The sequence below is a fragment of the Balaenoptera musculus genome, chromosome 1 (genome assembly GCF_009873245.2).
Source record: "Balaenoptera musculus isolate JJ_BM4_2016_0621 chromosome 1, mBalMus1.pri.v3, whole genome shotgun sequence".
NCBI classification, from domain to species: domain Eukaryota; kingdom Metazoa; phylum Chordata; class Mammalia; order Artiodactyla; family Balaenopteridae; genus Balaenoptera; species Balaenoptera musculus.
The window spans coordinates 22,903,610-23,045,648 of NC_045785.1; the positions used below are offsets into that span (position 1 = coordinate 22,903,610).

A 142,039-nucleotide genomic window follows, 5' to 3' on the forward strand; every position below is an offset into this window, starting at 1 on the left:
TGGGAGGATCCCACGTGCCGTGGAGCAGCTAAGCCCATGCGCCACAACTACTGAGCCTGTGCTCTAGAGCCCATGAGCCACAACTACTGAAGCCCACATGCCACAACTACCGAAGCCTACATGCCACAACTACTGAAGCCTGCACGCCTAGAGCCCATGCTCCGCAACAAGAGAAGCCACTGCAAGGAGAAGCCCGTGCACTGCAACGAAGAGTAGCCCCTGCTCGCCGCAACTAGAGAAAGCCCATGCACAGCAACGAAGACCCAACGCAGCCAAAAATAAATAAGTAAATAAATAAATAAAAAAAAGAAATGAACATATCCAGCAGGCAGAAAATCAGAAAGGACATAGTTGAACTCCACAACACCATCAATCAACTAAATATAGAGGTCATCTAAAGACTACTTCATCCAACAACAGCAGAATACACATTCTTCCCAAGATCACATGGAGTTTTCACCAAGATAGACCACCTACTGGGCCATAAAACACACCTTAACAAATTTAAAAGAAAAGAATCATACAGTGATTGCTCTCAGACCATAGTGGAATTAACTAGAATTCAATAACAGAAAGAGAGTTGAAAAATCCCCAAATACTTGGAGATTATTAACACACTTCTAAATAACACATGGGTCAAAGGAGAAATCTCAAGAGGAATTTTAAAATTTCCAACTAAATGAAAACACAACTTATCAAAATTTGGGGGATGTGGGGAAAGCAGTGCCCAGAGGGAAATTTATAGCACTGAATGCATATATGAGAAAAGAAGAAAGATCTGCAATTGATCGTCTAAACTTCTGCCTTAGGAAACTAGAAAAACAAGAGCAAATTGAATGCCAAGGAAGCAGGAAAATAACAAAGATTAGAGCTGAAATCAGTGAAATGGAAAATGGGAAATCAATAGAGAAAAATCAGCCAAACCAGAAGCTGGTTCTTTGAAAAGATCAATACATCGATAAGCCTCTAGCCAGACCAAGAAAAGAAGAGAGAGGACACAAATTACTAATATCAGAAATGAAAGGGGGGACATCACTACGGATCCCATGGACTTTAAAAGGATGGTAAAGGAATACTATGAACGACGTTAAAAGCTAGCTTTCCCAAAGACCCCACCACCCGCTTTTGGTAGGTGATGAGCTCCCTGTCCTTGGAGGTATGTATGGATGCGCATTTGACGGGATCTAGGTAGAGGGGATTCAAGCGTTGGATGGGACTGAGAGGCCGGGTGTCCCTGGTCTCTGTCCTGGAGAGCTGTGTGGGAGCTAGGCGCGGGCAGTGAGCAGAGGCGTGGACCTGCTCACCTAAGAATGTCGGTGCCCGGTGGGTGCAGAGGCTGGTGGGCATCCGGGCCCAGCCCGGGATCTCCAGGGGGTCCGGGAGTGGGGGAGGGGCGCGTGAGGGCCGCGGGCGACCGAACCCGGCAGCGGCTCGCGCGGCTGCCAGCAGGGGGCGCCTCGAGACCGAGGAACGCGCGGCCGAGCCTGACGTCAGCGCCCCGCTTGCTTGGGCTCCCGCTCTGGACTCGGCGCCAGTCCCGCTCCGCGCCGCGCCGCTTCGCTCCGGCTCTGGCTCGCCTCGGGCCCGGCTCGGGCTCCGGCGGCTGCGCCCCCCGCGCCGGGCCCCCGGGGCAGGCTGCGGCGCACCATGGCCCGCGCCCAGGCTCTCGTCCTGGCGCTCACCTTCCAGCTCTGCGCGCCCGAGACCGAGACTCCGGCAGGTAAGCGCGAGTCGGTCGGACCCAGCTTGCCCCGCGGAGCCCCCGGCGCCCGTGGCGTAGCTCGAAAGAAAGTGGGAGTGTTGGGTGACCGGACGTTGCGAGCCTGCTCCCTGTGTGTCTGAGTGTTGGATGTGCGATCGTGTGCTCAGGTTGTTGTGTGCCTGCGAATGGTGTGTGTCCTGAGTTACGTGCAAGAAGAGGTGCTGTGTGTGTTGTGTGTCCACAAGTATGCTGGGGTGAATGTTGTGTGCATCGAGGCATGGGGTGTGCGCTCTTGTGTCTCTGCCACTGTGTAGTGTGTGTGGGGCCAAGTAGGATTGTGTGCCTGTTGTTTGTACATTTGAGTTTGGTTGTGTGGCAGGAGTTGTGTCTGCTAATGTGTTGCATTTGTGGGCATTTTGTGTGCCCTAGCCCGGAGTGTTGTTTGTTGTGTGTCCGAGGATGGCTCGCGTGTTTGTGTTCTGCGTGTGGCGAAGAGTGCTCTGTGGATTCTGCCCGCGTGTGGAGCAGGGAACGCGTGTGCGGTGTGTGTGCTTGTGAGATCCGTGTACGTGTGTGAAGGCGTGGGAACGGGTCCGGAACGTGTGTGTCCGTGCGCCGTGTGCGCAATGTGTACGTGTGGGAGTGTCTGGGGTTGGTGGTGTGCGCCGCCGGGGGGCTGCGCGGGTCCGAGTGAATGCCAAGTGTGCCGGGAATGCGTGTGTAGGAGCGTGTCTGGAACGGATGTGAGTGTGTTCGTGCGTGCTGGCTGCGTGTCCGGGAATGTTGCGAGTGTGATGCGCGCCTGGGCCGTGGCTGAGCGTGTGCCCGGGGCCCGGGGCCGCCCGAGGGGGCGGTGGCAGGGTGTGTGTGTGTATGTGTGTGTGTCCCTCGGGTGTGCGTGTGGGGCGCGCGGGCCCGGAACAAGTTGTCGTGGCGGCGCCCCCTCCCTTCTCCTCCCCTCCCCGCCCGGGTCGGGCCGGGCCTGAGGCTCGCCAGGGAGGGATGGGGGCCCGGCGGCCGCTGACTCCGACATTTCGGGCTGTTTGTTGTTTCGCAAGTTCGGCGCGGCGCTGGCTGGCGGCAGATCCGAGGCGGCGCCGGGGCTGCGGGGCGCCCGGGCCGGGGCCGGGGAGGGTCGGGCGCGGGGGTGGGGGGCGGACGCGGGGGCCCGCGGGGCGCGCCGAGGCCGGCGGGAGGGGAAGGCCAGGCGGCCGGGCGCTCCTGCGGGGGCCGGGCCGTGGCTGCTCCAGGGCAGCGGGGCGGGGGTGAGTCCGGGCGGGCCGGGCCTGGCTCTGGGCGGCCGGACGGCGCCCCCTCCCGTTGCGCGCTGGGGGCGCCGCGAACGCAGGGGTCTCCCGGGACACCCCCTCAGTCGACTCCGCAACTTTGTGCGGCCTCCCCGCCGGCCGGGACGGCCGTGAGTGAGTGTACGTGTGTGAGCGTGTGTCTCCGTGCTTCTGTGTGCTGTATGACCGCGCTGTCTCTGGGTGTGTTTTGGAGTCTGGAGTCTTTTGGGGTGTGTTGTGTGTGTGTGTGTGTGTGTAGCGTTTCTGAATGTGTGTATCTAAAGCTGTGTACCCGTGTGTGCTGTGGACCGTGTGTGGTCTGTGTGTGTGTTGGTGTGTCTGTCCACCCCCTTCCCAACCCCCCATCCTACCCTGAGGCCTGGGATCCCAGACTGCGGCCCTCTCCTGCGGAGTTGCGCCCGATGCCTCCCCTGGGGCGGCGGTGGCCGGTCCCTTACCGGTGGCGGCCTCAGCATCCCTACCCCCTCCAGTTGGGCGGCTTCAGCCTGGTACCCGGGGCGCTGAGTAACGGGGAGACGCCCCAGACGGGTACCCGAGCCAAGACACAGGCAGAAGCACGTCGGCCCCAGAGACTCCTTCAGGCCGCCGGTCTCCGTGAACTGGCCTCTCCTGATAGCGTTCGCTGCCCCGCTGCTCCCTCCGGCCCCTCGGGCGGAGCTCCCTGGGCACCTGCAGCCGCTCCGGCCACGGGCTCTCAGCTCGGCCGGGACCCCCGGCCCCAGGCCATCGTGCACAGCTTTAGCTTTGACCGCTCGGTGCCCGAGAGGACGCCTAAGGCGACCTCCCTCCTTATCCTCCCCCAACCCCTCCCCCTGTCCTGCAGCAACTTTGTCCCCCTCCCCCACCCTGAGATCAAACCAAGGGTACATGCTCCCCCATCCCTGCCACCATCATCTTGATTCCAAGAACCCTCAGGTGCCCCAGCTCCTGCCAGTAGGGGAGACTGTCAAGGACTGAGGTTTGGGAGTGAGATCTTGACTGGGTTACTTACATTCTTGGGGCCGCCCTTTCCTCATCTGCCCCATGGGCTTCATAATGAAGGTGTATGGTACTTGGTAGATTGTAAACTAAAGCTCTGTTTGTGAGTGCCAGGGAACAAAAGATGGTTTTGAGGACTGCTACAGAGCCAGAGACTGTGATTTGAAGCCAGGGGGACCTGGGTTCAAATCTGTCTCTGCCACATGCTGTCCCTGTGACCTTGGGCAAGTCACTTCACTTCTACAGTTCCTGGCACCTGTAGCTATTACTGTTGAGCTTAATTCAGAAGCCCTTAGGAGAAGGGGTGTGATGTCCTCTTGTCCCCAAGTTGGTTAGAGTCAACCCAGCTCCCTGAAGGCCTCCTGAGTCTCCCTCCCCCAAAGGGTGGGTGGTGATGTCTCTGAGCCGTGCAAATCTGGCAGTAATTTATTCTGCTGTGTTCTAGCTCACTTTGTCCTTTTGGTTGCTGGAGTTGTGGACAGCAGGAATGAGGGAGAGGCTGCCCAGTGGTTTCAGATTGGGCAATAAAGGCTTGTCTGGGCAGCTGGCCCTTCTCCCTGGGGGTGGGGGAGGGACTCAGCAGGAAGATGTGCGAGTGGCCAGAGTGGGGGGAGGTGCTGAGCTCCTGGACGGCCTCCCTCCTAGCTCTGGTGTCAGGGGAAATCCAGGGTGGACACCCTGCTTGCTCCAGGCATGCCGCCATCCTTCCATGCCTTCATCAACTAAGCTAGAATGGGGTGGGTGGTGGCTTTTCATGCAGGGCTGGGTTAGCTAGAGTTGCTGGGGTACCTTGTGCCCTCCTTCCTCTTTTAACCCTCTCCCTCCTCCAAGCTGCTCTCCCTGCATCCTGATGCATCCTACCTTTATGCCATCTCAGGATCTCTCTCATCTGTCCCCTTCTCTCCGTCCTCATCCATCTTTCACAGGCAGGAAGGCTCCAGCCTCTTCCTCCACCCCTCCCTCCATAGTGTCAGGGATCTTCCTAAAACACATGTTTGAAACCTTGGTTTGAAACCCTTTGAAGGCTCCCCATTACCTCCTGGGTTAAGTGCCTCCCCCTATGTCCTCTTGCCTGCTCTAACCCCTGCCTGCCTGTCCAGTCCCATCAGCTTTGTACTACTTGCCTTGCATCCTATGCTGTGGCCAGTCTAACCCACTTACTAATACCCACTAAATGTCCACTCCTGCCATCTCCTCTCTGGGCCTTTGCGCAAGCTATATTTTCTCCGCAGAACTCTCTAACTCCACCTCTTCACTGGGTGAGCTCCTGCTCCTCCTTCGGATTCTAGCTTAGACATCACCTCCTCTCTGAAGCCTTCCTTGGTTACTCCCCCTTCTAGCCTAAAAAGGGAGGGTGGGGGTTGATTAGGTTTTTCCATAACACTGTAATTATTGTAATTACAGTTTATTTGTCCTTTCTTCCTTACAGACCATGAGCTCTGTGGGGACAGGGACTGGGTATTTAGTTCCCTTCTGAATCTTTAGTGCCAGGTACAAGGCCTGGCCCACTCCTGCTGAGTAAATACACCCAGCATGAAAGAATGAGTGATGTCCAGTGGGTCAGGTTCTGAGCTGGAGATGCCAGATGGGGGCGCACTGACTCCACTGAAAGTAGAGATTACAGAAATAGGTTTCCCTCCAGGAATCTGGAAAATTCTGCTGGGGGATGGTGTTGTGTGTGAAAAGGCCATGCAGAGAGTGTTGTCTGGGAGCCGTGAGTTGGAGAGGTCAACTCTCTGCCTGCCAGCCCCTCCCCCCAGCCACCGTCCTCCGTGACCTCCTCCCCGAGCCCCACCCCCACTGCCCTTGCCCCCCAGCAGCTGGCAGGGCCTTTTCGGCCCCTGGTCTCAGCTCTTTGTGCTGGAGGTTCGGCAGTTGGTGAGAGGCATCGAGTCCCAACTGTCAGTCTGAGCGTCTGGGGAGGAGGGGAGGGCCCTGCGGCAGGAGGGCAGACTCTGTCCTCTGTCTCAGCCTCTGTCCTGGCTGCCTGTGAGCCCGGGAAGGGAGGAGAGCTGCCCCCTGTGTTGACCCCTGCAGGTGGGGTTCGGGGAGGAGGCTGAGGTGTGTGCAGGTGTGATTCTGACATCTGGACAGTCAGAGTGTGTGTGTGTGTGTGTGTGTGTGTGTGGTTGTGATTGTATGATTGTAGCCTGGGGCACAGGACATGTGTGGCTTCTCAGGGAGTCTAGCCATCTGGTTACCCTGTGTGGCAGGATCTGAATTTGGAGTAAGGAGGCGACAAGCTGGTCTGAACCTGGGGAGCCTGATGCTGGGGTGTCTGGGTATCCAAGTGTCAGATTCCTGGAGTTTGGGGGTGGAGCTATTTGGGTGGGTGGTGTCTCAGGTTCTGGGTGTGGGTGTCCCAGTACCAGGATGTGGGAGGAACCGGGTGTGTCAACATAAGGATATCCCAGTGTCTCTGGATCCGGAGGTGGGTGTATCCAGGTGTCTGGGAGTCCTCAGGTTAATGGGTGTGTGGGAGTGTAGCCGTGTTGTGTCCAGCTGTGGGGCTGCCCAGGCTGCCCAGGTGCCTGGGTGTCTGGGTGTGGGTACCCAAGTGTCCGGGTGTGGGGTATCTATGTATCCGGCAGTGGGGTGCGCATGCATTGGAGTACCCAGGTGTTTGTGAGTTTGGCTGTGGGGTGCCCTGTGGTCTGTGTGTCTGTATATTTAGGTGTCTGCGTCTCCTGGAAAGGGATATGCATGTTTGGGTGGGGAGTGTCCCGGTGACCGTGCCCAGCTATGGACCAGGGACTGGGGCTGTGCCAGCTCAGCCTGTGACACCGCCTTCCCTGGGGCTTGCCTCCTCATCTCCCTACAGCCTCCAATGCCAGCACCCTCTGGAGGAGACCCCAGTGGTTCTGCTTCTCTATGGTTTGTCATTCTAGAGCTGTGTTATCCAATAGGACTTTCTAAAATGATGGAAATGTTCTCTACCTGCTCTCTTCAGTATGGTGGCCACTTAGCTACAGTTCATTAAAATAAACATTCGGTCCTTCAGTCTCACCAGCCAGATTTCAGGTCCTCAAGAGTCGCCTGTTGCTAGTAGCTATTGAATTGGTCAGTCTGTGAAGGTAGAGAGCATTTCCATCACAGCAAAAAATTCTATAGACAGTGCTGGTCTAGAGGTGCAAGGCCTACAGCATCTTTAGTGAGGCCCGGACACCTCAAGGAGTGGATGGCCTGTCGCTCAGTGGCCACTGAAGAAGGTTTTGCTGAATCCATGTCCCCTCTTCTCCAGCCCCATCATTTCTTGCCTGGACGATTGCAGCAGCCCCCTCCTTGGTCTCCATTCTGCCATCAGCTTGCCAGTGCTTCTACCACCCTGGGATCTGAACGACCTCTCAGGCAGGCATAGGATCCTGCCACTCCCTTGTTCTAAGCTGAAGACTCTCCAGCACCCAAGGACCAAAGCCTAACATGACAGATAAGGCCCTGTATGACCCAGCCTCTGCTTTCCATGACAGCTTCATGTTTATGCCTCTCCTCCCCTGACCCCACTCCCCACGTCCGCCTTATGATCCAGGCTCACCAGGCCGATGTTGATCCCAGAACCTGCCAGGCCCTTTCACGCCTCTCTGCCTTTGCACGTGCTGTGCCTTCTGCCGAGAACACCACTCCCACCCGTCTTGCTTCCTGGAGGCCTGGCTACTCGCTCAGCCTTCAGAAGTCCAGCTCTGATGTCACTTGCCCAGGACAGCCTTCCCAGACGCCAGCCGATATGGTTGGCCAGGTTTCTCCCACCATGCACATGTGTCAGTGGGCTGCAGTGTTTTCCGTCTCCTTCCCCACTAGGCTGGGAGGAAGGGCTGGGCTGGGTCATTGTCATCTCACGTCCCCAGGGCCTTGTACATGGCATGTGCCTACTCAGTGTTTGCATTGTTGTGGACCCCTGGGTACACAGGGAAGGCTCAGAGGGAGTGGGGGTGGAGCTGGGGCTCCAGAGGGCAGTCATGGTTGGGGGCCGGTATCCCCCCTTGGCTGGCCCTGGGTGGGGCTGCCATTGCCTGAAGAATGGCTGGGGAGGACCCCTGGGGTTGACAACTCAGAAGATAGCTGTTACTGGATGACTCAGGAGGTCTTGAGCAGATTCCCAGGGTGCAGACCCCAGGACCTGGTGGTGAATCTGGAGGGATGAGGAAAAGGGGGCTTAGAGGGGTCCCTGAGGTTTGGGAGCTGAGTATAGGTGGAGAGGATGAAGGGATTGGGATAGGGAAGTTGGGAAGGGGTGTTGGAGATATTTGATGAGCAAGATCACAGCTGGGGTGGAGTGACAACTTGGGGGAGGGGACAACGGGAGGGGATGGGAGATTACTTGCAATAAAGATATATCTGGGGGGTGGGAACAGCTGGGAATGAGGGGACAGGTGGTGTTGGGGGAACAACTGAGGGTTGGGGGACAGGTGAGGGATGGATAGAAGGGGGATATGGGACAGCTGAGGGGGGATAAGAGGTGACAACTGGGAGGTATCAGAAACCTATCTGGACAGGACAGCTGGGTCTCAGCTGAGAGAGTGGGAAATACATTGCTCAGGATGTGTCTATGTGTGTATGTGTGTGTTTGCATGTGTGTATGTGTACTCCCTTGTGGTTGTGCATGTGTGCCTGTGTGTTTGTACCTCAAGTGTGGTGGTGGAGAGCACGGACTTGGGAGCCACACCATCTGGGTTCGAATCCTCACTCTACCACTGCTAGCCATGTAACCCTTGGGCAAGTTACTTGACCTCTCTGGGCCTTTAGTGTTCTCATCTGTGAGATGGGGATAATAATGGAACGAACCCACTGCACGGGGTTGCTGTGAGGATATGTTTTATATACATACGTGTATCGTTTAGAACAGGTTCTGGCATGTGGTAAGCACTGTATGTGCTAAACTATTATTAAGGGTGTGTGTATGAGTGCAGCATCCTGTGTGCTCAGAAAAGTTTGTTCTTGGCTTCTGATGAAATCCAGGCCTGGGAGGGGTGATGGTGGCTGGGAGCGCTGGAGTGACCATCCAGGTCATCGGGTCTGGCTCGCCTCTCACCCCCTCCCCTCCGTTCATTCCACTTCCCGCCCACCCTGTGCCAGGGCCTAATCCAATAGGTCTCCCTCTGCGTCTCTCTCTCGTCCTGCCCCACACTGCCTGGCCCTGGGCTGTGGGCCAGGGGATGTGCTTTAATTGTCCAAAAGCTTTTCAGCAGAATCTGAATTCATTGTTCTCCTGCCTGCGTGCTGGGGCCCTGCTCAGATAGAAATACCTGGACAATGTGCTCAGTTCTGGCTGTGTGCCCCACGGGTGGCAGTGGCTTCATCCTGTGCCCTTGGAGAGTCACTGGGGTGGAAGATGCTGGGAGTGGGAGGTGAGGTGGGGGGAAGCCCCCAGGGCAGATGAGGCCTCACCCCCAATCCATGGGGTAGCCAGCCCAGCCAGGCAGAGCGGTAGGCACAAGGGCTCCTGGGGGTCCCGGCTCCCCTGCTGTCCAGTGCATCATAGGGAGAAGTGTGCCACCTCTTCACCTCACGCTAAGAACTGCTCTGCATCAAAGCCCCGGACTGCTCTGGGTGTGTGCTCTCTGGGGAGTCCTGGACCCATCACCTCAGGACTGGGCCACTGCATTGCATCCTTGCAGTGCACTGCATCTCAGCCCTATGCTGCATGACTGCGCTCTGTGGGATTCCGCATGACATTGGCTGTGTGGACTCTCCTGCGTGTCTGTATGCTCCACCCGCATTGTCCTGTCGTGCTGTACCTCTGTTCTGCGGTTGTGCTGCCATTTGTGTCTTTGCGGCTCTCTTCTGTGCTGTGTGACTCGATTGGATGATGATGTTGTGTTGGGCTTGTGGACCCTCCTGGGATTGTGCATGGTCCCTGGCAACGCACCACCGCACTGTGCCAACAGATGGCGTGCTACCACGACACTGCATCTGCATCACATGGCCTCTCTGAACTGCACTGCATTGTTGTAGTGGGCATCTGCACTGCATCGGGTATGGCCGGGCACAGCCTGTCTGCAGTCCACCGTCGCACTGTACAAACACAGTGCCCCTTTGCCCGGCACAGCACTCCTGTCCCACTGCTTCACTGCACTGCACTGCACTGGAGATGCGCATCTCCTGGCCCAGCCTGTCATACTGTACCACTGCCGCCGTAACGCCGCCCTCTAGGTTATCTCACCCTGTATAGCCACTGAGGTGTCAGCTGGTGTCCTTCCCCAGGTTTCTGTTGGCAGCCCCAGTTGAGCAACATCTTTGCTTCAGGTGGCCTCACTGCAGTGTTCCTCTGGCCCCCACTGCTCACTGCCCGAGGAGTCAGGAGCTACACTGCAGCGTGAGGCCATTTTGTTGGGCTCGGGACTGGCGTGGGTTTTTGCAGGCATTACCTTTGCAAGTAGCCGGTGTTGCGTCTATGCACTGCACACCGTCACTGTCCTGGGCCTCTACCCTGCACTGTACCTGTTCGCTGTTGGGTTGTGTGCGTTCTACTGGATTTCAAGATGCTCTGGCACTGAATTCCCTGTTCCACATGGTGTCTTTACTACATTCCATTTTGGTGCCACTTTCTACCCCTGCTCTCAAGTCTACACTTACTGTACTCCTTGGGACTGTATTGAGCACCCAGCAGTTCCTTCTGCACTGCACCACGTCTTTCTCTTCCCTCTATCTCTGCATGTTCTGCACGCCTCCACTAGACATCCTTTCAGTGAGAACTCATGGAGCGCCAACTATGTGCCAAGCCTAGTGAGGCTTGGACATACCCCCTTGGTGTTCCTGCGTACACCTATCCCTTGGTGCTGAGCACGAGCCCAATGTACCACTAGGCGCTCACTGCTGCACCGTGCCTCTGTGCAGCTCTGGGTCATGGCCATGATGGATGGGGCACCTCTCCACTGCATCATGGCACCGACCAGTGCTGCCGTGCTGTGCCAGGTGTTGTGTGGGTGTTTGTGTACACTTCTCTGCTTCCCTGCGTTGTATAACTGCGTTCCGCCTCCGTACAGTGGAGCTGCTGCATTGCACCCGCAACACGCCACACCGCAGCCACGTAGCCCTCTCTTGCCACGGGACCGTTAGAAAGTCCAGATCTTTGCACTGTACGTGTTCGTGCACAGCCCTCTGCCTCTCTACGCTGCACTGTGCTTTTATATGACACACGGTGTCTACACTACAGGGGTCTGTGTACCCTTTGCCCGCTGTACCTCTGCAAAGAACAACCCTCCATTCAGCCCTTTGCCTCTGTATGGAGTCTGGCCCCGCCCTGTGCCTTCCCCTTACACTACCAACATGGCAGCCCTGCTGTTAACTTTGGGATTTGCTGGGCATATTGATCCGGGAGATGGGGAGTGAGCCTGGCCGAAGTTTCCCCTGCTGTAGTTGGCTTCCTTCTACTCTCAGTAGAGATGGAAGGATGTTGGCATCGCTGGGTTCTGTATTGGCTCCTGTAGGGGATATCAGCTCAGCTTTCTCCCCCTGTGGCTTGGCCCTGGGTGTTCTTCTTGGTTGCAGCTCTGCTGAATGCTGGGTTATTAAAAGGTGGGCATATTGTTGCCAGCCCTGCCCTTGTTAATTGCGCATCAATTATTCAGGGCTCTGGAGGGCAGCTCCGGGGAGCCCTAGCCAAGGTCTGGTTGTGTTGATCTGGGCCAGGAGAGCAGTGAAGTGGGCTGGGCCAGGTCTCTGGGCTGGAGTCATGGTCCTTGAGCATGGATCAGACTAGCTGGGATCATGGGGTCGGTAAGTCCAGCCACGGTTGGCATTCTACTATACACAGGGCTTGGGGATGGGGCTCAAAGGCATAAGAGACAGTCTCTGATCTCAAGAAGGGAGGAGGTAGGGGTTAGACAGGCCTGAGACGGAGCTGTTATTGCGGTGGAGAACATGGGATGGGGCTGGGTTGGGCAGGAACGGCCAAGGGTGAGCCTGTGTTGGTTCCAGGGTTGGGTTGGGCTACCTAGAAAGGGGGTGTGGCTTCAGACGGTGAAACAGACCAGTGTTATCCTTGGGGTTGTATTTGGGTTCCCCAGGCAAGGCTTGGGGCTATGCCAGGGGTTGGGTGTGATGCCGGCACCTAAATTTGAAATCTGTTGGGAGGAGTTTTGTTTCTCCTGGGGCCGTCCCTTGGGAACTGAATGTTCTATTGACAAACCAAAGGGAACAAAAATCTCACTGCAAACAGCCTCTGTTTACCTAGGGTCTTCGGAAAACACCGATGGCGGCTGGCAGCCACACTTGGCACAGAACGCCATTCCCTGTCTGGTGGCGAGGAAGTCTGGTGCTTCCACGCTTGTGGTGCCCACGTGCACATGCGCGCACACACACGCACGCACGCACGACTCCCCTCTACCTGCCGTGTACACTCACCTCCCCCTTAGGCACATGCTTGCTGCTGAATGTGCCCATATATCTCTGCAGATAAACGTACAGCCACACACCCACAACTTCACAGCACAGTGCCTGAGGGACCTACACTTTGAGAGCCACACTCACCCTCACCTCTCCCCCACAGTATCTCTCTCTGCCTTCAAGTTATTCTTGCCCACATGCATGCTCACACGAATGGAATCAGAATTCTAGAGGTGGAACAGCCTTCGAGGTCACCGAGGTCGCCATTCTCATTTCACAGGTGAGGAAGCAGGGCTTCCGAGAGGACAAGCCACCTGCTCAGGGTCACACAGGAAGTTAGAGGCTCAGCAGGAATTAGATCCAGGCCTTCTGCCTCCCAGTCGGGTACTCACAAGTCAGTACCAGGCTATCAGTCTCACAGCCATGTACACGTGTACGCGCGCGCGCACACACACACACACACACACACACACACACACACACACACACAGGTCTGCATATGGAAGTACAAGCATATGGAGGGGTGGAGACCCTCACTCCAGGGAGACCCCCTCCCGCACTCTGGCTCCTCCTGCAGAGGTTGCTTTGCCCCTTACCTCACCCCATCCGGAGCCCAGCCGGATGTGGATACACCATCATCCTGCCTTCCCAAATTGTGGCTGACGGTTGCTCAGGCAACCGCCTGCCAGATTGTGGAGATTAGCTGAGGAATGTAGCTGGGCCAGTTTGAGCTGAGTCTGGGGGAGCTTCTGGGGGTCCTGGGTTGATTCAGCCCACCCTCTCAGGGAGGCCCTGGCAGAGATGGCGTACCCACGGAGGGGTCTGGTTTTCTCCCTGCCCCCAGCCCAGCTGAAACTGTGTCCCCAAGGCTTAGACGAGGCTAGGGGGAGAGAGTGTGTGTATGTGAACATTGAGTGTGTGTGTGTCTGTGTGTGTTGTGCATCTCTGTCGGTGTGATTGGAGCGCGTGCCATTTGCATCCAGGATGGGGACTTGAGGCCCCTTCCTCACCAGTTCCTGACGTCTGACTCCAGACCCTTTGATGGCTTGTCCCACTGCTGATCCTCCAGTGCCGTCTGGAGAAGACACCTGCCCTCCTCATGGCTTATAGGATGTGTCACTTGTCTCATCTGAATCCAGGTGCTTCTCTGCTCAAATACCTAGTGTGGTTTGCCCCCTTAAAATGAGGCTGGACTTCTCACCCTGGCACTTGGCTGTCCGTGATCTGGCCTCAGCCTCCTTCCCTCCTGTCTTATCTACCATTGTTTGGCCAGTCTAGGCTCCTCTCTGTGCCCTGGACCAGCTGTGTTTACTCACTACCTTCCTTCGCTCCTGCTGGGCCCTTTACCTCAGATGCCCCTCTCTCCATCTCTACTGGCCAGAATGGTACCCATCCTTCCATCCCTCTGCTCAGATGCACCCACCTCCAGGAAGCCTTTCCCCTGTACCCACCCTCCTCCCCTGGACTCCCCTTGTGGCCTTGACCCTTCTCTGCTTTGTCTCATTCCCTTACCTCCACTCAGACTAGGAGGTCCTTGAGGGCAGAGCAGAGTCTTGACCATTCTTGTGCCTCTACTAGTGCCAACCTGGGGCCTGCTTTGTACTGTCAGTGAATGAATGTCCAGTGAATGGAACCGAATTTGCACATGTGGCCAGCAGAATACCAGGGCCTTGCTTTGTTTGTGCCTAGTCTCCTTGAATAAAGATAGGTGGTGTAAATCCCAGCTTCTGGGACTTAAGACGTGGCCTTGAGCAAGCCACCTCATCTCTCTGTGCCTCGGTGTCCATCTGTAAAATAGGAATAATAATAGTACTGACCTTGTGAGTTATTATGAGGAATCAGTGGCACAGGGGGTCATGGTGGTAAGTGGCAGCCCTCTTGTGATGGCGTTGATGTGTGTGTGCATGTCTGTGCCCACGTCTGTGTTGATGGAGTCGAGAGGTATTCCCTGACCGTTCTTGCTCTCAACACAAAGTCTGGTCTATTTTTGTTTTCCCCTGGGCTGGCGGCCCCTAGCAGGAGTTGAGTCTCTAGTAGAAGCGGGGACTTGGCGTTGGGACTCCTAGCTCCTGAGCCATCCAGACTGGAGGTGATGAGGCTTTTCCCAGGATCCAGGAGGGCTGATTGTTCCCATCCCAGGGTGAGCTGGGGAGCAGGTGGGGGTGGGGCTCACCTTGGAGAACCTGGCCTCAGAGATGTTACCCCCTGAGGGCTGTGGCTGGAATGGGCCTGGCCCAGAAACACAGGGCTGGGGATGGGCATGGATCAGGGAGAGGGAATCATTCTGCCTACGGAAGGGGGTACTCTGGATGGGAATGGTCAGCTGGGGAGATCACCCTGGCTTGGGACAGGTGCAGGACTTCAGGGGTCACTCTGGACATGGTAAGCTGGTCTGGGCTCAGTCAGTCAGTCTGGTGGTCACTCTGGCCGAAGTCAGATGGTCTGGTGGTCATCTGGATGATGATGGGGCCACTCTGGCTCAGGTCTATCTGTCTGGGGGGTCACTGACCTGCATCAGGCAGTCTCAGGGTTACTCTGGCCAAGGTCAGACAGTCTGGGGGTCCCTCTGACCAGGTCAGTCAGGCTGGGAGTCCTGGCAGCTCACGTGGCCTGGCTCAGAATGGACAGGAGGAAGCCAAGGAGCTGGCATTCCCAAGCTCGCCGCAGGGCCATGGGTGAGACATCTGGGGCAGCTGCCTTGTTACTTGAGAAGGAACAGGAAGGACCTGAGCCCCAGCGAGACTCTATATCCTGGGGTTCCCTTTCTGGTAATTTGTCTGGCTCAGGGAGGCCTTGGCTAAGACCCTCAGGCACAGACTCAGCTCAGGCTGAATGAAGTCAGCTGTCCCCTCCTCCAGGAAGCCCTCCCTGATCATCCCTACTAGCTATGTTCTCTCTCCCTGCTGTGCTATGGATCATTTTCTAGGGGGAGAGCTGAGGCCTCCCCAGCACAGATGGGGTTAAAATCCACCTCCACAGGCCATAGGGCACATGCTGACCAGGGCTCTTCACACAATGAGGCAAAGAGCTCAGCCAACGTCCTGCCCCAGCTCTGGAGAGAGGCTGCTGTTATTTCATCCCATCCACCTGGTGCCAGCCATATGCCCACATTTTACTGTTTTACACTCTGATGGGGTCCATAAAGAGGAAAGGGAGACCCCCCCCACCAGTAGTGGCAAGCCCCTTGTGCCTGGCTGTGCATTTCGAGATGCTGCTTCACACGATCCGCGAAAACCTGGAGAAGTCCCTGCTGCAGATGAAACAGCAGAGCCTCCTGAAAGTGAGGTCACCAGCAGTGCGTGCAGTTGCCCACCGTTGTGCCTGGCACGTGGCACTCACTCTCCAGTTACTCTCTGTTTCTTGTCCCTCCTCTTCTTGAGGCTGGGAAGCAGCTAAAACTTGCTCCTTCTCATAGTGAAGGCTTTTCTGGTGAGAAATGTGGACTTCGGCCTCTGACCGCCATGGATTCAAATCCTGCTTCTGTTACTCAGGTGGCTTAGGTGGAACAGGTGCAGAGCTGCTAGCTCCTGAGTGCTTGCATGTGCTAGGCATTGTGCTAAGTGGACCCCCGCATTGAAACCTCAACAACTCCACTTGTGGGTGGGGAAACTGAGGATGAGAAAGGATCACCATCACAGGGCTGGCAAATTGCAGAGTCAAGGTTCAATCCCAAGTCTGTCTGATGCCGAAGCCCACTTGCTTATCTATCACCGTATACTGTGGATGAATCCCTTCACCCCTCGGAGCCTCAGTCACCTCATCTGTCAAGTGGGGAGAAGTACCAGCGGCTGATAGGCACCCAGGACAGGGCCTGGCCCGATTTGTGCCTGCTTCCTCGCCACTTGTCCATGCATTTTCCCGGGTCTCAGATGCCTTCATTTACCCCTGATGGGGCTCCAAACACTAAGGTTCAGGAGTGAGTGCAGGGACCTGTTTGCAGTTACTTTCTGAACCAGTGGTGTTCTCAAGTGTAATATGTCCAACTCAGGGCTTTGATGAGCCAGCTAAGATATATGGGCCTCATTACCGACCAAAGGACTCACATCCATTTCAATCCCCGTCTTACTTAAACTATGCATATTGGTTCCAAATCATGGGAATTTGCTTCCTGTAGTCATATGTGTCCTCAGTCCACACATGACTGTTTTGCCTGCCACATTCCTGCAGGCAGAGACCTCAGTTTGGTGACTTTGGGTAATGTGCATCACTTAAGCCTATCTGTCAAGTAGGAATAATACAGTAGTGGTACCTCCTTAGAAGGCGAGACCTAAATGGGACTCCACGCTTAAAGCATTTAGCACTGTGCAGGGCTTATCGTAAGCCTGATGTCATCAGTGGACATTGTTCCTATTTTTAAGGAGATACCATCAGGGCTGACTTAGGGCATTCATGACCCTGCCAGTCCTGGGGCCCACTGTCTGTCCTCTCTGCAAAGATGGAGGGGCAGGTGATGGAACACTGACCATCAGTCAGAGGCTCTTGGTCCAAACCCCACCTCTGTCATTAACCTGCTGTGTGACCTTAAGGAGGTCACAGCCTCTTTGGGCCTCAGTTTCCTCATCTGTAAAGTGGGGATAATTCTAGCTTTGCTCTCATGAGTTGTTGAGAGGCTTTAATGGATAGTAATGATAACTGGTTTTTGTTGAGGAGGGTCTTTGATTGGTGGTTGAGCAGTGGGGGCTCCTGGGGAGTACTGGGGGGGGGGGCAATGTGGGGAGGTCTTGGCATTGGGAGGAGACAATGAAAAGAAGGAGAGGGTGGGGGAGGGAGTGTTTGGTTAGAGGGAGGGAGCAGTGGGGGGGGGGCTTGAGGAGAACGGAGGGATGAGGGTGGCCTGGGTAGGAAGGGACAGTGGGGGGGCACCTAGAGGGTAGCCCCAGGAGCCCTTCTGGCCAGCAGCCCTGCTCTAGCCTGGGCTAAGCAGGCCCTTCCCTCACAGCCGGCTGCACCTTCCGAGGAGGCGAGTGACCCAGCAGTGCCTGTGAGTACAGCCAGCCCAGTACGATGACTTCCAGTGGGAGCAAGTGAGGATCCACCCTGGGCACCCGGGCTCCTCGGACCTGCCCCATGGTGAAGCCTACTCTCAATCACCATTCCCCCTTCATCTCCTTCCAGGGGCATGCTACCACCTGCTGTGTTACCTTGGGTACATTTACCTAATCTTTCTGGGCCCTCCATCTGCTCTGGCATCTGTAATGACACAATGACACTGTGAATACTGAGCTCTCCGGACCCTGACCAATTGTGTACATCGGGTAGTTTTACCTTTAAATGGGTGCAGGTTCAAGTAATCAAAGACCCTTACAAACTGTAAGATAAAGCCCACCTCCCATTACTCCTATGGCAGCTTAGTTCAGGATCCACCTTACTCCTGCCAGGTCTTCCTAAATCCTCCACCTTCAGGGAGGCTCTCTTCTCCCTGTGAGCCTCTGAATCCTGGTCTCCCAGGACTTGAAGATGCTGACAGAGCAGTAACCTTGGGGGCTGGATGTGTGTAAAACCTTTCTGCCTCTGCCCCTTTCTTCCTGGATCTTTCCCGACTTCTGCCCTGCCCTGCCCCTGTTTCAGGATGGGGAATATTTGGCGTCGTGAACACTGGACTGAGAGGAGACTAATTATGTAGATTCTAGTCCCGGCCTTCTACCCTGATGATGGCCTCTAGTGCACTGGTTCCAGAGTCATGAAGGCTGGGCTTCAGATCTTTGCTTCATCACTTTACCATCTGTGTGACTTTGGGCAACTCACCTAACTTCTCTGAGATTCCATTTCCTTAACTATAAAATGGAGAGCACAATAATTCATTTCATAGGATTATTAGATAATGCCTATAAAGTACATAACATGGGGGTGGCATGTAAGGGTTCAATTAATGCTTAGATGCTATTGTTGGAGATATTTGAGGGGGTCCAACTACTAGCACTCCTCTTCACTGGGTACAGAAGCAACTGGGGATTAAGAAAAGGATAAGACAGGTGGAGGCCAAATTATCACCTTTATTACTGATGAAAGCTGAGTCGGAGGACATAGCATAGTGCGAGGACCAAAAGGGCTTGCTGAGGGGACCCAGAATGGGACAGCCTATGGCCCCTCCCCTTTGCCCTGTCACAGTAGTGGGCCAGGGCCTTAGCTGCTCAGCTCACAGCATGGCCGAGATCGCATCTCAGCTCACAGCATGGCCGAGATCGCATCTGCTGTCAAGAGTGTGTGGGAGGGGCAGCAAAGGTTCTCACTGTGGGACCAGGACTTGAAGCCAGCAGGAGAGAGGCCCTCCACGACCCGGCACAGGCAGCCTCCGCAGCCTGGGCTCCTGCCCCTCGCCTCGACTCCCGGAGGCCCTCCTGCCTCCCCTCTTCTGTGCATTTGCTCACACTGTGCCCTCTCTGGGGCATTCCTCTCCGCCTTCACAGGGCTCTCAGCTCCTTGTTTGACCTCTGTCCTGGCAGGTATCAAAGTCTGACCTGTGTGACAGTGATCTGTCAAGGGGCCCACCGTGGCAGGGATGCCGAGCGGGCCAATTCCATATCCCCAGGGCCCAGCCTTGGCCTGGTACAGGTTAGCATTCGGGTACAAGTAGCTGATTTGAATTCACCTCTTACAGTCCTGACCACCCTGTGTGGGCTCTGCTTCTCTCTCTCCCCCACACAAGCAGAGACATACCAGTGACAAAAGGGGGAGAGAAATTTTGTATGTAGTGTGGGCCTTGGGCTGGATCCTGGGGATGCAGTGGTGAGCCAGATGGACAGTCTCTCTGCCGTGTTGGTGCTCACATTCTGGGCAAGAGAGTCGGAGGTGGAGAGAGGAGGAAGGAGGGAGATTCACACTCAGAGTCAGAGAGCAGGAGAGAGGAGAAGGAGGGGTGACAGGGATGAAGGGAGTAAATGAAAGAGAAGAGGAGGGATGCAGAGTGAGAAAAGACTAGGGAAGAAGAAGAGAGAAAGGCAGAGGGAGCAGGAGGGAGAGGCAAGAACAAAGTGTCAGTTTGAAAGGGGGAGAGAGACACACACACAGCTGCTCCCAGGGAGAGGAGAGAGGATGGAGGAGTGGGCCGAGAGGGACTGTGCAGGGGCTGGGATGTGCCCCTTCCTGGGTGGGAATGGGGACCTGGAGTTTTGTTTGCTGCCCCACCAGGACTGATGCAGGAGCTGCCTTCTTCACGGGCTTCTGGCTCCCAGAGATGAATGCGGTTCCCTCCAGCGGAGTCCCTGGAGAGCCCTCCTGGGGCAGGGAGCCTCGTGGTTTGGGATCTGAATGGGCTTGTGTGGGCTGGCAGCCAGGCCTGGGGGGAGGCGGCCCTGGGTGGCTGCAGGCACCCCGTTAGCAGCTGCTGGGGCCTTCTCCCCACAGGAGGGAAGCCATAATCCCCCAGCCAGGTCCTGAGGAGTCCAGCCCCCTTTCCCCCTCCACTCCTCTCCCCCCACTCCCAGCATACAGCTTGGATCTCTGGGGAAGGGGCAGGGCTGCCTTTCTCTAGGTTCGAAATCAAGAGAATTGTATCCCAGGAGTTTAGATTGAGGGGGTGGGGGCTGGAAGGGAAGTTAGAGCCCTTTCATTCCATCTCTGTTCTGTAAGTTCATTCAGCTTGCAGACCTGTGCTGGGGACGCAGCGGAGCCCTGAGGCATCACAGGCTGGTGGGGAGAGCGATACATACTTTATTAATGATCCAAGGGCCAGGAGAGACACCCATAGAGGGATGGAGAGGGAGGGCTTCAGAAGAGGTGGACTTTGAGGGCCTGTCATGTGCCGGACTCTTGACTCCTGAGATGAATGTCCTAGTCCTTGCCTCGCAGGACAGCTCAGAATGTGGGGAAAGCTGTGGAAGCTTGGACTGCACAAGCAGCACAAGCTTGGACTGAGGTCGTAAAGGGTGAGGTGAGGAGCCAGAAAGGGGTTTTGGCACAGCCAGATTTGTGTGTTTTTTTGCTGCTCCAAGTCTTTACTTTGGGAAACAGATGCAGGGAAATGAAGGGACTTACCCAGTGAGTCAGAGCTGGGACCAGAACTCAGGCCCCTGACTCCAGATGGGTCCAAATGCCTGGAGTCCTTTGTTTCTGCCTCCTCCTCTGTGCCCACCTGACCCTGGTCCTCCCCTGAGTTCTCAGCTCCTGCCTCTTCCTCCTCTCTTTCCAGGCTCCTATTTGATGGTCAATGCTTCCCAGCATGCTCCAGGCCAGCGGGCCCATGTCATCTTCCAGAGTCTGAGTGAGAATGACACCCACTGTGTGCAGTTCAGCTACTTCCTGTACAGCCGGGATGGGCACAGCCCAGGCACTTTGGGCATCTATGTGCGTGTCAATGGGGGTCCCCTGGGCAGTGCCGTCTGGAATATGACTGGATCCCACGGCCGCCAGTGGCACCAGGCTGAGCTGGCTGTCAGCACATTCTGGCCCAATGAATATCAGGTGGGCTGGGTTCAGTCTGCGGTCAGTCTGTGCTTGGGGGTGTGGATAGAGGGGTGTCAGCATGAGATCAGAGTAAGCAAGTGACCAAGGTTGGAATTAGTTTGTGTTCAGCATCAGGAGTCAGTCTGTGGTCAAGGTCAGTGGCCAGTCTGTGGTCAGCATTGGGTTCTTCAGTGATGGGTCAGTCTGGTTCAGTGTCAGAGGTCATTGTTATTAGGAATAGTTTATGGTTGGGGTCGAGGTGAGTTGGAATAGTGCTGACTTGGAAACCCTGTCTGGCTGGGAAGTTTTGTGGCTTGAAGGTAACTGTCCAGGATTAGGGATGGAACCTCTGGCCTTGACCTTGTTAGCTCTGGGTGCTGACACCCCCTTCCACAACAAGCTGGCTTGGTATGGGGGGTAACTGTGAGCTGGGCTGCTTGTTGAGGAGGATGGGGCTGGAGCAGAGCTGAAAGGGGGCTCTTGTGGGCATCTCCCCAGGCAGGGCTGGAGGGATGTCAGCATGACAGGGACCCTCCCACCTCCCCCAGGTGCTGTTTGAGGCCCTCATCTCCTCAGACCGCAGGGGCTACATGGGCCTAGATGACATCCTGCTTCTCAGCTACCCCTGCGGTGAGTCCCAGCCCACTGGGGTGCAGGGTGAGGGGTACGGGCGGCTGCGGCTCCTGCTGACAGGGGGCGCGAGCCCAGCTCACGCCAAGGCTCTGTTCCGGCAGCAAAGGCCCCGCACTTCTCCCGCCTGGGCGACGTGGAGGTCAACGCGGGCCAGAACGCCTCGTTCCAGTGCATGGCTGCTGGCAGAGCAGCGGAGGCCGAGCGCTTCCTTCTGCAGGTGAGGCGGGTGGGGTGGGAGTGCGGGGGGACCTTGGCCAACTTCTTATGAAAAGTTCTGGCTCCTTTGCGGAATTCTGAGTCCTTCCGTTATTCTCCAGCACCCATACCCATGCGTCCTGGCTCTCCCTAGGCTCTGCTCTGCCCTCTTGGGTGCCCCATCCCCCGAGGACAGAGAGCGGCTCCAGGATCCTCCAACCACACCTTCCATCAAAGGCAGAGCGACCACAGTCCCTTAATCAGACCCACACCTTCCTGTGGCAGAGCTGGTTCCAGGAACCCCAAATGTCCCTGTGTAGTAGGGATGGCTAAATGGGGCCGGGACATTTACCACTCCCCTCGCCCGGGTCACAGCGAGATCTGGACCTTTCTTCCCCGGCGCCCATGACCCATTGGCCCCTCTCCCCGCTCAGCGACAGAGCGGGGCACTGGTGCCCGCGGCCGGCGTGAGGCACATCAGCCACCGGCGCTTCCTGGCCACCTTCCCTCTGGCCGCCGTGCGCCGCGCGGAGCAGGACCTGTACCGCTGCGTGTCCCAGGCCCCGCGTGGCGTGGGCGTCTCCAACTTCGCAGAGCTGATCGTTAAAGGTGAGCTCGGGGACGCTTGCAGAGGGCGGGCTTCCGAGGGGCGGGGCAAGCGGAGGGTGGGGGCGCAGGTTCTACCAGGGGGCGGAGTCTTGTCAGGGGGCGTGGCCCATGGACGGGTAGGGAAGGAAGGGTTTGACCGGGGGCGTGGTCTGAGCGCGGGGCGGGGCTTGGGGAGGGGCACAATCTCATCCGCGATCAGGTCCGACTGGAGGTGAGGGGATGTGACTGAGAGGTGGGCCCGCGTGGGGACTGGGTCAAGGTGTGAGCCCGGCGAGGCGGGATCTGGCTATTGGGCCCTAGGGTTGACCGGAGCGGGCAAGCGGTCAGTCCTTGGAGGCGAGGACTTGGGGATTCAGAAGGGAGTGAGGGAGAGGGTGTAGGCTGAGGGGTGAGGACGGGGTCAGCTTTTGGAGTGGGGAGCTCCTTAGGGCCTGGGGATTTAGTGGGGAGAGGCAGTCTAGTCTAGGGCTTGGGGGCTGCGTGAGGGGCCTGGGGGAACAGGAGGGCTCTTGGGCTTTTGGGTGTGGTGGGGTGAGGAGCTGAGGGCCAGGGATTCATAGCGGCATCCGTGGGCTCCGTCTCTCTCCCATCTCCTTGCAGAGCCTCCTACCCCCATTGCGCCCCCGCAGCTGCTGCGCGCTGGTCCCACCTACCTCATCATCCAGCTCAACACCAACTCAATCATTGGCGACGGGCCGATCGTGCGTAAGGAGATTGAGTACCGCATGGCGCGCGGCCCGTGGGCGGAGGTGCACGCGGTCAGCCTGCAGACCTACAAGCTGTGGCACCTCGACCCCGACACGGAGTACGAGATCAGCGTCCTGCTCACGCGCCCCGGTGACGGCGGCACCGGCCGCCCCGGGCCGCCCCTCGTCAGCCGCACCAAGTGCGCAGGTGGGTGCCTCCTGGCTCCACTCCCTCCTCCAGATACTCGGGTATGGACTCAGGACAACCGAGGGGCGAAGGGTACATTCCGAGCGGTAGTATGGCCTCGATCTGTGCTTCTAAAACTTTCTAAAACATCATGACCTTCCCTCAATCCTAGTTATGGTAAAGAAAAAAATAATGATAGCTAACATTTCACTTTGTGATGGACATTTATACATATATTGTGTGTGTGTCATTTATTGATTTAAAACTCAGAACAACACCATGATCTAGGTACTCTTGTCATACCCGTTTTACAGATGAGGTGTAAAATCTGTAACCTCTGTACAGATTATTATTAACAGAGATGTTAAGTGACTGGCTCAAAGTCACACAGCTAGTAAGCAGCAGAGCAGTAAAGGATTGGAACACTTGACCGGCTGTCTTCAGAATCTGTGTTCTTAATTCTACATTATATCATCTAGATAAAATAAATAACTAAACACCATAAAATAAAAGTGTTATTAAATTCTAGCTGGATTCTCTTGTCTGGGCAATTGAGCCTGAAGTCCGCTTTTGCTTGTTTCAAAGGGTAATGCAGCTGTTACGCGCAATGGCACACCTGCACCAGGGGAGACTTTATTGTTTAATCAGAAGAGAAATTGACAACAGAACAATTTTCTTACTCTGTGATTTCAGCGTTTTTGTTGTTGTTGAATTTTTATTGAGATATAGAAGATTCATATGCGGTTGTAAGAAAAAATATAAGAGAGATTTCCTTATACGCTTTACCCTGTTTCCTGAATTTTGCAAAACTGTAGTGTAAATCACACTCAAGATACTGACATTGATAAAATCCACAGATCTTATTCAGACTTCCCCGGTTTCATTTGTCCTGATTTGTGTGTATCTGTGTATATTTAGTTCTATACAGTTAATCAAATGTGTTGGTTGCTTTGTGTATTTACCACCACAGTCAAGATAGTGAACAGTGCAATCAGCTTAAAGATCCTTCGTTGCTCTTTTATATCATTTCTGTCCTTTCCTCCACCGCCAACCCCTGGTAACCACTAATTTGTCCTTCATTTCTAAAATTTTGTCACTTTAGAAATGTTATATAGATAATGAAATCATACAGTGTATAACCTTTTGAATCGGCTTTTTAATTTGGTAACAGCTTTATGAGATATAATTCACACCTCATACAATTCACTCAGAGTGTACAGTTCAATGGTTTTTAGTATATTCACAGAGTTGTGCAACCATCACCACAATCAATTTTAGAACATTTTTCATCTCCCCCAAAGGAAACCTTGTATTCTTTTGCAGTCCACGCCTCCCCTCATTTCCCCCTAATTCCTGCAGCTCAAGGCAGCCACTAATTTACTTTTTGTCTCTATAAATTGGCCTCTTTGTGGACATTTCATATAAATGGAATCATACAATACGTAGTATTTAGTGACTGGCTTCTTTCACTTAGCACAAGTTTTCAAGGTTTATCCATGTTGTGACATGCATTAGTATTTTTTTAAAAATAAATTTATTTTATTTTTGGCTGCGTTGGGTCTTTGTTGCTGTGCACGGGCTTTCTCTAGTTGCGGCAAGCGGGGGCTACTCTTCTTGTGGTGCACAGGCTTCTCATTGTGGTGGCTTCTTTTGTTGCCGAGCATGGGCTCTAGGCGCGCGGGCTTCAGTAGTTGTGGCTCGCGGGCTCTAGAGCGCAGGCTCAATAGTTGTGATGCACAGGCTTAGTTGCTTCGCGGCACGTGGGGTCTTCCCGGACCAGGGCTCGAAATCGCATCCCCTGCATTGGCAGATGTATTCTTAACCACTGTGCCTCCAGGGAAGTCCCGCCACCAGGGAAGTCCCAGTACTTTTTATTGTTGAATAATACTCTGTTTTGTAGACATACCATAATTTACTTATCCATTCATCGGTTGGTAGGCATTTGCGTTGTTTATACTTGTTGGTTATTATGAACAGTATTCTTATGAATATTAAAGTGCAGGTTTTGGTATGGACATATGTTTTCATTTCTCCTGGGTGTATGTATATATATATATATATATATATATATATATATATATATACATGGTATGGTAACTATGTTTAACCATTTAGGGAACTGCTGGACTGTTTTCCAAAGCAACCACTCCACTTTACATTCTCATCAGCAGTGTATGGGGGTTCCAGTTTCTCTACATTCTCACTAACACTTGTCATTATCTGTCTTCTGATTATAACCGTCCTAGTGGGTATGAAGGGGTGTCTCATTGTGGTGTTGCATTTCCCTGATGGTTAATGATATTGAACTTTTTTTATGTGCTTATTGGCCATTTATATGTCTTCTCTATAGAAATGTCTATTCAGATCCTTTACTCATTTTTAAGTTCAGTTTTTTTATTATTGAGTTGTAAAAGTTTTTATATGTTCTGGATACTAGACCCTTATCAGAGATATTTGCAAGTGTTTTCTTCCATTCTGTGGTTTGTCTTTTAGTTTTCTTGATGGTGTCCTTTGAAGCACAAAGGTTTTTAATTTTGATGAAGTACAATTTATCTATTTTTTTCTTTTGTTTGTGCTTTCAATGTCATATCTAAAAAAACATTAACTAATCCAAAATCACGAAGATTTACCCTTATTTTTTTCTAAGAGTTTTATAGTTTTAGCTCTTACGTTTAGGTCCTTGATCCATTTTGAGTGAATTTTTGTATATGGTGTGAGGTAGGAGTCCAATCTCATTCTTTCACTTGCAGATGTCCACTTGTTCCAGCACCATTTATTGAAAAGACTGTTCTTTTCCCATTGAATTGTCTTGGCACTGAGATTTGCTTTTTTGCTCATTGTAATTTCCTGGAGATTCATGCAAGTTGTTGTGTAAATCAATAGTTCATTCCTTTTTAATGCTGAGTAGTATTCCATGGTGTGGATATACCAGAGTTTGTTTAACCATTTATCTGTTGAAGGAACTTGAACTGGTCCCAGTTTTTGGTTATTACAGGTAGAGCTGCTATGAACATTCATTTACAAGTTTTTCATGAACATAATTTTTCATATTTTTCTGGGATAAATGCCTGAGGGTACAATTGATGGATCATATGGTAATTGCATATTTAGTTTTATTGGAAACTGTCAGAGAGGCTGTATTGTTTTACATCCTCACCAGCAATATATGAGTGATCCAGTTTTCTACATCCTTGCCAGCATTTGGTGCTGTCATTATTATTATTTTTAAAAAAAAATTGTAGCCGTTCTGAGAGGTGTGTAGTAATATCCTATCCTGGTCTTAATTTGCATTCCTTTAATGCCTTGTGATGTTAAACATCTTTTCATGTGCTGTTTGCCATCTGTATATCCTCTTTGGTGAATTATTCATGTCCTTGCCCGTTTAAAAATAATTAATTAATTAATTAATTAATTTTTGGCCGCATTGGGTCTTTGTTGCTGCACGCGGGCTTTTCTCTAGTTGTGGCGAGCAGGGGCTACTCTTCGTTGTGGTGCACAGGTTTCTCATTGCAGTGGCTTTTCTTGTTGTGGGGCACGGGCTCTAGGCGTGCGGGCTTCAGTAGTTGTGGCACTCGGGCTCAGTAGTTGTGGCTCGTGGGCTCTAGAACACAGGCTCAGTAGTTGTGACACACAGGCTTAATTACTCCGCGGCATGTGGGATCTTCCCGGATCAGGGCTTGAACCCATGTCCCCTGCCTTGGCAAGCGGATTCCTTTTTTTTTTTTTTTATAGATCTTTATTGGAGTATAATTGCTTCACAATACTGTGTTAGTTTCTGTTGTACACCAGAGTGAATCAGCCATATGTATACATATGTCCCCGTATCCCCTCCCTCTTGAGCCTCCCTCCCATCCTCCCTATCCCACCCCTGTAGGTCATCGCAAAGCACCGAGCTGATCTCCCTGTGCTACGCAGCTGCTTCCCACTAGCTAACTATTTTACATTCGGTAGTGTACATATGTCGATGCTACGCTCACTTCACCCCAGCTTCCCCCTCCCACCCCACGCCCTCAAGTCCATTGTCTATGTCTACATCTTTATTCCTGCCCCGCAACTAGGTTCATCAGTACCATTTTTTAATTTTTAGATTCCATATATATGTGTTAGCATACGGTATTTGTTTTCTCTTTCTGACTTAGTTCACTCTGTATGACAGACTCTAGGTCCATCCACCTCACTACAAATAACTCAATTTCGTTTCTTTTTATGGCTGAGTAATATTCCATTGTATATACGGCAGGCAGATTCTTAACCACTGTGCCACCAGGGAAGTCCCTGTCCTTGCCCATTTTCTAATTGGATTATTCACTTTATATTGTTGAGCTTTGAGAGTTCTTTACACGTTCTAGATACTAGTTCTTTTTTGGGTATGTAGTTTGTAAATATTTTCTCCTGGCTTTTAGCTTGTCTTTTTATCCTCTTCACCTGAGCTTTCACGGAGCAACCATTTTTAATTTTGATGAGGGCCAATTTATCAAAATTTTCTTTTATGAATTGTGCTTTTGGTGTCAAATTTAAGAACTCCTTACCTAGCCCTAGATCCCCCAAATTTTCTCCTTTAAAAAAAAAAAAAAGTGTTATAGTTTTACATGCAAGTCCGTGATCCATTTTGAGTTAATTTTTGGATAAGCTACATGTTTAGGTTGAGGTTTATTTATTTTTTGCCAATCAGTATTCTTAAGTATTTTAAAAAGCTGATCTGGGAACCATCTAAAATATAGTTTAATGCCATATTTAGAGAGACCCTTGGGTGTTGGGTAAGAGTATTCCAGTGGAAGTTACTTTCTAGCTGAGGGATCTGAGTCAGGTTACTTAACCTCCCTAAGCTTTAGTCCCCTTGTTTTGTAACATGGGAATGATAATAATCCTTACCATACAGGGTAAGTGTGAAGATTCATTCAACACATGTTTATTGAGTGCCTATTATGTGTCACGTACTGTTTAGTTGCTAAGGATATAAGACTGCGATCAAGACAGACAAAAGCCACTAGTGAGTGAGTTCCTCCTGCCGGAGCTCTGCATGGAACTCACATTCTGGCGGAGGAGACAGTAAACAAGTGAAATATATGGATGGTCAGATGACCAGGGCTGTGAAGGTTAAAGCAGGAAGGGGGATGGAGTGTGGGGGCAGGAGAATTGTCATTTCAAAAAGGCTCAGGGACCGTTTTGCCAAGAAGGTGACATTTGAGCAGAGGCCCGAAGGAGGTGAGGGACAGTGCCACGCAGGAAGCTGGAGGACTTGCTGGGGGAAGGGGCATTCCAGGCAGACATAATAGCAAGGAAGTCTGTATAGCGTGCTTGGCATGTGTGAGGAGCAGCAAGCAAACCAGTAGAACTGTGGTCTAGTGACTGAGAGGGGAGCTGGCAGGAGAGAAGGTCAAAGTCATGCTGGGGATGTGGGACTCAGAGCCATTTTATGCTGGGTGGGCTGGGGAGCCATTGCGGGTTTGGAGAGCAGGAATGACATCACTTACTATGTTTAAAAGGATCACTTTGGTCCTTTTGTGGAGAATAGATTCCAGGAGGGCAAGGGGACCAGAGGAGAGACCAGTGAGGAGGCTATGCAACAATTCAGCTGGGACGTGGTGGAGGCTGGGAGCTGGGAGGAAGTAGTGATGGTGGTGGTGAAAAGTGGTTTATTTTCTGGGTTTGTTTTGAAGGTAGAGCTAACTGCATTTGTTCATGGATTGGATGTGCAGTGAGAGAAGGAAATAGAAGTCAAGGCTGGCTCCAAGGTGTTTTGCTTGAGCAGCCGGAAGGATGGAGTTATCATTTACTGCGAGGGAGCAGACTGCGGGAGGAACAGGTGTAGTAGATGGGGTGCCGTAGATAAGGAGTTCTGTGTTGGAAATGTTCACTTTGAGATGCCTATTCAAGTGGAGATATCTATCAGGTGGATGGATTTACGAGTATGGAGTTCAGGGAAGAGGTTCGGGCTGCAGATATAAATTTGAAAGTCATCAGTATAGACATGGTGTAGATGGTATTTACATCCATGAGACTGGATGAGATCTCTTATGCTGGTGGTTCTCAACTGGGGGGTGATTTTGTCTCCCAGGAGACATCTGCAGGGTCTGGAGGCATATTGGTCGTAACAACTGGGGGTGGGGTGCTAATGGCGTCTAAGGGGTAGAGGAAACCAGAGAAGCTGATGAACATCCTGCAGTGTATAAACAGCCTCTTCAACAAAGAATTATCTAGTCCGAAACGTCAATAATGCTGAGGTTGAGAACCCCTGATTTAGTCCTTAGATTTTAGGGAATAAGTGTAGGCGGAAAAGAGAAAAGCAGTGAAGCCTGAACCATGGGACCTTCCAGTGTTTTGGGTTAAATGCAGGTGATGGCATGCAAATGCATTAAACGCCTGTGAAGTATAGTGCCTAACACACAGTAAGCACTCAGTAAATGACAACTATTGTTGCTATGGAGTTTTTAACTCTTCAAAGCCAGTTCTGGTCAAGTACTTGGAATAAAAGAAATCAGAGCCGGGGATCCACAGAGAATCTCTCTTCTACTCTCCTTAGTGTACAGATGAAACCCAGAGAGAGGAAGGCACTTGCCTGTGATCATACAGTGGGTTAAGAACCCATGTTTTATGGTGACAGCTGTTGTTCGTTCCCATTTCACAGATGAGAAAACTGAGATTTAGAGATTTAGTCACTTGCCCAAATCTACGTAGTGAGTCTGTAGCAGAGTCAGAACCAAAGTTTGAATGTCCTGCCTTCCAGTCTAGTGTTTGAAACCACCACCACCGTCACGACCACACCATCAGGAACAGCAGCAGCAGCTGCCATTGTGGGCTGAGTGCCCACTTTGTGCCAGCACTGCTAAACACTTTACATAGGCTGGCCGGGACGGGACCTGGGGCAGGGACCAGGCAGACAGGAGCCGGACAACTCACCCTGCCTTCTCTTCGCTGGTATCACCACCCCTCCTTGCTTAGGCACCTTGGCCCATAGTTGTTTTGCTATTGGCCAGCTGTGTTGTCATCTCCCTGGTCCCCATGAAACTCCGCTCCCACAATATTATTTAATGTAAAAACAATAATATAACGTCAGTAGAAGGCATTTAAAAGAAATCACTCTAAATCTCACCATCCTAGCCCAACAGCTGTTTTAGTTTTCCTGCCTTCTTCAAATCTCTGCCCACATGCCTACAGTACACATTTCACACCCTTGTCATTGGGATGTAGAAAGCATTCTGTATTCTGCTTCCTTTTCTTGGTGTTGTTAACATGTGTTATGTTGTTTATAATTATGTTTATTGGCTGTAGGAGTCCACTGAGTGTCTCCATATGGCTGGGCTATTTGTCTCTAGATTCCTATTATTGTGAATAATACTGTATTGAAAAATTTAGTGCTTATCGTGCTTTATTTCCTCCTTGAGTTATTTCTTTCAGACGAGTAGTCGGGGTGGTTTAAGAAAGGACTTTGACATATATTGCTTTAAAAATGGTTGCACTAATTTATACTGTTACTATAAAGGGTGCTGCTGTATATAAGGGTGTATCTCACCCTTAGAGTGTACATATTAATTAATTACTATAAGTTAGATCATCTCATGTAACTCTCACACTTGCTCTTCAAAGTAGGTGTTATTATATCTCCATTTTTTAGTCAAGGATCTGGATGTTCAAAAGGGGGTTAAATCACTTGCCTGAAGTCACAGAACTAATGAGAGGTGGAGATGATAGGATTTGAACTCTGGAGCACCCGACCCCACTCCAAAGCCCCTTCCTCAAGAAACAGTTAATGTTTCAGGGTTATTGAATCCTCCTTAACATCATTAAAATCAACACATTTTGGCCTAATTTAACAGATGTTAACTGTTAACCTTCTTGTTTTAATGTGCATTTTGACCTTTTTTTTTTTTTTTTTAATAGGAACAATAATGACATTCTTTTTTTTTTTTTTTAAGTATTTGTTTATTTATTTATTTATGGCTGTGTTGGGTCTTCGTTTCTGTGCGAGGGCTTTCTCTAGTTGCGGCGAGCGGGGGCCACTCTTCATCGCGGTGTGAGGGCCTCTCACTATCGCGGCCTCTCTTGTTGCGGAGCACAGGCTCCAGACGCGCAGGCTCAGCAATTGTGGCTCACGGGCCCAGCTGCTCCGCGGCACGTGGGATCCCCCCAGACCGGGGCTCGAACCCGTGTCCCCTGCATTGGCAGGCAGACTCTCAACGACTGCGCCACCAGGGAAGCCCCATTTTGACCTTTGATCTCTGAGTAGCCTACAGCCATATGGAATTTAGAGAGATGGGGCTTTGAGGTCCCCAAGTTCTGTTTTGCCAGTGTGTGCTGGCAGCTGAAGAGAGTGTGTCTGGGTGCCAGATGGTTTTTGGAAACACAGAGAGACTCATGAATTCACACCCCTCAATCAACATATCAGCCTTTAGTCAACAAACTATTTGAGCCGCTGGATCTGCCCAGATTTGTTCAGGGTCGGGAGAGAAAGAAAAATGAGCTTTCTTTTCAAAGACCCCTTCTTCTAGCGAGGCGGATGGGGGCTAACACAGCTGTTGGAGAATGAGATACCCAAGCACGAGGGTGAAAGTTTCATCCTCCAAGTTAGAGGTTACCATTTTGTGCCCTGCAAAGTGGTTTTAAGAAACCTGAGTAGGTTGCCAGTATTTAAAAATCTGGAGATTTCACACACACAAATCGGAATTTCTGGCTTCTCTTAAGAAATGGGAGGATCTGGCAACCCTGAGCCTGTAGTCCTGCATGGCGACATCACCTGGAACTGAGTGGCAGCTGCCCCTTTTGGATGGGACGCTTACAGTCTTGTTGGTCATAGTTCCGACCCAGCCTGTGTTACTGGTTTATATTTAATGTTTCATGTCCTTCTCTAAATGCTGCCGGATGGTGAAGGAAGCAGTGCACTTTGGCCAAACCTGGAAGGATGGCAAAGAATGTAGAGCAGGTGTTCCCGGGGGTGGGATGGTGTGAGCAGAGCTGCAGGGAAACGAGATCCACTCTCACTAGTGCAAATAAAGCCATGGTACTTGGCTTTAGTAGACATAGACATAGACATAGACATAGACATAGACATAGACACCTTGGGACAGGACACATCGGGCAGCCAGGACCAGAGCCAGAAAGTCAGGGGATAAAGCAAGGATCTCTGAACAAGATGGCGGAGTGAGCACACACAAAATCCTCCCACTCCTCTCCAAACACATAAGAACGATGGGTTAAAACAAAACTATATAGAAAACCATTAGGAAAATCTCTGGGCCAGGAACGGGAGAGAAAACATAAGTGTGGTAAGTGGGCTTGCAACCAGCAACCCTCAGGTTGCAGTGAGCAGGGAGCCAGCCCTTTAACGTTTTTGTTGGGTGGGGATCGAGTCTGCCTCGTTTGTGGGGAGAAGAGAGCCAGGCTCTCTGTAAGAAGTCAAGAGGTGGGCCTTGCTCTTAGCATGTGCTGAAATCTCTCTTTGGTGGTGTGATGTATGACTGGAGACTGCCACTTGCCTGTGGTCCAGAGAAGGAAGGAAAGCTCCTGGGTGGAAACAAACTTGCATTGTGCTGTCCTTGGGACCAGTGTCTAAAGCTGTGCCACCTACCCAGGCATTCCCAAGTAAAGAGCAGCCTGATGTTTCTCTTTGCATCATCTTTGTAAACAGCATCCTGAGCAAATTAATCGTATAAAAATGATAATAGGGTCATACTTAATGATCTTAAGAGGCCAAGCAGTAGTGCTTTCTTTCCTGTTCATTAAGGTGTGTCCTGAGGTCCTCTAACTGGGGAAACTTTGAAGGTGTCACAGAACCTGCACAGTCAGGGGGCAAGAGAGAAGAGGATCATTAGTAATCTTGGCTTCTTCCATCATTTTATAGATGAGGAAACTGAGGCCCAGAGATTTGCTTAGGATCACACAGCTGGTCAATGCAGATGCAGGACTGGGGTCTGAGACCCCCCGGGCTTCATCCTGGCTTTGCTTCAGAAGCCTTGATTTCTTTACTTATAAAATGAGGATAACTTTCGGGTTTTATGGAATCATCAAGAGGCTGTAAAGCGCAGTAACATACACCTCCCTTGTGTTGGGGTAGCTGCCTCTCCAGAGGCGTTGGTGTGATTTATTTTTATTTTTTGGACAGTGAATTCCTCATGGGGAGGCAGGGTAGTGGTGGTTAAGAGTGTGGGTTCTGAAGCCAGCCTGTCCAGGTTTGGATCCCAGCTTTACCACTTACTGTCTGTGCGACTGTGGGCAAGTTACTTATCTCTCCTGTGTGCCTCCATTTCTACATGTGTGTAACAGGGCTAATAATCACACCTGTCTATTGGATTACAGAGAGGATTAAATGAGATAAAGCATTTTAAAGCCTCTGAACAATGCCTAGCACATACAAAGCCTCTAATAAATGTTAACAGCCATTATCATCATCATCATCACTATCATCATCTAACAGATTATATTTCCCTTTTTGCTTTGGCAGCCAGGAAACTCACCACCTAATATGAATCTTATCTTTAGCTCCACATAGAACCTAATGACATGCATTTCTATTTTCCTAACATTCTCTGGCATTATTTAACTATTTGCCTCTCATTTCCCCCATCATCCTGACTTCTCTATACTATTGTATCGTATATATTACTATAAGCTGTTTTAGAACAAGTTTGGAATTAATAAATTAAGGAAAATACAGCAGTTGGTTGATTCAGACTGTCTTGACGTCCTCCAGCACGATCTTGAAATAGGAAGTGAACTGTATTATTAAAAAAATTATAGCTAAAATTTTTGAGGGCCTGTTGTGTATTAGCCATTATTGCACATGCTTTGCATGTATTACCTTAAACCTCACAGCCATCCTATGAGGTAGGGCCTATTATCCCCTTTTGCAATTGAGAAAACTAAAGCTCAGAGAGGTGAAGCAGCTTAGCCAGTGGTTGCCAGCTGCAAGTGGCAGAGCCAGGATTCAGATGTGGCCCCGCCTGACTCCAAACACACTTTTACTCACTGTTTGCTCTTCTAGGGGGGTCTCTTGGACTCTTGGGGGCAAAGGAAGGTTGATATCAGTCAGCTGAATGATGTTTTCTCTCCCATCTACTCTTCTTTTCCCATTTCTTCTACCTTTTCTCTCTGCTTCCTGGGTTGCCCAGAGCCCATGAGGGCCCCCAAAGGCCTGGCTTTTGCTGAGATCCAGGCCCGCCAGCTGACCTTGCAGTGGGAACCACTGGGCTACAACGTGACGCGTTGCCACACCTACACTGTGTCCCTGTGCTATCACTACACCCTGGGCAGCAGCCACAACCAGACCATCCGGGAATGTGTGAAGATAGAGCAGGGTGTCAGCCGCTACACCATCAAGAACCTACTGCCCTACCGGAATGTCCACGTGCGGCTCGTCCTCACTAACCCCGAGGGGCGCAAGGAGGGCAAGGAGGTCACGTTCCAGACGGACGAGGATGGTAAGAGTCCCCCTTATTCCCAGTGTCCTCAGTGCCTCCCACAGACGCTGCATGTCTGAGACTGAAATTGCTATAGGAAATTATTTGCTTAGGATTAAACTGACTGTATAACAGTAAAGTAATGATACTGATATCTATTCCCCTGAAGACTTTGGGTTAAGTTGGTATATTTCTTCCTTAATTGTTTGGGAACATTTAGCAGTGAAGTCATTTGGGCCTGGAGTTTTCTTTGTGGCAGGGTTTTTTAATAGTAGTTTTAATTTTCAAAACAGATATTGGAATATTCAGGTTTTCTACTCTTGTATCAGTTTTGGTATACTGCGTTTTTAAGGAGTTTGATCATTTCACCTAAATTGTCAGATTTCTTGCCATAAAGTCGGTTATAATACTATTTTATTATATTTATTGAACATCGGTAGGATCTATAGTGCTATTCCCTTTTTCATTCCTGATATTGGTAATTTGTGTCTTCTCTCTTATTCTCATGTTTCTCATGGTAAGGGTGTATAAATTTTATTAATCTTTCCAAAGAGCCAACTTTTGGCCTAGTTTATTTTCTTTATTGAATATTTTCTATTCTTTATTTCTTTTTTTAAAAAAATACTTTCTTTGGATTTGATCGGCTTTTCTTTTAGCTTTTTGAGATAGAAACTTATTAGATCATTGATTTTGAGCATTTCTTTATTTCTAATATATACATTTAAAGCTATAAATTTCCCTCTAAGCCCTGCTTTAGCTGTATCCCACAGGTTCTGATATATCCTATCTTCAGTATCATTCAGTTTAAAATATTTTCTAATTTCTGTTATGATTTCTTCTTTGACCCAAGAGTTACTTAGAATTACATTGCTTGATTTCTAAGCAATTGGGATTTTTCTAATTATCTTTTTGTTATTGATTTTTAGTTTACTTCCACTATGGTCAGAGTATATACTCTAGTTTTGGTCTTTTGAAATTTGATCCTTGCTTTATGGCCTGACATATGGTTAAATTTTGATAAATGTTCCATATCTACTTGAAAAAAATAGGCGTTCTGTCCTAGTTGGGTGCACTGTTCTACTTACGTCAAGCTAATATTTATTAAGCACTTACTATATGTCAAGCACTATTCTGAATGCTTTTCATATATTAATGCATATGATCCTCACGACAACCCTATTTGGTTATTTACTATTACCATTCCCATTTTACAGATGAGGGCACATAGCTAGTAGATGGGTAGCAGAGCTGGGTTTCAAACCTGGCCATCTGTTTGAGAGTTGTTTTTCTTAACAGCTACACTGTAATGCCAGCAAAAGCATTCTCCAGATTGCTGTAAAATCCCAGGTAACCCCAAGCTCCTTGGTTAATAGTTTTTTGTTTTGTTTTGTGTTTTGCTTCCTCACATATGCAGTTTTCTGTTCTGCACAGCAGCATCCCAGATATAAAATTCAACTCCTTCCTTGATTTCCAGAAAACCCCACTCACCGGAGGCAACGTGTGTGCTCTATGCCCTGCACTGATGCGCTGAGGATTTGCTGGGGATGGGAGTGAGGACTAGAGGGGTTTACCCTGAATCATTGCAAATGTAGGAAAGGAAAAACTTAACTTTTTTCTTCTACTCATCTTAGGTTCATTGGTTGGGGCCTTGTAAATTAGACGGAGAAAAAACAGATTAACAAGAGAAAAACAAACAGGAGTTTATTTTTATTTATTTATTTTATTAAAAAGTTTCAAATTGAGGTATAATTGATTTACAATATTGTGTTAGTTTCAGGTGTACAGCAAAGTGATTCAGATATAAGATATATATACACATATACATATTTTTTCGGATTATTTTCCTTTCTAGGAAACAGTAGTTTATGAACACATGCATCACCCATAACAGGGGAGTACTCAGTGATGAGTAACTCAAAGGGGTGGTGAGAACTTGGACTTATATAGTGTCCTAACAAAAGAACAATGAATTTTTAGAGAAGTGACAAGACAAAGGAAAAGGACTTTGAGCTTCTAGGGGCAGCAAATTAGGGGAAGTCAAATATATGGGGAAACTAATGGTAGTCTGTAAAGTTTGTTAGGTAGATTCCTCCAGGCTGATAAGGGTCTAGTTTTCTCAGTGATTAACTTCGGTCCTTCCTGGTAGAGAGGGGAAGGGGGCACCTTTACAAATTTATGTCCTACTTTTAGGCAAATAGGGGGAGGGCAGAGAATTTTTTCTCATGTATGCTCCTACGTTGCCTTCTCAGTTCAGCTCAAAATGATCCTTACACCAAGTGGCATATTTTGGGTAGCATATACTGATACCCTTCTCAGGTAACCTCAAACTGAATATCAGACTGCTCCATTCTTAAAATCTGTTGACCTTTCCCCTCTCCCCCTGCTAGGTACGTTGTTGTGGCTGCTTCACACCCCCTCCCCCACCCCTGGCCAGGCCTCACTTGGGTTACTTGGTTTTCTTTCTTCTTTCTCTGTCCCTCTTCTCCCCCCTCCCTCTGATAACTGCTCATTATTTAATATTTTTTACTTTCCACTGAAGTATTAGTATCATACTTACGGGAAGTGTGCTTATCTTAAGTGGTCAGCTCAAAGCATTCTCAAAGATGGCACACATCAGGATAACCCACACCCAGACCAATAAAAAGCATTACCAGCAGCCCAGAAGCCCCCCTTTTTGCACCCTCCCCCTTACAACCTTCCAAAGATAAGCATTATCCTGACCTGTATTGCCACAGATTAATTTCTGCTTGGTTTTGAACATTACATCAATGGGATCATACAGTGTGTACTCTTTTTATGACTGGCTTCTTTTTCTCAGCTTTATGCTTGAGAGAGTCAGCCATGTTGTGTGTACAGTTCTAGAGAATTCATTCTCAATGCTGAATAGTCCATTATGTGAATATACCACATTTATTTTTCTTATTTACTATTGTTGGGCATTTGGGTCGTTTTCAACTATTTTAAATTGTGCTGCAAATAAAATTCTTGTAGATTCTTTTTTTTTTTTTGGTAGATATACACATTTCTGATGGGTTTATGCCTAGGAGTAGAACGGCTAGGTTATAGGATATGTGTTCATAATAAGTAGATATATCCAGTTTTCCCAAGTGGTTGTATCAATTTATGCTCCCACTAGCAGTGTGTGAAAATTTCGGTTGCTCTGCATCCTCACCAACACTTGGAATTGTCTTTTTCCTTTTATCATTTTGGTGGGTGGATAGTGGTGTCACCTTGTTAACTGTTCATTTTAACACAAGGCACTTGAGCTGCCCCTGATTGTTATCTGGGTTTCTGCTTTCCCCTATCTTAGGAGTTCAGCTTCCCCACAAGGGTTTATCAAGGTGTTTTCCCAAACAAAGGTCGTTCTCTTCCTAGAAGAAATTCCTTGAGCCTGCTGTTAAGATGATACCTTAAAAGAAAACAAAACAAAAACAAAACCGTACCTGAAAGGGCTTCTGCTGAAATGTTGACAGTATTTATCTCTGGGTGATGGAATTGTAGGTGCCATTAATTTTCTTTATGCCTATTTTGATTTTCTACATTGAACATATTGTTTGTGTAATTAGTAATTTTTAGACAAGAAAACAACTCCACCCATAATCCTGCCACTCTAATGTGGTTGTTTTCATTTTTCTGGCAAATGTCTATATTTTCTGAAAACCACTCAACTGGAACAAAATAGGAGCATTCATTCTTCTCTGCCAAATGCATCCTGCACAGTGATGAAAGTGCCAGCTGCCCTTTTCGAGTACTCAGGCGTAGGCTGAACCATATGAGAGTGCTGATATTTATTTGCCTTGGGGCTTTATGTACATCACATCATTTAATTCTGGTGAGGGAGGTGTTATTATCATTCCCATTTCACAGATGAGGAAGCTGAGGCTCAGAGAGGCTGAGTGGTCCAAGCATTCCAGCTAGGAAATAGCAAAGCTGGAATCTGAACTCGGGTATCTGGTTCCAAAGCTTGCTTTTCCCTGCCCCATGTCGCCTTTCCCTTGCAGTGCCTGGCGGGATTGCGGCTGAGTCCCTGACCTTCACTCCGCTGGAGGACATGATCTTCCTCAAGTGGGAGGAGCCCCAGGAACCCAATGGCCTCATCACTCAGTATGAGGTGGGTTTGGACCCTATTACAACTGGGGCCCCTGGTGGAAGGTGGGCCCACAGGTTGGAGAGGGAGGTGTATGGGGCGGAGGAACAGAGGTGAACATCGGGATTCCTTCCACTATGGCTCGGGTCTGTGCCCCATGTGTTATGGGGACAGGGGCCCTGAAGGCAGAAGAGACAGGCGAAGGTGCCCAGAGGCCTGGACTAAGGGGCATCCACGGTCCCCCCACCAAGCTTCTCCCCTTTGCCCAACCTTATCCCTAGCTCACCTGAACCATGATGGGTGGGAGGCTACGGGACCAGTGATGCCCTTCCCCATCCCTGTTCCCGCCTACCTGCCCATCCTGCCCCCAGATCAGCTACCAGAGCATCGAGTCGTCAGACCCGGCGGTGAATGTGCCGGGCCCACGGCGTACCATCTCCAAGCTCCGCAATGAGACCTACCACGTCTTCTCCAACCTGCACCCGGGCACCACCTACCTGTTCTCCGTGCGGGCCCGCACGGGCAAAGGCTTCGGCCAGGCGGCGCTCACCGAGATCACCACCAACATCTCAGGTAAGCCCCGCCCGACCCGCCCTGGCCCCTTTGGAGGAGGCACAGAGTCTCAGGGTTCCATGGGTAGGGGGTGAGGCTTCCTGGGGGTGGTGATGGAGGGCTCCTGCTGAGATAAATGTACCATTTAGAGGTTGAGGTCAGGGGTCAGGGAGGATTAAATCAGAGGAGTCTAGAGACGATGATCGGTGGAATCCAAGGGCTGAGGTCAGGGGTCAGGGAAGCTCAGGTCAGAGGGAACAAGGAGGCGAAGGCTGAAGGGGAAGAGATCTGAGGACAGGGGTCAAGGAGGCTGGAGGCCTGACCTTCCTGGTCCAGTGGCCAGGCTCTGTGCTTATGTCCTGTCCCCTTCCCCAGCTCCCAGCTTTGATTATGCCGACATGCCGTCGCCGCTGGGCGAGTCTGAGAACACCATCACCGTGCTGCTGAGGCCGGCGCAGGGCCGCGGGGCGCCCATCAGGTGGGGACGCCTGCATGGAGGGGCGGGAGGTCAGGACCATAGGGAAGACGCCCTTGCTCTGACCCAGAGTCCCCACCCAGGCCAGCTCACCCTTGTCCTTCCTCAGTCTCGCACTAAGGGTTCAGAGTGTCAGGAGGAGGACATTCTGTGATCCTGGGCAGGCAGGACGCCTGCAGTCACTCCCCTCTGAGGCCACAGGGTGCCTGGTGGTGACTGTCATGAGATCTCTGGACAACATCCAGCCTGGAGAGGGGACTGCTCAGGCCTCTCCAGAGGGCCTCCTTCTGACACCTTGGAGAAGTGAACTCTGGGGGCCTTATTTTTCCCAGCATTTTCCCTGGAGGATCCCATCCAGGGAGACACAGAGATGGGCTTTCTGGAAGGCTAGTGCAGCCAGCCAGATGGGGCCATCTCTCTGGAGTGGCCAAGAGCTTGGCCTCCCCACTTCTTTGCAGAGAAAGCTGATGCCATAGTGGCTGTTTCTGTTGGGGAGAAGGTGCTGGAGACAAGATGTGTGTGTGTGTGTGTGTGTGTGTGCGCACATGTGGTGAAGACACGTGACGTGTGTGTGATGTGTGAGCGTGTATGTGAAAGAGTGTGAGCGTGTTTGTGGAATGTGTGCACATACCTCCTGTCAGCCAGACATCGTGTTAGGGACTTTACCTGCATGAGTCATGTTATCCTCGTGGCAGCCTGTGGAGTGGGTATTAGTACCCTTATTTTACACATCAGGAAACAGGCTCAGAGAGCCTGAATAACGAGCCCCCATGGCCACAGAGCTGGTAAACGATAGCGCTGGGATTTGGAAGCCAGGTTTGTCTGCAAAGCCTGTACCTTTCCTTGAAGTCACAGAGCCTCCCTGCCCCTCTGGTCCACCCCCTCCTACCATAAAGTTTCATGCACTGGGAGAGGGTGACAGCCTGCATTTGGGCATGGGAGGGTCCTTTTAAGCCCCCCAAGAAGGCAGTGGGTTTCCCAGGTGCCCTTGACACCCCCTCATTTCCTCACTCCTCCCCCGCTTCCACTCCTTTCTCCTGCTTTGGCTCCCCTGTATTTGCCACTGCAAAGCCTGCCCTGGGCTGATTCCCAGACCCCAGAAAAAAGTCTGGGCATCTCAGGGGCATTTGGCGTTTTGCGGGAGCCTCAGGGCCCTGTTGCCTCTGAATTTGGGAGGAGTTGGGAAACCAGCATCACCTTCTCCTTTCCTTTTCCCTTGGGGGATCCTGTGAGCAGGCCTGGTCAGCGTCTCTCAGGGATGATGATGGCAAGGCTGGGTCTGGGCGAGGGGTGGACCATGTGAGGGGGAGAGGCCTGATGGCTGTGCAACCTTGGGCATGTACCTTCACCCCTCTGAGCCTCCCTTAGGTGCATCATGGGGATCATCCCAGATCAAGATGTGCTTTGTTTATGGCTCATGATTATTATCATCTCCTGGTGGGACTTCGGGCCAGGAGAGGCCTCACATCAGCCTGGGAAATGGAGGGTTGAGAAGGGCCTGGGCTGGTTAGTGATGGAATGAACCTGTCTGGCCCAAATCCCAGGGTGCTGGGGTGATTCCCTCCCAACTTGGAAGCTCAAAAGAAACAGCTGGAGAGCAAGGAAAAGGCATTTCTACTTTGCCAGAGTGCAGGCTGTCAGTATGGGGTATCCCATGCCAAGACGTGACCGAGGCTGGGACTGGAAATATTTAAATTTGTCAGCATTCATTTATTTACTCTTGGCTTTGTTCCACAGAGGATTTGGAGGAGTTCACAGCAAGGCCATTCAGTAAAGTGATGAAAATAAATAGAAACACACAAGTCGGGATCAGGAGACACAAATCAGAGGGAATACAGACCAGGGAACACAAATCAGCCATCAGGACTGGGAGATGGCAGGCTCAGAGTTGCAGTCTCGAGGCTGCCTCGGGTTGGGAGGGTACTCGAGATGTAGGGTTAGTGTGACCTCGTTTGCCTGCTAAGTGACCGGCTCCCCCACTGGAGGGCAGTTCCAGGAAGCCTACATCCCCCAAGTGCCCAGCACAGGGCCCATGTCTGAGCTTAGTAAACACTTTCTGGATGAGTGAATGCATCATGTCTTACTCGAATTCATTGTGGCCTAGAGGGAGCTGTCGGGAACCTGGTTGGAGCCTGAGGCTTGGGGTTCCCAGGCCCTGGAGGACTCATTGAGGAGTCAGGGTGGGGCTTTAGGGCTTGGTTCCCTTAAGCAGGGCTCACATTCTTTCAGCCTTAGTTACAGTAATAACAGCTGACAGGCACTGGCTGCTTGCTAAACTTGCCTCCTTCCTCACCTCTACCTTATGTAACAGTCCTGTAATCACTCCCGTTTTACAGAGGGGGAAACTGAGGCCCAGGGAGCTTAAGTGACTTGCCCAGCTAGTAAGAGGCAGAGCTGAGATGGGCCCTCTCCTGGGCCTGACCCCAAAGCCCACGCCCTTAGCCACCAGATGGCTCTCCCTGTTCTCTGGCAACCGTGACCACTGCGCTTTCCCCTCCCCATGTCCAGTGTGTACCAGGTTATTGTGGAGGAGGAGCGGCCGCGGAGACTCCGGCGGGAGCCAGGCGGCCAGGACTGCTTCCCAGTGCCGCTGACCTTCGATGCGGCGCTGGCCCGAGGCCTGGTGCACTACTTCGGGGCCGAACTGGCGGCCAGCAGTCTGCCTGAGGCCATGCCCTTCACCGTGGGTGACAACAATACCTATCGTGGCTTCTGGAACCCACCGCTTGAGCCCAGGAAGGCCTACCTCATCTACTTCCAGGCAACAAGCCACCTGAAGGGGGTGAGGGGCCGGCCGGGGTGGTGGCAGGGGCGGTTGGGGGGGCAGGATTGGCGACACCTTGGAGCAGGCTGCTACAGAGGCCAGAGACCCACCCCCACCAGGCCCTACCCTGGTCCTGATCCCGCCCCCGCTGATGAGCCTTGCCCTCCGATAGCTCCTCCCACTCCCAGCCCCGCCCACTCACCTGAGCCCCGCCCTCCTAACCCCAGCCACCTTCTCTCCAGCAGTACCCCCTTCCTGAACCATTTTTCCCCAGACTCTTTTCTATCCAAGCTCCCAGCCTGGTCCCTGCCGCCTCCTGAGGCCCTGGTCTTCTATCTCAGGCTCCTCTCTCTCCAGAGGGGGCCCATCTCAGGTTCCCACTTTCACCAGACCTTGAGGAGGCCTGGGACCCGCCTCCTCCCTGAAGCCCCGCCCTTCTCCAGGCTCCTCCCTCCTCGGATCACTCCTTCCCAGGCTGCCCCCCTCCTAAGCAGACCCCTGGATCTAGGCCCTACCCTCATTTCTGAGCGCCTCCCCCAACCAGCCCTCTTCCCGTGCTGTTTCTTTCTCTGTTTCCACCTATCTCATCCCCCCTTTCCTAAGGCATTACCCTATTGCAGGCTCCTTCCCTCTTGGCCCCTCCCTCCCTGGTTCCCCCCAGGCCCTCTTGCCAGGTGGGGTGTCTTTAGTAACAGTCCACACCAGAAAAGCCCTGACCAGGCCCAAGACACGCTAAGATTCCCTCTGGGGAGGGTCAGGTCTTGGCTTCAGCGGTGCTGAGACCCCCATCTGTGCCTCCAGGAGACCCGGCTGAATTGCATCCGCATTGCCAGGAAAGGTAAGTCCCCCCTGGGTTCATTCATTCAATAGCGGGTTTCTTACTTGCTGGGCTCTGGGGAGGTGGACCCTGGGTCCCCAGGCCTGTGGGAGCAGAGGAGGGTGGTCCGGCAGGCTTGGGGGGTCAGGAAACATTTCCCTTTCTTGCTCCCTGTATGCCCCACCTCAAGGGCTCCTTCTTCCAGACTGGGCAGTGGGGACAAACCCTCATCCTGCCATGGTCACAGAAGGGGCCTTGGCAGGGGCCTGGAGGAGGGTGAGCCATTATGGTCGGGCCATGGGGGTGGTGGGTACTGGACACTGAGGTCTGTATCTGCCCCCTTTCCTGTGGTGGGGAGAAGTGGGGACAGCATGGACCCTGTGGTGTAGGAATTGTCTCTGCTCCCAGATGGGGAATGTGGTTGGTTCCCCATCCTGAGATGCCCTAACCATGCCCTGGGTACATAATTCTCTCCCCCCATTGCCTCCCAGGAGGGCAAAAGGGTGGGGTCTGAAGGCCCCACACATCCTCCATCTCTCGTCCACTGAAGGATGGGGAGGATTTGAGGAAGCAGAGAGGTGAAGGGAGCTATCCCTGATAGGGGCACAGAGCACGTAAAGCCTCTGACACGGGAATGCGGAAGGTGTGAGGGATGATGAGGAGATGGGTTTGCTTGAAAGGCGGGACACGTGCTGAGGATGAGGGGCAGATGTCTTTGTGCACCAGTTTGTGCAGCCGGGTTTATTCCTTGGGGCTTAAGGTGGTCCTGATCTCCCCTCTGATCCTTAGTTCTGCTTTGTTCTTCCCAGCTGCCTGCAAGGAAAGCAAACAGCCCCTGGAGGTGTCCCAGAGGTCGGAGGAGATGGGGCTCATCCTGGGCATCTGTGCAGGGGGACTTGCCGTCCTCATCCTCCTCCTGGGGGCCATTATTATTATCATCCGAAAGGGGTGAGTGAGGCCGGTGCCCTGGCCCACCCGAGACTTCTCTCCGTCAGAGGCCTGGTGAGCAGAGAGGAGGCTGGGGGATGGTCAGGCAGTCTCCTGGCGGGTGTGTGGAGGGCTGCCAGCCTGGGCATCAGGCCTGTGAATGGACGCAAGCCGGGTCGGGGGAAGCCCGAGACTCTGCAAATGGAGCTGCCCTAGAGTGGCTTGGCTGGAGCCCAGTTCTGGCTGGGGCCAGGTGCCACTGTCCAGGCAAGGGCACTCACTGCCGGCTCAAGGCCAAGGAGCCGTGCTGGGCGTGGGCACCGCCCTCCTGTGCCTGCTGGGCTGTTCTGATGGGGATGGTGTGGAGGTAACCTGACTTTGAATCCTCAGCCCCCCGAAGGTCTTCTGCTCTCTTGTCTCCCTAACCATGGGCTTGTGGTGTTGATCCTGAGGTGGGGGCAGGGCTCACTCCACTCAAAGCAAGGACCCTCTGCTCTTCCCAGGCCCCACCTTCTCTTGGGCTCAGCTTGCCCTGGACTCTGTTACTGTTGATCCCTGAGGAGTCCTCCTGGGCCCATGACTCAGAGGAGACCTCCTTCCTGCCCGTGCCATCTCCTGGGCCTCAAAGGTCCAGTCCTTGTGTTTGTGAGGGATGCATTTTCCCAGTGCATTTTGCAGTGGGCAGAGTGAATCCCAGCATATCTTAGAATCCAGAATTTACAATTTTGGAACTTTAGAAATCCAAGATTTGAGATTCTGAGAATCTCAGAATTTAGAATTATAGAGGCTCAGAGCCCAGAAACTGAGAGCTGCCATGTAGCTCAAGGACGTCTAGTCTAGTGGTTTTCCAGTCTTTCAAAAGCAGCAGAACCCATCTTCAAAACACCAAATAAACCTCTCCTGGGAGCTCAGTATATGCATCAGCTGAAGGCTGAGCCTCGGGTTGGAGCTGAGTGGGGACTTCTGAGACCCCTTTGCTCTCCCTCCCCACCCCACCGCATTCCCCACCAGGCAGCCCCAGGACACTGTGGTCCAAGCCCCTTAATTGAGGGATGGAGATGCTGAGGCCCAGAAGGGGTCATGGACCTGCCCAAGGTCACCCAGGGAGCCAGAGGCAGAGCCCGCTCCACCCTCTCCCCGCCTGGGTTCTGGCTTCGGTAGCCCTTGCTGCTGCCAGGCTGGGCACACGTGGGTGTGTTGGCTCTGGGTCTCTGGGATGCCAGGAGCAGATAAGCGGGATCCAGGGAGATGAGGGAGAACTGGCCAGGGCCCCCTTGCCTGAGGCCAGGCAATGATAGGAGAAAAACTCTCCTAGAGAGTCTGGGGGTGGGGCATGCCACCGGTGGGGTGGCGTGGGGATGTCCAGTCCAGAGTGCTGGGCTCTGATTTTTCCCTTCCCGTAGTCCCTGTACAGATTCCTGAGACAAAATATTTTAAACTATCATTTAATGAATATTACTCTGTGCCAGGAGTTCTATACACATCAGCCATTAGAACAGGAGTTCTTGAGCACCTACTGTGTACGAAGCACTGTTCTGGGACTCGGAATACATCAGAGAATTTTTCCTTCTTGGATCCTGACCCACGAAGCAGGTCTAAGTCCCTTTTCACAGGTCAGGAAACTATCATTAAGCGACTTGCCCATGTCACTTGGCTAAGTGGCAGGTCCTGACAACCCAGGCCTGACTGCAAAGCCCATCCTCCTCACGGCTGGGCATGTGAAGGGCCTCACCACAACTGGCACACAATAGGTTCCTGTAAGTGGCAAGGCCCTGGGGGCTGGGTAGTGGTGCAGATAGAGAGGGCTGTAAGGGAGGGGTCAGATCTTGGGGGTTGCAGGTGGTATTTGAGGCTCTAGAAATTTACCCTCAAGGGAAGATTGGCAAAGTAGGGGACGTTAGCCACCCCTGCAAAGAGAGCGCCAGGCCCAGGAGAGGGTGGGTCAGAGATGCTGCCAGAGCCTCACTAGGAAACCCTCCACTTTATGCAGCTGCTACTGGAAGCCTCTAGGATCCACCCCACCCCCCGCCCCTCCTTAGGTCCTCTAAAAGCCATTCGGTCCCATTCTGTAGCACCTCGCTGCATCCCCCGAATCCTGCCCGGCCTTCAGGGTCCACTGTGCTCCTGAGGGCTCCCCTAGTCTGCACTGTGGGGTGCCATGGGACAGAGCAGCTCTGGCAGGGATGGGGGTGTTCAGATCAACCTGGGGTACAGATGTAATGGACAGATTAGGAGGTTGCGGAGGGAGGGCAGCTCCCAGTTAGACCCCGTGCACCTGGTTGGAGGGAGGAGGCGCCTGCCGTGGGGGGGTTATGGGAGGCGCTGGGGGCAGGTGTCGGCTTCTCCATCCTGCCCTGCCCTGCGGACAGTGAGGCTGGATGCACCTGCCCTGGGGAACTCCGGGGTGCCCCTGGCCGGTTGGATCCCTTGGTTCCGCTTCCAGAGACCCTCCCCACTTCCCTTTGCAGCCCTCCCCGCCCCGGCCCCCCCAACCCCGGCACTTCATTCACATGCTCGCAGCGCTTTGCTCAGTATTTCTCTTCCCTGCTGGACTGAGAGCTGCATGGGGGTGGAGGACGTTCTGTCTGTTGGCTGTGTATCCCCAGGGTCTGGCCCAGGGGACTTGGGTCCTCCTGAACGCCCCTCCCAACCCAGCAGGAGGAGGGGGCAGGGAAGGGCTGAGCGCGTGCTTGCCTTGGGGGGATTATTATTAACCTCACTTCTTTAGAGGAGGAAATGGAAGCTCATAAAGGTGGAGTTCTTTTATTTATTTTTCCTCATTTATTGATTACTCAATTCAATAAAATATCTAGGGAATATAATGTGCTGGGCACTGTCCTGGGCCCTGGGGATCCAGTGGTGGGCAAAAGCGACCAAGATGCCGTCCTCTTGTGCTTTGTGGTTATAAGTGGGAGGCCTGGCATTAAACTAGAAAAAGCACAAATGCGTAATTACAAATTGTGAAAAGACCAGGGTGTCGGGGTGGGGGGCAGAGAGAGGGTAAAGGGGGACATAATGTAGTTGGTGACTGTGGGGGACTCCTTAGGGAAGGCTCTTTTAAAGTCATGATATTTCAGCTGAGACCAGAAGAACGCCACTCCTTCAGCCCCTCCCCGCTCCCCTCAGGGCCTCTGTGAACAGCTCAGGGCCCTGGACCCCCCCCTCTGTCCCTGGGGTGGGTGACATGCTGTGTGACCTCGAGCCAATCTCCTGCCCTGGCTGGGCCTCAGTCTTCCCCTCCCCTCTCCTTCCCTTCCCTCCCCACTGATGGGTGACGTGGGGCGGGTGAGTGGAGGACCCTGGAGTGGGCCTGGACGGGGCCACAGGGGTAACTGGCTCTGGGGGCAGGGTCCTGGGCCTGCTCTGGACTCTCGCTGACCCCCAAGAGCCCCAGGCAGACCGTGACTCTCCGGGACCCGGCTTCCCCACCTGGGAGCTGGGAATCAGACCTGCCCCCCCTCCTCGCTGCTGGTGCCTGGGGTCAGGTCAGGGCTCTTGACCCCTCCCTGTGCTCTGGGTGCCTGTGAGGGGGTGACCCGGCTCCTTTAATGGACCCCGCACCCAGGGGCAGTCTGGGTGGGTGACGAGGCCACAGTGTCCCCTGCCCTGGCCGCTCGTTCCCTCCCAGGCATAGGTGCGTGCAGAGGGCTGTCCCTCCCGTCAAGGGCAGAGGGGCCTGCAGGGGTGGGCGACACGGGGACCGCAGTGGGGACTGTCTGCAGGGGAGAGTGCGGCAGTTACCTTGAGTGTGTGAGTGGGGGTGTCCGTGTGTGTGAGCGCAGGTGTCTGTGTGTGAGCGTGTGTTTGTGAGTGTGTGTTTGTGTATGTACCTGTGTGTGTCAGTGTGTGTTTGAATACATGTGTACGAGTGTCTGCATGTGTGTAAATATCTGTGTTTGTAAGTGCATGAGTGTGTCATTGTGTTTCTATGTATGAGTGTGTGTATCCATATGAATGTGTCTGCATATGTGAGCGTGCAGTGCATTTCTCTTTGTGAACGCGTGTGTGCATGACTGTGTGTGAACGCTCTGCTTCCCTCCAGGCCCTTTCCCCACCTCCTTCTCACTCCAGCAGTGGGCTTGGGGAAGGTTCTAGAAGGGACCTTGGGTCCTGGTCCTCAGAGACTGAACCCGGCCAGCCCTTGGGTCAAGGAAGGCCCTTCTGACCTGTCGGTCCCCGGCCAGCCCTGTCCCCAGCACAGAAAGCACCAGGCCCCTCCCTGCTGGGGGTGCTGCCCTGGGCCCGGCCTGGGGAAGGACCGTGGCCCACCTGTGCTGTTCTCTTTGCACGCTGCCAGGAGAGACCACTATGCCTACTCCTACTACCCGTAAGTAGCGCACCTGCCTCAGAGCCCCGCCCCTCCTGGGGAGCCCCTGCCCCCTCGCCGGCCTGGCCTGGTGTCAGCCCCTCCTCCACGGCCACCCTGTCTCTGAGCTTCCCTCCTCTGCTCTGTCTCTCCTCTCCCTGTCATCCTCCTGTGTGGAGGTGAGGAGCGCTGGATTTGTGGTCAGTCTCAGGTTCAGACCTGGCTCTGCTGAGCCACCCCAGGCAAGTCACTCGACCTCCCTGAGCCTCTGTGTCCTCTCGCCCCCGAGGCAGCCCCTTGTGTCTTGAGCCACTCCTGCTGGGTGGGACCTCCTGATGTCAGACCGCAGTCCGCATCCAGGAAGGTCCTCACCCGGGTCCCGCTCTAGATACACAGCTCTGTGCGTGTGTGTGTGGGGCAGACACATGGCAGCTCTCTGCACAGTGCACGCGGCTCCCAGGGTGCCACCAGCCGTTCTCCAGCTGGTGACCCCAGCCGTTCTCCAGCTGGTGACCCCAGCTCCTCAGACCCACCATTTCCTGGGCACCTCCCCTGGGCTCAGTTCTTCACACAGAATTCGCACAACAACCCTGAGAAGAGGCACTGTGATCACCCCATTTTACTGATGAGGAAACTGAGGCTCAGGAAGTTTAAGGGACTCATCAGAGGCCACAGGACAGGCAGAGCTGGGGTTACAACCCAGGCCCCGTCTGACTCCACGGTCTGTCCATGCTGCTCTGTTTCCTGCCTCTGTGATCGCTGACCCTGCAAGCCTTCCAGAACATTCCCCTTACCTGTGCTTGTCCCCTCCTTACATAGCAGACTCAGGTGGCCCCGGGCCAGCCCAGAGGACGGTGGTCTCTCACCTCCTCCCTGGACCCTCTTCTTGCATCGACGTCACCCACCGTCACACTGGCTTTTCCAGCAACCACACCCCCGTCAACTCACGTGGAGCCTCCAGCTCGGCTTTTCCAGGAGCTGCTGACAAGGCAGCTCGCCCTCCCTCTCTACTTTGCAGCTAATTTTGAGCCTAAATGCAGAACTTTTCCAAGGGTCCATGTTACGTGGCATCTGCTTGATCTCACCCTGAGATCGGCTGGAGGCCTCAGTGCGAGGTGTCCCTCCTGGCTGTGTCTGTGGATCTGGTTGGTTGGTGTTTCAGGTTCCTCTTCCAAGTGGACCAGGAGGCCTGGGTGGGAACAGAGCCCTGGGGTACACTGCTGCAGACCTTCTAGGCCAGTATCCATGGTGACAGGTCCTCCTTGGGCACCATTGTTCAGCCAGCTTGATGGGCTGTCCTCTGTCTGTCTTCCCTGTGGTTGCTGGTGTCTGACCTGTCCCTCCCTCCCTCTGTCTCCTTCCCTCTCTCTCTCTCTCCTTGTCATTGTCCCTTTACTCTCCTCCTCCTCTGTCAGTCCTCTTGCCCCTTCTCTTCTCCCTCCTCACCTCCCTTCCTCCTCCACCTTCTCTCTTATGTTGATGGTCAAGGTCACAGCCACAGAGGCTTCTTCTCACCTGCCCCCAAAGGGGTCTTTGGCTCTGCCCCGGGCCACAGTAAGGGTGATGCCCAGAGCCCGCGGGTGGGGCTGGGAGCAGGAGGCCTGGGCCTGCTGAGCCATCTCTTGACCAGACTGGGAAGGCCGCGCCCACCGCAGTGCCCGGCAGCACTGGTCCCCAGCGTGGACACAGAGCCATCTTAGCACAGGAAGGACATCGAGGTCCTGGCAGGAGGGGCATCCAGAGGTCATCCTGTCCCCCTTGGGCCCCAGGCGACTCTTGAGCCAGGAGGGGCTGAGTGGAGTTTGCCTGTTTGTCTGGGGGATCCCTGCACTGGCCTCTTCATCTCCAGGGATGACCAGTGTCCCTGAGCCCGCATGACCTGGAAGTCCCCTCTCAGGTCTGCCCCACACCCTGCATGCTGTAGGGCCTAGAGGTGAACGGCTCTCTCGTCTCGAGCCTTCCCTGTGATGGGGCCCTGGCTCTTCTCCAGTCTCAGCGCAGGTCCCAAGTCCTTTCCCTTTGCCCGTTGCTCAGCCCCTCGGTCTTGGAGCTGTGGCCCTTGCCTCCCCACCCCGTTCTCCCTCCCACTTTCCTCCGAGTTCCCTGGGGTCACAAACTGCCATCCTCATCTGTAAAGCTGGGCTGCAGGCCTGGGCTGTGTGTGACCCCTGCCCAGGGGCTCTCCAGAAGCTCTGCCCTCTCGGGAGGGACCGGCGGCTCTCGCCTTCTCTCTCCGCTGCTTCCGGTGGCTGGATGGAGTGGTGGGCAGTGACGGGAATAGGGACCCTGCGTGGATTTCTTTACAAGTCTAGTGTGGCCTGTGGTGGAACCATCCTGGGGGTTCTGGGGGGTAAGAAGAAGTCATGGTTGGAGTCATTCTGTGCCCAGTGAAAACTTATGAGACTGACCGAGTACTAGCCAGGCTCTTTGCCATGAAGGAGTGTAGTCCAACCGCATTGCAGGAGGAAGAGTTCCCAGGGCAGCTGTGTGGTGAGGACGGAGGAAGGAAGGTTACCTATGGGGCTTGCTGGGGCTGGAGCTGGGGCAGGCATCTCCCTTGTTTGGGGTGCAGTGACTGTCTGCTGTGACACCAAAATAGTCACCCAGAGTGACTTTCCTCCCCTTTCCTGAGCCCTCGGGGCCAGTGAGAGTTAGGAGGCAGATCCCAGCCTGAGGCCACTGCTGTTCCATCCCTTGCTGTCAGCAAAGGTCCCCAGGACAGGGACCCTGCCCAGTCCCTCTTGGGGGAGGCAGCAGCTCACTGGGTCTGGTGGGCAAAGGATGGAGGCAGAGCCCCCTCAGCATCCAGAGATGCTTCTAGACTGGCTCCTGGCCTCAAGGCCCCCTGACTGCCAGGCCTCCCCATCCAGCTCTGGCTGCTTTCCTGCCCAGCTGAGCACCCATGTCTCCCATCAACCCTCCTCTGCAGGAAGCCAGTGAACATGACCAAGGCCACGGTCAACTACCGCCAGGAGAAGACCCACATGATGAGTGCCGTGGACCGGAGCTTCACGGACCAGAGCACCTTGCAGGAAGATGAGCGGCTGGGCCTCTCCTTCATGGACGGCCATGGCTACAGCCCCCGGGGTGAGTGCCCGGCCCTTCCTCGTGGCCCCCAGGCACTCCTCCCCCAGACTTCTGAGCCAACAGCCCAGAGCCCCACATCAGATGATTCTGTAACACCCCGAACCAACAGTACTAAGCATCCTGCTGGGTACCAGCACCAGCCCTGGGAATACAGAGAAGGCACAGGTATTATCTTTGTACTGGAGGAGCTTTAGGAAAATTGAGGACTTAGACACAGATTCATCTAAGAGGAGTGCGAGTTCACAGGTTAGTTGTGGGAAGTGTTCTGGGGACTCAGAGGAGGGGGCGCTGCTGTGGGATCAGAGCAGTCTCTTTCCTGCTGTGTGAGAGGAAGTACTCGGGAGTCAGACCTCAGTGTGCATCTCACATCCCCTTAGGTGCATGACCTGGGGCAAGTGGCTTAATCCCTCTGGATGTCTGCCTCCTCATGTATAAAATGAGGATAAAGATCATCTCTGCTGGTAGGGCTGCTGGAAGACTAAATAAGAGAATGTGTGTACATCATTTAGTGCTGTACCTGGCCTGCAGGGAGAGTATAGTGAGTCAGCTGTATATGCTAGGAGCTTGTCATAAATTGCTTCATCACACATCTTTTTATTCTACTTAGTGCTGATTTATACAAAAAATAACATTTATGAAAATCATAAAGTCATAATAATACACCAAACACCGGTGAACCCCGCTGGTGAATTTGAATGTCATCTGGGTGCCCCTCCCATATCCCCTACCTCCCTCTTACATGTAAATATTCCCCTGAAATTTATGTTTATAACTTTCTTGCCTTTTTGGGAGTAATTTTACCATATGTGCATGTGTCCCCAAACAGTGCATTATATAATTTTGCTCATTTTTGAGCTTGATAGAAATGAAATTGCTCTCTATTTTTCAACACAACACCATGATTCCAATATTTACCCAGGTGGATGTTTTGCTGTAGTTCATTTATTTTCTCTGATGTATAGCTTTCCACTGTATGAATATATCACAATTTATTTCTTCATTCTGACATCCATGGGCATTTGATTTGTTCCTAGTTTTCTTGTTATTACAAACGAGGCTGCTGTGAACATTCTTAAATGAATCTCCAGATGCACCTGCACAGCAGATTCTGGAAGTAGAACTGCTGGATTATAAAGTATGTGCTTGTTCTGCTTTATAAGACAGTGTCAAATTGTTTTCCAAAGTGTCTTTGCCTGTGTTCACTCCTAGCAGCAGGGTGTAAGTTTCCATTGCTCCACATCAAGATCAAAATTTGCCAGGCTTCTTCACTTTTGTCAAACTAGTTTGTATAAGATGGTAATTCTCTATAGTCTTAATTTACATTTCTCTGATTACTAGTGAGGTTGAATATATTTGCAAATCATCATTGGCCATTCAGGTTTCTTCTTCCATAAAATGCCTCTTCATGTCTTTTACCTAATTTTCTGTTCGGTTTTCTGTTGCTCTCTTAGTGGTTTTTAGGAGTTCTTTATATATTTGGGATGAGACTCATTTGTCCCTTATGAATTGCAAATATCTTCTCCCAATTTGTGGCTCATCTTTGCAGGTTATTTATAGTATCTTTGGATGAACAGATTTTTATTTCAATTCAGTCAAGTTCATCAATCTTTTTCCTTTTTGATTTCTATTTTTTGTGCTTGCTTAAAGAATTCTTCCTTATGCAAGGTCATAAGATATTTTTTACTTTTTTCTAAAACTTTTAATATTTTGCATTTCGCATTTAAATCTTTATGCATCTGTAGTTGATTTTTGTATGTGATATGAATTAAGGATTTTATTTTTTCTGTAGGGAAAACCAACTGTCCCAGCATCAGGTATTATAGTTTGTATTTTCACCACTGATTTGCAGTGCCACCCTTATCATATATCACATTCCCATACATATATGGATTGTGTTTTGGCTCCCTATTCTCTTTCATCGGCCCGTTTGGTGATTCCTGTACCAATAGCAAACTAGCTATCTAGGTCTTGATTTTTGACACATCAAGCCCTCCCAACTTAGTTCTTCATCAAGGATGTCTTGGCTATATTTGCGCTCATTCTCTTTCTTACAGATTTTAGAATCATCTTTTCAAGTTCCTTGGAAAACTTTGTTGGATGAATTTGCTTTGAATCTTTGGATCGATTTTCATTTTGTAAAACTGAAACTCTGTATCCATTAAACGCCCCGTTCCCTACCTTCTCAGCCCCTGGCAACCGCCATTCTACTTTCTGTCTCTATGACTTTGATTACTCTATCTCATATTAAGTGGAATCATACGGTACTTGTCTTTAGGGACTGGCTTATTTCAATTAGCGTAATGTACTCAAGGTTCATCCATGTTGTAGCATCTTTCAGAATTGCCTTTGTTTTCTTAAGTGTTTCTTAAAATTGCTTTTTAAAAAATATTTTATTTATTTATTTAAAAAAATTTTTTGGCCACGCCACACAGCATGTGGGATCTTTAGTCCCCCAACCAGGGATTGAATCCGTACCCCCTGCAGTGGAAGCACAGAGTCCTAACCACTGGACCGCCGGGGAATTCCCAGAATTGCCTTTCTTTTTAAGGCTGAATAATATTTCATTGTATGTATACACATATTTTCTTATCCATTTGTCTGTTGATGGACACTTGGGTTGCTTCCATGTTTTAGCTCTTGTGAATAATGCTACTATGAACATGGGTGTATACAAATATCTCTTTGGGGCCCTGCTTTCAATACTTTTGGGTATATACCCAGAAATGGAATTGCTGGATCATATAGTAGTTCTATTTTTAATTTTTCGAGGAACTGCCATACTGTTTTCCACAGTGGATGCACCATTTTACATTCCCACCAATAGTGCACAAGGGTTCCAGTTTTCCCCACATCCTTGCCAACACTTGTTTTCTGTTCAAGACAGTTTTTTTTTTTTATAGCAGCCATCGTAATGGATGTGAGATGGTATCTCATAGTTCTGATTTGCATTTCCCTAATGCTGAATGATGTGATGTTGGGCATCTTTTCATGTGTTTATTGGCCATTTGTGTATTTTATCTGGAGAATTTTTGAATTGGGTTGTTTGTCCTTTTGTTGTTGAGTTTTAGGAGTTCTGTATATATTCTGGATATTAATCCTTATCAGATGAACGATTTACAAATATTTTATCTCATAGTGTGGGTTGCCTTTTTACTCTGCAGATAGTGTCTTTTGATGAACAAATGTTTACATTTTGATGTAGTCCATTTTGTCTTTTTTTTTCTTTTGTTACTTATGCCTTTGGTGTCATAGCCCAGAAATCCTTGCCAAATCTGATGTCATGAAACTTTTGCCCTATGTTTTCTTCTAAGAGTTTTATAGTTTGGGGTCTTACATTTAGGTCTTTAGTCTTTTTTGAGTTAATTTTTGTGTATGGTTTTAGATAAGGGTCCAAATTCATTCTTTTGCATATGGATGTCCAGTTTTCCCAGCATAAATGGTATTGATACATTTTTAGAAGATCATATTTCTAAGTATTGGTCATATAGAGAAATGCAGTTGATTTTTATATGTGTAGATGTTGATCTTATATCCCTACACCTTGATAAACTTTCTTTTTTTTATTGAAGTATAGTTGGCTTAGTTTCAGGTATATAATATAGTGATTTATATTTTTATAGATTATACACCATACAAAGTTATTACAATATTATTGACTATATTCCCTGTGCTGTATATTATATCCCTGTGACTACTTTATTTTCTTACTGGTAGTTTGTACCTCTTAATCCTCTTCATCTGTTTTGCCCATCCTCCCACCCCTCTCCCCTCGGGCAACCATTAATTTGTTCTCCATATCTGTGAGTCTGTTTCTGTTTTGTTATATTTGTCTATTTGTTTGGCTTTTTAGATTCTACACATAAGTGAAAACATACAATATTTGTCTTTCTCTGTCTGATTTATTTCACTAAGCATAATACCCTCCAGGTCCATCCATGTTGTCACAAATGGCAAGATTTCATTCTTTTTTATGGCTGAGTAATATTCCATTGTATATATATATATATACCACATCTTCTTTATCTATTCATCTGTCATTGAACACTTAGGTTGCTTCCATATCTTGGCTATTATACATAGAGCTGCAAAGAACACTGAGGTGCATATCTCTTTTTGAACTAGTGTTTTCATTTTCTTTGGGTAAATATTCAGAAGTGGAATTGTTGGGTCATATGGTAGTTCTATTTTAAAGTTTTTGCAGAACCTCTGCACTGTTTTCTATAGTGACTACACCAATTTACATTCCTACCAACAGTGCCGGAGGCTCCCTTTTCTTCACATCCTCACCAACATTTGTTATTTCTTGCCTTTTTGAGGATGGCCATTCTGATGGGTGTGAGATGATATCTCACTGTGGTTTTGATGTGCATTTCCCTGATGATTAGTGATGTTGAACATCTTTTCATGTGCCTGTTGGCCATCTGCATGTCTTCTTTGGAAAAATGCCTAAGTCTTTAAGGCATTTTGAGTTTATTTTTAAATATGGTATGAGAAAATGGTCTAGTTTCATTATTTTACTTGTAGTTGTCCAGTTTTCCCAGTACCACTTGTTGAAGAGACTGTCTTTTCCCCATTGTATATTCTTGCCTCTTTGTCATAGATTAATAGACCATATGTATGTAGGTTTATTTCTGGACTCTCTATTCTGTTCCATTGATCTGTATGTCTGCTTTTGTGCCATACTGTTTTGATTCCTGTAACTTTGTAGTGTAGTTTGAAGTCAGGGTGCTTGAAACCTGCAGCTTTGTTCTTCTTTCTCAAGATTGCTTTGGCTATTCAGGGTCTAAACTTTCTGATTAATTCTAATTTGTCTGTAGAATCATTCAGATTTCCTGAGTACAAAGGATCTGTGAATATTGACAGTTCTGTTTCTTATTTCTCGTTTCTTATCCTTTTTTTCCTTATCTTTCTGCATGGCACTGGCTGGAACCTCAAATGGAAGTGGTTATAGCAGAAATCATTGTCTTGTTTTCCTGGTTTTAAAAGAAATGCTTCTAACATTAAAACACTGAGAATGAAGTCTGCCATAGGTTTTTGGAAGAAATGTCTTATCAGATTAACAAAATTCCTTTCAGTTTTTAGTTTGCTAAGAGATTTTATTTTAAATGGGCATTAAACTTAGCAAATGCTTTTTTTCTGGATTTACTATGATGCCATATTTTTTTCCTTTAGTTTGTTAGTGAGGTGAGTGACATTTTTAGATTTTCTAATGTTAAAATAACCTTCAATTCCTGGGGTAAATTCAACTTGGTCATCATGCATAATTTTTTTTAATGAATTATTGGATTCAGTATAATTATAATATTGTTCAAGATTCTAAAGTTGTGTTCCCGAGTGGGATTGGCCTATAATTTTTCTTTTTTTATACTGTCTTTGTCTGGTTTCTGGTATCAAGATTCTGTTTGTCTTATAAAATGCATTGAGGTCTCTTCTCTTTTTTCCTTATCATGGGAGATTGGAGTAATTGGCTCCTTAAAAGTTTGGTGGAATTCACCTGTGAAACAATCTTTCTTTTTTTTTTTCTTTATGGAAACATTTTAAACTTTTAATTCAGTCTATTTAAAGGAGTAAAGGACTATTCAAGCTTTCTGTTTTTTTCAAGACACTTTTAGTAAGTTATATTTGTCTAGGAATGTGTCCATTTCATTTATGTTTTCAAATTCATTGACATGCATTTATGCACCACGTTCTCATTGTGACCTCCCTCATTAAATTTACACACACAGCAGTAGCTGTTATCAACCCTTCATCTTACAAATGAGGAAACAGAGACCCAGGGAGGAGAATCACTTGTCCAGATCAAGCAGAAGGTGGCAGAGTCAGGATTTAAATTCAGGTCTTTCTGAATTGCAAATTGCTGTTTCTGCTGTATCGTGCTGGGCCTAGAGGAACGGGTTGGATTTGGACCGGCAGAGATGGGAAGGAAAAGGCAAATGTGCATGAAGAACAGCATGTGTAAATGCATGGAGGTGGGCACAGAGGACAACATGGAGAGGTTTGCTTGGGCTGAAAACTCAAGTGGGTGCTGGGCAGAGTGGGAGGTGAAGGTGGTGTAGGCACATGCCTTGCTGCTGAGTCTTATGGAGAGATGCAGTGAGGCAGGAAACACGGGTTCTGCTCCCAAGGAACTCACTGACTAGTTGGGGAGATGAGATTGACCCAGGGAAGTCCACACCAGGCTAATTGCCAGGGGGTAGTGGGGACAATTAGTGCTGCCATAGTCTTGAGAAGATACACCTTTGGGCAGGGGAGGTCAGGGTTTCGGCTGAGATGGATAAGATTTGATGGTGAGGAGGGTGGGGGCACTGAAGGCAGGATGCAGGACACGGGGAAGGTGTGACGGCTGGGAAGTTCAAGGTGTATTCAGGAGACTGGAGCTCAGTCTCAAGGCTTCTCTCTCTTTCTTTATGCCCCATGCTGGTCTAGCCGCCACTTCCTTCTTTTCTTTCCAAACAGTGGAGGCCAGAGTTTCGTGGTTTAGAACAGAAAGCCATGTTGATTTTGATGTATCCTCAATATGGAAGTTTTAAATAGGGACTTCCCATGCTGAGTAAATGTTGAGCTGGAATGTTCCCAAGATGTTGGAATGTGCCCCCGTTGACTCTGATCTTGCCTATGAAAACCCTCAAACCCTCTGGGCCCTTGTCCATCCGGAGCTCTTGACCTGTGTGGGAACCAGTGGGTTCCGGCCAAATGGTTCGTCAAATAAGTGCCCCTTATTTGACACCACAAATGCCCCTTTATCAGGAGAAGAAAACAGAGAAAGACAACAGGATTCCAGAGTCAGATGGGCCTGGGTTTGAATCATGATTTTTCCACTTAAGGAGCAGGTAACTTAACGCTTCTGGGCCTCAGTTTCCTTGTTTAATAGGGGGGATAACAATAGCACCTACGTCATAGGGATATTCTAAGGATTGAATGACTTAAGAATCATGCTAGGCATATGAAAGCACTCAATATATTAGATATTGTTAGCTATTATTACAGACTGTGTTTCTTTAAAGTTATTTGCTAATTGCAAATAGTGAAGGAAAAATATAATATGCTGCTAGATTGTATAACCGGTGGCCTGTCTTCATCTGAGGGTGGATGGGAATCGGGGGGGAAGTGCCCATCTTTGAGGAAAGTCTGAGGATCTCCATTTTCAAATGAGGAAACTGAGGTCCAGAGAGGTCAAGTGGCTTGAGTCAGAATTCAAATTCAGGCTTCTCCGACTCCACGCCCAGTGTTCTTTCGTCTGGGCCTCAGCCCTCCCCGCAAAACATCAGCTGTCCAGTGGTTACTCCCAAAAATTGTCCGACAATCATAGTGGAGCTGGGGAGAGCCTGGGAGAGCCCCTGCGTGGTGACCTTGAAGCTGACGGCTGGCTCTTACCTTCCTTCCTCTCTTCCTCCCTTTCAGGGGCTTCCAGCTGTGGGTAAGCTGGTTCTTGGGGTATGTGTGTGTATGGGAGAGGCGGAGGCGGGGGGAGTGTGTGTGTGTGTGTGTGTGTGTGTGTGTGTGTGTGAGTGTGAGTGAAATCCCATGGTAATTCATGGGTGAGAAGGGTAAGGACCTGTCTTCTCTGGGCCCCAGGAAATGGAGGGTCTTCTTGGCAGCATAATTGTTCATCATCCTTTGTCTTCTAGTGGTCTTATTTGTAGAACATCTTGTGTTGCTCTCGGGCTCAGCTGGCAGCCGCCCAGCTTTGGCTCTGGCTTCCTGTCTGGATCCCAAGCAAGTGGGATTTTTTGCTTGTCTTCACCCATTGCAAGATGACTCCATGCCTACTTGTGAGGCTGTATCAGGGCTTCCAACCCTTCAAGATCTCTGGGATGAGCTATTGGATTCTCCACCCGGAGAGCTCTCTATGGAGCTGTTGGCATGGTTTCCACGAAGAACACTTAGGACCCCTTCATCTCTGAGTTCTTTGAGCCAGCAGAAATCTTTTTTTCTTGAAACCTTTGTGCTTGTCTTGTGTGTTTGTGGTAGATGGTCTTTAGAATTGTCAGGTCCTGGACCAAGATCCTACAGTGGAGAAGGACCAAGACAGAAAGGCCACCTCTTGTCAAACAGCTGCCCTGGCTTTCTGGGACTCCAGAGGTTCCTCCCTTTCCTGGAAACTCCTAATCATGTCAACAGCTCCATCTGCAGGTGCTTATGTGCCAGGCACTGGGCTGGGTGCTTTACACACATTATCTTATTGAATATTTACATCATCATCTTGGAGAGTAACAGTTTTAATCTTCATTTGTCATATGAAAAGGGAAACTTCTGGAGAGTAATTAATATCCCCAAGGTCACATGCAGAGTTGGGATTTGATCTGAAGCCTGTCTGACTCCAGAGCATGTCTCTTAATCGCCATATTACACTGTGTTCCCCTGAGGATGTTTCATGAAACAAGCTTTCCGTGGTGAAAGAGGGAGGTGAAACATTGCTATTTTCCTCCATCTCTTGGAGCTTTAAAATACACACTGGGCTTCCCTGGTGGCGCAGTGGTTGAGAATCTGCCTGCCAATGCAGGGTACACGGGTTCGAACCCTGGTCTGGGAGGATCCCACATGCCGCAGAGCAACTAGGCCTGTGAGCCACAATTACTGAGCCTGCGCGTCTGGAGCCTGTGCTCCGCAACGGGAGAGGCCGCGATAGTGAGAGGCCCACGCACTGCGATGTAGAGTAGCCTCCGCTTGCCGCAACTAGAGAAAGCCCTCGCACAGAAACGAAGACCCAACACAGCCATAAATAAATAAATAATAAAAATAAATAAATTTAAAATACACACTAACTTGTTGGAAGCCCTGAGAGATTTAACAGGGAAAAAAAAACCTACTTATCTTTGTTTAAAACAATTTCACTGACTCCTTTAAAACGTAGAACCCCTCCTCATCCTCCTTCTCTTTTTTTTAATGGAATACCGTTGAGTCATCTGGCACAACCAGTATTTTCTGGAACACACTTGGACAACCACTGCATTAGGCAAATCTCTCCTCTTTGGATCTCCGTTTCCCTATCTGAAAAACTAAGGGCTTGGGGCATTGGACCACGAATGTGTAACTGGCACATGACTTGCCCTCCAGCTGTAAGCAACTAGAAATCTGGATAAAATACATCAAACAGTTGTTTTCAGACATCGGGCGCCAGGCACCTCATGACTGTGATTCCCGAGAGAAGAGAAACAAATGAGGTGAGCCTTGCCTGGCATGACCTTTCTACTTGGAGGCAGTTTTCAAACCTCAGCACAGGAAGGGGAACCCAAGCAGGGCCTGCAGTCTCCCTGATTTGAAGAGGCAGAGATTGGAGTTTGGGGAAGTGGAGCTGCACAGAGGAGGGGGGTTGTGGTGTCCGTCCCGGTGCTGCATTCATTCTGTCTATTAGTCATGACTAGGAAGTAGAGGCCAGGCACCAGCCAGAGAAGGCTCCCCACGGAGGGTCATTTTAGCTGAGACCTGAAGAATGAGTATGAATTCACCAGGCATAAAGGGGGTAGTGTTTGAAGCAGAGGAAAAGCATGTGTGAAGGCAAAGGGCAGGGAGGGGGCTGGCATCTGGGCCCCGCTGGGCAGAGAACAGCGGTGAGACATGCGGAGAATAAGCCCCTGCACCTCACCCAGGCCAGGAGAAGGGAATCAGCATGTGGGAGTGAGTGTTGGAAGGTGGGTGTGGCTGGACAGGACTGTTTTCTCAATCCCAGGACCTGATCTAAGGACCAGGGTGGGAGGTCCTTGGGGATGCTGACCAGGAGAGCCGGGGAGTGGGTGGTCTGGAGGGAGAGGACAGTTTCCTGGGGCGCGTGGGGCACTGTGAGCCTCTCCACCTCTTCCCCACGGGCTGAGCCTACGCACAGGCTGACAATGGAAATGCTTACGCGGAGAAACGCCTCTATTCAGGTGCTTCCTGTTAATCTGCAGAAGGGGTGGCAACAGCAGCTAGTTTCGGGACTTGCTTATCTTTGAATGGGGGTAATTGCCGGGAGTTGTCAATGTTCCAGATTGTTCCCTGGAAGAGGGGAAGGAAGGAGGGATGTCATGGGCTCTGCTGAGCACTTCCCCCTGCAGGCAGCAGGTGAAGTCACAGAAGGGTGGGCCCAGGGGGGTGAGGGGACCACGGGATCACAGCTGGCAGGGCTGAACCAGAAGGGCCCTCTGAGTTCATATGAACCAATCCCCTCATTTTACAGATGGGAAAACTGAGATGCAGCAGCGAAGGGGCCACCCAGGGTCACACAGGGTGGGCCCAGCTGCTTGGCTCCAGCAAACAACCCAGGCGTCCTCCACGCTGGCCGTGCTCCCTTCCCTCCCTCGGCCCCCTGAGTCCATCTGGGGTTCCCCAGGCTGGGGCCCGTGTGTATCAGAAACCCCTTTCCCTTTCTCTGACTACAGGAGACCAGCGCAGTGGTGGGGTCACTGAGGCCAGCAGCCTCCTGGGGGGCTCACCGCGGCGTCCGTGTGGCCGGAAGGGCTCCCCGTACCACACGGGACAGCTGCATCCCGCGGTGCGTGTGGCCGACCTCTTGCAGCACATCAACCAGATGAAGACGGCCGAGGGCTACGGCTTCAAGCAGGAGTATGAGGTGCATGGCCCCAGTCCAGCCAGGACCCCTTGCCAAGGCCTTGCCTGGTTGCTCCTCCCTGTGGACCCTGGCAGCCCTCAGCCCAGCCTGGGATGGACCCATGCTCTGACAGTCCCTAAATTCAACCTAATTTTTTGACCTTGACCTTGATCCTAACCTCAGACTGACCTGGTTTCTAACTCTCATCCTAACCCTGACTTGAAAACTGATCTTGAATCTTATCTCAGTCTCCATCTGGACCCTGCCGGGATCCTTATTCTATTCCTGATATGAACCTGACCACCAACACTGACCCTGACCTCCAACCTAAATCCCAGTCTGACTTTGACCCCGACTGTCATCCTAAGCTCCGTTTGGACTCTGACTTGAATCCCATCCTACCTCCATCTGGACTTAATTTGACCCTCACCTTTACCTTCTTCCCAGCTCAAACCTGGATTTGCCCTAAACCTGACCCTCATTCTAAAATGTCTCTGAACTCTAACCCTCTTTTTCCCTCTTTTCTCACTTCCCCCTACACAGCTTGGTATTGAACTTAGTCCCTCACTTACAAAGGAATTTACAGTGACTTTATTTCAGGCCCCAAGTTTAACCCTGAACCTGGCCCTTATCGTGGTCCCACTCCCATTCTCTTAAGGGGATAGGGCTCCCTCCCTCACTAACTACCACTTTCCCTTCTGGCAGAGCTTTTTTGAAGGCTGGGATGCTACAAAGAAGAAAGACAAGGTCAAGGGCGGCCGGCAGGAGCCCATGCCTGCCTGTGAGTCCTGGGGGAGGGCCTGGGGTCTGGGGCAGTGGGTGGGAGGGAACAGGAAGCAGGAGAACAGCATGAGCCATTTATTGAGCGCCTGTCTCATGCCAAGCTGTGTGCTGAGCATCACACCTGTTATCTCACTTAGTCCTCTCAGTAACCCTGTGAAGTGGATGTAGTAGAGCCCCCACTTTACAGATAAGGAAACTGAGGCTTGGGAGGTTAAGCCCCCTGCCCAAGGTCACATAGCTAATATACTTGTGTGAGCAGCACAGGACCTCAGACCTTCTTGACGCTGCAGCCCAGACTCTAACCACTGGCCTGCCCTGCCTCCAGCAGTACCAAGGGCCTACTCGTTGGTCCTGAGCCTCTAGGTTCCCTGGCTGACCTGCCTGTGCCCCACCTCTGGCCTCCAGGAAGCTTCCCCCACTGCCTCAGCTCTGGGCTCCCCAGTTCAGCCCCTGCCCACCCCATGGCCACCTGCTCTGTGTTTCCAGACGATCGGCACCGAGTGAAACTGCACCCGATGCTGGGAGACCCTGATGCCGACTACATTAATGCCAACTACATAGACGTGAGTGCCTCGCCCCGTCATCTCTGCTGGCCGGCCCTGCCCGCTCCAGGCTGACTGTCCAGGCAGGGCGGGACCTGTCAGGGAATAAATGGGGGTTCACGTGGCTGGCTTCTGAGTGCCCCCACCTCCTGCAGTCAGTGCCGGGGAGCTCAGCCGAGGGCAGGAGAGGGTGGGCGGCAGCTGTCAGGAGGGCTTCCTGCAGGCCAGAGTTGGCCTGAGAGATGGGAGATGGTGGGGGGGGCGGTGTCAGTGGGGCAGAATGGAGGGAAGAGGGCAGACAGCTAGGCCTAGATATGAGGAAGGATCCCCTCTCGGTGAGGGGCCAAGAGGCTGGGGGTGGGATTCTGGTGATACACAGCGAGGCTGAAGGCAGACAGGGGCTGGGCTGAAGGCCACGAATGACAAGCTGAGGAATTTGGGCTTTTCCCTAGGGGCACCAGGGAGTCATTAAAAGTGTTTACCCATGATCAGAGTGGTACTTTAAGAAAAATAACTCAGGTTTATTGACCGTGTACTGTGTACCAAGCACTGTGCTAAGCACTTTATACCAAATAATTAATTTTATATAATCCCTACAACCACCCTATGCAGTAGTTAGCATTGTGTGGCCTCACTTAACAGGTGAGGAAACTGGGGCTCAGAGACGTGAAGCTACTTTTCCCAGGTCACACAGCTAGGGAGTGGTAAAGAAGGGATTCAAATCTCAGCCTGTCAGGGTCTCCAAAGCCTTTGCTGCTAACCATGAGACTGTCCTCCAGCCACAGCAGCAACGGGTCGGGCTGGACCGGAGGGAGGGGCTGGAGACAGGGCAGGCAGCCAAGGGGCCTGAGCTTGAGTGTGAAGGAGAGGTGATGAGTCTCCTCCCCAAGTGTGGATGAGGGTGAGACAGGACAGGCCCAGGAGTCGGACCCTGATCAGACTCCCTGACCTGCAGCGAGCTAAGTTGGGTAGAGAGTCGTTTATTCATTTGTTAGCTATGTTTTGAGCACCTACTGTGGGCCAGGCATTGTGCTGGGCACCAGGGATACAGCAGTGAGCAAGCAGACACAGTCCCTGCTTTCCGTGAAGATATAGATTCTAGCTGGGGAGACACATAAGCGTACAAGTGAAATAAATTCAGACTGGATGGAAAAGCACAGGCCAGAAAAGAGGAATGACTTCCTCAGCGTCACACAGCAAGGTGGTGGTAGGGCCAGGGTTAGCTGTGGCCGGCTGCATGGACGCAGAGGGCTTGTGCTGGCCTTGGGTGGCTGGAGAGGGAAGGGAAGGGTGGCCCAGGCAGGAGCAGCATGACCGGCTGGAGGTGGAAGAGGCATGTATCTGGGAGGGGGGTAGTCAGGGACTCTGGAGGTGACCTGTCCTTTCCTTTGTTTTCATTCCCTCCTGGTGGCCAGATGTGCTACCCCTTATTTCCCAGAATTCCTTGCCTTCTCCCCCACCTCCCATCCTCTCCCCTGGCTGGGCTACGGGGCCGGGCCTGGCCTCGCCTCTCAGACTTGGGCAGTTTTGGTGACAGGGGCCTCGCCTCGGTCTCCTCAAGGTCCTTGTCGGCTTCTCCTTGGGCCCCGGCAGGGACGTGCCCCTCACCCTCTCTTGCCCAGCCCTCCCATCTCTGCTCTGACGCCCCTGCTGGCATCACCCATTCTGGCCACTCCTGTGCTCCGTCCACCTCCATCTGCCTCTGGCCTAATATCTGTCTCTTTTGCTTTGTACTGTTCCCTCACTGGAATCATTAAGATTCGGATAAACCGTGAAGTAAGTATCTCTCTCCCCGTCTCCTCCTCCTCCTCCTCCTGTCTGTCTGACCGGCTATGTCTCAGACTCTCTCACAGTCTCTGGCTGTCTCTCTCTCTGTCTCTGTCCTCCTTCCCCTCCACTCGTGCACCCAACACCAACCGTCCACTTCAGCAGCCTGGCCAGGGGCCGCCTAGGGCTGAAGATTCGACACGATCCCAGTTTAAACCATTCCCTCCATCTCCTCTGCCCTGAGACGGGCTGGCAGTGCTGGGGTGCCTCCGGGTGCCTCCCCAGGTTCTGTTCTTCACCGGCTGTCACCTCTGTCACCCTTGTCCCGGGCTCCCCATGCCTGATGAATCCTCACTAGCCGCACCTTTTGCAGGCCTGGGAGGGGTGGGATGGGAGGAGCTGCCCTGGGTGCCGCGTGCTGCTTGGGAGTCAGGGCCTTCCAGGAAGCAAGGATAGCCCCGGGCAGTCCCCTTAATACTAGTTTCCCTGGTGTTCAAATCCCTTTGTGATCAGTTTGCTTGAAACTCAACCCTCGCTACTTTGCCCTCAATGTAGCCCTAATTTGAATGTTTTATTTTGGGGGAGCAGTATGGGTATTTTATTTTCAAAAATTGTGCTGTGTTTGGGCCTTTTAAGAATTAAAAAAAACCCAATTCATCTAGCAATCCTCTGATTTGTCTTTTAATACATATTATTTTCATAATAGTTGATGCCCGATGGGATTGTTTTCCTTTTTGGGTACTTTGTCTGTTTTATCTCCTTTTTTCTTTTACAAATATATTTCTTGCTTTTTTTATGATTGCAAAAATACAATTCATCATTAGACTTTCAGACAGCATGGAGATACCTAATATATAAAGTGTAAGGTCCCGGCTGTCGCATCTGCTGGAGATGACAGTTGTCCCAGATGTGCTTCTAGACACCCTCTGCCTTGTTTTGAGTTTGTTTAAACAGTTCATTTGTAAAGTTGCTAAACTTAAGTGGAATATTAGGCCCACAGAAGGCAGTGGATGTACTCAGCCCTAGCGCCGCCCTTAGGAAGTGGTGAATATAGGTCGTTGTATCAATACTTTACGTCTCAATCTCCACAAAACACACTACTCATTTAGTTATCGTCAGACTCTTACGAAATGCCCTGAGGAGACTTGGCTTAATTCATCTTCAAATGTCCATTAACAAGAGTGTCATTGGCTGAACACCTGCTCTGTGCCAGGCACCTCAGGCACATCATGCCATCCTTATCACACTCTGCAAGGTTGGGACCTGCATTTGGCAGACGAGAAAATTGAGGCTTAGAAATGTTGAGTGGCTTACTCATGGCCCCACGGCTCTGGATTAGCCCAAACCCAGCCTGAGCCCTCCACCCTTACACGAGACCCTGGATCTCTCCCTTCGGGGGCATCGGGATGCCCTGGGGTCTTGCCCACTGTGCAAGTTGTCAGTCTCCCAGCTCTACCCACTCAGAGACGCCAGGGAAGGGTGGGTGTCTGCCACTCAGAGGCACCAGGGAGGGGTGCAAGCAGGCCCCTAGGACATGCTGGTGCCCCGGAGTGTGAAGACCTCTGCTCTCTAATCCTGGTCTCTAAAGTGGGTGTGCTCAAGGTGTCTCCTTATCTTCCTTTAACATGTGATCATTTAAAACTTTCCATTTCACTGTCCTCTGTGTGATATAATTGTGTAATACATGCACGCAATTAAAAAGTTAATATGCAGATATTGAAGGCCATCTGTCTAAAACCTTGTTCAGCTGTTTGCTGTATACTGACTAGCAATTGGGTGCTGGCAGTGTGCTGGGCACTGGCGGGACAGAGATGGATGAATCAGAAGAGACCCTGGCTCTCTCGCATGAGATTCTCAGGCAAACCGGTTTTAGGTGGAGTAGCCTGTCCCCAGCTTGACTAAGGCTGGGGGTGGAGGGCAGCCCTGGCAGCACCTCTGCTGGGCGCCCCTCTGACCCCAGATGCCCAGCAGCTCCCCTGAGGTGTTGAAGCAGAGGCAGTGGCTGGGGAGATGGCAGGAGGGAATTAGGCTAGACCCAGAGAGGTTCCAGTAGTGAGGGCTGAATGACTCTGGGAGGCTTTTTGTTATTGGTAACGTTGACTATGTTTTGGTCATTTTCATGGGAACGTGTAGGTATACAACATGTGCATGTCTTGCTATTATCCTCATATTCTGGAGGAGAACAGAGGCTTAGAGAGCCTGGCTACTCAGAGTGTGTTTTGAAGCCCAGCCTTGGCACCACCTGGGATCTGGTTGGAAATGCACAATCCTGGGCCCTGCCCCAGACCTTCTGAATCTGAATCTGCCTTTTAACAAGATCTCCAGGAGATTCGCGTGCACAGTAAAGGCTGAGAAGAGCCCGCTTAGTGCCTGGAATCACACAGCTGCTCCTTGGTATAGTTGCAACAGAGACCCAGGTCAACTTGACCCAAGACTCAGATGCTTAACCCTTGTTGTAAACCACTGTCTGCCCAGGGATTCTTGACGTTCACACCATTTAGATCTCCAGGAATTCTTGACATTCGCACCATTTAGATCTTCAGGGGTACTCGTTGGCCTTTAAAGTAGTAGTAATAGGAGTGGCTGTTACTGATTAAGTACTGGCTTAGTGCTTGCCATTGTGCCAAGCCCTTGGCATATGTAACTTTATTTACTCCTCACAACAGTCCAAGGAAGTAAATGCTATAAATATTCCCATTTTATAGATGTGATAATACAGGCATAGAGAAGTAAAGGGATTTGCCCAAGGGCACATACTTAGCAAGAGCTATTCAGAGCAGGGATTTGAACTCTGGCAGTCTGACTCCAGGGCTCCTTGGGCCTGGGAAGCCCATGGGGCCAGAGGATTTGCTGGGAGCTGTATTGAGGGTGTGAACTGGAGGCAAGTGGCCGAGCTTGGTTGTTTCTCTTGCGCCGGCCCTGCAGTACTTCTTACCTGTCCCGTGTTGCCTGCATTGATTCCCTGGGTGTCTCGTGTGGGCAGGACCTCATGGGTGGCTAAGGTCCCAGGGTGGGAATGGAGTCTGGCTGCTTCCACTTCTCAGCCTGAGGGCTCTGGGGATGGAGGACGAAGTAGCTCTTGGCCTCTCTTTTGTGGGAGATAATGTAGGTAAAGTGCTTAGCACAGTATGTGACCATAATAGGGCCTCAAAAATGTATTATTATTTTAATAAATAATTATTTTAATTATTTGTTACTGTTTTTATTATTGATTTCAAAGATTTTAAAACACATTTTATCGAAGGGCCATGAGCAACTCCTGTGCTCACTTGCTCCTAACCTGAAGCCTTCATCTGGCCACCCAAGCTCTGGGTGACTGGGGTAGTTGGGGGGGGACATTGCCCATTCTGGTTGCCCTGAGGGGGGCTGGGATAGCTGACAAGACCCAGCCTAGGACCTGGGGTTGCTTAGGGTCTCTGGGGCTTTAGGAACAGGGCAGGGTCACCCCGCAATTTATTTGTCTTCAAACAGCAGCCGGGTTGTAAGCAGATTGCGGATAATTATCCCCAATTTATGAATGGGGAGACCCTCTAGGCCCATAAAGGAGTTGTGTCCTCCCTAGGGTCACATAGCAAAGATGGGTTTAAACCTAAGACACTGGTGTCTAAGCTGTACTTCCTTCCTTACTTGGAGACTGGGAGGACAGGGTCACCCTGGTCAGGAGGGTGGGGCAGTTCCCTGGGGGGTGTGTGCAGCTTCTGGGAGAGGAGGGCAGAGGGGGCCTGAGCAAGTGAGGGGCTGCTCCCTGGGGTCTTAACACACCCTCTTCTCCTGTTCCAGGGTTACCACAGGTCAAACCACTTCATAGCCACTCAAGGTACCTGGCACCTCTGCCCATGTGCCCCTCAGTGTGCTGAGTGCCCTCTGCCTGCCTTCCTGCCTTCCCTGCTTATCTGTCTGCCTCCCATCTGTCTCTCTGTCTGTCTGAGCCCCACTCTCTGACTGGGTGTCTGGAATCTGGCCATCCGTCTCCGTCCCCTCTTTGTGTTTTTGTTTCCCTGATGTGCACCATCCACTTGTAGCTCCTGGTCCAGCTGTCTGTCTGCATGCAAAAGGGCCAGCCAGACTCGGTCCTCACGGGTGTGGATTGTGCCTCTTGGTCTGGGGGCCGCCTGGGTCCCTCTGGCTGTGTCTTCCCGCCCAGATGTCCATCTGTCCATCCCGCCTGGAGACTTGTGCCGTGGCTCTCTAGCTCTGCTTCTTGGGTTGCGTGCGGGATGAGGGGGGTCTCCTGGCAGCCCCTCCCTGATAATGCCCACCCCCAGGGCCCAACAGGCATGAGTTGGCAGTTGGTGGGGTGTGTGTGGGGTGAGCACGAAGCCCCCATTTGGGGCTCAGGAGTCTCCTGGCCTGGGGTGGTGGTGCGGGGCAGCCGTGTGCTGGGCCTGGGTGGAGACCTGGCCTCAGGGACAAGCACCCTCTGTGCCCCCAGGGCCGAAGCCCGAGATGGTCTACGACTTCTGGCGCATGGTGTGGCAGGAGCACTGTTCCAGCATTGTCATGATCACCAAGCTGGTGGAGGTGGGCAGGGTAAGTGGGGCTGTGGGGGACGGGTGTGGTGGGCCAGGGGGCAGTGAAGAGCCCGCTGAGCCTGTCCCGCGGGGACTCCAGGTGAAATGCTCGCGGTACTGGCCAGAGGACTCGGACATGTACGGGGACATCAAGATCACGCTGGTGAAGACGGAGATCCTAGCGGAGTACGTCGTGCGCAGCTTTGCCCTGGAGCGGGTGAGTCTCCTGTCGTCACGGGGCCCTTCCCAGGCTGCCTGAGAGGTGGAGCAGAGCCCACCTCCCCCAGCCCAGGAGTGGAGGGTGGGAAGGGCACCGCTGCCTGCCCAGCAAGGCAGCTACTCGGTAACTGCTGGGAGCACCGTGGACGGGTGGAAAGGTAGCCGTCTATGCTGGCGACTCCAAGAGGAAGTCGAGACGATGAGGATGATGAGGATCGCAGCCCAGGTGCCGGTCCTGTTCTGTGCTGGGCGCTGTGCTAAGCCCGTTGCACATATTGTTTCAGCCCTGGAAAGCTCTGTGGGATTAGGCCTTTGCCCTTAGCCCCATTTTACAGATAAGGAAAGTGAGGCTCAGAGTGGTTACGTCACTCATGAAAGGCCACAGGGCCCGGGATGACCAGATCTTCCTAATCATGGTCCCATTTGATCGTCTGTAAAATCCTCAGAAGAAAGATAGTTTTCCCCCTTCGAACTAAGACCTGGAGAGTCAAAATGATCTCCTAGGGCTGTTGTGTAACCCAGGTGGTAGAGATGGGTGACTAATAACGCAGGTTGGGCATCAGGAAGATCCCAGCCCAACTCCTGCATAATATCTGTCTCGTCTAACCTCGGGCAAGTGGTTTCTCCTCTTTCGAGCCTTAGTTTTCTTGCCTGTACAATGAGTCATTAATACCCACCTCGTGAGTCTCATTGGGGTGAACTGAGTTCTTGCGGTGAGATGCTCACGCCAGTTCCTGGCACACAGCAAGCGTCTGATAGACGCCAGCAGAGACTCTGACTGTTACTACTCTTGTCTCCCCAGAGAGGCTACTCTGCCCGCCACGAGGTCCGCCAGTTCCACTTCACGGCGTGGCCGGAGCACGGTGTCCCCTACCACGCCACGGGGCTGCTGGCCTTCATCCGGCGCGTGAAGGCCTCCACGCCCCCTGATGCTGGGCCCATTGTCATCCACTGCAGGTGGGGTGCCGGGAAGCCCGGGGAGAAGAGGGGCGGGGAATGGGGCTGTTGGAGGTCCCTAAACGAGACTGGGCTTGGGTCCATCCTGCTCAGAGACAGAGGACAGGGGAGGATGACCACCAGGGGCCCTTTGCCCTTTGAGCTTTGGCTCCGGGGTTGGCACCCTCGTGCGCTCCCCAAGACCTGGGGTGGCCCTTCTCTCAGATGCTGAGGAGGCGCTGGAGACATGGAGGGGGTGAGGGGTTGGCGAGGCGCCAGGCAGGACTGAGTTCCATTTGCTTCCTTTGAGCAAGTGTGCCCCTGGAGCCCCCTTCTGGTCTGTACCCCCATCCTCCCTTCCAGAGCAATCATTATCCTGACTTCTAAACCGTAGATTCATTTTGCATGCTTTTGAACTTTGTATAAATGGAATCATACATCAGGTTCACTTTGGAATCTGACTTTCCCTTAACCTTATGTTTATAAGGTTCATCCATATTGTATCCTATTCCACTGGGTGAATAAACCACAATGTATTTATCCACTCTGCTGTGGATAAGCATTTCCAGCTTTGAGCTATTATGAATAGTGCTACTAAGGACATTGTATTACGTGTCTTTTGGCCGACACACACACACCTTCCAGGGAGGTATGTACGTAGGAGTGGAATTGCTCTGTGTGAATGTTCAGCCTTACTAGGTACTACAAACAGTTTTCCAAAGTCGTTGCACTAATTCAAGCTGCCGGCAGCGGTGTACAGGAGACCCGGTGGCTGTGTGTCTTGGCCGACACTTTGCTACTGCCATTTTCAAGCTTGAGATCTTGGTGTCATCTTTGTCCTCCCCCCACCTCTCAACTCTGCTTAACCTGGTGCTGAATGTGAGGATCCCAGAGTTGGGTCCGACCCAGCCCAGCTCTCAAGGAGCTCCCAGTTGGTGAGGGAGACAGCCACATAAACAATGACCACGGAGCAGGAAGGAAGGTTTTGATAGAAGTCCACCCAAATTGCTCTGGGAGCTCAAAAGCATGACATCTGCTGGAGGATCCACTGAGTATGTGAGTGGGTTTGAGTGCGTAGGGCTTTGAAGGATGTGCAGGAGATTTTGGGACATCCAGGAGACCAGAACATTCTTGGATTAATGTTCTCTGAACAGCACCTTTGTTCCTCTCCCCCAGTCACAGCTGCTAAGTTGGGCTGGTTTCACATCTGCATTCTCCCTACCCTTTCTTTCCTCTTCTTCCCCAAGGCCCAGCCCCCACTCTGTCCTCTATCACATTTCACCGGAACTCTTCCAAGCAGCCTTGTCCCTGGCTCCTCCTGTATCCCCCATCCCCTGTGTGGTGTAGATGTGGCCAGGGGCCCCAGGCACCCTCTTCTCTTCTTCTGCTTGGTCCTGGGCTTCCTCCCCAAGGCCCTGACCTGGCCTGGGCCGCTCTCTCCCCAGTGCGGGCACTGGCCGCACAGGTTGCTACATCGTTCTGGATGTGATGCTGGACATGGCGGAGTGTGAGGGCGTCGTGGACATTTACAACTGCGTGAAGACCCTCTGCTCCCGGCGTGTCAACATGATCCAGACTGAGGTGGGGATGCAGCCCTCTCCCCACTTCCCCTCCAGCAGGAGTGTCCCTCGTGCAGGAGCTCGAAGCCGGTGGAGTGTGTCAGAAGGGTGTCCTAGGATGTCCCCTTGTTCTTTCCCATCCCTGAACTTGGCCGGCCAGCCTCTTAGGGTCTTCCCAAACTCAGCTCCACTGTGTTCAGTTGGGTGAGGTCAAACAGCACTGGGCCAAGGTCATAGGTTCTACAGTCAAGACATAATGCTTACTGGGTTTGTCTCCTCACTAGACGTGTGACCCTGGGCTGTCCCCTCACCTTCAGAGCTTCTCGTAGGGTTGTTATGGGGATGAAATATGAGATAAGTGAGCAAACATCCCTGAAGGTTGTTTCAGGTACAGTGCGTCCAACCTGTAGTAACAGGTGGTTGGACTCCACCTCAGAGCAACCCGGCCTCAAACATGAGCTTGCCTCCCGCCTCAACCCTAAAATCTCTAACTTCTGCTCCCCTCCTGGTTCCTCATATTCTCGTCTCCTGCTCCAGGAGCAGTACATCTTTATCCATGATGCAATCCTGGAGGCCTGCCTGTGTGGGGAGACCACCATCCCTGTCAGCGAATTCAAGGCCACCTACAAGGAGATGATCCGCATTGACCCTCAGAGTAATTCCTCCCAGCTTCGGGAGGAGTTCCAGGTGGGGCATGAGTGTATGTGTATAGGTGTGGTTTGTGAGTATGTGAGTGTGTGTGTGTGTGTGTGTGAGTGTGTGTGTGAGTGTGTGTGTGTGTGTGTGTGTGTGTTTGTAGTATTGGGAGGTCCTCAGTGCTGTAGGAGTCACCGAGGGCCAAGCAGGATGCACAGAGCTGGGTTACTAGGAGGGACTTAGAGACAGTGGAGGACGTAGTGCATCCAAGAAATTAAGAGCCCAGGCTTTGAAGTCAGATAAACCTGGGTTCAAATCCTGGCTTACCGAGTTAAGAGCTGTGAATAACCTTGAACAAATCACTTTACCTCTCTAAACCACAGTTTTCTTACCCAGAAAAGAAAGATAGTTAATATTGTCCTTGCAGTCTTTGTAGTCATTAGGATTCTTTTGGTTGCAAGTGATAAAAGTCCAGCTCAGTGGCTCTTGTAACTGAAAAGTCTGAGGATGGTGCAGCTTTAGTTATGGCTGGATCCAGGGGTTCAAATGATGATGCCAAAATTTAGTCTCTGTCCATTTTTGGTTCTGCTTTCTTCTGTTTTTGGCTTCATTCTCAGACCCACACTCTGGCCCCTCACAGTGCCAGGCTTACGTTATCTTTGCTGTCAGAAGACTCTGGAAGAGGGCACTTCGTGCTCCCAACAGCCCCAATAAAAGCCCCAACCAGACTCTCATGTGCCCATTTCTGAGCTGATCACTGGGACCAGAGAGATGGAGCACACTGATTGGCCTAGGCCTGGTTCTGGGGGCAGGGCCAGTCTCACCATGTCACATGACTGCGATGGGAGAAGGCTGGTTCTCCAGAGAGGTTTGAGCATGGTCACTGGGTACGGAGAGACCCCAGATGTCCTTTCTACTCCAAGGTTCCCGTGAGGGTTCGGTGGTACATGCCGGGTGCCTGGGGCTCTAGGACCGGCATAGAGTGATGTCACAGGAAATGTTCTCTGTGATTCCTGGAGAAGGATGTTGAGCCCTGAGGACCATGAGAGACTGGGTTCCCTGATAGGGAGCCCCAAGAACAAGAGAAGAAATGGAGACCCCGTGAATCAGGATGCGTGAGGCATGAGGCAGGAGGGTAGGGGAGGTGACCCAGAGTCCCTGGCTTGCTACTGTGCCAGGTGTCCCTTGACAGGGCCGTGATGGAGGAAGGTGACCACCTGTGTCAGGTCCCTGGAGTCTGCTTTGTGGAAGATGTGGGGTTTCAGGGCTTAGCTCCTTGCAAGCACCTGGTAATGATCCTCATGGTGCTATCTGTGTATTGAAGGCTGTGCATGTGCCAGGCTTGATATTATCTCACTTATCCTCCCAGCAGCCCCTTGAGGTAGGCATATTATTATCCCATTTTACAGTTGAGGGAAAACGAGGCTGAGAGATACAGTAGCTTGTCTAAAGTTACACAGGTGGTGAGGAGGCAGACTCCAGTCTCCAGAGCTCTGTCCAGGCCCTGTGCATCCTGGAGACAGGGAGCCTGGATCCCTCCCTCTCTCCCTTCCCTCTGGACCTCAGTTTCTCCATCCATTAAATGGGCCTAATAACCCAGCCCCATCTCCTTCATGGGGTGGGAGGAGGCCCCACAAACACAGGAGTCACCTCCCTTTCCTCTCCCCACTCCTTGTAGACGCTGAACTCGGTCACGCCGCCGCTGGACGTGGAGGAGTGCAGCATCGCCCTGCTGCCCCGGAACCGGGACAAGAACCGCAGCATGGACGTCCTGCCGCCTGACCGCTGCCTGCCCTTCCTCATCTCCACCGACGGGGACCCCAACAACTACATCAACGCAGCCCTGACGGACGTGAGGGCACGGGGATGGGGTGGGCTCTGGGACTCTCCCACCCAGCAGCATCTGGGAAGGTCCAGGAGCCAGGGGGACAGAGCTGAGGGCTCTGATTAGGGGGACCCTCTGCCTTTCTTGGGACCAGGCCCATTGTGTGGTCCTCCTTCCCCCAAGGATCTTCCATTCAGGGCACTTAAGCCAGTGCTCCACCTCAGGTATTACCCTTGGCCTGAATAGAAGTCTGGGTGGTGGAGTTCAGACAGGGCTGTCTCCAGGGTCAGGCCCGGCAGAGCCTGGAGTAGGATGAGTGATTAGAGGGCTTTGACTGGGGAGGCTGGGAGGGTTTGGGGTTGGGACTTGAGATTTGATATCTGGAGCCAGGGGAGCTTGTCTTGGGGTGGTCAAGCTAGAGCCTGCCCAGGACCTGGCCTGGAGTAGTGACTTGTTCCCTGGGCCCAGCCTGGCCATGGTCTGAGGGCTCAGGAGCTGTTTAGAAGCCCCTTCCCTTGCTCCCGGCTCAGGGGGCTCCACCGCCTTTATTGGGCATTGCGAGCAGAGCAGGGGCTTTAGGGTCCAGTGAATAACTCCCAGGTGCTGCTACCTGAGGGGGATGAGTCTGTGAGTGTCCCCTCACCCCTTCCCAAACTGGACCCAGTTGAGGGAGAGGTGTGGGGGCCAGACAGGTGGAGGTAAAATGTTACCGTTTTAAGAAAGCCAGTGACACTGGAGAGTGTGACTTCAGCGATGTGGCTCAGTGGACCGGCTGCTCCTTCACCCCTCAGGCAGGCAGACCCGTCCTCCCGGCAACAGCTGTCCGGCCACAGCCCCACGCGTGCCCCCTGCATCAGGGCTGGGCCTTTACTGCGGCAGGGAGAGCAGCAATTGAATGCACACCTTCTGAGGACGGGCTGGCCTGGGAAAAGAAGGGGAGGGGCCGAGCTCAGCGTGCTTGGTCCTCACCCCAAACTCACCCATGGGAGGAGTGCATGAAGGTGGGCCGAGGCCAGGTGTGTCACCACTGGACGTCCCTCCACGTGGAAATGAGAGCTGTGGGGAGGGAGGTTCCCCTACAGCAGGGACGAGGGAGATGGGCCTTTCTTGGCCCAGTTCCTGGCCAGGGCCCCTCGGCACGCAGGTGCAGGGGACAGTAGGGTTTCTCTAAGGAGGGAAAGCTCCCACACTTGCTTCCCAGGGGCTTCCTGGAACGAGCTGAAGGCAAGTGGGGGAGCGGCCCCAGCCACTGAAGGGAGTGAGGGGAGAGGGGGCTGGAGCCCTGGGGAGGTGGCAGAGGGTGCTGGCGAGCTTTGGGTGGGGACGTAGGAATCTGTGGCCTCCCTCTCAGCTAGCTCTTTGGCCTCCGTGTGCCCATCTGCACATGGGGGGATGGAAAGGAGACTCTCTGAGGTCCTGAGAGTCTCTGAGCTGGAGAGGGTCACATTGGCTCCCTGGCCTTGGATGGGAATGGGCGAGTAAGGTGGCGAAGCGTCCCTGGGGCCATGATATCTCACACACTTGATCCCAGCCATGCAAAGCCTATTGGCTCATGAACCATGAGTCCCAGGAGCCAGGAGGCCCTGATGCTTGGGTTGTAGTGAGCTAATCTCGGGGCCAGCTGGGGTCTGTTGTGTGTGGTTAAGTCTGCAGGGAGCTCCACTGGGTGCCCAGGCCTGAGTTTTGGAGTCTGGCTGGGCCTGGCCTTCAGGAGCTGGCAATCAGGGAGCCTTCAGTGAGTCCTGGGGAGGGGGTCGGGAGAGAAGCGCATCAGGAGAGGGAGGGGGACATGGCACAGGTGGGTCAAGGCAGGGCACCAGGAGGAGATGTGGGGCTGGAGCACTGACAGGGGGGAAGGCTGGTGCCAGCCCACCTGGAGGGGCAAGGTTGGGAGCAGGGAACAGAGTCAGTACCGGTCACTGGTCTGGGGTCCTGGGTTGGGGTCTCAGACCTTTTATCCGTGGAGTTGGAAGGGACCTAGCTATTTATTTATTCAAAAATATTTTTTTATTCAAAAAAAATAAATTATTTATTTATTTATTTGTTTTTTTAACATCTTTTTTTTTTTTTTTAAACATCTTTATTGGAGTATAATTGCTTTACAATGGTGTGTTAGTTTCTGCTTTATAACAAAGGGAATCAGTTATAAACCCCTACAAAGTTCTGGGCACAGGCCACACCCTGAAATCTCTGCCTTCCTGAACCTTGTATTTGGGGAATGGGTTGAGACGGTCAGCAAACAAATATGCAATGGAATGTCAGTCGCTGGTAATTTCTACAAAAAACAACCAGGCAGAAGAAGTATTTAATGTGGGTCTTGGGGTATGTGTGTGGCAATTTTTAATGAGTTCGTAATAAGGGCCACTTTGAAGAGGTGAAGTTAAGCAAAGACCAGAAAGAAGTGAGGGAGAGAGCCATGTATACACTTGGGAAATTTGTTCCTGGCAACAGGAATAGCAGGTGCAAAGGCCCTGAGGCAGGGAGCAAGCTTGGCCAGCCTCTGCCTACCATGCCCAAGCTCCCATTGCCACCCATTGGGAACCTTTTGCTGTTTAGCTCCTGGGGGCCATGGGCTTGGGCATTAGAGGTCTGGGGGCTCACCCCATCAACTCAGGCCTCAGTTGCTGGCCAGCCTCCAAATTGGGCCCCTGGAGGCAGCCTGGTCCTTTGGGGGCAGAGCTGTGGTGGGCAGGGCAGGAGGACAGTCTGTTGCAGAGGCTTGGCAATGTCGGGGCACTGAGTCCTGGTTTCCCTGCAGAGCTACACGCGGAGCGCAGCCTTCATCGTGACCCTGCACCCGCTGCAGAGCACCACGCCCGACTTCTGGCGGCTGGTCTACGACTACGGGTGCACCTCCGTCGTCATGCTCAACCAACTGCACCAGTCCAACTCCGCCTGGGTGAGGGCCCCGCTGGCCGGGCAGGCTGGCTACCTGCAGCCTAGGACCTCAGTGTGTTCAAGGACACATCTCAAAAATCAGTGGTTGGAACCCAGCTCTGCCACCTACTTGCTGAGTAGGGACCTTAGATGTGTCCTACTTCCTCCCAGAGCCTCAGTTTCCTTGTCTGTAAAACGAGGCTCAGACTAGAGAAAAATAGCTGTTCTTTATGGAGCATCTGACGTATGCCAGGGACTCTGCTTTGCACTTATGGGCTTCAGGTGAGAAAATTAAGACCCAGAGAGGTGAAGTGACTTCTCCAAGGTCACATAGCTGGGCAGTGGCAGAGCTGTGCCCCCTACCCTGGGCTGCCTCCTCCCAGAGCCTCTGCTTTTTCAGTCATTCAGTGAAACTGCTCATCATGGGGGCCTTCGAGGCAGAGTAAAATTCCAGCCTCCTTACCTTCTGACTGTTTGATCTAGGGTAAGTTAATCTACCTCTCTGAGCCTCAGCTTCCTTCTCTGTGAAATGGGGACTATCACAGCACCTGTTCTCTCAGGGGTTATTGTCAGGACCATGTGAGATGTATGCTTAGCACTGTGTCATGCCCAGCACATAGCAGGTGCTCAGTACATGGCAGGGATGAAGATGATGAGGGTGACAGTCGCTTCTGAGGTTGGTCCAGACACTGGTCAGTGATTTCAGCCTAGGGGCAGCTACCCTCATTTCCTTTCAGGGCTCCCAAAGCTGGAACTCCTGGGAGGTACAGACGCCCAGCCTTCCACCCTGCATGACCATCTTCTCTAGATCTCTGGGCCCCCCGCTCTCCCCAGGTCCCCATCCCAGGAGGCCCAGGAAGATTTGCTGTAAAATGAGCATGACAGCCTCTTAATGGCTGCCTGGGGAAGATTGTTAACTGGGTTCTTTGCAAGTCAGGCGCTTGGTATAAATGACCTAGAACTGCAGGGTAATGGGCTCCAGCACCTGGGCAGGGAATCCCATGTGGCAAGGACCTGCCCTTGCTAAGATGGAGGCGAGGGACCCATAGGGAGTCTCACACAGATGTCATCCACTGGTCACCCATTTGCTCATTCATTCAACCACCTTTCCTCACGGGCCACTCCCTGTCAGCCTGTTGGGGAGACAGAAGAACACACGGCCCCTCCCAGATCTCATGGTCCAGGGGTAAGCAGGTACAAAAACTGATCATGACAGCAGAGGGAGAGGGCTATCATGGAGCTGGCACAGGGACACACAGGAGCCTGGGGGGATGATGGATCAAGGAGGGCTTCCTGGAGGAGGTAATATCTGAGCTGAGATGTGTAGGAAGGGTAGAGTTAACTAGGTGAAGAGGTGGGAGATGAGTGATCCATGGAGAGGGAGCAGCATGTAAAGGCCTGAATGCAAGGAGTTGCCAGGCCCCCAGGCAAAAGAGGAAGGTAGTGTCCTCTCTTCGTGGTCAGAGAGGGAGGCAGATGGAGCATGGTGTTGTCTGGGAGGAGCCTAGGGACCATTTCACAGGTGGAGAAACTGGGGCCCAGAGAAAGGAAGAGCCTTGCTAGAAGGCTGCTAGAAGCTGGGGCCTCGGACCAGCTGCCCAGAGGACCCGTGTATGTATGTGTGGGGGCTGCTTCTCCTGTGTCCCTCCACTGTCTTGAGTCTGTGGCCTGGAGGGGGTACATTTAGGACCCTGACTGCACGGAGGGATCTTGGGGCAGGAGTCGGGGTGCTGAGCTGTGTTGCAGCACAGGGACACCTCACGTCCGTGAGCTGATGCTGGAGGGCCGAGGCAGCAAGAGAGAGGGCCGTGGGGCAGGGGTGCTGGCGTGGGTGGGGGGGATCTGAGGCCTGTCCCTGGAAGAAGGCAACTTCGTGTAGGTGTGTGTGCTGGTGAGCGTGTTGGGTGTAGCTGTCTAGTGGCACGGCAGTGAGTGTCCGTTTACCACTGTAAAGGGTTTGCCTCGGCTGACCTGAGTGTGTCAGTACAAACGCACTGGGGCGGGCGTGCACTGCGGTCTGATGGGTGAGCGGGGGGATGTGGGGGAACTGAAGGTGAGTCGGGAGTGAATGGTGGGCCCCGGGCAAGCGTGGAAGTCTGGGGGTGGGTGTGAGCGGCAGCTGCCCAGCCGGCTCTGCTCAGCTCCGCTCCGCTCCCTCTGCCCGCGCTCCCAGCCATGCCTGCAGTACTGGCCTGAGCCGGGCCGGCAGCAGTACGGCCTCATGGAGGTGGAGTTCATGTCAGGCACAGTGGACGAGGACTTGGTGACCCGCGTTTTCCGGGTGCAGAACATCTCTCGGGTGAGTGATCTGGGAGCTCCAGGATGAGAACCTGGGTGGGGGCTGAGTGGCTTGAATGACCCTCTTGAGGTCCCCAGGGGGCCATGCAACTCTTGGCACTCATGTCCCCTGGCTGATCGCCTGCACCCCCAGCTGCAGGAGGGGCACCTGCTGGTGCGACACTTCCAGTTCCTGCGCTGGTCTGCGTACCGGGACACGCCGGACTCCAAGAAGGCCTTCCTGCACCTGTTGGCCGAGGTGGACAAGTGGCAGGCAGAGAGCGGGGACGGGCGCACCGTCGTGCACTGCCTGTGAGTGCCGGCCCTCCCTCGGCTGCGGGGCGGGGTCAGGGCCCCACGGGACCGGGGCAGAGGCCAGCGTGAGAGAGGGCCTCGGGGCTGCCACCCAAACCCTGAGCTCCCAGGCAGCGCGGCCTGGACTCTGCTCACTGAGGCGAGGCTGGCCCTGCCTTCCACGGAGGAGCCAGTCACTTTCCAGGGTGTGGACTCAATCCTGAACACCCGCCCAGTGCTCTCTGTGTGATGTTTGACTTTGCCAATTTAATTAGGGAGAGTCTTGTCAGAATAGTTAGTTTAGCCCATGATACGGTAATATACTTTTCAAACCAACGGAATTCTGGTCTTTGGTCATGCCTGCATGCATGTAGCTTTTTTCATTCATTCATTCACAGATTGATTGATTCACTCACGTCTGGGTGCAGTCACTTCTTTGCCTCCCACTTCTTCATGCTTTCAGCACTTACCCTTCCCTGTATCTGGCTGGGCACATGGGGGGCAGGGGCAGGGAGCTGAGTCCGGCAGGGCCTGGCCCTCGAGGGCTTTTGGTTCTAGTGGGAGAGACCCCTTGAGAAGGGGACAGAGGGCCTAGTCCGTCCCCCATCTCCCAAGAGGAACCCCACACCCCAGGTCACAGGGAACAGTGGAGGGAGAGGGCTGGGGACTGGGGGAATGGGAGGGTCTCCGTGTGAGAGGCCATGGGTTTGACTGGGAGTGTATCTGTGTTACTAGGGTGGCTGGTCTTCCCAGTGTTTGTTTTCCATCCTGCTCTCTGGTTTTTCGCTTGCTGCTCTGCAGCCCTCTTCTGTCGCTGGCTTTGTCTCAGTGTCTTTCTCCTGGAGTGCGTCTGGCCTCCTTTCTCTGGAATCTGCTCTGTTTCTCTTGGAAGCTCTGTCTTCCTAGATACCTTCCACTTCGGATGCTAGTCTTTTATCCTCTGACTCCTCCCCCTTAACCTTCTCTTCCTGCTGCTCGCCTCTGGGCTCCCTGACTCCTCCCATCTGGGTTCCCTGCCCCACCCCTCCCTTCTGGGCTCCCTAACTCCTCCCTTCTGGGCTCCCTAACTCCTCCCTTCTGGGCTCCCTAACTCCTCCCTTCTGGCCTCCCTGACTCCTCCCATCTGGGTTCCCTGCCCCACCCCTCCCTTCTGGGCTCCCTAACTCCTCCCTTCTGGCGTCCCTGACTCCTCCCATCTGGGTTCCCTGCCCCACCCCTCCCTTCTGGGCTCCCTAACTCCTCCCTTCTGGCCTCCCTGACTCCTCCCATCTGGGTTCCCTGCCCCACCCCTCCCTTCTGGGCTCCCTGACTCCTCCCTTCTGGCGTCCCTGACCCCTCCCATCTGGGTTCCCTGCCCCACCCCTCCCTTCTGGGCTCCCTAACTCCTCCCTTCTGGCCTCCCTGACTCCTCCCATCTGGGTTCCCTGCCCCACCCCTCCCTTCTGGGCTCCCTGACTCCTCCCTTCTGGCGTCCCTGACCCCTCCCATCCGGGTTCCCTGCCCCGCCCCTCCCTTCTGGATTCCCTGGCCCTGCCCTGCCCTTCACCCTTGAGTTTGCTCTACCCACCAAGCCCAACCCCAAATCTTTCGTGTCTCTCCTTTAGCAATGGGGGCGGCCGCAGCGGCACCTTCTGCGCCTGCGCCACGGTCCTGGAGATGATCCGCTGCCACAACCTGGTAGACGTTTTCTTTGCTGCCAAAATGCTTAGAAACTACAAACCCAATATGGTGGAGACCCTGGTGAGGCGCCATGTACCCCTTGCCCAGCCACTTCCAACTTCCCGGTCCACGCCCGGCCAGGCCCCTCAGCACCCCTCTCCCTTATCTGGCCCCCACAGTTGGGCCTTGGGTTCTAGTCCTCTGGTGCCAAAATGTTACCCCCATTTCTCCCCTTCTCCCCATCGATGGGGCAGGGCTTATGCTTGCCCCTTCGCCCCAGTACTAGAGAGGGACCAGGCTGGTGATTCCTTCTCTCCCTCTCCCAGGATCAGTACCACTTCTGCTATGACGTGGCCCTGGAGTACCTGGAGGGACTGGAGTCAAGATAGCAGGGGCCCCTGGCCTGGGGCACCCACTGCGCACTCAGGGCCAGGCCCACCATCCCGGACTGACGAGGAAGACCCGCGCCCCCAGCTCTGCTCAGCTGCAGCCCTCACAGGGAAATCACCGGAGTGGGCGCTGGGCCATCCTGGTGCCCCCTTCCACTGTGGGCAGGGCCTTTCAGCACCTCCGTGGGCAGGCTGCGGGCCAAGGAGGAGCTTAGCAAGACTGCAGCCCAGCCCACCTCCGTGGGGTCCTGCAGGCCTGCTGAGAGGCCTGGCGCTGCCTGGCAGAGTGACAGGCTCAGAACTGCCGGCTCTGGGAGACCCAAGCCCAAGCCCCTGGATTGCATCCCAACCCTTGGCAGAGATGAGTGAGGCCCTGTAGAGCAAGTGCCAGGCCAGGATTTCCACCCAGCTTGGCTGGACATGGGTAGAGAGTGCACTGGGGCTTGGCATCTAGCATCCCATCTGGCCCAGCCCCTGAGGGTCCTGGGGAGACTGAACTCTGCCCTCATTTGCCGGTGGGCACTTCAGACTCGTCCTCCCAGGGGGAACTTCAGCTCCCTCCTCTACCCGCTGCCTCCCTGCAGCCCCGGGGATATTTTGCTCATGATCCCCACCCCCCACCCTCCATTTCTGCTTCCCTGAATGTGCTCTGAGCTTCCCGGAACCAGGATCTGCCCACCCCTACCCTGTCCCGTGTGGGGTCCCTTCCCTGCTTGACCCAATGTCTGCAGAATGAAGTCACCTCAGCCCCCACTGCCTATAACTTTCAGGCCTCACTGGCTGGGTCCTGCTCAGCCTGGGTCAGTGACAATCTGCAAGGCTGAATGACAGCCCCTGGGGTTGAGGTCCCTGTGGCTTCTGGTGAGGCTGGCCACTGGGACGCTATTAAATCAGGGGTGCTCAGCACTCCTAGAGTTTGGAGAAAGAAGGTATATTTTGGGATGGAGGATCTATGCTTTTTTTGTTTATTTTTTAAGGGGGGTGTGGGAAGGTCTCTTTAAAATGGGGCAAGCCACCCCCCCCATTCCGTGCCTCAATTTCCCCATCTGTAAACTGTAGATATGACTACTGACCTACCTCGCAGGGGGCTGTGGGGAGGCATAAGCTGATGTTTGTAAAGCGCTTTGTAAATAAACGTACTCTCTGAATGCCACAGAGCAGCCTTATGTGTGTCTGGCCGGCCTGACTGGGGCCTGCTCACCTGCCCCCAGCCTCCCAGTGCGGCGGGAGGGCCCTGGTCTGGCCTCGAATTTTCCATCCATAAAATGTGGGGAGGGGCATGGACCAGAGCATCGTTCAGGGGCCTTCCACTTGCAGAGCTGGTTCCAAGGGACCTTGGCTGTTGCTTTCTCCAGCCAAGCCTCTGAAGCACTTACTCAGACAGGGGGCTTTATCCTGAGACCTCCGAGGGCCACAGAGCTGCCTCTCAACCCCTGGGGGCCTGGATCTAGGTTGAGCTCCTTCGCGTCCAGCATGGGAAGCTCAGGCTTCAGTGTCAGGCTGATGGTCCCCACCATCTGTGAGACCCTGGGCAAATCAGCTGCCTCTCCTAGCCTTGGTTTCTCATCTGTAAAATGGGGACAATTCTATCATGATGAGCTGAGGTAGTGGTTAAGTGCCTATGTGGTGCCAGGTGTGCAGAAAGAGCTCCATTTAAAACACAACAGAGATAGGACAGAGCAGACACATATCTCGTGGGGATGATTGTCCAGCTGCCTGAGTCCAGCCCATTCCCAGTCTCTGGCTTCCTCAGGGGGTGGAGTGGGAGGAATAGTGCACTGGTTGGCAGGGACCTGAGTCACTCCTGGCTCTGTCACAAACTTGCTGTAGGACTTGGTGAAGACACTTCCTGTTTCTGGGTCTCAGTTTCTTCATATGAAGACTGGCTCTGTGATGTACTGATTCTGTTCACACACTGGCTGACTCTGCCTCAGTTTCTCCATTGGTTAAAGGATGTGACCCATTCTAATGACCTCGCAATTCAACATCCTTTGATCTGAATTAAACAATTTTTAGACAGTTGTGATCCCATTTAGCTAAGGCAGAAACTGACCCCCTCACACTCATTCTGAACTGACCACTAAGCCTTACCTGATGGGCCACAAATGTATGTCATAGATACTGGCCAAGCAACAGAGTATAACTTGCTTTGACCAACAGAATGTGGCAAAATTGACATCAAGTGAGCTCTGGCTTCTAGACCTCAAGGGGCATTGCAGCTTTTGATTTTGCCCTCTTGGCACTCTGCCATGTAATGAAACCTGTCTTGCTTACTGGGAGATTTGAGGGCATGTGGAGAAGAACCAACATGTGGTGAATGAGGCCATCTTGGGCCCTCCAGCCTGGCTGACCTGTCAGGTGAGTGTACTTATATGATTAAATGTAGCAGAAACTGCCCAACCAACTCCCAGAACTGGAAGAGATAATTGTTCTTTCTTTTAAGCCAGTAAGTTTGGGGATTGTTTGTTATGCAGCAAAAGCTAACTGATACATATGTGTTCTGTGCAGTGGGTCAGCAGCCCTGCTTTTCCCTCCATCAGGTGCTGAGTTCCTTAAGGGCAGGAAGTGTTTCTGTGTCCATCTGAGTGTATCCACTTCTCAGCAAAGTGCTGGACTTGGAGCTGATGTTCAGGAAATGTTGGCGTGAGGGAGGGAGGGAGGGTGGTGTGGTTCTGCCTGTCTGTCTGGCCTCACTTGACCTTTCAGAGGAGCTGGGAGGGTGGGTTGTGTATTAGGAGAAGCACCAGCTCCAGAATCAACAAGCCAAGCTCCCACATCCCCCTAGCTGGTGACCTTGCTCAAGTCCCCAAACCACCCCAGGTTCAGTTTCTTAATCTAGAGAATGGACATAGCATTACCTACTTGCAGGATTGGATGTGAAGTCTGGAGATAAAATTGTTTAAAAAGAACTAGCAGAGTCCCTGGTGACATCATTGTCCCTCAGTAAATGCCATCTCTTACCATGATACTGAAGTCTCTGGGTAGTAAACGTGGTCACCATTGCCTGTCGCTGAGCACCTGCAGGCTTTGTCTCTTACTTAATACACACGACAGCTCTTCAAAGTAGGGGCCACTATCCCTTCATTTTAGAGGTGAGGAGACGGAGGCTGAGGGAGGCATTTCCTCACCTAAAGTCACAGCCATTGCACGGCAGAGCCCGGACTTGAACTTGAACACACACCGGGCTGACTCCAAAGCCCGGGCCTTTAACTGCTCTGCTCTGTGCCCGTCTGGGTGGCGTTGAAAGCCAGACGATCCCTTGATGCAACACCAAATGGGTGATCTGTGGCCTGGGCGCTGATTTTCAAATGCTGTGAAATGTGTCAGAGGCAGTGGCCTCTCAGACAAGGCTGCCTGGAGCACAAGAAGACGAATGGTCCAGCCTGGCTCTGCCCAGGGCCACGGGCAGAGCAGATGTGGGGTAGAAGCCCCCGCCCGCCCCACTCCAGTAAATAGGATTTCCACAAGCACGGAGGGGCCAGCTGCCTATTGACTGCCAGGAGCTAAATTTTTTTCTTTATGTCATAATAAATCTGGCTGTAGGAACCTGCCAAGGCAATTATTACTTCTCACAGCCTCTTCGCCGGGCGCTGATTGGGACATGTTATATATCCCGGGCACCCAGGAGATGGAGCCGTGACTTTGACAGACGCTAAGGCCATTTGCAAAGCCCTAACTGAGGGCGGGCCTGGCTGCTCCCTGTCACTGGGCCCCCAGCGACCTCTGCTGGACAGGGGCTTAATAGACACCCCCAGGGCAGAAATAACGGAGTCTTTATGTGGGCAGAACCTACCTTGTGATGTGGTGACATGAGCAGGGATGATGGCGTCCAAGGCTCTTGGTCCGCGGGCCTCCTACTCTCAGGGGCACTGAGACCGGTCTTGACCTTCAGTGAGCCTCGGGGGCCTCATCCAAGAAATGGGAGTAGAAAGAACCAGAGGCTGTGGTGCTCCCAGGGCAGTGGGAGGCTGGGTGGTGTTGATGGAATTGGAGGGACCTATGGTTTCAACAGGTTCAGGCCAAGCGACATCCTGCTGGTGAAGGACGAGAGCTTTGGACGTGGTGATGTGAAAAAGCAAAGCTCCACGTCCTGGCTATTGTAAATAGTGCTGCAATGAACAACCTAAATGTCCATCGACAGATGAATGGATAAAGACGATGTGGCACATATATACAATGGAATATTACTCAGCCATAAAGAGAAACAAAACTGAGTTATTTGTAGTGAGGTGGATGGACCTAGAGTCTGTCATACAGAGTGAAGTAAGTCAGAAAGGGAAAAACAAATACCATATGCTAACACATATATATGGAATCAAAAAAAATGGTACTAATGAACATAGTGGCAGGGCAAGAATAAAGACGTAGACATAGAGAATGGACTTGAGGACATGGTTGGGGGGAGGGGGAAGCTGGGGTGAAGTGAGAGTAGAATCGACATATACACACTACCGAATGTAAAATAGATAGCTAGTGGGAAGCAGCAGCATAGCACAGGGAGATGAGCTCGGTGCTTTGCGATGACCTAGAGGGGTGGGATAGGGAGGGTGGGAGGGAGATGCAAGAGGGAGGGGAGATGGGGGTATATGTATGCATATGGCTAATTCACTTTGTTGTACAACAGAAATTAACACAGTATTGTGAAGCAATTATACGCCAATAAAGATCTATTAAAAAAAAAAAGCAAAAGAAGCTCTATTCAGCACTTAGAAGACGCAGGGCGCATTGCCAAGTGCTCCTTGTGGATTGTCCTGTCGTCCTCCGAGGAGGCCGGTGAGGCAGGTACCGTTGTCACCCCCACTTTACAGGTGAGGAGATCGGGGCTCCGCTAGCTTAAGCGACCTGTCCAAGGTCACAGAGCCATCGAGTGACTGACAAACAGCGGCAGCCAGAGCGATCGCTTGAAAAAATACGCCAGGTGCCATCACCAGCCGCTCAGACCCTCAGTGACCTCCCACTGCTCGGCGGGCGAAGCTGAGTTCCTGGCCGTGGCCTCCGAGGCCCTGCCTGACGGGGCTCTGCCCTCTCCCTGCGTGTCCCTCCTGCTCCTTTGCTTGCTCGGGCATCACTTCTCCTCAGTGCCCTGAGCTCTCAGCCTGGACGCCCTGCAGCAGTCTCTGCGTGGCTGGTCCTCCTTGGTGTCCAGGTGCCCCCAGCTCAGATGCCCCCCAAAAAGGCCCACCCTGACTGCCCTGAGGGGACCCCTTGCCCCACTGTCCTGTCTGTCTCAGGGTCTCACCCCTTGTATGTCCCTCCTTCTCTCCCACAGTGGGTGATGAGCTTATCTATTCATTGGTTATTTGTTCACTGTCTCGCCCTCCAGACTGTGAGAGGGTGGGGGCCATGTGAATCCGGTCCCCCTGTGGTCCCCAACACTGAGCACAGGTGCCTGCCATGTGTCAGACGCTCAATGAATATTTGCTGAATAAATGAAAGTTGCAGAGGGAGGACATGAACTCAGGCCTGCCTTGCTCCAGAACCCATACTCTGAAACACATTATTTTTAGTCTTCCAGATGGTCAAATGGCTTGATGCCATTTGAGGCCTTGTTCCAGTGCTGGCTTGGCCACCACCATGCTGTGTTGCCTTGGGTGATCACCTGCCCTCTCTGGGGCTCTGATCTGTCCAGTGAGGAGGTGGAATCAGGTAGGGCACCGATGGTTCAATATTAGTGACAATGGGGCTGGCATTGTTTGGTGGTGGTGCCAGGCCTCTGGCCTGAGCATCTGCTCTGTGAGTCTGGTGAAACCTTGGGTGTGGTTTGGGCTTTGGTCTGATGGGTCTGGGCACCTACCCTAGCAGATCCTTGGATTACATTTAATACAGACATTATCCCTAATCTTCCCAGCAACCCTGAGGTAGATACAGCCAAAACCATTTGATATATGAGGAAACAGGCTCAGAGAGGTGAGGCGAATTGCTTAAGGTCACACAGCCACTAAAGAACCAAGTCAGAATTAGAACCCATGTCACTTGACTCCAAAGTCCTTGCTCTTGTAATCCTCACAGAATTCTGGAGAATCTGAACCTGAACCACATTAACTACTTGCAATTTCTCTTGTCCATGGATCAATCTTCCCTCTCAACACTTGCTCAAGCCAGGCTCAGCCACAGACCGCTGTAGACAGGCTTAGCTGAGGCCCACAGTCAAACAGCCTCCCAGACTCAGTGCTTGTCACCTAGTAGGCCTGCTGATAATGCTGTTGGATGAACATTTGAATGTCTGTTGCATCTGCAGATGGTGGGGCTGGCCTGAGTCAGCAGGAGCCAAGGAGCTGAGAAAGCCTCTTCAAAAGAAATGAAATGCATCTCAACTCACTTCCTACTTACTCCCAGGGGTGGGGAGAGGGAACCTGTCCAGGAATTTTATTTTCTGTTCATTTGAAAGCTGAACAATGTGGCTTTCTTGAGCTGTGTTTATTATGGGGCTGCATTCTCTTTCTGAAGAGCACTGGGGGCCAGAGTTCACTCCCCAGGGCTACAGCCCCTGCCTGCCCCTCCCTCTGCTAAAGGCAGAGAAACCTTTGCCCCTCTAGCCTCTTTCCCTGACAGACTCGTGCTCCCTTCCATGTCTGTCTCTCCCACAATACCAGTTATCCATTTTTTTGTCTCTGAGCTTCAAATACACCCTTCTTTGCCCTGCTTTGAGATACTGGAGCTGGACCCTGTAAACAGTTCTCTTTTGCCAGCTGGAGCAATGTTAGGCTTTGTCAATAGGGGGCACTAGAGGGACACTGTAGGTAATATAGCAGGAGTGCACTGCCATTCCAGCTTCTGATCCTCCACACATCTTTCTTTTTTTTTTTCTCAGTACAGGAGCCATGACCTCAGTGGCCCTTGTGGACCAGCTCTGGATGTATCCTCCAGCTTCACTCTCCAGAGGGCCTTTTCTACAGACAAGTGCTAGCCCATATTCCCTGGCATGTTTCTTAGCCACTGGAGGCTGCATGTGGTCCTCATACCCTCCCTGAAGAGGTCTGAATCTCAGTCTTGGGGGAAGACTTTCTCCTCTGTCTTTTAGTTCCATCATTATTCGCTCTCCCTCAGCCTAGACATATTGCTGTTTTTTTTTGCAGACCCCTTTTTCTTCTGGGTGTTTCTTTCTTGCTGCTTCCAGGTTCCTTAGAATCCTCTTTCACCCCCTGTTAGTAACTAACTACCTTTGCTAGTTAACAATTCTTTATATTAAAAATTTCCATGCTCAGTTTATGGGTTCTGAACTCTGTCTCTTGACTGGATTCTAATCGATATAGAATTGGGAGCAGGGGTGGACCCAGGAACAGACCCTCAAAGGTGGGATTTTGATTGGTTTCGTTGTGCCCTTGGGCTTGAGCACAGTGCTGTGCTCCCTGCCAACGGGACATGGGATGTTACTAGTCAACAGCATAGTGGCATCGGAATCATGCTATCACCTGTGATGGATTTTGATGCAATGCTAATTGAAGCAAGTGTCTGGGGAGCCCAAGTGACTAGTGCACTTGACCATCATGTCAGTAATTATGACTGCAAAGACTGTGGTGTGACATGGATTTTTTTTTTTTAACATCTTTATTGGAGTACAATTGCTTTACAATGGTGTGTTAGTTTCTGCTGCATAACAAAGTGAATCAGCTATCCGTATACATATATCCCCATATCCCCTCCCTCTTGCGTCTCCCTCCCACCCTCCCTATCCCACCCCTCTAGGTGGTCACAAAGCACCGAGCTGATCTCCCTGTGCTATGTGTCTGCTTCTCACTAGCTATCTATTTTACATTTGGTAGTGTATATATGTCAGTGCTACTCTCTCACTTTGTCCCAGCTTACCCTTCCCCCTCCCCGTGTCCTCAAGTCCATTCTCCACGTCTGCATCTTTATTCCCGTCCTGCCCCTAGGTTCTTCAGAACCATTTTTTTTTTTTAGATTCCATATATATGTGTTAGCATACGGTATTTGTTTTTCTCTTTCTGACTTACTTCACTCTGTATGACAGACTCTAGGTCCATCCACCTCACTACAAATAACTCAATTTCGTTTCTTTTTATGGCTGAGTAACATTCCATTGTATGTATGTGCCACATCTTCTTTATCCATTCATCTGTCAGTGGACACTTAGGTTGCTTCCAGTGACATGGATTCTTGAATGTACTGGAGCACTTACTCGAAAGAAAATGATAAGTTCAGGTCATTTAATTCTCAGCTCAAACCATGATTTGAGAACCACAGAGCTTCCATGGCATCTTTAAAAGAAACTTATTTCATGTAGCTACAGGGCTGATATTGCTGAAAAGAAAATATAAAATTTAATGGTGTGGGTCACAGAATTTAAACATCAGTTAAATTTACAGCATTTCCAAGTTTCTCACATGAGAGTTTGCGCATAAGTTAGGAAAGAATGGGATCCTGAAACGTCTGGTAGAGACATCTGGTTGGACTCAGATGAAACGGAGAGCCACTCTGAGGCTCACTTTACCAATGGAAAGAACTCTCCCTGGCTTCCCTGGTGGTGCAGTGGTTAAGAATCCGCCTGCCAACGCAGGGGACACGGGTTCGAGCCCTGGTCTGGGAAGATCCCACGTGCCGCGGAGCAACTAAGCCCATGCACCACAACTACTGAACCTGCGCTTTAGAGCCTGTGAGCCAACTACTGAAGCCCAGGCACCTAGAGCCCGTGCTCTGCAACAAGAGAAGCCACCGCAATGAGAAGCCCGCGCACTGCAACGAAGAGTAGCTCCCGTTCTCCGCAACTAGAGGAAGCCCGCGCGCAGCAACGAAGACCCAACGCAGCCAAAAATAAATAAGAAAGAAAGAAAGAAAGAAAGAACTCTCCCTCTTGTATCTAAAGAGACTAGTTTTCCTTTGTTTGAAAACCCTGTGATACGGGGCATATACCTTGAAAAGAGATGACCATTCTCCTCAAGACATAACACAAGCATCCTTTGTTGCCATTAGATCCGTAATGAAGGTCAAATCTCAACATGCTCCAAGGGGTCAGGTATATACTGTGATCCAGGAGGAGATAGTTTATACAGTAGAAGAATGGCAAGCTTTGACATAATCCTGGGGAATATATATGGACTTGATTCTAAGGGTGGAAGAGAATACTAAATCATTCTGAATTCATGGATGTAGAGTCGGGATTTAAAGTGTCAGCTTGTGCAGCTGAAGGTGGCTCTAACATTTTAGTTGGTTGACTGAAACTTGGACTTGAAAATGACTTACATTCAATGAGTGGAGATGCTAGAGTTTCCATGGAATAATGTGGAAGAAGGATTCCAAAGTCTTCTTTTTTTGAAGGATAATCTATTTTATTTATTTTATTTTTATTTTTTATTTTTACAGTAGGTCCTTGTTGGTTATCTGTTTTAAATATAGCAGTGTGTATATGTCAATCTCAAACTCCACAATCCCAATCCCACATGCCCTGCCCTTCCCCCTGGTAACCATAAGTTTATTCTCTAAGTCTGTGAGTCTGTTTTTGTTTTGTAAATAAGTTCATTTGTATCATTTTTAAAAAAAGATTCTGCATATAAGCGATATCATATGATATTGGTCTTTCTCTGTCTGACTTACTTCACTCAGTACGGCAATCTCTAGGTCCATCCATGTCACTGCAAATGACATTATTTTGTTCTTTTTTATGGCTGAGTAATATTCCATTGTATATATGTACCACATCTTCTTTATCCATTCATCAGGCGATGGCCATTTAGGTTGCTTCCGTGTCTTGGCTATTGTAAACAGTGCTGCAATGAACACTGGGGTGCAAGTATCCTTTTGAACCATGTTTTTCTCTGGATATATGCCCAGGAGTGGGATTGCTAGATCATATGGTAGCTCGATTTTTAGTCTTTTAAGGAAGCTCCATACTGTTCTCCATAGTGGCTGTACCAATTTACATTCCCACCAACAGTGTAGGAGGGTTCCCTTTTCTCCATACCCTCTCCAGTATTTATTGTTTGTGGATTTTTTGATGATGGCCATTCTGACTGGTGTGAGGTGATATCTCATTGTAGTTTTGATTTGCATTTCTCTAATAATTAATGATGTTGAGCATCCTTTCATGTGCCTCTTGGCCATCTGTATGTCTTCTTTGGAGAAATGTCTATTTAGGTCTTCCACTCACTTTTTGATTGGGTTGTTTATTTTTTGAATATTGAGCCACATGAGCTGTTTGTAAATTTTGGAGACTAATCCCTTGTTGGTTGCATCATTTGTGAATATTTTCTGCCATTCTGTTGGTTGTCTTTTCGTTTTGTTTTTGGTTTCCTTTGCTGTCCAAAAGCTTTAGAGTTTAATTAAGTCCCACTTGTTTATTTTTGTTTTTATTTCCATTACTCCAGGAGACTGATTGAAAAAGATATTGCTGTGATTTATGTCAAAGGGTGTTCTGCCTGTGTTTTCCTCTGATCCAAAGGCTTAAGGATAGAGGATTTTGGACTGGATTTATCATGTGTGACCTGCACAGCCACCCCTAAACTATGTTCCATAAAATTCCAAGAAGACACTTTCACAAACAAGGCTTTGAAAAACATATTAGTGAGTTGAGAACCTACATCCTTAAAATACTCTGTGGATGTTCACCTTTGTAGACCAGACATTATAATGCTGTCATTCAGACAGGCTCCCTGATTTCATGGAGGTGGTAGGATCCTGGAGTGGTAGAGGCTAAGTGGCAGTACTTAATAGCCAAAGACAAGGTGAGTGCATTTACCATAAATGGCAGCAGGGATGTACCAGTAATCAGAATGCCTTGGCCAACAGACATCTTTGGTAGTGACTAATGGATCAGTGCATCCTGAGGAAGGAACTAGGTGGACAGCCTACTAGAGTATTGTTTGATTTACATAACAGAAAAAAAATCAACCAACCAACCAGCCAAAACCTGAGCTGACTTACCACATTGGTGAGTGGTAGCCTCTCTTTGTTTTGAGACAGGTTAGAGCCCCTTTACTGAAGAGGAGGGCAGGCCCCTTGAAGAAGATTCCTGCAACAGTGCTATGAGTATGTACCATAAATCTTCCTCCAAGCCTTCACCAGAGGGAGCTTTGGCCGTTTACTAGGTGACTACACTTGGGAAAGGAAGGCACTCAGATCTTTGGCGATTACTAGACACTGCTCTGAATTTATGATAATTCCTGGGAATGCAAAATGCCACTGAGGCTACCAGTCAAAGTGAAAACTTAGGTAGTCAGGTGATAGATACTCAGCTCAGGTGTGTCCAGTGGGTCACTTCCCCATTTCCTGAATTGTATAATTGAAGTAGACATGCTTGGCAACTGGAAGAATCCCCACTTTGGGTCTCTGACTCATGCAGTGAGGGCACTTGTGGAAGGAAGGGCTCACTGGAAGTTCCTGGAACTTCCCCTTTACCATGATAGTAAATTGGAAGCAATTCTCTATCCCTGGGGAAAGTTCAGAGACTTGTGAAGGCTGAAATACACAGAGGTGGTGATTCCCATCCCATTCCTATTTAACTTTCCTGTTTGGCCTATGCAGATATTTGATGAGTTTTGGAGAATGACTAGATTATTCATCTATTTCATCGGGTGGTGACTCCAACTGCAGCTGCTGTCCCAGATATAGTATGTTTATGGGAGCAACTCAGTATAGTACTTAGTATGTAGCCATTGACCTAGATACTGCCTTTTTCTCCAAACCAACTTGTGAGGACCGCCAAACCAGTTTTTCTTTACCTGGAAAGGCCAAAAATATACCTTCACAGTCTTGCTTCAGAGCTAAGTCAGTTCTCTTGCTTTCTGCCATTACATAGTCCACAGATAATGTGATCATCTTGACATTCCACAAAGCATCACACTGGTGCACTACACTGATGACAAGCTTATTGCTTTTGATGAACAGGAGGTAGCAAGAACAACATACGTGAATGAAAGGGTGGGAAATAAATACCACAACATTTCAGTAAAGTTTCTGAGGCTTCAATAGTATGGAACACATTGAGATATCCTCTCTGAGGTGAAAGTCAAGCTGCTGCACTTTATACTACTTACCTCAAAAGAAGAGGCACGGCACTTGGTAGGCTTTTTGGATTTTGGAGGAAGCATATATCACATCTGTGTGTGTTTCTTTGACCCATTGACAAAATCCCTGCAAGACTGACAGTTTTGAGTGGGCACCAAAGAAAAAGAGCAAGTTAAGGCTTTAGTTCACGTCCTTCTACCACTTGGCTCTTATAATCCATTAGATCTGATGATTATCAAAGATTTTATAACAAATAGGAATGCCGTATAGTCTCAGACAAGGCCCCAAAGGAGGATCACAGTGCCGACTTCCAGGATTTTAGAGTAAATCTTTCCCTCTTATGCAGATAACACTTCTTCTTCTGAGAGACAGCTTCTAGCTTTCTACAGGTCTGTGGTAAGAGACCACAGCAGGTGACCATGCTGCCTGAGACCCCCATTTAGGATTCCTCTAACACAGCTAGCCATAAATTTAACTTTGTGTAGCAGCAATCTACAATCAGATGGAAGTGGTATAAAAGAGACCATGCTTGGGCAGGTCCGGAATATATGAGTAAGTTGTATGATTCAATGATTCAGACTCCCGCTTCATTGCCTCTTCTTCCTCATATCACGCTGATGGCTTTGTGGGGAGTTCCTTATGGCCAGTTAGCTGAGGAATACAAACTCAAGCCTGGTTTACACATGCTGCTGCTACATGATATGTGAGTACCACCCCAGAGTAGAAGACTGCAGCATTATAACATCATCAGAGGGTGACCCTGAAGGACAGCAGTGAAGGAAAATTTTTTCAGTGGGTAGAACTTTAAGCAGTGTATTTGGTTCTCCGTTTTGGAATTGGATATGAAGTATGAATCTACACTGATTTATGAGCAGTTTTTAAAATATTTTTACTTATTTATTTTTGGTTGCGTTGGGTCTTAGTTGCGGCATGCGGGATATTTCGTTGCGGCGCACAGGCTCTTAGTTGCAGTGCGTGGGCTTCTCTCTAGCTGTGGCACGCGGGCTTAGTTGCCTCATGGCATGTGGGGTCCTAATACCCTGAGCAGGGATCAAACCGGCATCCCCTGCATTGCAAGACAGATTCTTAATCACTGGACCACCAGGGAAGTCCCCATGAGCAGTTGTTAATGGTATGGTTTGGCTGGATGGTAAGGGACTTGGAAAGAATGGGATTGGAAGATTGGTGACAAGGAATTCTGGGGAAGAGGTATGAGGATGGACTCTTCAGGATGGGCATAGACTGTGAAGATTTGGGTCCCATGTGAATGCTCACTAATGGGAATCTGCTGCCCTGGAGGCTTTCAATTATCAGATGAACAACATGTCATGCTTTGTGGTATCAGTTACCTTGTTTATCCAGTGGTCCCTGTTCTTGTCCAATGGTACTGTGAATAAAGTGTCCATAGTGGCAGGGATGGAGGATATGCATGGGCTCAAAAACATGAATTTCCCCTTACTAAGGACAGCTTTGGATACTGCCACTGCTGGGTGCTCAGTTTTTCAACAGAAAAGACCAACATGCACCCATGATATGGCACCATTCCCTGGAGAGACCAGCGGCTTACCTGGTGGCAGGTTGATTTCATTGTATCTCTTCCATCACGTATGGGGCAGAGATACTTCCTTACTAGAATAGAATTCTTTTTCTGGATATAAATTTGCTGTCTCTGCCTGTAATACCTTTATCCACACCACCATGTTCATACTTACAGAATGCCACCATCATGGTATTCTACCCAGAATGTCTCTTCTCAAGGAATTCATTTCATAACAAAGGAAGTGCAGCAGTAGGCTTATCCCCATGGAATTCATTAGTTTTACAATATAACTCATCACCCAGAAGTGGATGGCCTAATTGAAAGGTGGAATGGCATCCTGAAGGCTCAGGTACGGCACCAGTTGGTAGACAAATCCTGAAATGATGCAGTATATGCTTTGAATCAGACACAATTGTATGAGGCTGCCTCTCTCATCATTAGAACACATGAGTCCATTAATCAAGGTGTGGAAATGGGAGTGTTCTGTGTCAGCCAAGGTCCAACCAGGAGACAGAAACTACATTAAATTAACTAAAGGGGAACAAAAAGAACTCTAAAGAATACCACTAAGATGGAAGGAGAGTATGCAAGGAATAAAACTTGGGAGGGAGGGAGGATCCTCCCCATGGGTGGAATTCAGACCATTGGGCAGAGCATGGACGCAGCCCACTGGATGGCAGAAGATGTCACTGGGTTGTCCAGGCCAGAGGTAGTCTAATGGTGGGCCAAGTTTAGTGGGCAGATAATGGTCTGCTGAGGTGCTGATGCCATTCAGAAATTGGCTATGGGGTTTGCTGTTGAACATACTGAGAAGCCAGCTAGGGAACTGGCTGCTAAGAAGTTTCTCACAGAGTTGGGGTTAGGGTTAGGGGTAGGGTATAGGGAAGACTGGGAGTATTCTTGGAAGTGAGCTGGGGCTCCCACCAACCTTGCCTTTCGGAAGCCAGCTGTGGGGTTGCCACTGATGCCATGAGGGGCGTGCTCCGTTGAGTGTCCTGCACACAACCAGGTGCTGCAGGAGAAAGGAGAAGCAGAGTAGACTAGCATCAGGTAGAGTGTCCTGTGTCCTGCTGGTGCCACCTATTGACAAAGATTAACATCATGCTTGTAAGGAAAAATGTTCTAGTGCCACAGGCAGGTCTTGAAGGGTGGATTTGGAGCCAAGAAGCAATACATGACAACTAGTACTTCTCACTATCATTCTTAATCACCCACTTGCAGAACTGTTGCTTCTTGTCGTAGCAAATTTGAGCTCTACTGGCTTGGAGATCTCTGTTCCGGAGGGGGCATACCAGAGGATTCAACAGTGGTTCCAGTGAGCAGAAGAATGAGACTGCCATGTAGCCATTTGAGATCCTTACATCACTGAACAAACACTGAAGCCAAAAAAAACGTTACTCTACCGCGTAGAAGGATTGATCCTGATTAATAAGGGGAAATTGGGTTGCTGCTACACAATGAGAGTACAGAGGACTATGTATGGAACTCCGGGTATTCTTTGGGGCAACTCTTAATACTTCCATGTCCAGTTGTAAATATTACTGAAAAACTTCAGCAACCCAAAAAAGCAGAATAATTGAGGATTCATACCATTCAGGAATGAAGTTTTGGTTCACTCTTCGTGGTAAAAAATCCCAACTAGCTGAGGTTCTGGTTGAGGGTGGGGGAAATGTGAAACAGGTAGTGGAAGAAGGAAGCAATAAATATAAATCATGGCTTTGACCAATTACAGAAATGAGGACTGTAGTAGCTTTGCTTGTTATGTTTATAAACTTATATCTGTATGTTAACCATTTTCTTCTCATATCTCCTTCCCATTATTATCTCTATATAAGTTCTTGGAAGTTAACTTTAGAATTTAGTCTTTAGGAAACAGAATATTCAGTGTGACTGTACTGAATTTGAGGAGTCATTCATACAGCCAGCAATGGATATAATGACGTTGCAACTATGTATCTCCTTATTTTGAGGCAAGTGTGAGAACTTCTTTATTTGTACAAAAGATAGCTGTGCCCTGTTAGGTGGAAACAGAGTTGCTGTGTTGTGAATGAAGTTCCAACGTGCATGGAAGGTGTATGTGGAAGCTGATTAGCCCAAGGTAAGGATTGTGGCTGTTGTCACTTTATTTTCTCTCAGCTCCAAGTCTACCCTTCTTTGCCCTGCTTTGTGCTACTGGAGCTGGACCCTGTGAACATTTCTTCTCGGCCAGCTGGTGCAATGTTAATATCTGTCAGTAGGGGGCACCGGAGGGACCAGCTCCAGCCACGCCCTCGGTCATTCCTAGAGGTAGTAAAATTTCCCTACATTTGCCATTCCTCTCTTCTTTAGTATCCTTTTTACTAGTTTTAGTCATTAACCCCCTTTTCCTAATTAACACTTGTTTACAGTAAATTTTCCATGTTCAGATCACTGATGTGCTCTCTGCCTCCTGAACAGACCCTGACTCAAATACTCTCCACCCTGGTTTCCTTTGCTATCTCCATGTCAACCCTTGGAAGATTTGGGCTCTCTTTTGTTCTTATTATCTTTGCCTTTCTCCTCACCTCTGCCTATTTCAGGTCCCTCCTGTCACAGTGCAAAGACAAGGATGTGGCATCCTCCAAGGGTGCCTTGCAAAAAGGTGGAATTTCACAAAACTGGTAGTATGGAAAGAGCCTGGACCTTGGAAACAGGGTGCCTGGATTTTAGACCCAGCTCAGCCTCTGAACCATGTATTTTACAGGTGGGAAATGGAGCAGAAGTTGTGATAAATAACAACTCATACTTCTCTAATCAGCTGTCGAAGATTTTCTCCCAGCCTCAGTTCCCATTATTTTATGTGTTCCTCATGAGAACCATTTTCACATGGTTTGGCTGGATAGGTCTTCCTCTTCTTATTCCAATTAGTACAGTGGTTCTCAATTGGGGCAGTTTTGCTTCTTAGAAGACATTTGGTTGTAACAAGGGTGTGTGTTTGTGCTACTGGCATCTAGTGCACAGAGGCCCGGGATGCTGCTGAACATCCTATAATGCACAGGACAGCTCTCCACAATAAGGAATTATCTGGCCCCAAATGCCAATGGTGCTGAGGCTGAGAAGTCCTGAGTTAACATATAGAAATGGAGGTCCAGAGAGGGGAAATGACTTGCCTAGGGTCACACAGAAAGTGGGCAGCAGAACTTGAATGACAGTCCAGGGCCTCACTATCACCCATTCTTCTCCCTGGGGCAAGGATAGCAAAGGAGATGGGAAGCCAGTAAGGCCTGCCCTCACGAATCCTGTGCCTGCAGGGGGCTGGCATTCTCCTCTTGCCACCCTGCCCTGCCAAACCCCAGCCATTTTCCAATGCAACCATCTGCTTTCTCAACTCCTGTTCTGAGCTGCCAGGAAGCCGTCAAGAAAACCGTACTCAATGAGTACACTGCCAGGGAGTCAGTGCCAACGTAAGCTGGCTCCAGCATCGTCCATCCTTCTGGCCTTCCTGTAATTTGCTCCACTCCCCTACCTACCTTCAAGGACTATTCAAGTCCTCTGCCTTCACAAGCCCTCTCCCATCCCAATCATCAACTCCTTCACTCCCAACAGGTAACTGACTTTCCTGAGTACTCCCTTCTCTCCTACGGCTAAACCTATTCTCAGCCAGCTCAGGAACAGAAAATTTTCTCTTCTGGTGGAAGACATCTCTTCTGTCCTCTGGATCCATTCCTTTCTACCTTTGCCAAGGGTTGTCCCTACTGAGTATTCTCTCTCTCTGTCTCTGTCTGCCTCTGTCTCTCTCTCTCATTTGTCAACTCCCCCAACTCCACTACCTAAGGCTTCCCTGCATAAAGGCTGCTCAAATCTCCCCCATAATTAATTTTAAAATAAGTTATTTTCTTGAACTCCTCTGGCCCTTGGAGCCACTTTTATTTCTTCCCCTCCCATCCATATACTCTTCACGCTGCCTGGATTAGCTGCTCCCCATGCCTGCTCCAGCTGCAAAACTCCTAGTCACGCTTCAAACCCAGCTCAAATGTCAGCTTCCCTAAGACGCCATAGCAGATGCTGTTGATCCCCCACCTCACCCCCCTTCGACTTTCTGAGTTCTCCTGCAGGTACAGAAAGTTCTGGGCGTGCTGATATCTTCCCACCTCAAGTGCCTGCATTTATTTTATTCTTTCCTCAGAGGGTCCCCAGAAGGACTGAGCCCCGGTGCCCACCGCTGTAACCCACTCATGAACCCAGGCTTCGCTGGCTCTCCTCCCTGCCCTGCTCAGTCTCTCCATGTCCTCCCGCGTGCTCCCTGGGCTCACACCCCAGATGAACTACCGGCACCAGAGCCCTTGTCTCAGGGTCCGCTTTGGGGGCCCCACCCTAAGACCCATGCCCACCCCACCCACCCCTGAGGGAGTTCCGTGCTCCCTCCTCCTGCTCCTGGTGTCTCTTCTTGCACTTCTTGAGGCACAGCCTCTGTCTCCTGTTCCAGACTGTGAGCCCCTCGAGACTAAAGGCAAGCTCTTCATCACCCCTGTGTCCCCTTCACCTGGCACATTACCCGGCCCATCACTGGCCAAGAAGTGTTCGCTGAGTGAGGGAGTGAGAAAGTAAATGGGTAAATGATGACATGAATCTCCAGGGCACCTACGCTGGGTGACAGACCCTGTGAATTGAACTATCCCATCGGTGTGGCCCTCTGAACCCCTGCCTCCTCCTCTCCTATCGGGGGGCCTATTCCTGACCCCCCTGCCAGGTCCTGAGGCACCTCCCTCTGCCATCGATACCTGTTCTGCCCTCTATAACACCGTCGCAGTTGGCTCCCAGGACGCCTCCTGCCAGGAAAAGTCCCCAGACAGGGAAGTGGGTCTCTTGGTGGGAGATTCCAACTTCAGTTAAATAAAGGCTACAGGAGCCCGGGGAGATGCTATTATAGTGTGACATAATTCAATGCCACCAGCCAGCAGATGTTGCTTTGGAGGGCTGGAGTTGTCCCAGATGGACTCCGGAGCTCGTGCAGAAGCACTCAGAACAACTACCTGCTTCTGATGTGAGCAGCCCCAGGAAACGGTAATTTCTAGAAATCAACTTATTCAGCCCAAGTACATGGAGCCGAGTTTCCAGCAGGAGGAGATAAAATCATTGCTGGGGAAGTGAAGCAGCTGCTCCCAAGCCAAGAGGTCGTGGAGACCATGTCCAGTTTTGAAACCTTTGGGGGAATGGGACACTCTGAGTACATCCAGAATGCTGGGGAACTCAAACTCAGCGACCTGGTCCTGTGAAAGATCGCTGTACACATAAGAAAACTGAGGTGTGCAGAGGCAAAGGAAAGGCTGCCCAAGGTCATGCACAGTGAGTCAGTGGCAAACCTGGGACTCAAGTCTAAATCCAAACAGATCTGCCCCCAACAGTCCCCAACTTCTCAGAAGACCAGGCAAAATGGGAGTCATGCTGAAACTAAAACCAAACCAAAACAAAAAAACAACCAACACCCTGGACTGACTCACAGGTTGTGCCTGCCATTTTTGTTACAGACACTGGTCTGAAAATTAGAGACCCTGGGATCAGGCGCTTGTTCTGCCTCTCTCTTGCTGGAGACTGCTCTCTGGGTTTCAGTTTCTTTATCTGTGAAACAGAAGATTAATGACCTCTAGAATTCTTCAGCTTCCAAAAATCACTTCGAGCCTCAGTTTCCCCATTTAAGGGGTATAATGCTCTACTTCCTAGGATGATGTGAGAATCACGCGATGTCCAGAAGAAGTTCCTTGACACAATTGTGTGAAAGTAACCTCAGGGACAGTGTTATCATCACTCCCACGTCTGCAGCAAGGTGATGCTGAGGGTAGAGCTAGTTCCACATCTGAGCTGCTAGAAGGAGTGAAGGGAAACCAGTGTATCATCTCCTCGCCAAGAGGCCCTGGAGCAGCGAAGGGGTTTCAGGGTGGGTTTAAATCTGGATTTTCTCCCCATAAGGTGAGGTTGTCTCTGAAGCCATTTCCCTCTTGCTGTCCCAGCAAGTGACATGGAAAGTCAAATCTCAGGGTGCCTGCCCAAAGGGATCTTGGCAGTGCTGGGCTGTGGGCAAGAGCGGAAGGAAGGGAAAGAGAGAAAGTGGTGATTTACAGGGGGGTGGGGAGGAAGAAAAGGGGGTGAGAGGAAGAGGAGGGCAAAGAGGAGGAGAAGGAACATCTGGAGGGGGATGACCGTCTCCGTTCAATGGTGCAAAATGCAAGCAGGAAGTGTGAGCTCTAGAATCAAAAAGACCCGAGATCAAAGGCCAGCTCATCTACTCATCATATGGGGGCCTTTGGGCTAATCATTCAACCATTGTAAACCTGTTTCCACATCAGTAAAATGGGGATAAGAATGGTGCCTCTGTCTTAGGGATAATCTTGGCAAAGTGCTTAGCACCATGCCTGGCCCAGAGTAAGTTCTCAATACACAGTAACTAGAGTGGCCACATAAACAGAGTAAGTAGCTGTAAATCTACCAATTAGTGTGTTCTGCAGGAGGGAATGTAGGATCCATCCCAGTGACTGTGGCTACAGGAAGACAAGAGGGCTTGTTCAAGTAGAGGAGCAGGTGGGTTTGTCCAAGTTGACAGAAGCCTGAAGAAGCACAGAAACCCAGATAACACATGCAAAGCAACATAGTTAACACATTTTTATTGTGTTGACTATAGCAGGAATTATTCTTATTTGGCTAACAGCGATTATATTAGTGAGGACAACAATACATGTGCTAATGGTGGCTAAACTGATTAAAATAACAAGAAGGCAAATTTAAAGTCATTACATCCATCAGGAAGAAATGCCAATGCCAACCATGATCAAATGACTGTCACATGTATAAACAATAGGTATGATGTTAGAGAGATGGTAGAGGGGGTGATGGGGTACTCACTGGGATCAGCAACGACATCAAATGAAACAACACTTCCCAAATCCCACCATGGGTGAGTGGAGCCCAGACTCCAACCCAGATGTCTGAAGCCGAGGCGCTGACCACCCATCAAAGTTGGCCAGCACCACATCATCTTCAGGCTGGAGTTTCCCAGGCCTCCCAGGTCCAGCAAGATTGGGGGAAAGAGCAGTTGAGGACTGAAGGGCTGGGGTGAGGGGACCTTCCCTACAGTCCTGATGGGCTGGTCATGAAGTATAACCAGGGACCCTGTCTGCCAGAAGGATGGATGCACTGAGCTGTGGGCTTTCCAGCTCCCTGGGATTATGAAATCCTTTTAGGCTTTCCCTTCAGCACCCACCAAGAGGAGAACTCTTCCCTCAGGGATGCCAGAGCTTTCTCTTCTTAGCAGATCTACATGGTTGCTATGATCACAAAGCTATGGGTGGAGTTAAAAAAACTTAGGAGGCACACATTTAAAAATTAATTAATTTTTATTTTTTATTAAATTTTTTTCTTCCAATTTTATTGAGATATAATTGACATACAGCAGTGTATAAGTTTAAGGTGTACAGCATAATGACTTGACTTATATACCTCATGAAACGATTATCACAATAAGTTTAGTGAACATTGATCACCTCATATGATACAGAATTAAAGAAATAGAAAAAAAAATGTTTCCTTGTGATGAGAACTTAGGAATTACTCTCTTAATAAATTTTGTATATAACATACAGCAGTGTTAATTATATTTATCATGTTGTACATTATATCCCTAGTACTTATTCATCTTATAACTGGAAGTTTGTTTCTTTTGACTGCCTTCATCCAATTTCCCCTCACCCCATCCCCTGCCTCTGGTAACACAAATCTGATCTCTTTTGCTATGAGTTTGTTTGTTTGTTTGTTTTTGAAGTATAATTGACCTACAACACTATATTAGTTCCTGTTGTAAGCATAGTGATTCGATATTTCTATATATTTCAAAATGATCATGGACTGCACACATTTTTGAACTGGGATAAAATGCGAGCTAAAGATTTGTCCTAGATTCTCCCTCTTGAGTAACTGAATTATGAGATGCCAATTGTTTAATATGAGAGATGTATCATCACACAGAGAATCTATTACATGCAGTCAGTCAGATACATACCCATGTGTACACACACACACACACACACACACAAAGAGAAGGTCATTGGGGATTTTTCCTTCTTCAAGAACACTGGATCGTTCTTAGGAAGTGAAAAAAAGTCTCCAAATTCAAGAAAATATTTTCGCTGAAGTCTGTGAATGCCACACACAATTGCCCTAATCTTGTTCCTCCAGCTTTCCTCATTAACCTCCATCTCTACCTTGCTCTGAGGATTCTGTCCCCTGAACTGAAGGGTAAGTAAGGAATATTCACTCCCTAGCCTTCAGGGCTGCTCAACTTCTTGAGACTCTTCTCTGACTCTTCCTGCTTCATCCCCTTCCAAGAGATAGAAATAGACCAGAAGCTTTAAGGTCTGAACTCACCCGTTGGAATGATTTAATCCTGCTTCAGCACCACGGACAGAGCCCCCCCCCCCCCCACCACGCCGCCGCGCCCCACCCTCCCCCCGTCCCCCGACCCCGGAGGAGAAACTGGGGGTTTCTTGCTAATGGCGTCATGATATGGGAACACTCAGATTACCAAAAGGTCTGAATGTAGACAGTGCTTCATCTAGACCCCAAACCACAAGCTCACAGGTTCTTTGAACTCTCCAATTTAATATTTCAAAAATATGCACATTTTGCTTTCTATATTATACCCATGATTGTTTTAATATAAAATACAAAGCAATGGATATTTCCGTGTATTAGAGTAAAACTGAAACAGAGGGAGGATGTCCTATGCCTATGTAATGTCTTCTTGTACTGCTGGGCACACCTTAAAAATTCCTCTGGCGTGTGTGTGTACGTGTGTGTGTGTGTGTGTGTGTGTGTGGTGGGGTACAGTGCTCACAGGATGAAGTTCAAGATACTTACCTTGGAATTCACATCATCATCTGCTACCTCCTCCTTTTCCTCTACCACCTTCACTGATGCCACACCCTCACATCTCACACAAGAGCTACATACCACACACACACATGTCACACATATATAGGATCCCATTGAACCGCTGACTCACCCTTCAGTGCTCTTGGGGTTGTATCCTTTCTCATGGAAGAAGGTGGGTCCCTCCACTCTTTCCTTCTCTGATTCTGCCTGTGAATACAGACACGTCCTGCACTCTGAGATGCAATCCATGCCACCCAGCAGATCAGCGCTGTGGCTCTGCTGTTTTAAAGGAATAAACCTAGGCTGACCCCCATTGATTTATTTCACTCTTTGAATCTTGTCGCCAGGCATGGGCTCTTCATCATTGCCTGCAATGAGCAGACTGAGGAGAGAGTCTTAGAGCTTGACTGCTCAGGTCAGCTGCAACTGGAAAGTAAAGGGTTGAGCTTTTGGTGAATTTTTTTCCCTCCAATTGTGGTTCAGTGAGCCTTTAACAGCACTAGAGGTTCTGTGTGAGCTGAACCATGCAGGTTGCATGCTAAATCTCTTCCAGTGAAATCTCTTTCTGCTGCTCTAACATGGGGCTGGGGTCTCCAGGAGGCATTCTGGGTGAACAGAGGAACAGCAGCTGGTCCCTGACATAGGAGGTTAGAGCAGGAAGGTACAGCTCCCACAATGATTGGTCAACAACCCAATTGACATCTGCTCTGTGCCAGGTCTGCCCTGGGCTCTGGGGCTGCTTGGACATTGCCCTAGAGCTCAGTCTGGGGGCTGGTGGGCGAATCACAAATGGAGGACCAGAGAGGGGGTATGATTCACCCCGAGCCCCACAGTCAGGCAACTGGCTGGGTTAGGATAGAACCTAGGACTCCTGACACCTGGGCTTTCCAACCAGGAGCCAGGGCAGTGATAGGGGTCAGGGAATATTTTCTGGGGAAAGATCTTGACTCATAAGTACTGTACATGGAGATGGAATAAAAAAGACCACCCCCACCCCAGCCCTGGTCGGAGCACCCCTGCCTGCTTCTTTTCCAGCTCTATCCAATTCTGTCCTCCAGAAATGCCCTGCTCCAGTTAGGAACTTTTCACTTGAAGGTAACAATAAACGGGTTAAACAAATGTGGGAATTTGCTGGCTCAGCGAACCAGCAAAGGTAGGTCCAGCCAGGCTCCACCTCTCTGACATTCTCTCCTCCAGTGTTGCCTTCACCCCTGGCCCCTCGTGCCCCTCACTCCCTGGAGCCAGAAGAAAAGCGCGGGTCCCTTCTGGGAGTTCCGCCAGAGGAGAGAGGGCGATTCTTTCCCCAGAAACTCCAGCAAACATCTCACCTCTCATTGGCCTGAGCTGGGTCATGTGCCCTGCCCTGAACCAATCACGTACCAGCAGGATGGGGTAGGCTGATGGCTTAAGCCAATCAGGCCCCACCTCGGGAGTTGAGGGCGAGTCATTCATACCACATGACGGTGAGCGGGAAGAGGCAGCTCCCTCAGGGAGAGTGTGGTGGGCTTGTTGGAAAGAGGTGAGATGGAAGCTGGGGGGTGGGGGGCAGCAAAGGTTGTGACAGGTGCCACCACCTGAGATGGGTAATAACATCCAATCAATGAGAAGTCTTCCTTGCCTCTCCAGCCCCATCTCCAATGTCCTGCCTCATGTCCAAGGCTGCTGAGAGGCATGGAGTCCCCCATCTCCCACCATCGTGGCTCATGACTCCATCCATCTCCCTGGCTGTGCCCCCAGCTGGGATTCTCCATCCCCACTCCACCCCCCTTCACCCTTTAGATCGCAGCTCAAGCTTTGCCTTTTGCAACTACGAAATGAGTCACCTCTGCTGGGTGCCCCCACCACCGTTTGCTGTACCATTATGATCAAGTTTTCTATTGTCCCCTGCCCACCCCCTACACACAGAGCTTACCAGTTCCTTGAAGGTGTAAAATAAAATAAATCTCTAGGCCCAAGATGGAGCCGCTCCTGCCCAAGGTGCCGCATCAGCATGACGAAACCCAGATAACTTTTGTGTCCCTGTAAATGCTCCACTTGACCAGAAATGCAGTATACCTAGTAAGCCAATCAATCCTCAAAGGCCAAGCCAGCTTTGGACTTTATGCTTTTTCCTTGTTCCTTATTTATTTTCTCCTTTTCTCGTCCTTGTTCTATATTCATTTTCTGGTTTTCTCTTCCTTGTTCCTTATTCTTTATCTTATGAATGCCTCTTGCCTTCTGCCCAATTTTGCAGTTCTCTGGACCCTTGGGAACGAAAACTTCCTGCTTCATGAAGTGTTAAAGTTTGTTTGTATCACCTACATTGTCTTCTTCAATCATTTAAAAACAAAGGTATGGACCTGGACAAGTCTTAACTAATCTCTTTGTTCCCAGCCTCTAGGTACTGCCTGGTTTAGAGCAAGAAGTTAATAAATATTTGTTGAATTAATGAAAATAAGTCTGTGTTGAAGACATGACTTCTGTGAAGCTGTTTGCGTTTTAACAAAGAACAAAGCCTCAAGCCTTAGGAATGAAGCTCAAATGGTAGGGTTTCAGGCACCAGTAAACTCAGGACAGAAGCTTCCTCCATCGTTTAGTGCCTGGAGGAGAGAGTGTCTGTCTCAGCAGGTGGAATTTTCCATTCATGGCTTTCCAGTGCAAAAACAATCACATGGTCTCCTGAAAACACGTGTCATGGAAACAAATGTATTTCCCTTTGGCTTTCTTGTGGAAGGAAACTTCTCTATTCCTGTCAAATTTCCTGCTCTGGTTCTGGTTGACAGAATGTTCCTTCCTGACTTCCTGTGAACTATGAAGATGACACCCTGATTGACCCACCTCAGCTTTCTGACCCCACAGCCATGGAGCCCTACCTGTCAGTCCAGCTCTGCCTAGCCGGGGGACCCATCCTGCAGCTCAGGCACTTCCACATCAAGCCCCTTGGCCTGGATGCTTCTCCAGAGCTGACCTGGGGCCCATCTTCACCACTGGGCTCCCCTCTGGTCTTCTGGCTGACGGCCCCACCCCCACCCCTCCATGCTCCAGCTCTGTGCACTGACAGCCTCTCTGCCCTCAAGTACCTCCACTCCAGCCCTCTACTCTGCCCTGGAGTGACCCTCCACAGCACAAAATTGACTGGTTCTCTCCTGCTATAAATCCTTCCCAGGCTCCATGGTGTCCTTGGATCACGTTCCAAACCCCTTGGCCCTGCACCAGCCACGCAGAGGCACAGACATTAGCCAGGTACACACCAGGCAAGGACCTGCCCCTGCTTTTGCACTTGCCCTTTCCTCTGCCTGGATGCCCTTCCCCTCCCTATTGGCCTGGCGAGCTCTTACTCACTCCTCAAGACCCAATCCCAACACCCTCTTCTCTGTGAACCTTCCCTGAGGAGCCTATTTCTGTCTCTGCTCAAGGACCCTCATTACCGATCCCCTGGTCTGTCTCCCCCACTAACCTGGGAGCACCTCTAAGTCAGAAGCCAAGCCTGATTTTCCGTGTCCCCAGCATCTGGCAGCAGAAAAAGTGTCAGTATGTGTTTATGGAATGAATGAATGAATGAACGGACTTACTACTGTTAAGAGAACAACAACAACTTATCTCTTATTTCTGGAGCATATATTACGCACCAGGCACTGCACTAGGCAATTTGCCTGCATTAATCCTCCATAGTGTCACACCCCTTCTGAGTCTGGCATGATTATTTGGTCCATTTTACAGAGGAGACACTTTGGGCTCCTCTGTAAAGGAGGAGAGGTCAAGGATCCAGAGAGGTCAAAGATCCAGAGAGGTCAAGGATCCAGTCCAAGGTTACAGTGTAAGGGAATGACGGGGCTAGAACTTGAACTCAGGGGTGTCCGGCTCCAACTTCTTCATTTACTGAGGACCTACTATGTGCCTACGATTCCCGGAAACAGAACCAGCCAAGTGTCTGACCTTGTGGAGTTCCTATTGTATGGGGTGAGGAGAGGACAAACAATAAAGGAATATGTATATATAAATAATGTCAGACCTGATGAGTGCTACACAGAAAAATAAAGTAGGGTTGAGGGCTATATTAGTTTGCTTGGGTTGCCTTAACAAAATAGCACAGACTGGGTGGCTTAAGCAACAGAAATCTGTTTTCTCACAGTTATAGAGGCTAGAAGTCCAAAATCAGGGTGTTGGCAGATTTAGTTTCTTTGAGGCCTCTTTCCTTGGCTTGCAGACAGCCACCTTCTTGCTGTGTCTTCCTCTGTGTACACACATTCCTGGTGTCTCTCTGTGTGTCCTAATCTCTTCTTATAAGGACACCAGTCAGATTGGATTAGGGCCCCTCCTAACGGCTTCATTTTAACTGAATCACCTCTTTAGAGGTGCTATCTCTAAGTACAGTCACATTCTATGGTACTGGGGGTTAGGGTTTGAACACATGAAGTTTGTGGGGGGCAAATTCAGGGGGTCAAGGAGTGATAGGCTGGGGTGGGTGATACTCTAAGGGATGTCTGTGTTGAGACCTGAATGAAATGAAGGGACAAACCTGGTGACACCTGAGGGAAGCAGAAGCAGAAGAAACAGCAAGTGCAAAGGCCCTGAGGCTGGAAAAGGCATAGCCTCTTTGAGGAATGGCAGGAGGTCATGGAGGCTGTTGCTTTGTGATCTGGGGAGAGGGGAGAGGGATAAGGTCAGAGGGGCCAACACACACACACATCCTCTGAACAGCCTCAGAAGTTAGTGGCCCAGTGTGACTGACACTTCTTACCTCTATAAGTATCTATTTCCATACCTGCTTTGTGCAGATGGGGAAACTGAGGATGAGAAAGGCCCAGGATGAGAAAGGCCCTGCTCAGAGTCACATGGCATGTTGGTGTTGGATGTCCTGCCCTTAGACTGCCTTTAGTGCCCCTCTTTCTGGGGAGGTGGGTGGAGTGCAACCGGTGCTGGCAAAGTACCACTGGGAGGAAGGGTCTGCGAACTGGGATTAGTATAATTATTGTTACTGTTACCTCTGTGTAGAAATGACAGTGGATCCTGCCAAGAGCCAAGTGGGAGAAGAGAAGTGGGGGGATTTGGGGCAGCTGCTCCCTAGGAGGGGAGAGTGATTCTCCCAGGCAGTGTCTCCGTCTCGCCCTGATGCTCTTCCTTTTTGTCAGTTTAAGCAGCTTCTTCCCTGTGCCGGGCTCCACACATGGTGTGACCCCAGTCCCTCTGAGCCTCTGACAGGCTGGGGATGAGGTGACTGAGACCCAGAGGGGTTGGGCTACCTGATCAAGGCACTGAGCTGGTGACTAGGAGATGGGATTTGAACCCACACCCATGCGCCTCCAGAGAGCGCCAACTCTAACCGCCCACCATCCTCAGCCTCTGTCTCCTGGGCGCTGCCTGCCGCTCGCCACCCTTGGGCAAGTCATTTCCCATCCCTGGACCTCGTTTTTCTCATCTGGAAAATGGAAGAGACACCCCTGGCCCTTCTGCCTCCCAGGGATATTGTGATGCCCCTTCCCCAGGGGGGATTTGGATTCATGATGCCACGGGTGGCAGCACCGAGGACTGAGCCACACACAGGAGCTCGTCAGGCCCTCAGGGAAGCCCTGTGGAGTGAGGGGTCTCAACTCTGCTTCCTGAGGAGGGAGATGAAGCTCAGAGAGGTTCAGGAGCTCACCCAAGGTCACACAGCTGAGAAGGACAGAGCCAGGGCCCTAACGCCCCTCTCTGTCTGAGGATTCCCGCCACGCCCCCTTCCCATCCAATGGGAGCTGAGCCTCCTAAAACCTTGGTCAGCAGTGGCTGTTGGACATAGTAAGGCTGAGCTTAAGGGGAACTTAAAAAAATTGAATCATGTCACTTCCCCCCGTTTAAAAGTCACACTCTGAACAGGCACCTGTGAAGCCCTCTGTGGCACCCAACCCCCCCCTCATCTCAAGCACCTCCCCCTCCCTCCATGCTCCCACCCGCTCCCGGCACTTCCTGGAACACGTCCTGTTCATTCAGGCCTGACCTGCCTGCGAGCTGCTCCCTCTTCCTGGAACGCTCTTCTCCCTTCCCTCTCCTCCCCTAGTCCACGCTCCACAGAGCAGACAAAAGAGCTGTAAAAACACTGGCCTGGTGGCGTCACAATCCTGCTTAAAGCTCTCCCATGGCCCCTACTGCCCTGGGATAAGCCACTACTAGAACACGTAGCCCCTCCTGACCTGGTCCTGTCCGTTTCCAGCCTCATTCTAACTACACTAGCAGCCTCTGTTCCTGGGAAGCCCCAAGCTCCTTCCTGCCTCAGGGCCTTCACTTGGCAGTTCCTGCCACCAGGAAAGCTCTTCCTCTTCCCTTTTTGTCTGACTCCTGACCCTTCTGGTCTCAGTTCAAATATTCCCTCAGGGAGGCCCTCCCTGGACCCCCGAGATTAAGCTGCCATCTTCTTCTCCCTCATGTTGTTTTCTTCTCTCACTTCACAATAAGCATCCCAGTTTCTGATTATGTTCATTTGTTTATCTCTTTACGTCTCCTTCCTCAGCTAGACAATAGGATCTCTGAGGACAGGGAACACGTCGTGGTGTTCAGAACAAAATAGATGCTGGGGAAATACATGGAATGAGTGAGGGAACGAATGAACAAAGTTGGGTCCTCAGTAACCTGAATGAGACAGAAATTCAGGGGTGTCCCCAGGAGGGTCCGACAGGCTCCTTCTCTCCCGGCTGCCCGTGTCCCCTTTGGTGAGTGGGGAGTCAGCAGGGATGCTGTCACCATGGCTACACACTCAGCAGCAGCCTCTCCAGTCCGGTCGGTATTTAATTCCACTCAGTTCCACTCATCATTTCTTCCAGGGAAATCATAACATTTTGACATCATCAGGGGCCTGGAGACACGAGTGTCTCAGTGCACCACTGACATGTCAGGCTTGGTCCCCGGCACCCTGCATGCCTTGAAAGACTCCCGTCCAATGCAAGGCCATTTTGTCCTTTGCGTGTTGGGAAGGAGGTGCCCCCTGGTGGGGGAGGTGGGGAGACTCCTAGAGGCCCAAGGTCATTGGGAATCTGGAGGCAGCACCAATGCCAGCCCCACTGTGTCTTAGTAGTAGCTCATGGCAGAACTCAACACGTGATTGGCCGAACAAATGAATTCATCTGACTGGGTGAGTTCATTGGTCCAGCTGACTGGCGGTCCCTGCTGATTGGTTCCTCTTGTGATTTGCTTGCTGATATTTTCTTCCCCAAATCCTGGGTTATTCTAAGGCATCCGCCTTCCTGTTGTTTACTCATTCACTCCCAGATGCAGGAGGCGGCTTGGCCAGGCCCAGAGCCCAGGAGAAGGCCGGGACGTTACCTCTTCCAGGGGCCCTGAAGACTGTGGTGGGAGGTCGAGACCTCCATTCCCTCCACTCATGCCTTTGCTTCTTGTTTCTGATCAGAGAGCCTGGGAGCAGATTCTGCCTTTCCAGACTTTCCGCTGTCTTCTGAGCCCTTTGATCTAGCCCACCCCTGCCTCTGCTGACCCCATGGACCTCACAGTTCACCTTCTTGGGCTGGGGAGAGGGGGCTCCAGTCCTATCAGGGAGACAGACCCTCATTCTCCCCGGGTCCTGTGAAGTGAAGGGTGCATCAGCTCATTGTGAGGAGCTCTGAGGGGTTTGTCCAGACCCTTCCCTTCTCTCTTATTAACAAGATCCTCTGATATGGACACTGGGAGGGAGATGGGCCCTCTTCCTCTGAGGTCACAAGCTGTAAGGACCATCTAAGCCTGGAATCGCTGGTGGCCATCTTCCCCACAGTGGGGAGAAGGCCTGTCTGAGAAGGACGTTGACACAGAGGGAAGCAGAGCGAAGAGAAGGGAGGAAGCAGGTAGAGCTTTTGCCTCCAGCTGCCCCTGTGGAACCAGTTCCACACACTGTATGTTCCAGTTCTGTGGGCCAACAAGTCCTATACCTTTTGCTTTAACTCTTCGTGCTCTGCCCCTTGCAACAAAAGGTTCTGCCTAAAACAAGCTGCAATCAAGGAGCAGAACCCGACTCTGAAAGGGAAGCAAGGCCCAGAACAGAGAAGGAGAGACGCTTCAGAGCTGAGATGCCAGGAACGATGGGCCGTGTCACCAGTGAGAGTGGCCAGCTGTCAGCAGGGCTGGACGCAGAGGCTCGGCCGTGCCAGGCTGGGGCGCTGGCCAGGCCTGCCTGTGGGAGCCCTGCTGCACTGGGCCTGAGGAACTGTGCCTTCTGCCCTGACGTGGTAGACCAGATAGCTTCTGGGGCCAAGAGCTGAGGCCAAGCAATCATTATCTCCGTGTTACAGATCAGGAACTTGAGGCCTAAAGAGGGGAAGTGACTCTCCTGAGGTCACTCAGCTAGTACGGAACAGAGTCAGGATTTGGACCTGGATCCATGCCCAGAAGTAGGATTGCTGGATCATACGGTAGCTCTATTTTCAATTTTCTGAGGAAGCTCCATACTGTTTTCTATAATGGCTGTACCAGTTGACATTCCCAGTAACAGTGCACAAGGGTCCCCTTTTCTCCACATCCTCTAGGCCTCTCAACTTAATGTATCTACCCAGAATCCCCCGCTCCAGCCCCACGCTGCCCCTCACCTGCTCCTCTCTGCCTCTCCCCCCACTTCTCCAGCCTCCGTCTCTAGGTGTGGGCCTTGCCTCCCTGACCTGGCCAGGAGGTGGAAGTGTGTAAGCTGTTCAGACCCTGGGCCTTGACTTCAAGCTTAGTGCCTAGTTTCACTGCTATTGAGCATAGAGTTTGCAAACAGTTGCCCGGGGGGCTGATTCAGCTCACAGATCTATTTCTTTTGGCCCTCGTGGTGTTTTTGTTCTCTTTAATAAAATTTTTTCTTTTAGAATAGATTTAGATTTGCAGAAAAGTTGCAAAGATGGTCCAGAGAGTTCCCATAAACCCCACACACAGTTTCTCCTATTATTATTTTAAAAAACACGGCAGTTAAAAAAAATGAGGCTATTCAGCAACAACAACAACAAAAAGGTAGAAAGAGAAAAGGCAAAAAAATCCAGCTGTCTGCCTTGCCCTGAAAAATCTGAAGATCTGGCCACACTGGGCTCATACTGGTCATAGCTATGATGGGACTGGGTTCCCCAGACCCTCCCAGCCTGCCCCTCACACAGTGTGTGTGTTGGTACTCATATCTGGCCCGTTTCACTCACACACATTCTCTGCCTGCCTCTTCTTGGCATTTGAGCCTGGGATCCTTGGTTAAAAGTACTAGCGGTTTAAGATTCTTGAACCACAGAAGCACAGAATATTAGAATCAGAGTCTCAGGTACCTAGAACTATAGAATCTTAGAATTTGTTTACTTATTTAATAAATATTTTCTGAATGTCCCCTTGGTGCCAGGCTCTGTGCTGGGTGCTGAGACAATTCTGCAGGTCGAGAATAGATTCTTAAAGCAGGAGTGGAATCAGGATCTCAGGGGGAAGAGCCTCACTCAAGCCTCCTGCCTGCCCAGGCTTCATCTACCTTCTGCTTAGTGCCAGCAAATAGGGACCCCACCCAGACAGGGCAACACACCAGGAGCCTGCAACCATCGGGAACAGCAGAGTGCCCAGGAGCTGCCACCAGGAAGGAGTCCTCACCTACCTCTTCTTGCTGGAGGAAAAGCGCAGGTGTGCGCGCGTGTGCGTGTGTGTGTTTGTGTGTGTTGACCCCCAGCAGGGAAGTCTTAACTCTCTGTAGCCACTTGAAGTTCATACTCTTTTTCTGGTTGGTTTCAGCTCCCCAGTTCTCCCAGCACAGGCAGCCAGGGTGGCACAGGGGAAAGAAATAACATAGGAGTATGCAACAATGATAATATGAATAAACAAGGCCACCATGTGCTGAATAATTACTACATGCCAGACCCTGACCCACTTGTTCATGGGATCCTCAAAAGGCCCAGCGAGATTGTTACTCCCCGTTTTAGAGATGGGGAAACTGAGGCTAAAATAACTTGCTCAAGGCCTCACAACGGTCAAGGGCTAGAGCTGGAATTCAAACTCATGCCAGTTTGACTCAGAGCCTGTCTTTTCTCATCTGTGCCACTGTCTGACCCTCTTACAATTCTGTAAGTTGAGGCTAATTATAGTGCTTAACTCACTTCTTCTTGTGAGACAGAAACAAGATGATGCATGGAACATAGTAGGTGCTCAATAAGCAGTAGCTGTTGGTATTAGGATTGTGGTTGGTCCCAGAGGGGAGGCTGGCTGGGGTTCCCGCTTCTGGCCCTGCCAGCCCGGTGAGTGACGTCTGCATGGAAGCTGATATGTGTTTCGGGTGGTGGGGTGGGGAAGCTGCTGTTTATTTATTCCTCACCTGCACTCTGCTGGAGGGATGGAGAGCATGAGAGAGGAAGGTCAGTCCAGTGAAGATGCATGAGCTTCAGACACCTCTGAATGACTTGTGATTTATTCATTAGCTCCCTCAAAGACACCATGCCTGACCCCTCAACCCATTCCTGAATTTTCCGTATCTAGCCAGGCAGTGTTCCTTGACTGGGACAATTCCAAGCAAGGCTCTCCTCCCAGCACCTCTGAGAGGCAGGGATTGTTGTGACTGATTCACAGATGGAGAAACCCGGAGGCTGCAGAGCGGACCTGCTCTCTCCTGATCTGGGAGAGGCTGCGTGTGGAGTCCCCAGTGGTGGGTCTCAGAGGAGGGCGCATCAAATGGGGGTCACCTGGAGAGGTGGACAGCCCTGGGCTCGACACTGGGTTTCCCCGGCTCTAATCTCAGCTCGGAGTCTCCGAGTGACCTGCTGGGACTCTGTTTCCCCACCTGACAACGATGTAATTGGACCAGACGATCTCTACGGTAGTGCTGCTCTAGATTGAATAACAAATAGATAAGAGTGAACCTCAGGCTGGAAATGGGGATTAAACCCCGTTGAGGGGCCTCAGAGTCCAGACGGGAAGATCATAAGAACAGGGACCTGCTCCCTAAGGATGAGCTCCCGGCTCCGAGAGAACCTGCAGAGGAGAAGGTGGGGAAAAAGCTAACAAGGATGACGGCAATCACAGAACACGGGGCAGCACGGCGGGCGTCCTTTATGTCTGAGTCCCCCAACAAGCCCGAGATACAGGGGCAATGACCCCATTGTACAATGAGGAGGGTGAGACCTGAGGGGGAAGCAGCTCTGGGGGGTGGGACGGGGATGCAGGGCCAGGACTTCGAACCTGGGTCTCCGCCCAGTGCCCGACGTGCAGGGCAGGGGCTCAGAGGATGGGCAGGGCCTGTCCTGGGGCCTGGAGAACTTGGACGGGTGTGTCGATCCGTTTCTTTCCACACAGAGCTACCCCGAGGTGTGCTGTTTGGCTCGGGAGGTGGTGAGTGCCCTGTGTCTGTGAAGGGGGCAGGACCAAGACAGCTGCGGCCACAGTGCCCCTGCCTCTCAGGCCTTGGAACCCCAGGGGCTCTGGGAAGATGACAAATCGCACACCATTCTCAGGCTTCTCAGAATGTCCAGTCCTCACGACAACCCCTGCGGGGTACATGGTGGTGCCCCACTTTACACGGAAGCAAGCTGAGGCTCCCAGGGGTGAAGAGACGTCCCCAGGCTCGCGCAGCCTGGAAATAGAGGGTCCACCCCCAGGGCCGCTGGCCCCAAGCCCCCAGTCAGCACCTCTGTGGTCTCATGTTGGGAAAGCAACAAGACTGACGCGTGTGTCTGCAGCCGGGTCCCGCTGTTCCCAGCTCTCCCACCCAAATGGCTGGGCCAGCAAGTGTTTTATTACTTCAATCAAATCCAATAAGTATTACCCCTTTGGCTGGACATTGAGAAATTGTCTCAGCCACCAAGGTGGAAGGTGAAAGAGGAATTGCTGGAGAAGAGGAAAAAAAATCAGCCTGACAGCGGCTGGGTGGACCGGGATGCAGAGAAAGACCCGAGGCCGAGGAGGCCGGCCAGGGGTCCGGGACAGTGGGCTCCCAGCCCAGCGATCCTATCACTGACCCCCGGCTGACCCGGGCAGGCCCGTTCACCTCTCCAGGCCTGGCTCCCTCCTGGGTGAAATGGCTCTGGCCGTGCACAGCCTTTGGGCGGCTCTATTTCTGGAGTTTTCAGGGACACTGACTGCTGGATCCTTTTGCCTCCTCTGTCCTCCCAGCCTTTGCTCCGCCGGTGGCTCTGCCAGGAGCCTCTTCCCTCCTGTGGCCTGTGTACCCCTGCTCGTCCTCCTGAGCCCAGCTGACCCCACTTCCTCTGGGAGGGCCCCTGATGCACCCACGCTGGACTGTCTGCCCTGCTCTGCCCACTGCCCGTGCCCCCTTCCCAGGGCATTGAATCTGTCCTGCTCAGAGGAGTGTCCCCAGTGCCTAGGACAGGGCCTGGCATATAGCAGGTGCTTAATAAATGAATGACATTTACTTATGCATTGAGTACCAGTTACATGCCAGACCTTAACTGGGTGCTGGGGATCCTGTGGAGGAGTGGGAGCAGGACCCCTGGTTTCGGAGAACTTCCCTTCCGGAGGTTGAGGGGGAGGATGGGAAAAAAATGGAGACATTAATGTGACAAGTGACAGAGGGACCAGGTGGGGGACATATGTCTTAGGTCAGGCCCAGCCTCTCTGAGGAGGTGACAGGTGAGCTGGAATCAGATGGACAAAGCTGGGGGTCAGGGGATGCACAAATGGAGACTAGGGTGACCAGCTGTCCTGGTTTGCTGGGTCCTGAGGGCTTCCTGGGATGCAGGACTTTCAGTGCTGAAATTGGGACAGTCCCAGGTAAAACGGGATGAGCTGGTCACCCGAATGGAGACACTGGCCCTGCCCTTGGTGAGCTTGGGGTGGGGTGAAGCTGACAGACCCAGAAACAGCCACTGTGAACACGGTGGGAAGGGCTCGCATGGAGGCACTGTGAGCAAGTGCTTTACCCACAGGAACTCATTGAATCCTCACAACAACCCTGCGAGGGAGGCACCACCATCCTCCCCATCTTACAGATGCAGAAACTGAGGCCCAGCACAGTTAAGAAGCTTTCCCAGTCACACACCAGGGAGGACTAGAGCCCAGATTCACACCCAGCCAGGCTGACTCCTGGCACCGAGCCTGTCACCACCCTGCCCTGCTGCTCCTATGACAGTGACAGTGACGACAGCTGATACGTGCCGAGGTCTCCTATGCACAGGCACGGGGCCAAGCACTTACAAGACTCATCTCACCCAATCCTCTCCTCCACCCTCCAAGGTGGCCATTTTTCACCCCATCTTTTCCTTCGCATCTTTTGCCCCAAGAACAGATGGGAGGCTGAGGTCCAGAGCCATCAAGGGACATGTTCCAGGTCACCCAGGGCGCAAGAGGTAGAGACAGGACTCGAGCTCAGGCCCGGCTGAATCCGGAGCCTGTGCTGTCGGTGACATGAGCACCTGACCCCAGTGACAAGTCCTGACTCCAGGACTCAGCATCCAGGTGATTGGGAGGGAGGCCGGAGAACGCCGAGAGTGTGATGTGCTTCCTTTCACGGGGAATCTGCATTTCAGAAGGGCTTCTCTGGCAGCAGCAATGCTTCCCCCATGGCTCCCCACGCTCATGGTGGAGACCCAGGCGTCCGGCAGGTAGTGGCTACCGGCCAGCCAGAAATCCTCCCCCTCCCAGAGACGCTGAGTGTGGCCCCTGAGCTGACGGTGACACTCTCCCCAATTGGCAGACAGAGACGGAGGGCCCTGGGCTGGGTTCCCAGAGAGAGAGAGACGGCTAGGCCCGGCAGATGCTCTAAAGGAAAGCACAAGGCCTGACTCCTAGGAGAGAGCCCAGGCCACAGACAAACACAGGGCCATTGGGGATGTGTCTGGGGGAGAGTAGATGATGGAAAGCCCAGGGGAGTGGTCAGGTGGAAGCAGTGTTTCAGCCTTGGCCTGTGTCCGATGGCTGGTGGGTGGCTTAGGAGTGAGCGCTAAACCAACAGCTGCACAGCCCGAAAAACGATTTCCTCCCACGGTGAGAATAACAGGGTTGAACTGGCAATGTTGGGAGGCGGGAGAGCGTGTGTGGCTTTAAAGGCCATGGACGTTGGGATGGCAAGCCCTTGGTGGACTGTAGCAGGGGAGTGACTTGTTCTGCCGGTGCTTTAGGAAGATGTGGCTTTAATCTGGACAATGGGCAGGAGGGGTGGGTACTTCAAATAGCCACTCTCATCACTGACCCCAGCCGTGACTCGGCTCAGAGCCGTCCATGAGGCGGAGCCTGAGGAGACTGGGTGACGGGCTCAGTGCGGGCAGATGGAGTCTGCAGGGCCTGCTGAGCCTGGATGCGCAGAGCTGGGCCTATGGGAGAGGTCAGGGCCCCAAGGGAGGGCTGGCAGATGGCTATTGATAGGGCAGGGAAATAACCCCAGTCAGAAGGGCTGAAAAAACAGGCCTAAGCGTTCACATCCAAACTGAGTTCACACAGTTGACTTCAGGGGGCTGGAAGATTTGTGCAAAGTTGTGACCTTGGAGGGACTTTCTGGCCAAGGACCACCCTGCCCTTCCTGTTATATCTCCCTTTGCTGATCCTACCAAACCCCACTTTTCTCTATGCTCCAAAGATGCTCTGGGCTTCCCCACTTCCTGGTTCTCCTCATGCTGCTTCTTCCACCTGGAACGTCCCTCCCTCGCCTACACCAGTGTCCTATCCCCTCTGTCTGTCAGAATGCTTAGCCTCCTTCAAACTCCAGCTCACATGTGACCTCCCCCCCACCCCACCCCGACTCCTGCCCAGGTCCCCCATAGCCGCACATTGCCTCCCTCTCCTCTGCTCAGGGGGGTGACTGGAAAGAGCATGGAAGGGGAGCCAGGCAGGTGGGGTTTGCACCCAGCTCCTCACTGCCCAGCTGTGTGACCTTGGGTGAGCCTCTTCCCCTCTCTGAGTCTATTTCCTCCTCTGTGGGCTGGGGGAGGCGACGCCCACTGACCAGACTGTTGCCTGACTCTCGGTGAGGCACCCAATAAATGCTGACTTGGTCACTCTCCTTGGGATAGTCTTTTTGAATTATGGTTTTCTCTGGATAAATGTCCAGGAGTGGGATTGCTGGGTCATATGGTAATTCTATTTTTAGTTCCATACTGTTCTCCATAGTGGCTGTATCAATTTACATTCCCACCAACAGCGCAAGAGGGTTCCCTTTTCTCCACACCCTCTCCAGCATTTGTTGTTTGTAGATTTTTTGATGATGGCCAATCTGACCAGTGTGAGGTGATATCTCATTGTAGTTTTGATTTGTATTTCTGTAATAATTAGTGATGTTGAGCATTTTTTCATGTTTTTGTTGGCCATCTGTATGTCTTCTTCGGAGAAATGTCTGTTTAGGTCTTCCACCCATTTTTTGACTGGGTTGTTCGTTTTTTTGATATTGAGCTGCATGAGCTGTTTGTATATTCTGGAGATTAATCCTTTGTCAGTTGCTTCATTTGCAAATATTTTCTCCCATTCTAAGGGTTGTCTTTTCATCTTGTTTATGGTTTCCTTTGCTGTGCAAGGAAAGTTTAAGTTTCATTAGTTCCCATTTGTTTATTTTTGTTTTTATTCTCATTACTCTAGGAGGTGGGTCAAAAAAGATCTTGCTGCAATTTATGTCAAAGAGTGTTCTGCCTATGTTTTCCTCTAAGAGTTTTATAGTGTCTGGCCTTACATTTAGGTCTTTATTCCATTTTGAGTTTATTTTTGTGTATGGTGTTAGGGAGTGTTCTAATTTCATTCTTTTACATGTAGCTGTCCAGTTTTCCCAGCACCACTTATTGAAGAGGCTGTCTTTGCTCCATTGTATATTCTGGCTTCCTTTGTCATAGACTAGGTGACCATAGGTGGGTGGGTTTATCTCTGGGCTTTCTATCCTGTTCTGTTGATCTATATTTCTGTTTTTGTGCCAGTGCCATACTGTCTTGATTACTGTAGCTTTGTAGTATAGTCTGAAGTCAGGGAGCCTGATTCCTCCAGCTCCGTTTTTTTTTTTTTTTTTTCCCTCAAGATTTCTTTTGCTATTCGAGGTCTTTTGTGTTTCCATACAAATTGTAAAATTTTTTGTTCTAGTTCTGTGAAAAATGCCATTGGTAATTTGATAGGGATTGCATTGAATCTGTAGATTGCTTTGGGTAGTATAGTCATTTTCACAATATTAATTCTTCCAATCCAAGAACATGGTATATCTCTCCATGCACCCCAATGTTCATTGCAGCACTATTTACAATAGCCAGGACATGGAAACAACCTAAATGTCCAGCAACAGAGGAATGGATAAAGAAGATGTGGTGCATATATAAAATGGAATATTACTCAGCCACAAAAAGGAACGAAATTGGGTCATTTTGTAGAGACGTGGATGGACCTAGAGACTGTCATACAGAGTGAAGTAAGTCAGAAAGAGAAAAACAAATATTGTATATTAATGCATATGTGTGGAATGTGAAAAAATTGGTACAGATGATCTTACTTACAAAGCAGAAATAGAGACACAGACGTAGAGAACAAATGTATGGATACCAAGGGGGAAAGGGCAGAGTGGGATGAATTGGGAGAATGGGATTGACATATATACACTACTGATATTATGTATAAAATAGATAACTGCTGAGAACCTACTGTATAGAACAGGGAACTCTACTCAGTGCTCTGTGGTGACCTATATGGGAAGGAAATCCAAAAAAGAGGGGATATATGTATACGTATAGCTGATTCACTTTGCTGTACAGTAGAAACTCACACAACGTTGTAAAGCAACTATACTCCAATAAAAATTTTAAAAAAATGTGAAAACCTTAAAAAAAATAAGATAGTCTTTTGTTCATTACTTTTGTTCTGCAGTCTCTCTGACAATAAAATGAACTCCTACAAGTAAAGACTCTTCTTTGGTTCAGCACTTATTTATGAAGTGTCTTCCCTGCACAGGCCAGGTCCTGGGCCCCGGGGATGACACCCAGAGCCCCACCTCTGCCCTTGAGAAACATCTGCATCCTTCATGACGCTGTGACCTGATCGTAACTGGAGTTCCGTGGGGCCCAGTCTCAATTCGGTGTTGTACCCAAAGAAACAGTCCGGTGACCAACAGTCATTTAAAAAGGAATTCCTATTTTACTCCCATTTCCTGAAGAAGACTCCAGGGAGGCGGTTTGTGCTCCCACAATTTCTCAAGGCCCCATTCCTCACTTTCGGGGAATTGCAGAGCCTCTCACAAGCTGAAGCTTCCAGGTCTCTCCAGCCCGCAGCTTGCAGAGCTGTTCTGTCTCCTTTCCTTCCCTTCCCCGCTTGCATCATGTAGAACCATCACCTCAGTCTTGGTTTCACCTTTGGTTTTCTCCCTGTTGTCAATTCTCCTGGCTCTGCTTTGTAAGCGGGCTCACATACACATCGGAAACCATCTTGCAAAGATAACATTCTCGTTTAGAGGGCAGGGAAGGGGGGAAGCTGGGTGGGTAAAGATAAAATTCTCGTGTGTGTGTGTGTGTGTGTGTGTGTGTGTGTGTTTGTGTGTATGGGTGTAAATGGTTGCAAATAAGTATGCACACGATAATAAATCCTGTTCCTGCCATGGCAGGTTATCAGTAAGTGCCTAGGAGAGTCCCTGCCTCCCCGAGGTGCTGTGGTTCCATGAATTTTAAGATGTCAGACCTCAAGGGGGTGGGGATGAGTTAGGAGCCATCAATCCACCAGTGCCTCTAAGATACTACCAACTCCACAGCCACGATAGAAGCCAGACCACCAGACAGCAGTCTCAGGTATGCCACTGCCTGCTTCTTCTCAGAGGAGAGAGGAGGACCCAGCTCACTGATGCTCTTACCGTGACAGCCCTACTCCCAGCCCCTCAGCTCCCAGGTGCCACCTTGTTTCCTGTATCTTCCCCCAGGACCTCTGAAGGCTGCAGCCAAATCTGTGCCATAGACATGTGTGTGTGTGTGTGTGTGTGTGTGTGTGTGTGTGTGTGTGTGTGTGTTGGGGAGAATAGGCACCACAGCTCAGCCTGCAGAGCAAAGGGCCAGAGCCATTGCCTCTGAGTAGAGCCAAGTGCATCCTTTCTCTCAAAAGCCCCTCCTTTATTCATTCAGCACACGCTCCCTGTCCCGCCCTGATCCTGCCCTGGGGTGGACACTGGGGCCCTAGAGGGAATCCCACCTTCACAGTCTCCGGTCTGGATGGGGAGGCAGGCGGAGACACAGACCATCTACACAGACCACCTAGAATGATAAGGACTCCAGAGGCGTGAACTTGGGACGAGAACCCAGAGGAGGACCTCAGGTTGAGTCTGGGGATGGGAGAGGTTGATGGGTGAGGCTGGGGGAGGCTCCAGGCTGCAGTCACAGGCTCAGCTCAGACCTCATTCCCTCCATTTGTTCATCCATTCAATCATCCATTCCGTATTTCTTGTGCATGAGCTATGATGCTGGAGAGACAGGTGACCAGGACCCAGTGGCCGCTCTCGTGGAGTTTGCAGCCAGCGGAGGAGCGTTGCGCTGAATGGATCACTGCCCACATCTTTAATTCATCACACGCGGGGCAACTGCCAGGCAGCAGAGGGCTTTGATGCTCTGAAAGAGACGTGATAATATGGACTTGAGCTGCTCAGGGAAGGGGAGGAAGAGCCACCAGGACCAGGAGGGTGATCTAGGCAGAGAGAAGGGCACCTGTAAAGGCCCTGTGGTGGGTGGGAGCTGGTGTCTTCCGGGAGACTGAGAGGAGGCCCTAAATGCTGGAGGGCAGAGGGAACAGAGTGGGGAAGCCAGACATAGAAGGAGGCTGGGGAAACAGGAGAGACCCGGCTGAGGGCGTCTGGGGGAGCCTTCCCGCCCGGGTCCCACAGCTGTTGTCCCTTCACCAGCCACGTGTCTCAGGGGATGCTCTCTCTGTGCCACGACTGGGCTGGGCACTAAGGGTCCTGGGGGTGAAACAGGAGTGACTGGGGCCTCTCTCAGCTGCTCCCAGCTTCCGCCCACTCCAGCCCCTGGCCCTGCTCTGGGCGCTCGCTCTTGACACCCAGCTGACCCCTGAAGGGGCCCTGGTCTGAGAGTCAGAGGATGGGGGTGCTGACGCTGAGCACGCCACCGGGGACAGGTGACTTCACCTGCAGATGGGAAGGTGATCGTACCCCCTTGCGGGCTGGTTGTGAGGAGTAATTAGAGCGGGGAGAGGATGGGGCCATAAGCCCGGCTGCGGGGCCTCTGCCACCTTGTCCAGCCTCTCGTCCTGTTACAGGGCCCTGCTATTCTCTGGAACAGCATTGAAGGCGCCCTGAAGCAGAGCGTGACCCCTCACACAGCGCAATAAAACCATCCCCATGGACGGCTGAGCCGCACGCAGGGCCCACAGCGGGAGCACGCGGCCCGGTGAGGACTCCGCCTGCCCCTCAGTCAGATCAGACTCCTGCACTCAAGGGCGAGGTGGCCGGCATTACCTGCTGGAGGTGGGCTTCTTCCCCGCGGACCCCAGGTCCCAGCATACTGTTTGTGCGCTGTAGGTGCTCCAGGTTGCCCCTGATATTTGAGGGATGGAGACCACACCTAATGGAGGCCCTCATTCCTAAATATTTAAAATGATAAATCAAACCAGTGAAGTGGAAATAGTATATATTCTATTTGCTACCTTGACAAAGACAACTTTATAACAACCTGGGAGACCAGGTTTGACTTGAAGTGCTTGGGGTTCCAGCCCAGATGTGGAGGTGCAGGGAGAACCTGCCTTGGCCCCCCTGGGCCCATCCCCTTCTCTTCCTCTCCCTAGGTCCGCCCCACAGCACAAGGGTGTGGATACCCCAGCGCACGTGTTCAAACTCCTTTCACGACCCCCACGAACAGCTGCCCCTTGGCACCCTTCAGGCCTGGGGTGCTCACCCCCCAACCAAGCGCGTCCACCCTCAGCAGCACAGGTCCAGGGAAGAGGCCCACCTGGGTCAGGAAGTGGCCTTCAGGCCACTTGGATGGGGATTTCTGGGGTCCTAGGTATCCAAACTGTTGTCTAAATCAGGGGCTAGTCTCCAATGAGCACATCCTTTTGGCTACACATGTGCGTCATCCTGTGAGGAGAGGCATGGCTAGAGGAGGGACAGAGCAGGGTCCTTTAATGTCTGGGGTCCAGGGTAGGGACCTGTCTTGCCCCAGGTCTGAGGATGGTATGAAATCCAGCCCTGCTCCACCTGCCAGACTGTCTGCCTGGTTCTACAGTGGGAAGGAACCAAGAGGCTGGACCAAGTCACTAGGGAGAGGGAGACTCACAGACTCCATGCCAAGGCCACGGACAAAGGTCCGGAGACAGGACCATTTGGGCCTGGACCCCCAAGGATGGAGTCAACCAGAGAAAGGACCTGGGCTCTATGGAGCTGTACAGGTTTGAGGGTGCAGCTGGGGCTTTAAGGCGGTGACAGACCCCGCCAGACCTCTACCATTTCCCTGCAGGTCATGAACAGAAACAGAAGCCCTGAGCACCAGTTAGGAGCAGGTAATTACAGACAGCTCTACAGCAAAGCTATTCAACCTGCACCGTAATGGCCCACTGACCTTGCCTGGGTTTACACACTCTCACTCAGCTGTATTTTACACCATAAATGAATGCTTTTTTAAAGAGCTATATCTTTCCAACAGTACATGAATTTCCTAGATTCATCTCCCTTAACAGATCATTCATAAGAATGAATGTCTTAGCTCAGCTGCTATAACAAAAGGGGGCTTAAACAACAGTAATTTATTTCTCACAGTTCTGGAGGCTGGAGGTCTGAGATGGGGGTGCCAGCGTGGTTGGGTTCTGGTGAGGGGACTTGTAGAAACCTGCCTTCTTGCTGTGTCCTCACAGGATGTGGGGAAAGAGAGAGTGTGAGCAAGCAATCTGAGGTCTCTTCTTAAAGGGACACTAATCCCATCCTAGGCGCCCCACCTTCATGACCTCATCTGACCCTAATCACCTCCCAAAGGCCCCATCTCCTAATACCAGCACACTGGGGGTCAGGGCATCAACATACGAATTTTGGGCAGGAGTTAATTAAGTCCATAGTAATGAACAAGGGTTGCCCGCATATGAAGGAAAAGAAAAAGGAGAAAAGGTAACATGTAGTGGAGAGGAAACTGCTTTTAACATACTGTGGCTTAAAAGGAGGAGCCATGTGTCCCTGAATAGTTTTTACCGAGTCCCTCACACATGGGGACAGCTTGTTTGTTCATAAAGGCAAAATGCAAGGATGCTGGTATGTTTTTGCTCTCGTCATCAATTGGGTAGAAGATGTTGTTTTCCGTGAAATTTTCACGTTAACCGGGAATCCTTCTCCACATAGAGCCAGACCCACTCTGTCAAAGCTGGATGGGGAGGGAGAGAGGAGGTGTCAGGGGCAGGAGAGGGACAGCCACAAACCTCCCACATGGGATTCTGGAAAGGACACCGGGAGCGAATGATAACTTTGGGAACAACCCTCCTGTGGGTCCAGGGCTTCACTAAGAGGCCCCCTGCAGAGCCCCCAGTTTGGGGTGACACCGGCTGCCTTTGATGGAGGGTGCCTTCTGTGCAGACCCTGTGCCAGCACTTTACGAGAATTGTCTCACTGAGTCCTCAGCTCGACTTGCAGGGAGATGCTATCATTATCTCCATTTTGCAGGTGAGGAAACTGAGACTCAGGGAAGGGGCGGGGCTTGCCCAGGGTCTCACAGCCAGGAGGCAGGGGAGCAGGACACAAGTCCCAGAAGCGTGACTGTGGAGCCATGTCCCTGGCTGGGGCGTCCTGGCCAGGTCTGGGCGGGGAGGGAGCCCGCTCTGGCAGGGACCGTCCACCTGCCAGGCTCTGGGCTGGGCCTGTTGCATATTTCAGGGTCTATTACTCTGAGCCGCAGTCCTGGGGGGGTGTTATTATCCCCATTGCCCTGCTCAGAGCAGCGAGGCCCCTGGCCCAGGGTCACAGAGAAGCGCGTGTGGAGCAGGGCGCCGTTCCTGTCTGCAGTCCGCTCACTCTGCACCCAAGAGCTCATCCCGGCGGGAGAGTGGTCCCCCGGGTGCAGCGCCCACCCGGCGCCCTGCACCTCCTCCCTCCTGTGACCCCCCCCCCCAGCCCTGGGTACCACCTCCTCTGCTGCTGCCCAGACCTCCTCCCGGGCTTGCTCTGCCTCACAGCTGCCTGCTGACCCCGCCGCGTCGCCGCAGTGTCGCAGCCTGGTCTGAGAGGGACCCTGCTGTGGGGAGAGGGAGAGGGGCTGGCACAGCCCTTCCAGGCAGCCTGAGCCTTTCACAGGGGTCTCCCGGGAAACGGCATACCCAGGGGGAACGTCCAAACACAGCCTCTTAAGAGTGAGACCTTAGCTAGCATGCTGTCAGAGGCGTGATGACCTGGTGGGGACAGAGGTGGTAGAGAAAGAGTCCTTTATTCTCTGTGGGATTTGGTCCAGCTCAGCCCCTGACTTGCTGTGTGGCGCTCTGTCAGCCTGTACTCCTGCTCCCGATTCCTACGTGGGTGTAGTTTTTCCCACATCAAGCAATTTCCCAGCACTAGCTCAGTGTCCTACAATTCAACTCAGTTCTGACACTATCTACCTCGAGATAGTCTCAGATCCTACAGAGCAAAGGCTCAGTCCCACAAGGCTGTGTCCCCGTTGCTGGCCACCCCACACACACTTCAGACTCCAGTGGAAAGTCTAGGCTGTCTCCTGTGCTTCTGACCTACTGGCTATAAATCAGAGGTTTCCATAACATCCTCCTTGGGTTTGATTAATTTGCTAAAGCGGTTCACAGAACTCAGAAACCAGTTTACTCACTAGATTACTGGTTTATTGTAAAGGGATATAACTCAGGAACAGCCAGATGGACGAGATGCATAGGACAAGGTAGGTAGGAAGGGGCACGGAGCTTCCGTGCCCTCTCCAGCCACACCACCCTCCCTGCACCTCCACGTGTTCACCAACCTGGAAACTCTCTGAACCCTGTCCTTTTGGGTTTTTATGGAAGCCTCATTATGTAAGCATGATTGATTAAATCATTGACCACTGACGATTGATTCAATTTCCAGCCCTTCTCCCCTCCAGTGAGGTTGGATGGGACTCTCACCCTCTAATTACATGGTTGGTTCTCCTGGCAACCAGCCCCCGTCCTTAGGTGGGGTCCAAAAGTTGCCTCATTAGCATAATAAAGACATCCTTATTACTCTCATCACTTACGAAATTCCAAAGGTTTTAGGAGCTCTGTGCCAGGAATGGGGATGAAGACCAAATAGATATTTCTCATTATAAATCACAATATCACACGGACGTTGTCATCATAATGCTGCGTGAAACACCCCCTGAAGGGTGTAGCTTCCAGCAATGGGCACTTGCTCTTCTTGTTCGTGGGTCTGTGGACTGGCTGGGTAGCCTGTCCCGGGTTCTGAGTTGGATACACTTGGCTGCAGACCTCGGGCTGGGTTTTGGCTTGCTCCACGAGCCTCTCGTCCTCTGTTGTTTTGACTCCTACTCATCTTGTGTGAAACTTAGAGGACTTAAGCTACGATAAGTAGTTCAAAATGGAGTCACAGTGGCCAACGTGAACTCCATATTGGATGTTTGGAAATGCTCACTGTGGGACTGTGAGTGTCTTCGAGTGATGAACTAAGAGTATTGCTTTAGATAAGAAGTTTGAGGGGCTTCCCTGGTGGCACAGTGGTTGAGAATCCGCCTGCCAATGCAGGGGACACGGGTTTGAGCCCTGGTCTGGGAAGATCCCACATGCCGCGGAGCAACTGGGCCCGTGAGCCACAACTACTGAGCCTGCGCGTCTGGAGCCTGTGCTCCGCAACAAGAGAGGCCGCGATAGTGAGAGGCCTGTGCACCACGATGAAGAGTGGCCCCCGCTTGCCACAACTAGAGAAAGCCCTCGCACAGAAACGAAGACCCAACACAGCCATAAATTAAAAAAAATAAATAAATAAATAAAAAGAAGTTTGATGGATCACGTACATCACTCAAACAGAAGGAGAAGCTGATAGAATCAAGACCTCTCCTGGGGTGACCATCCCTCCTTAAAAAGAGACCACTAAGACGAGTGACTTGAAGGCTCTTCGCGGGAGGACCTGTCTCCACGCTGCTGAGAGATGCTGCCAGACTGATTCTGCCAGAGGCCCTGTCGGCGCAGAAGGAGGCTTCCCACCCACGCTTGTGGCAAGACCCATTGCTGGACTGGAGACCGCTGCTCGTGCTGAAATACCTCCATCCCGGACTCCTCCTGGAAGTGGTTTGTTACCCCTTTTATCCCTACTTTGATTAACCCATGTTGCATGCTAACTGTGTGCAATAAACCGAGTGATTCACGAATAGAATATTGGCTACTGTGTTGTATATCTCCAGTCCTTTGATTGTCACGTGCCCTTCCTGCTGGGCCCCGGGACAAACCCCTGTGGATCAGTGGCTCCTGACGGCGTGTTCTGCTCGTCGAAAATGGCACAAGCACAAGAGGCTGAGCAGAAACACGGGATGCTCCTTAAGGACTTGGCTCAGAATTGCCACCTGTCACATCTGCTGACACTCTCTTGGCCCAAACAGGTCACAGGGCCAAGCTCTGCATCAGTAGGGCAGAAGGCCGTGAATATTTGCTGAAAAGGATCCAAACGGCTGCAGAGACTTTGAACAATCACTCCCCACCCCTAGACCTGGGAATCCCTTCTGTCTAGTTACGGAGTTGGGTTATGTCCACAAGCTTTTCTATCCCCAACTCTCTGTGAAAGGAAAATCAAAATGGAGCTGGCATTGCTAAGGGAGCTCTCTAAATAGAGCCGGGAGGCCATGGAGGGAGTGAGACTTATGGACGTCCCAGTTGGGATGGAATCTGACCTTTTGACCACTTATTGTCTTATCGAAGGCACCCAGAACATCCGCCCAAGGTTCCAGAAACTCAAGATACTTATCGGACACTTACCCTAAAATAACTCATGACAGCCGATCCCTTGAGGATAAGTAGTTCCTTTCTTGTGTCAGGGTCGATCATAATTCTTTCCAGACAACTTAACCTTGTGGCGCTGCCTTTGTAAGCCCCTGACTCTTTCTCTTCCCCGGGAACACTTCAGGTTTTACCTGACTGTGTGTCTCCCGAATTGCAGTTCCTAAGACCCCCAAATAAGCTTTTTCTTATTTGTAGCCTTCTGCGTCTTCTTGGTTGACACCCCACGAGAATGGGGTTTGTTACATTTCCTCAATCCAGGGCTGCCCAATCTCCCAAGGGGTCGCAGAGCCCAGTTGTGAGCTGGGGCTGGGGTGCGGGTCTAAGAGCCAGGCTGCTGTTCCTCTAAGCCCTTGGGCTCCCCACACACCTGGCACCACCGCCTGCCGTCCCCCTGTTCACAGTCTTATCTGAGCCTCCCAGCTCTGCTCAGTCCCACCTGCTCCCGCTCCCTGAAACACCCCCCAACAGCCAGGGTCACTCCTTGAACCCGTGCCTGGTACAGCCTTCTCAGCTCCAAATCCCTTTCATCTTTCACTGTGACTCTGCCCTCTCCCTCACACCCCCCCAAAATTCCAGCCTTATCTGACCCAGGTCCAAGGGTCTCCCCATCCCAGGCCCCAAGATCAGCTGCCTTCATTTCAGGCTCCACACAAAAGGAGACTAAAGCTAAGCCACAGAATCTCTGCAACTGTGTGGGGTTTGCTCCTCCCCTCCCCCCATCAGGGCCAGGGCACCTGCATGCGGACCCTTCATTCCAGGCTGTGGCTGCAGTTAAATTGCTCTCCCACAATCAGTTCTTCCCTTTCTTTGGGGCGCCTGCCTCTCTCTCTAACGCCTCCTTTTGTGTTGCCGCAAATTATTTCCAGTTCCAGCAAAGTAGGTCTCAGGCTTTGCATAAAGTCCAAGCTCTCGGGCCCTGGAGGGACGGCTTTCCACCTGCTTTCCCTCCCTCCTGGCCGGGCACCGAGTCCTCACTGTCTGAGCCACAGAAGAAGGGTGGCATGGCACCTTGGAGGTGACAGAAAGGTCTCTCCCTGTGGTCATAAATGTCTCTGCCCACGAGGTCCATGAATCAGCGCATCAGCCCCCTCCCCCCATGTTCACGGATAAACATGTGCCTCATGTTCACCCGGAAAGGAGCCGTGTGATCCTCACGGTAATGACACTGATGGTAACTCGTGATCATGGAGCCCTTCCTGTGGGCTGGAGGCCGAGCTGGGTTTTTTCCAGGCACCATCTCTTGGTCCTCCCCGGAACTCTATAAAGTGGGTGCTACGACTGTCCCCATTCCTCAGATGAAGACACTGAGGCTTAGAGAAAAATCTTTGCCAAGGTCATGCAACTAGTTAGCAGTTGCGCAGGGAATTATCCCCAGGGCTGTCTGAATATGTGTGCTTCTACATCACACCATGTGGGCCGTGCTGAACCAGCCCCCTGGAATCCCCACATGCCCTTACACCAATGCACACCCCAACGTGTACCAGGAAAATACTTGTTGCTTCGCTGATGGGCAACATCCCTGTGTGCACCGATGGAAAGCCTCCTTGTGCACAGGGAGGTGAACGTCCCGTGAGCACTAGTGATGCCCTCTGTGAACACAATGGATGTCGCTGCCCGTGTTCTGGATCCAGCAGGTCGTTGGGCTCAGTGATGAACCCGCTTTCAGGTAGCCCCGTAAACAGCTTCCAGGAGCACCGGACTCCAAGCCCTGGGGGCTGATTGGTGAACGGCTAACCAATGAACAGTTTCTCCAAGTGCCCTCCTCACCCACATAACGCTGATCCCAGAAGGGTCCACAAGCCTCTGCTCCTTCCTTCCTCCCCTTGATCTCATTTGCCCATTTCTAAACCCTCTCACGCCCACGGCCTGGCTGGGGGAAGCCAGCCTTCCTCAGCAACAGAGGAAGATAATTAACTGCCATCATTTTAGCTTAATCAGCTCCAGTGTGGGGAAGGCTGTTGGGATGGGAGGAGCCCAGGTTTTGTGGATGTGAATTACGTGCTCCCAGCACTTTATCACCCTTTATTACCCTCGGTTACTATCTTATCTTTATGCATTCTGACAAATTAAATTAGCACTGTCTTTCTAATCTTGTTCTCCGGGAGGAATTAAACAACAGAGGCCAAGAGAGAACTGACCATAATGCAAGTGTTTGAGCACTTCTGAGCACCCTGTGTCTTAAAGGCCCACTTGCCCTGGAAAATACCAGAGAACCATATCTACTGGGGATGGAGTATCACATCAGCAAAATGGGCCCTACCTTAGTGTTGGCATGAGAAGCACAGGCCTGGGTTCTGGAATTCTGGGCGATGGCAGGCATCAACCTTGACAGAGGGCTTTGTAATTTCACCCCAGCAGCATGAAGATATAGAGAGTGGAGAGCAAGCCGGTTGGAGGCAGTTTAAGATTGTAACCTGGGATGACCTCTGAGGCAACTCCTAGGTGTGATCAAAGGACCTTCCGCTTCAGGGGTTGCCAAACTGGTTCTGTACATTCGCCTGTGAACTTGTTTAAAATACAGATTCCTGGACTTAGCACATAACTCTCTAAGATCATAGGCTGGGATCTGCATTTCTCCAAAGCTTTCAGGATACTATCTGAGTCAGGTGGTCTATAAATCAGAGTTTGGGACTCACTGCTCTAACGCTAATGCTCCTAACTTTTGGGGGGGTGTCCCTGACATAACTGGTGCTCATCAATATCCAGCTCTCCTCCCCTTCCTGGTCACATGGAAGTCTTCCCAGCTTCCCTTGCAGTGAGGTGCACCATGTGACTAGTTGTGATGTGTGTCATGTGGGCTGCAGCAGGAAGAGGCCCCTGGAAGGTGTGCCAGCTCTTTCTTCTTTGTTGGAGATCATGGAGGCAGCATGTTGAGATAGTTGAGGTATAAGCTCAGAGCAGCCTGGATCGCTGAGTCAACCCATGTGGGACCCTGGAGAGTCACCTGCCCCACAGTGTAGTTCATGACAGACAAAGAGATAAACTCCTAGTCAGGGAGCTTTGGGGCTGTTTGTTACTAAGCATAATTCTGGCCTGTCCTGACTAACACAGACCCCTTTGAGGACCTGATAAAAACTATGGATCTTTTCTCTAGGAAAATATGCATTTATATATAGTCATAAAGTCTAAGCTAGCTTCTTGGGGTCCCTTTGTCTTCTTCAGCTCTAGGAATGATTGGCTCAAGTCCCAGACAATTTCATACTCTGTGACCTGACTTGTGACAATGGTGGCATTCCCCTCCTTTCACTGCTCCTTTTCCCCACCCCCCTTAACTGATGGCCTTTGGGAGCTCCAAGCTCTTCTCTCTTACTCATGCAGAGCCATCCAGCTCTCTGCTCCTACTCCATCTATATAGGTCCAAACTTATCCAAGTGGCTAGGAATGTGAAGTTTATCAGCATCTACCCTCCTGAGAAGGTGAATGCTCACCACCCCCTCCATCTCTGTCTCTCACTTTTAAATACTCCAAGGTCTGGTTCAAATGCCACCAACGTGTCCCCTGACCCAGTTAGAATGACCTACCTCTCCCTTCCCAGGACCCCCTCACTCTTTCTGGCTGTGTTTCACTTTCTGCCTTTATTGCTGTATTTTTCAGACTCTTAATGAGAGAAAGTTAGTGCTTAGTGAGCACCTGCTCTATGCCAGATTTTGTGTCAGGCGCTCCATCAGCATCCACTTCTGATTTTTTCATCAACCTGAGAGGGAAGCCCCATTATCCCCATTTCACAGAGGTGGACGTTGAGGCTTTGAGAGGTCAGGTGGCACCATAGTCACGCAGCAGTGAGGGGGGCTGCCTGCCTCCCACGTGGGGGTCCCTGGGGCAGGGGCTGTGTCTTGCCCATGGTGGGTGCCCGCAGAGGTTTGCTGAGGGGATGCGGGTTGTACCCACCCCTAGTCCTTGTGACTCAGAAACCAGCAGGTAGAACCAAGCAGCTCTGAGGCCAGGGCTTGGGGTGCAAATGCTGGGCAGGTCTCTGTCCTTCTATCAGGGAGTCTGGTTCAAGGTGAAGACAGGAGGGACTTCCTTGGTGGTCCAGTGGTTAAGACTCTGAGCTTCCATTGCAGGGGCACTGGTTTGATCCCTGGTCGGGGAACTAAGATTTCACATGCTGTGTGGCGCAGTCAAAGAAAAAAAAAAAAAAGGTGAGGACAGGAGGAGAAAGCCCTGCTCAATGCAGATGCGCCCACAACACCTCTTGGTCCTTAGGGCTCAGGGTGGAGGCAGAGCGTGTCTGGGTGGCTGGATCTGGGAGGGTGACTGTCTCCACTCCACTGACAGTTCAGGCTCCTGTGAGCCAGTCAGGAGGTGGTGGAGGAAAGAGGGCTGCGGGCAGCGGAGGAGAGGCGTGAGCTCCGAGCATCTGATGCTCTGGGCGCTGCTGGCTCCTGCCTCCCTCCAGCTCCCTCCTCCCTCCAGCTTCTCTCATGACCTCTCCCCATCACTCTCTCTCTCTGTTTATTATCCTCTTCTCATTCTCTCTTCTTTCTCACTCACTATGGCCTTTTCTATCTCCCTGACCCGGTTCTCATTCCCTCTGCCTGTGTCTATTGTAACTCGCCTCTGTCTCTCCATATGGCTGACTGTCTGACTGTCCATCTCTGCCTGGCTGTGCATCTCTAAGTCTCTCTCTCACCCAGCCTCTGTTTCTTTCTGAGTTTCACATTCTCTCTTCATGTGAAGGTGTCTGTAACTGTGTCTTTGTAAATGTGTTGTGGGCTTTTGTACCTTTCAACCCATTTCTGTATATTTCTATCTTGATCTTCCTGTGGCTATTTCTTAGTCTTTGTTTTTCCTTCCTTTTCTGAGTCTGCTTTTTCCTCTTTCTCTCCCTCCTTCTCCTTTCCCTTTATATCTATTATCTCATTTCCACACATCCCATCTCTCACCTTGTGTGTGTGTTTCTCTCCTTCCTTCCATGTGAATGTGTGTGTGTGTGTTTATGTGTGAATGTGTTTATGTGTTTGTGAACCTGGTGTCTGTGTTTCATAAAGGCTGCTCGATACTTCTGTCTCTGTTTCTCAATGAGCCATTTAATTTCTCTCTCTCTGTCTGACTTGCTCACTCCTTCCACCTCATATTTGCTGCTAATATTAACACGGGGACCCGAGGGCCTCAAGTTCTGCGGAAGGAGAAATCAGTTTTCGGCAGCAGGCAACTCTCGGCTGATCCTCAGGGAAGGAACATGTTGCAAATCCCAGGGGGCTCCTGAGTCACCTTGTCCAGATGTGGTGGAAAACGCACTGGACTCAGGGCCAGAGAATCAGAGCTCAAGTCCTGCCTCTTCCACTTCCTGTGTGACCTTGGGCAAGTCGCTCAGCCTCTCTGATCCTCGGTTCCCTCATTAGTAAAATGGGCCTGTTGTACAACTGGAGGCCAGTACACAGCCTGAGGGGCACAACAAACAGAGGAGGAGTCAGGACTCAAAGGCAGCCCGGGCGTGGCCTAAGGCCCACAGGTGTACACTGGATGGAGGAACTGCTGGTGGTTATGAAGGAGCCATGGAGGCTTCCTGGAGGCGGTGCCGAGACAGGCTGCGGGGCACAGATGGCAGGTGCTGTTGGGGGAGGGCAGCAGGAGGTTGATGCTGGTGTCCTCCTGGCCTGGCTCAGGCCTCTCTCTCCCCCACCCTCCAGTACTCCCAGTCCCCTCCCCAGGGAAGGCCACCCCCAGGGGCCGCACGGAGGTGGGGACCCCGGGACTAGGCCTCAGGGCTGGCACAGTGACCAAGTCCTTTGAATCCAACCTGTCGTCAAGAGGGAATCGGGGGGACTTCCCTGGTGGTCCAGTGGTTGAGAATCCACCTTCCAATGCAGGGGACATGGGTTCAATCCCTGGCTGGGGAACTAAGGTCCCACATGCCGCAGGGCAACTAAGCCCGCACACCACAACTAGAGAAGCCCGCACGCCGCGACAAAAGATCCCGTGTGCCAACTAAGACCTGAGGCAGCCAAAAATAAAATAAATAAATAAATATTTATTAAAAAAAAAAAAAGGAGGGAATCAGGCCTGGTGCAGGGAAGCAGGGCTGGGGTCGCCATCCTGCCCCCGCCCTGCACATGGGGCTGGGACAGACGGCACCACCTCTCAGAGAGACGTGCTCACTCGCTTCCCAGGTGTTTCCCGAGCCCTGATATGTGGGGCTGGTGATACAGCAGGGGGGCTCGGTCTGGAGGGGAGATGGAGAGATTCAACACCTGCAGGACACATGGGTGACTGCACACCATGATGGAGGAGCACAGGGGGTGATAAGCACACAGAGTCCTGCGTCTGACCCCATGTGGAGGTCAAGGTGGGCTTCCCTGAGGAGGTGATGTTGGGGCTGAGAACATGCAGGATGAGAAGGGACTGAGCTCTGCTCGGCTGGGGAGGGCAATTCTGCTCTAGCTATTTATTGCTGCACATCAATCTACCACAACACTTGACGGCTTAAAACAACCATTTTATTTTGCTCACCATTTTGTGGGTCAGAAATTGGGGAAGGGCTCAGCTAGGGGCTGGCTCCTGAGGATCCCTGCCGAGATGCCCGCTTAAGTCCTTCACTTCAAGCTTGGCCTCCCGGTGCTCTGGGCTCCTCTCTCTCTGGGGTGTCTCCTCCTCCGGACCCTCTCCGTACGCCTTGGGCTTCCTCACAGGGTGACAGCATCCTGAGAGATGAAGTTCTTACACGGAGGCTCAGGCCTCCAAGAGACCATGGCAGAAGCTGCCAGACCCCTTAAAGGCTAGGCTCAGGGCTGGCATAACATCACCTCCGCCAAATGCAACTGGTCAAACAGGGGACAGGCCAGCCCACACTGGAGGGGAGGGGACATAGTGCAGCGAATATAGTGTGTGTATAAGTTGAACATTTAAACGGACTGGTGATATGTGCTGTAGATGAGGAAAGACCAGGGAACTGTTCTGGAAGTTGGGAGGGGACACAGAGGGAGAATTCTTACTCAGGGTTCAGGAGTAAAGTAAGAAATCAGAGCAGATTCAAGCTGGGTCCTGATGTTTGGGAGGGATGCGGAGATAAGCACAAGGGTGCGCTCAGCCCAGGGAATGGTCTGAGCAAAGGGTTGGCAGTGGGGCACCTCGGTCAGGGATCCTGAGGACGAGCTTGGTTGGCCTGGCGCACTGGTCACCAGAAGGTAAGTGGTGGGAGCCGAGGCTGCAACACAGGTGGTGGCCGATGGGACCAAGAGGCAGAGCCTTGAGCGCCAGGTTACGACCCTGCAGTGGGGGCTTCTGAAGGTCTTGAAGGAGAGGAAGGTCAGCAGCAGTGAGCAAGATGGACGAGGAGAGGCGGGGTGGGGGGACACCTCAGGCAGGGGACCTGGGGAGGAGGCCATCTCATTAGGCAAGGACAGAGGAGAGATGGAGCCCGTACCAGGGTGAATGGGTGAATGTGGAGGAGGGGCAGAGAATTAAAAATGCTAACAGCTGCCATTAATTGAGAATTTCTACCACCCAGGCACTTGATACTACATTATCATGTTTGATCCTTACAGCCACTCCATGAAGTAGGTGTTATTGTTAACCGCAATTTGCCAGCATAGTACTGAGGCTCAGAGAGGTAAAGAAACTTGTCCAAGGTCACACAGAAAGCGTCACAGCTGAGATTCCCAAGACTGGGTCTGCTACTTTCCAGCACCTATGCTTCTGTTTTCTGCATTATTAGGGGAAAATTGGCTCAATTGTTGTGTATACAGAGGGTGGAAGTGGGGAGGACAAGAGAGAAAAAGGCAGACCTGGAGACGATAACATGGTTTCTACTCCAGTTATTGGAAGGGGGGCCGAACACTTCACAAGACCTGAGGATCTGTGAGTAATGACCTCAGATGGGCAGTTTCCTTGGGTTTGGCTGGGGGTAAGTGTCTGGAGAGTTGGCTTTGGATGGCTGGGTCCAAGGGACGTATGAGATATGGGGGTGGGGAAGGGGAGAGGATCCTGAATGCAACTGTGAAGTGGAGGAGCCACATTGGATGGGGTGGAATGCACTCTGAGGACTAGAAGGGACCAGAGAGGGTGAGCAGCTTGCCGAAGGTCACACAGCAAGTGAGGAACCGAGCCAAGCCTGATTCTGAGTCTCCAGACTCCAGAGAAAGACTCCAGACCGCATCCTGTACCATCTAAAGCTGTGAAGAGAACAGGCTCTGGAGTCTGACAGAGCCAAGTTCAAATCCCAGCTTCATCACAGAGCCATTGGACCAATTACTCTGCCTCTCTGAGTCTCAGTTTCCCATCTGTAAAATGAGCGGAAATATTACCTTCTTCAAAGGAATATAGTGAAAATTAAATGAGATAATGTAAAGTGCTTGGAACAGCTCCTGGCATGTCATCAACATTTAATAATGTTTGGCTGCTCTTTTTATTTGTGTCCATTGTTTTACTGTCATTATTATCATAGCATTGTGGTTAAAAATGTAGACTCTGGAGCCAGATTGGTTTGAATCCCAATACTGTCACTTACCAACTACATGATCTTGGGCAAGTTACTTAACCTCTCTATGCCTTAGTTTTCTCACCTACAAAATGGGGATAATATTGATATCAACTTTTTAGAGTTGTTGGAAAGAGTAAATGTATTAATATATGTAAAATACTTAAAACACTGCCTGGCACACAGTGGTGCCATATAACTGCCTGATATAGTCATCCTCATTATTATCTGCACCATAAGAATCACCATCATCACCTCACCACCACCACCACCACTACCATCATCATCACCATCATCCTCATCACAGCCACCATCACCACCATCCTCACCATCCTCACCATCATCCTCCTCACCACCATCATCATCCTCACCACCATCACTATCATCATCCTCACCATCCTCACCACCACCACCACCACTACCATCATCATCACCATCATCCTCACCACACCACCATCACCACTACCATCACCATCAGCATCCTCACCACCACCATCATCATCCTTACCATCCTCACCATCATCCTCACCACCATCACCATCATCATCCTCACCACCATCATCATTATCCTCACCATCCTCACCATCATCACCTCACCACCACCACTACCATCACCATCACCATCATCCTCACCACAACCACCATCACCACTACCATCACCATCATCCTCACCACCATCATCCAGTCTTGAATCAGTAAAGGGTAGATTTTCTTTGTTCCCCGTCATGATTACGGGCCCCTGCTCTGACTGTTTCTCAAAGAGCAACCCCCCCCACTTCCTGCCTCTGCACCCACTGTGCCCCCAGCCTGGCCCTCAGGATGAGCCTTTGTTGATCTGTAAGGAGCAGACAGAGAAAATGTGGTGTTTTGGACCCTGGGCTGCTGTGCAGGGGAGGAGTGTAAAGCTCTGAGGCTGTTTCCAGCAGAGGAGGGGATGGAGCCAGGGGGGCAGGGGTCAACCAGGTCACCAGTCTAGTCAGTGCTGAGGGGAAGAGAACTAGAGTGTGTGAGCTCCCACTGTGTGCCAGGCACCCCATGTAAATTATTACATTTATTCCTCTCACCCTCCCAGAAAGTGGCTCTTATTTTCCCATATCACAGATGAGAAAACTGAGGCTCAGAGTGGTAAAGGAATTGCTCAAGGCCATAGCAAATCAGCAGCAGAGCTGGGATCTGAGCACAGCCTTGTCTGACTTAAGTGCCTGGCACCATGTCTGGCATGTAGTAGGTGCTCAATGGGTGTCTGAGCTTCCTCCCCAAAAGCCCCTTCCCAATCCAGGGGCCCCTTTAGGGCACTGACATGGTTCTATGTTTAATATCAGAGACAGGGAGTGTTTCCTCTCTTTGAAAATTACCCTTTGAAACCGGAGATTTGCTGGCTTCTCTGAGGACACCCAGAAGATCCCCAGCAGGGCTGAGACCTATCAGGGTGAGGGATGCAGGCCTTGAGGACCTGGTCCTTTCTTCTGGCCCCCCCTCTTCACAACTTTGGAATCTGGAACCCATCTCTTGCTTTCTCGGGGCCTCAGTTTCTCTCTCCATACAGTTACAGGGGCTTGGACTGGATGGTTTTTGTTTTAATAATAACAGTAACAGCTGGTACTCACTGAGCATTTGCTGTAGGCTTGCCCAGCACTGAGCTCTCTACATGTGGTATTATCCTACTTCCTCCTACAAAGGTGTGATTTATCATCCCATTTTTAAAAAACTTTTTTATTATGGAAAATTTCAAACATACACAAAGTGGAAGGAGTAGTGTAATAAATCCCCATGAATCCCTCAATTAGCTTCAAGAATTATCAATACATATCATCCCATTTTATAGACAAGAAAACTGATCCCAAATGGTTAAGTGACTTGAGACCAATACACCCCAAAGCTTGTCTCTTTGTCACCACAAGCCCCTTTCCATGAAGTGGGAGACCCCTCTGTGAGCCCTAATAATGGTCATCTCCCCTCTGTCCACATTCACACTGAGAGTGGATCTGTTCCTGAGTGCAGAGTATGAGGGGGAGAAGGAACAAGGTCACTGAGTTGCCAAGTGGTTGGGGAAGTCACCAAAGGAGGGGGCCTGGTGTAAAACAAAATTACCCACCACCCAGTTCTACAAGGATCAAGTCATTAGCCACTGCAGTCGCTGACCTGCAGGACACCCTGAAAGGAATTCAAGACAAAGAACAGGATGAGGTACTCTGTGCTTTGGAAAAATAGGCAAAACAGGCCCTTAGATAGATATATTTCCGGAAGAATTTTTTATGAACCCAGATTCTTGCATCTTCCCATACTGAGAAAAGCACTAAAATCCTTAACTGAGATACCTGATCCTCGTGACTAGCAGTGACCTTCTACCGAGATGTGTGCTGGATTGCACATGCTCCTTAGCTAAAATCACATACATACTGGCCTCTCCCCCCGCCTCTTCGGGGTGGTTCCTCAGAGCTCTCTGAGAGGCCGTCTCCCAGGCTGTCGTCCCCAGTAAGATCCCTGAGTAAAACTGAAACTAACAGCTCTCACGTTGTACGCTTTCCTCAGTTGACACCAGGTGGGCGTCCTCAACATCCAGCGCTGACTGCGGAGCGGCACCCCTCCTCCGTCCCTCCTCCGTCCCCGTCTCGCAGGGATGCTAGCAGGGCTGTGCCCACCTTCTGTCCTGCAGGCCTGCGCAGCTCAATAGACACAATGAAACAGTGGGAGACGGTGTCCCGGGCAGATCTGCCCTAGAAAGTGAATCCGTGTGCGGGGCCAGATGGCGCGCCCCCTCCTGCTGAGTCATGGGGTCTCCTGCAGGGGAAGCAGAGGGTTCTGTCCCCTCAGGCACCATCAGCACAGACAGGACTGTCACCTTCTGGTTGTTCGTCTCTGCTCCTGCTGGCGGGGAGGGTGGGTGGCTGAGAGAGCAGGTTCTTCGGGGGGGCTGGCTGGGTTCTAATTGGGCTCCACAATGTGCCACCTGTGGGGCCTTGGGCAAGTCACTGCTCACCTCTGACCTGCTCATCTGTAAAATGGGGGCATCGGCAGTTGTATTGGGAGGGTTCAGGGGGATAATAGCTGTGCGAAGCACTTTGTTCTCTACCTGGCACAGGTAGTGAGCCGAGTGTCAGCTTATAGGATTACCAGCCAGCCAACCCACCAGATACCTTCCAAACTGGCCTAGCTCCAGGCCCCTCATGCAGCAATGCCTGGGGCAAGTTCAATGGGCAGGGGGGTGGGCAACCTCATTCCCTGGGCCCTCCTTGGTGCCAGGCATTGGGGTTGGGGAGGGGGCTCTCACACTGCCATTTCATCCCCACCACAGCCCTATGAAATGGGCGTCACCATCTTCCTTTTACATATAAAGGGTCAAAGCCTTGGGGAGGATCACAGAGTGTGGAGGGGAGTGAATGTCAGAGCTTCGCTCCCAGATTTGTCACCCCAGGGCTTTCTCTGTCGATGACATTCTCAGGGCTGCCAGGGAATCACATCTGACATTGATGGGGCTCTGACTCTGCTGAATGCCCGTCCTGTGGGTAACTGACCCCTCACAACCAGCCTATGAGGGGTACCGTTATCTCCCCATTTTACAGATGAGGACATTGAGGCTCAAGAGGTTACGTGGCTTGCCCATGACGTGGCTGCTCAGGGTCAGAGCCAAGATGTGAACTGGTGCATCTGACTCCAGAGCCCGTCTACCCCTCTAGGCCTCCAGAGAGCAACCATCCCACAGCAAGCACCACCCCCCGCTCCCCCCAAACTCCCAGCATCCTGGAGACCACAGGCAGTAGAGGGTCAGCCACTGAGTCCCTGGGGCAGAACTCTAACCTGGGTCTGTCTGACCCTGGGCAGAGACCTTAACCCCAGTGACCCCAGCCCCCAGAGATCAAGCCTTGGGCAGGCCTGACCAGGGCCTGGGCCTGAGCCTGAGACCAGGGCAGAGCCAAGGCTGGCTCCTGCTGGCTCCTGTCTGACCACAGGACCTTTACCTGGACAGGGCTGTCTTGTCACTCCCATCTTGGCCTCCTGTTTACCGCCCCAGAGGGGGCTGGGCACAGACTGAGCACTGGGGCCAGAGACCCGTGTGAGCCTGGACAAGTCACGGAGCCCCCATGCAGGGCCAGTAAGCCCCTCCCCATGGGATTGTGGGATGTGAATGAACGTGCCTCACTGAACTCCTCAGCAGGTGGATTAGTGATTCCGCCCTGCTGGACTGTAGTGAGGTCCAGATCCCACGCTGCACGTGGGGAGCCTGGCCAGGGCCTGGCACTTATTCTGGGG

At 51.4% G+C, this 142,039-nt stretch overlaps 1 protein-coding gene across 2 annotated transcripts; it reads left to right on the forward strand.

Moving 5' to 3' along the window:
- Window positions 1-1,556: 1,556 nt before the first annotated feature.
- PTPRU (protein tyrosine phosphatase receptor type U) lies at window positions 1,557-83,361 on the forward strand. Of its 2 annotated transcripts, none has more exons than XM_036861190.1 (31): window positions 1,557-1,720; window positions 17,249-17,379; window positions 20,438-20,709; window positions 21,240-21,321; window positions 21,426-21,541; window positions 21,954-22,128; window positions 22,729-23,022; window positions 34,107-34,415; window positions 38,396-38,505; window positions 38,853-39,054; window positions 39,409-39,511; window positions 42,017-42,290; window positions 43,074-43,110; window positions 43,899-44,037; window positions 48,314-48,343; window positions 51,252-51,409; window positions 61,768-61,958; window positions 62,643-62,718; window positions 63,207-63,283; window positions 68,810-68,846; window positions 69,462-69,559; window positions 69,641-69,757; window positions 70,562-70,716; window positions 72,141-72,276; window positions 72,792-72,941; window positions 74,569-74,742; window positions 77,474-77,614; window positions 79,766-79,891; window positions 80,024-80,181; window positions 81,768-81,903; window positions 82,149-83,361. In XM_036861190.1, exons 3-31 carry the CDS (start codon window positions 20,449-20,451, stop codon window positions 82,209-82,211), a joined length of 4,125 nt encoding a protein of 1,374 aa, XP_036717085.1. In that variant the 5' UTR covers window positions 1,557-1,720; window positions 17,249-17,379; window positions 20,438-20,448; the 3' UTR covers window positions 82,212-83,361. The 2 variants fall into 2 exon arrangements, with proteins under 2 accessions (XP_036717085.1, XP_036717093.1); XM_036861198.1 differs by lacking the exon at window positions 1,557-1,720 and adding an exon at window positions 12,327-12,589.
- Window positions 83,362-142,039: the final 58,678 nt, after the last annotated feature.

Coding starts and splice junctions, on each gene's coding strand:
- PTPRU (XM_036861190.1), top strand. CDS start 20,449: ATGGTCAATGCTTCCCAGCATGCTCCAGGCCAGCGGGCCCATGTCATC. Junction 48,344..51,251: donor TATGCCTACTCCTACTACCC/GTAAGTAGCGCA, acceptor CCTCCTCTGCAG/GAAGCCAGTGAACATGACCA. Junction 69,758..70,561: donor GCAGCTTTGCCCTGGAGCGG/GTGAGTCTCCTG, acceptor TTGTCTCCCCAG/AGAGGCTACTCTGCCCGCCA.